The following is a 115,684-nucleotide window of genomic DNA, read 5'->3' on the forward strand; positions in this document are numbered from 1 at the left end:
CCACCACACTCGGTCCGCAGTTAATGCTAAATAAGTAAATACCATATTCTGATTGGCTAAGAACAATGACCTTAGATTGACCATTTTTTGTAGTGTAAGCTGGCTGCCTGTGTCAGAAACGTGTGTATACGCTATTGAGTTTGTTGTTAATTGATGTTGTTTTAAGTCTTCTCAGCATTAAATTTTGGATGTAAATAAACCTCACTGGTAAGTAATTGTAATATAGAAGGTGTGTTTCTGATAATTAGATACTAGTAAAAAACCCACAATTTAATTAATAAACAATTATTATTTATTAATAACAAATGGAACACTAATTAATAGATATGCTACTGAAAGTTTTTTGTTTTCTTCCTAGTTCATTTAATTATTATTATTTATTTTAATTATTATCTTCTTTTTTTTCTCAACAAAACTGGCCCCTTGTCTGAGAATAAGCCCACCCCATGCTAAGCTCACAATGAGTTGTCTTGGCCCCCTGGGCTTATTTCCGGTCAAATATGGTAAGTGTCTTTCACAGTGTCACGAGTAGATATGCTCATTTGAGGATTGGTTGGTTGTTTTGTGTGTGTGAATGAAGGTGTCCTTTGGGTGTTTGTGTTTTTAATATAAGGTAAAGGACAGGATGGAGCCTAGTGGTAAAGCACTCGTCTGATGTGTAGTCGGTCTAGGATCGATCCCCGTTGATGGACCCATTGGGCTATTTCTCATTCCAGGCAGTGCACTATGACTGGTATATCAAAGATGGTGGCATGCATGTACATGCTAACCTGTCTGTGGGATGGTGCATATAAAAGATCCCTTGCTACTAATGGGAAAATGTAGCAGGTTTCCTCTCTAAGACTTTACATCAAATTACTAAATGTTTGACATTCAGTAGCCAATGATTAACAAATCAGTGAGCTCTAGTGGTGTCGATAAAACCCCTGGTCACGCTATCAAGGATCATCTGGCCAGATCCATGACAGATGAAAACCTCACAGATGACCCCGGATAGTGGTCTATCCGTAGTCCCCAACGGATGCACCACCGTTTAACTACGGTTTTCGACGGATAAACCAAGGATTATTAAGGATAGGGGTTAGTTGACAACAGGGAGCGCTACGGGTCACTAAGGATCGGTACAGTTTAGTACGGACCACAACGGATTGTCACGAATGATGCCGGATCATATCCGTGGCTAACCCGGCATCCTGATCCTTGATAGTGTGACCGGGGCTTAAACAAAACACACTTTTAACTTTTTTGGAACATGTGTGATTACAGAATATGGAGAAAATTTATTGAGAACTCTCGCTGACAAATTAAGAACATAATTAATACAATAATAATGCTGATGATTGGTTCAGTCTTGGGGGGGGGGGGGGGGGGGGGGGGGGGGGGGGATTTTTGGTGGAGGGCTTTTTTTTGGACAAAATTGTTTTATATTGTATATTCAAATACATGTAGATCTGTCATGTTTTAATAAAAATTCTATAAATACATTGATGTTCTTGTTGGTTTGCTTTTTTATAGATGTGTTTAATTTGTACAACCGATGTCTTCATTATTTTCAAGGGCGGGATGTAGCCCAGTGGTAAAGGGCTCACTTGATGCATGGTCGGTTTAGGATCGATGCTTGTCGGTGGCCGCATTGGCCTATTTCTAGTTCCAGCAAGTGCACCACGGCTGGTGTAACAAAGGCTGTGGTATGTACTATTCTGTCTGTGGGATGGTGCATATAAAAGATCCCTTGCTGCTAAATCATAAAGTGTAAAACAGTGCCGTAGAGAGGGTGGGCCAGTGCTGCCCCCCTCCCCTCCCCCATCAAACTTTTTTTTGTTTTTACTGTATTAAATTTTACAAAATTATACATACATGTACATACAGTCTGGTCCCCCCCCCCCCCCCCCCCCCCACCAGTGGTGTAAAATGTATTAGTTGCCATGATGATGGCATTGTGACACCTTTTCCTCCCACTTTCATCTCCATTTTAAAACGTCCTAGAATTAAGAATATCTATAGTTAGGAAGTTTAGAAGTACACCACATGTATGCCCTCGGAATTCTTGTGACTTGTTACTATTGTTGGGAGGGGGTGGGACATAGCCCAGTGGTAAAGCACTTGCTTGATGCACGGTCGGTCTGGGATCGATCCCCGTCGGTGGCCCATTGAGCTATTTCTTGTTCCAGCCAGTGCACCACAACTGGTATATCAAAGGCTGTGGTATGTACTACCCTGTGTGGGATGGTGCATATAACAGATCCCTTGCTGCTAATCAAAAAGAATAGTCCATGAAGTGGCAACAGCGGGTTTCCTCTCAATATCTGTGTAATCCTTAACCATATTTCTGATGCCATATAATCATAGATAAAATGTACTGAGTGTCTTGGTAAATAAATAATTTCTTTCTTTCTCTGTTACCATTTTTAATCATTTATTTTTATATCTCGCCTCATCAGTTCATGCTCTCCTCGACATGCTAATAATGGGTTATATAGGCTGTAGATGAATAAGCACTGATATGTCAAGGGACTGACCCATTAGATTGATCATTCCAGCCAGTGCTCCACAACTGGTGTAACAAAAGCTGTGGTATGTACTATCCTGTCTGTGGGATGGTGCATATAAAAGATCCCTTGCTGCTAATCGAAAAGAGTAGCCCATGAAGTGGCGACAGCGGGTTTCCTCTATATCTGTGTGGTTCTTAACCATATGTCTGATGCCATATGACACCATAAATAAAATGTGTTGAGTGCATCATTAAATAAAACATTTTCTTCCTTCTTCCATTAGATTGAATGAGGTACCTATATATGATTCCATCTTGATGTACATCAGTTGTGCTATGAAACATAATATGAAAACGTTTTGAATATTCACATAAACAGAACTTTATTGATTCTTACATAAAGTGACAATAATATAGCACATGAGACTTGCATATGGACATACATATAGCAAAGCATTTTTCGAAATATTTACACTACTATAGGCAACCTTGGGATCAGAACAGTAGAACACCGAGCTTTTCAGTTGAATACTAAATGAGTGCATGTACATATCAAGAACACCATAACTGACGTTTAGCATTGTGCACATAATATATTGAAAATAATTGTTTTAATTCACATGGTTTCTTACATGGTTGCCATATATATGCTAACAAAAATGATGACTGAAAGAGTAAAATGCCCTATTACCATAAAAACTAACTTTTAGTCTAAAATAATATTTTAATATTTTCCTTTTTTGTACTACATACAAATGCATGTTAGTATTACATGTACTACCGGTATATAAGCATATATGTAATATTTGTCCTTTTGTAAAGTATAGCAATACTACATACAAATGCATGTTAGTATTACATGTACTACCGGTATATAAGCATATGTAATATTTGTCCTTTTGTAAAGTATAGCAATACTACATACAAATGCATGTTAGTATTACATGTACTTCCGGTATATAAGCATATGTAATATTTGTCCTTTTGTAAAGTATAGCAATATAAATGGAAACATCTCCCTATTGTGATCAAAACATCTCCATATTTATATTGTCATTCAGATTCTAACAACAAGAATCTGTCTTACTTCAAATATGTTTATTCTGGCATACTATTTCCGTTTTGGATATATTCATCATCAATTCAGATCGAAATTCTGTTTACCATGGTAGTTTAATCAGCCTTACCTTCCTGGTTATTTTCTAAAATGTAGTAAAGAATAAATTAATGCACAAATGATACTTGCCTATACAATGCTAAAATATACTCATTGCATGCATTAGCAGATAATATATTTATTAAAAAGAGGGGTTTTTCTCTCTCAAAATACCCTAGTGTTCAGACCATATAAAACATACTTAACATGAAACTACATTGTTCAACCTTAAAGTATAATACACAAAGGACCTGTATATTTGTTAAAATACTATTTCATATACCGGGTAATATTGGAACAAAACCAAATTCAACCATTAACTGTAATCGTAAGGGTTAAGAAAAGTGTAGATAAATGTTGACCTGTTTACTAGTAATTCAACACATTCAGTAAAATGTTGATTCAATTATTGTAACAATTACTATATTTATATTTATGCACCAAAAGCTTGTAAAACATATCTGTTTATCCCATGCTTGCCATAGGCTTATGGACACTAATTTTTGTTGGGCTGGATGGCTTTTGCCCAAATTAAATGAAAATACCTGAATTGGGATAACAACAATTATTCACATCGGCATTACAGCTATATAGGGTTGTAAAGAATCACTACGCATTTTTACATGGATTACAACTAATTTTGGGGGTAGAATGATGGAAGTACATGTTTAAAAGGTCTTGGGTTTGGACATTTTGCCCGAATAACTATAATTTTTGCCTAAATTTGAGATTTTTCTCCAGCACTAGCCCCCATATCATACACTTAATGAAGCTCACAATAGCCTAACACTGAGCTAATGATGTGATAAGGGTGTTAATATCTGCAGGAGGGGGTGGGGTGTGTGTATATATTCATACAATTTTTTTCCAAAGTCCATCACTTTCAAAACGTTTTGCAAGCAGTGCCATAGTTTCACATCTATATTCCACACTTATATTTTTTGTTAACCTCACACGGGGGCTCTAAATTGTCATGAATTGCTGACTGAATTGACTGTTAATTTAAAATCATGTTGACCCTGATCACCATGGGTTAGTGTATACTTCTCTGCAACTCCTCACCCTATCCTACCTTCCAGGCCTGTAATAACACATACTAGGGTTATTAAGATTTTAAGCTATTTGTAGAAAAGCCAAGGCTCTACATAAACCTTTCCATACTTTAAAAATTAATCATATAAGGATTGTTTGTCATGTCTTGTGAATACATCGATGTATAACGGTCACAAATTGTATAAAAATGTGTAACTTAGTGAAGTGATTTTATACTAAATTTGTGACGGTTATTCATTGATAAATTAATTTTAAAAAAAAGGGCAAACAATTCGTATAATTACATATAACACAACTTATTTGTTAAAATCACATAGATCAGTTTCTAATATCCTGTTCATGACCTGTTTTAGGCAATGACGTCCCATTTGACATAATGATGTAATTTGCGGAGGTTTTTTGAAGGATAACATTCAGCTGTTTTGGCAACCAACCTCATCCAATCAGAACAGAGTGAATCATATAACAGCGGAAAGTTTTTAATAATATAAATAAATAAAGACCTCTAGCTGATGTAATGTTAACCTATTCACGTATTCAACTTATTGTTGAATTGGTGCATATGTAATGATACTAAAAATTGATAGCACTGAGACCATGGGTAGCTGGAGTAGGTGCTCCGAGGCCTGGGCTCAAAGAAGGGGGCCCCTGCCCTTCGAAGGGGGTCTATGACTCCACCAGCTTGCATGTATGTTTGCTCCAACCTCTTTCCCTCAATGCCTATATAAGTAGCCCAACCTGGCTCTTGACAGTTCTATTTGGCTTTAATCCAACGGAACATTTGCAAATTCAATAGCATCAAAACCAACCCTCTCCCGCTACAGACCATCATCAGGCTGCTTGTGCTCCTTTGCACATGCCAACACGGGCGACCCCATCTCCCACCCACCCCAAACCTTTTCCTGTCCTGCAAAAGTTGACACCTGCACGCATGACAGGCGTGTGCTACAACAGCTTGTTCTGAATGTGCACGTTAAACCCTATGACCTGACCTGCTCTCGACCGCCTTTCCAAATATGCAGTATTGTAAGAAAAGTGCATGCAAACGTAAAAATACTGCAAATTCAGATAATGAAGATATAAGCCACAATTTAGGTGAACCTAGAACAAATTGTGTCATGACGTCATAGGTACATCATAGAATATTTTTAACAAGATATTTTGATTCTTTGATATATATATATATATATAAATATATATATATATAAATATATATATATATATATATATATATATATATATATATATATATATATATATATATATATATATAATAATTCAAATGAAGCTTGTTATTGGTGTGCCGCTAGAGTGCTCTATACTGTTACAGTAGAGCGGTTACACGTATAATTATACATGTATATATATATATATATATATATATATATATATATATATATATATCATATTTCTATCTAATAATACATTTATGGGTCTAAAATTAACTGTTTAGGAGATTTGGGATTTAGTAGATTACTTATGCTAATTAGCACCATTTCCCAGTATCTGATTTTGGCAGATTTTGAATATAATGTTAAGTGGGGTCATCTTAAAAATATAAAACCAAAAAACCCTTCTGTTTCAGTTTGTTCTAGGTTTAGTCATAGTTTTACTGGACTAATGTGTCAAGACAGATATAGAGTATAGACTGGCATGTAGGGTCTCCATGAGTACTTGAGTACTCGGACACGGGTTGAGTCTAGCAAGACTCCAGTCTGTTCACAGGACTCGAGTACCCGTACAAGGTGGAATACAATTAATCAACTATAATACAATGGACAGTGTAGGACAATAATTTCAGCAATAGATAATCAACAATATAAGTTACACAATAATTATTTGATGATCATGGTCTAGTTTCTCTTTTTAAACTGGCCGTCCATTCATCACAACACTGATCATTTTCTAAACGGTTTCTAAGTGCAATACAATGGCATGATTTGGCATCCATGTTAAAGGGTAGAATTAAGATGCATAGTGCTATTTTACTTTATTCCTTAGTCTCATTATCATCCAGTGTAAGTGTCGGGTACTCGGGTCCGGGTTGAGTTTGACCCTCGAGTACTCAAGTCCAATATTTTAGACTCGTGGAGGCCCTACTGGCAATTAGGATGATAGATGTGGAACAAAAAACCCATGGACAACATGTAAAGCAGTACAAATGATACCATATATACTAAAACAAGCTGACATACACACTGGATACATGTAAAGCAATACAAATTACAATGGATGATAAGACATAAAATATGTAGATGGTTATAGCAGTTTAAATGGTGAAACTGGAAAAATTAATCAGCAGTGTAAATAATATTAGTTGCAAGTTGAACTAAACACTCATTTTTCTATGAGACCGTAAATTTAGTGAGTTTAAAAAATTACCCAATTTATAAAAATGCAGGTTTTATTGCTTTAAAAGTGGCACAATTTACTTATAGTTATAATCCATCTTTACTAATAAATCAGTAATTGTATACACTTTTGGATAAAACAAGAATTACATTAATTTATGCCAGTGTTTGACTTGATTCACCAATACCAGGTGGTTCAGTGGGTTATTTCGTAATACATGCTTTACTTAAACTGGTGACAAGCTACTGATTAATTTTGCTTTACCATGTGCAAAAACATAATATGCTTGTTAGCACTGAATAATGCTCAAGCCAATCACATTGGACAATATACACTGAAAATTAAGACTTCTACATTAGTCTTTAAAACAAAAATAGTCTTTCTACAACTTTGTTGTCTCTCTCTCTCTCTTTCTTTCTCAACAAGCACCAACTTTTTCTTCACATTTCCTTTATTTGAACTGCAGTTATATATGAACCTTACACACACTGCAATAGTGTGACCTTTATGAATTGTAAATCCGTTGAATTAAACTTTAAAGTTGTGCAGAAACACTTTACCTGATTGGCTACAATTTTAGCCAATCAGCAATTGTTTATTATTAGCAATCCAAAGAATTGTTATCAGGGAAACCACCTTTAAAAAGCAAACATCCATTGAGAGTACTAACAGTTAAAATGTTCAGATGTTTTATATATCGGTGCACAACACTTAAAATTATTTCCTTGTGATAAATTCTCCTTTGAGGAAACGTAATACAAAGAAAAATGCACACTTAAGCAGGAATCTGATGTTGTTCCACCATAAAGAATCAGTCTGTAGAGTCGATTTGTGCGAGCCAGCCTGCTTTGAGCAGGGCACACACTAACATGTAAAGTAATTAATACATCCAACTACATCATACTTCATGTCGTGAGTATTCAGCTAAGTTCGCTCTTTGATTTAAAATACCCAATATTCACGTCGTGAAAAAACGCCGTACTTTTGGTGTAAGGAGTTTGAAGAACGATTCAGGAAACATTTTGTGAGACACATTGGCATACTTGAAATATGTGGGCGGCTCTGCAATTACTTCCAATAACACATCCAAAAGTTTTCTGTCCTGAAAAAACACAAAATTTTCCATCTTTAAGTCAAAGGAACAGCCGACTCATAATCAGGGAGGTTGGGATGTGGAATCTGCACAATTTACACTTTCGAGGTTGAGGTGGGGGTTTTTTCCCTTGTCAAATCAATCATTTGAATTTGATATCTCTGACATTTTAAAATTGTAAATTTGTTTCCAAATAAAAGGCATATACAACATCTGAACCACACCCTTGCCCCCCCCCCCCCCCCCAACCTCCTTCAGCTCTATATGCTCCTCAATGAAACCCTTTGAGTTTCAGATATGTATTAACTACAGTAAACCTCTCAAAACCGGACCCTATGTAAACTGGAATTCCCCCCCAGAACTGATATTTTTCATTGTCCCTTTTTAAATATCTGTGCAGAAGAGAACCTCTATAAACCGGATACCTCTTAAAACAGGAATTTTTACTTGGTCCCGAGGGTGTTCGGTTTAGGGGAGTTTCACTGTACTGTTAATAAAGTCTCATAATCAATCAGCTGGCTGCTAGTTGGATTAACCTTACTACTTACTTTAAATATCTGCTGTTGGTGGTATGAATTGTAGAGTCTTCCATCCCCAACAATATCATCAATCAGTGACTGGTATTCCTCTGAAACATTCAAAAACAATATATATTTATTATAATTACCTAAAGTAATATGTCCATCTTTAGTATGACACAAATTCAAATGAAGACTGGCATATTTAAAAAGTACATGTTATCTTTGCAGTAATACCATTAAAATGTTTAACTGTATGAAAACTAGATGAGATCTTGAACATCAAATTTTAAAATATACAGGAGACCATTCATGAACATACAAACTGTACACTGTTAGGGGGAGGGGTGTTTTAAAATTATAAAACAAATTTAGGAATGGGAAAGAATAGATAAAAAAAAAAGTACTCTTTGTATAACTTAAGAGATGTAAACAGTTTCTTGGTGTGTATATTCTTAAATGACTAATGATCACAACCTTCAGTATCCACCTTAGTTCTGAAACTGCAGTGTTGTGTACATGTGAAGTAGATTTCAGTAACAACATTAAGCTAATGAAGAAACATATCAACTGAACGTATTCTCACCATTATAAGTAACAAAGGGAATAGAAAAGCCAGCGGCTGTGTTATTGGCATCCGACTTGAACTGAATCCACAGTTTCTTCGATCTCGCAGTAAATGCAATTGGTCTGTCTCGACTCTTACAGGTTTCAAAAGTTGTCAAACTGTATGGTGACTCTGTAATATCATTCATCAAATATCAGACATTATACTCTATTATTAACAAATCCAGTAAAGTACACTTATAATGAACATGATTAGAACGAACTACTGCATAGAACAAACTGATCGTAAAGTTCCATTTTATCTCCCTATACATTAATAACCAACTTATCCATATGTGTACAATAATCTACTGCTATAACGAACTAACTATCATGGTCCCCAGCAGTTCATTATGAGAGTATTTTACTGTAATGTAACAATGATTCCAAGATCAAATTATTGGATTTAAACATATTTTTATTTCCATCAAGTCATTATGTATTTGTAACCACATGATAAAGATATTGCTATTTTAATCGTTAAAATTTTTAACAAAGGATAAAACTAGAATGAGGGAAAAAAGTTAATTTTTTAATTAATTTGATATTTTACTCCTACAATTTAATGCATTAATACAGAATTATATTTACCATGGCTGTATTTCAAAGAAAATATTGTTTGTTACAAGGATGTGCAACATTTTGGCAATAGCTACATGTATGCTGCCTTCATCAAGGAAGGACGGAAATGGTTTATTTAACAATGCACTCAACACATTTTATATACAGTTATATGGCATCGGATCCTTAATCAAGGGAGAATGATTCTATTATAATAATATTACAGCTTGGCTATACTTCTGAAACATTGGACATTAATTGTAACAGTTATGAAAATATTGAACATGTTTTTATTTTGTTAAATTTTTGTAAATAAAACCTCACTTGATTTTCTCATGACGAGCACATCTCCACATTTGTCATCCTCCCTCAGGTAAATCTCTGGGATGATGATTAGAATTCGTCTTCGCTTCTCTGGTTTGATTTTCCACGTGCACCGCATGTTCACTGGGTAATTACCAGGGTAGTTGGGGGTCTCGATCACCCCTTGATACCGCCCTTGGTACCACCGGCAGGATCGGTCTGAAACATATGAATTTTTTCTTTTCAATGTTCATTTGTATAAAATACTGTAATCTGAATAAAAGAATCATTCATATCTATTTATGTGGAATAAGGCTATTCCATCCAAGAGTACATATTGATTATTAGGGATATAAGGCTGATGTCATTATTGTATAGCTAGGGATGGAAGAATGAGTCACGTCTCCATCCCTCTCTCCCACCTCTCTCTCTCCTCTCTCTCTCTCTCTCTCTCTCTCTCTCTCTCTCTCTCTCTCTCTCTCTCTCTCTCTCTCTCTCTCTCTGCATCTTAGTCACTGTGTCTCTCTTTCTCTCTTTGCCTTTGTCTCCTCCTTCTCTCTCTGTCTTTAAGTATCTTTCTCTTTCTCTCTCTCTGTCTTTAAGTATCTTTCTCTGTCTTTCTCTCTGTATGTCTTTGTGTCTCTTTTTGTTTCTCTCTATCTCTGTCTCATTTCATTTAATGTCTGCTGATTAAACAATATACTGGTGGTAGAGACTGGAAAGAGTTAAACAAAGCACTCCTTTCCTTTAGACAATCTACCGTTCTGTAACCTACCCTTGCAGTCCTCGCTGCTGGTGGATGACTCCTGGTCAGTGGTGGTGTCCCCTGGACAAGCGTTACAGAAATTGTAGCCTGTCTTCGACTGGTAGGTTCCAATGGGACACTTCACACATCGTCTCTCTGTCGTGCTGTAGTAGCTACCCGGTATGCAGACCTCTGTAAGAGTTTATCATAATATACTCAATAAAATTAATTAAAGGCAAGTAAATGTTTTTGGTTAGTTTTTGCTAAGGTTATATTATGTTAGAAAGTTTTCATCACTGATGCTTTCTAAATGGTGTCTTGAGTAAATTATGACCAGTGATGTACACCAGAATCATATTTTTAACTATATATGAAGTAAAATGCTGAAAATATCTTCTGGCCCTATTTTATTGAGAATAATAAGATTTTCATTAAAAAAAACAAGAGCAGGAATACTTTTTTATTAGGCACAGAAATCTCAAATTCCATAATAATTCCAGGTTTTTTTATCTTTGTATTAGTTTTATGAATTTCCAGACACCTAGATTATGAGAAATATTTTTTTAAATATGCTTCCTTTATAAGACTGTACTCTAATTTATCGCACTACAATTAGTTAAGTTCAGCTAATGTAGTATTCAACAGCTCACTGAATGCTTGTAATGATGGGTGTATAACATTTCGTCGCTTTGGGTAGTCACAAACATTATTAATTATGTCAATATGTTTGGGGTTTTTGCCACTTTGTCATAGTCATGACAGTTTAAGATTCTCACCTGATATTGCACAACCCTGGAAGTTGGTTGTTGCTAGGGAGTGGGTTCTCATACCGGCACCACATGGCATACAAGATGTCCGCCCATATTCTGGCTGGTATGATCCAATGCCACATGGTTGACAAGGCTTTGACCCATTTTCAGAGTAAAATCCAGGATCACAGAGCTCTGAAAGTAAATTGTACTCATTCAACAGGGCCATACCAAGGGAATGAAACAAGGTTACAGCTGTTCCTCTTCCCACTGAAGTGCCCTTTTAGTTCGTAAGTGCACCTTTCGTACAGCTGGAGAAGACTCTCCATTATTGAGTCCGATTCTTCCTAACTACACCCCCCACCCCTTTCAGTTATTCTAGTTTAGGCAGGGCCCTGTTCAGCCATTGTGGTGAGCATGCCATATACATTGTATATATAATGATTAATCCTAACAACAAATGGTAATGAGCTATTTATACTCCTACATGCTTATTATATACTCCTATATATATTATATATCTTAGATCCACATTTGAATATGTTATAAAACATTTAAAGTCCAGATTAGTGTAATTTGACATCTTGAGACTTTAATGTTATGGTAACGCATACAAATTGCATGCATGTGAAGTGATTAATAATTTGAATTTAAACTCCAAAGTTGTATAACCATGGGCCCAGTTCTCTTATCATTTTAAAGTGGGAGATGGCGGTGCATGGCATGTTGACCGTGATCATATTCCAAGTTACTATATTTTGTTCCAAAATTTGCTTCTTATTTTTTTAAATTACAAAGGGAAATAATTTACATTATCTTCAAGGCTTGAAATTCATGTTGTTGATTGGGAAGCAGTCTTTGCTTCCCAGATTTTAATTGGGAGGCAAATGTTTGAAACTGATATGCAGTTCTAGAGCACAGGTATTGCTATCATTTTACACTGTGGCCATGATTGTAACTAGCATGGTCGATGATAGTGTAAATCATTTTTGTGGTTTTTAGTCATGCAACTTGGAACTTCTCGACTGATTCTGTCAATAAATAAGCGTAAGTTCAACCAGTAGTTTTTTGCTAACATGTGCTAGACTAGTTTTTACACTACATGTTAAACTGAATGACCACTCCGAGAACTAGTCTAAATTGTTCACGACGTTTGTATCACTCACTGTCGCTGAACTCTGATTTGAAAAACCGTAATCGGCCGATGTGATCCGAACGAGTTTTGAGAATGTTGTTGGTAGATAATTCTTCCATTATTGGTGTGTGTAGTAATGTAAAATTGCTGTGTCCACAATGTCGGTACAAATGTAGTAATGTTTTAAAATATTTCAAGTTTTTCAATTAAAATGTGAATCAAGAATTCTGGGATATACTGGAAACAATTTTTAGAAATAAGATGGAAAGTAAAAGCTGCTTGTAAAACGGATTACTGGAAAGTAAAATGTGCGGTTTGAGTGGCAATTTCCGCCTGCCAAATTGGAGCTTTGATATTTTGGAGTTACCTGAACATTCCGCTGTGTTTTTAGCACCGGTGACGCCCATTCCTGGCTGTCTGTGTGGACATTCCTTACATGACAGTTTGCCCTCCTGATCCTGGTACGTTCCAGCATGGCACAGTTCACATTTCTCTGACACCCCATTAAAATAGGTTCCAACACTGCATGAAACTGCAAAATATTACAAGACATTATGAAGTAAAAATATGTACATATACAATAATAACAAATTCATGGACAAATATTACATTTCTGAAATATGGATTTCTCTCTCATACAACAGAAATGAATCCATAATATTGTGAAAATGGGGGCTGAGACAGGTGCTGACTGGGATGTCTGCACTAAGAATGAGGACAACAGTCCAGGCCCCATTCCATGAATCGATCTTAGCCCTAAGATCAACTTAAGTGCATAAGGTAGCTAAGTGCCTAAGGTAATCTTAGGGCTAACATCGCTTCGTGGAACGGGGCCCAGGAATATTTTGGAATATGGTGAAGTTTAAATTGTCATTTAATGCAGGTATTCCCCACCCCTAAATTTGCCCCAGTAAAAGAATTATGGATAAAACTAAACATTTTCTGGTGTCAGTACTTTCCCTTTGTTTATTGGTTAATGGTAATCCTTCAGCTGCAGCTATATAGAAGTATTTACCACTGTATAGTATAATACTATCAGGGCCTATAATTAATTTCACTTGAATTTGTGTAGTAATTTAATGGCTAACTGATTTTTTAACCAGCATACGTGTAGTTTAGGTCAATAAATAATATTTAATATATCAATAACTATACACATCACAATGTACCATTACTCTTCTTACCACATATTTTGTTGATGAGGACGTTTCCTGGACGACAAGCCACTTCAATGGATTTTTCAGGTTTAAAAGATCTTTTTAAAACCTCATACTGGTTACCCTCAAACCTGTCAAAATTTTAAAATATTATCAATTTGCATTAAATCTAATGAACGAGGTTTTGCAATGGAACTGTAGTAACCAATAAGAAAATCAAAGTATTACAAACTTGGTACTGTAAACCAGAAAAGCGATGCATGCAAATACATGTAACTTTTGAGTTGTTCACACCCAACGTCAAGTCGCAAAATTTATATGCAAGCATTATTTTTATTTCAGATGTGCATCACAGATACTAAAATTTACACCTCATGAACATGCATGCACTAAAGTGCATACATATAAATAAAAAACATTTCACAATATTAAACTGGTTTACATCACTGCACACTTATGAATGCAAGTCCAAAATCCCATGATTTTTAACGTTAAGTGCAAGTAACAAAGTTAATTGTTCTAGATCACCTACTTGACAAAGAATTTTTCTCTCTTGATGGAGCGTTTCAGAGTTCTGAAAGCTTTCCTCAATTTCCTCTGTGTTCTTTTGGTCATACAGTCAGAATTACAACGACCTGAGAAAAACAAAGAACAGACAAATTAAAACATATATAGCCTATGTTTTACCATGATTTTCTGTGAATCCATACAGAAATGGAGTGATAAGTAGCTCAGTGGTGAAGCATTTTTCTGATGTGTGATGGGGATTGTTAAATGATTCATTCTTGATGGAGTCGGGGGGGGGGGGGGGGGGGGGGGGGGTTCCCCCTTCCCAACCAGTGTGTCAAACAACAAGTACATCAAATGCTCTAATATGTACTCTTGGTTGACATCCCATTAAATAATATATTATGATACGTATTGTGATACATGCAATCTATATAGCAAAATTATCATAATACCCATCACTAGTAAAGACATTACTATCTTTAGGGAGGGACTGACCAACAAAGAAAAAAGCAAGCTTGGGCCTCAAGATTGCAAAATTAGAGCAATATATAAGAAAACTTACTGCTTCAGGAGGCCCAGAACTCTAAATATCTCAATCTCTGCCGGGTCAACCCTATATTAATATCTTTTCTAGAATGATAAAATTTGTGAAACCATTTTGATGACTGACCTGATGGCTTCTTGGAGTTCATCTGTAGTTCGAACTCAGTGGTGATCAGAGTCTTGTGTGTTCCGCGGACGTGACGCTGGAATTTCTTTCTCCTGGAACCACACTTCATGTCCAAATAGTTCACATGACACTTCTTCGTGCATTTGTATTTCTTTTGTTCTGAAATGTTTTAAAGTTATAATATACAATGTAGATGAGTGGTTTTGCATTATAGTCATCATTCTCATCATCATCAACACCAATATCCAATTTAGATCCAAGCACATCACTGACTTCAGTGGTATAGCAGTTCAACCACTGGCATCCCTGTACTGGAATTGGTTATAAAAGCAAGGGAGTTTTAAGGCTATATACACTGATTTTTCTTTTGATAGCCATTAAAGGCCCTGTTCTAGCAGACATCTTAGAAAGCTGAGGTCCATCCATGACTAAGACATATGTTCTAATATCGGCATGAAAACAATTGTAAATTGAAATGAAAATCAAGCACATTGTCCCAGGCATACGATTTCATTTAAAAAGTTAATGTACAGAGAAATCTTATTGCTATCATGTTCAATACTTTCAGACAACAGGCCTGCACCCAGGCTAGTGTGCATGAGTTGCACATTCATCCCCAACCCATGGACCAACAAGGTGTACTTTTAAAAAAAGGATTTACAACTGTTGACAAAGTTAACACTCACGGAAGTCCTTTTTCAAATTACACCCACAAAGAAAGTCCTTCATACAAGCTGGAAGGGATGTATACAGGATTTGATAGTGATGGTGTACACATGAATACACTGCTCTGAAATCAGTCTATTTTTGTTAGCTTTTTTTTTTTTGAAGTGGAACGAAGAATAAGATTGGTTATTTAAAATTTTCATGGGCTCTGTATGCACCAACTGACCCACCCCAAAAACATACACCCACAACCACACACTCACATACACACACTTCAGCCCCAAGTTCAGCCAGAAAACGTTTCACTAATGTTCGCAAACTATTTGATTGGTTGCTGACGTGGCCATTTGGTTTAACGTAAAGTGCATAAACCAGTTTAGCGTACGTTTTTCTGTTTGGTCTGGCTGAACTCGGCCCAGGTAAGGGCCTGTACTCCAACCATTTAGCAGAAGATTATGATGATGTTCGTTGCTTCTCTATTCATGGATCTCTGGGGGTCTTAATTCACAAAACCTTCTTAACTAACATCGAATTGGCATTGCAAGGAATGCATCAGTCTCAAAGTCCAGTGTTAACAAAATGAACCATGAGTGACAAAGGAATGAGGGTTTATTTACTCGAAAGTTGTTTTTTATTTACCATTGAGTACTTGTGTTAGGTTTGACATCAGATACTGCACAGCACTCTTGTGGAAATGACACTTCTTGTCCATGACAAACACAAATGTAGCTTTCCTTCTAAAGCTGGGGGGAAACGATTTTTCTACAAAAGAAAACAACAATACGGTCAGTACGGTATATGCTTACCATAACAGAATGTAAATAACATTAATCCTCTCTTGTTTTTTAAATCATCACAGATGGTTTTTTGTGGAACTTTAACTTCATTAAAATAGGAATAGCATACCATCATACAAAGTGTTTTTGTAATGGATATGTCAATGGGGAATGAAGGAAAAACAGACGCTATGCAAAACTCATCAAATCTATCCAATATTGACCAAAATAAACTAGTTTCAACCCCTGAAAATTGACACTATGTTTAGTTAATCTACAAACCTATAACACATTTGGATAAAGTTACAAATGAGTGAAACATGAGTGTGACTTTGAAATGGTGAAATACCCTCTAAAAATAGACTAAAACTCAACTCCCTAACTGTTACTTCTCAGACACACATACATTTAAAAAAATATTAAAAATGGATTTTGTGATATTAAAAAGACCAGGATGACCAAAAACACTTCGAATGTATGAAAATTGATAATCTAAACAATAAAATCTAAGCAAAGTATGATTTAACTTAACAAAAACGGTTATAATAGTCAAAAATATGCGTTAGTGTTTAAAAAGAAGGGTATGTCTCTTTAATTGTGTCAAAATACAATAAATATTTACTAGAATTTGCAGGGTTTTGTTCTCTTAAATTAAAAAAAAAAAAGAAATTAATTAAAATCCAACAGTCAAAAGAGTATCTGTATACCATGTATATAACATCAAGTATCCACATTTCTACACTGGTGATGTAACATTATCACATCGAAGGCATCAGAAGATAACAGCAACAATGGGGGGGGGGGGGGGGGTGGAGAGGACAGCTATAGTATCAGCTCCGAGAACAATGCATTATCTTCAGAGTTGGAGGGCCAGTGCCCCCCGTCCCCCCACTTTCCATTCCTATGCAAGTCCTATAGGAACTTCCACTCCAGGACTAAAAAGTACATGCTTTTCCTACTCTGTATAAATAAAGGTTAAAATGTGGCTTGTGCCCCCTTCCCCTCCCCCGACTCCACATATTGTTCTTATGAGCCTGCTATGCATATTGAGCACAAAGAATCTCACCTGAACACATTGGCATGGTCATGTTCTCTCGTTCAAATGTCCACTTGAAGTGGTTACTGGGTCCACACGTTAGATCATACTGCTGTCCACTGATGGGCACGGAGAATTGTGCTGGTCTGTTACAAGCTAACACACACTGCCGCTCCCCACCACTAACAGTCTGACATTTCAACGAGGCCTTTGCAGGAACTTTCAGTGGGATGCACGTATTGACAGCTGAAATGTATTAAGTGGCAAAGAATATAGTTTCCATCAAACACATACAGTGAAACCTTTCAAAACCGGACCCTTTGTAAACCGGAATTCTCTCAAAACCAGATGCTTTACAGAGTCCCTTTCTAAAAGCTGAGACAGAACTTAACCTCTCCAAACCGGATCAATCTTAAAACCAGACATTTGCATGGTCCCAAGGGTGTTCGGTTTAGAGGGGTTTCACTGTATAATACAAATTACCAAAATGTATATATGTACATGTATATACAGGAAATGTTTTGTCAAATTTTGAACAACATTTCTAGTCAATTGATAATTGATTAGCAACTTCTGTTTAATGTTTTAAAATTGCATAGCAATCTTTGAAACCTGTTTAGCAAATTTTTGTACATGTATAGTGTATATGTGAGAAATAACTACCAAAAATATTAACATCTGTTCATGTTAGCTAGGCAGTGTCATATCTGTGTACAATATAAAGTCCATGAGATATATTTATACAAATTGTGGACAGGTCTACAAAACCGTTAGAGATTTTCAAGATAAAAAAAAGAAAAACAGTTAAAACATATGTTTTAGAACTTTTGACAGAAATTCATTGGATACCATTGTGGTCCATGCAGACAAAATATAAAATATAATTGGTGTTAAAGATTATATACACATACTGACAAATAAAAAAAGATACCCACAGATGCAGTCTTTCTGGTTTGGGTGGAGTTTGAATCCCGGTCTACAGGAACACTTGAACGAACCGAGTGTGTTGTGACACATTTGGTGACATCCTCCATTGTTCATGGAGCACTCGTTCACGTCTGAAACAAAAAATAAAAACATTATCAATAAGTAAAATTTATCAAAGTCTTTTACTCATAAAGCTTTCACAAATATAACACAGTTTTATAAAGTTTAAAGTTTGATTAATTGGCTAGTGGATGTCATACAATTGATAATTTTGACATAGTCTTAAAGAGGGAACCGGCTATATTTTTCCATTAGTAGCAAGGGATCTTATATATGCACCATCCCACAGACAGAATAGCACATACCACGGCCTTTGATATACCAGTCGTGGTGCATTGGCTGGAACAAGAAATAGCACAATGGGCCCACTGACAAGGATCAATCCCAAACCGACTGTGCATCAAGCGAGCACTTTACCACTAGGCTACGTCTCGCCCCCAGTTTTATAAAGAATACAAAAGAAAGGTGTGGCTGCTTAGGGGCAGATATAGGATTTTAAAATGTTCCAGCTCTTTTTAATGTTGCTGTTATTCTCAGAGGTCCACCTACATGTACATTCTAAATGTGGCAGCTTTTCTCAATGTTGAAGCTATTATAAATGTTGAAGATATTGGAAATAGTTAAAACTATATTAAATGTTGCTGCAATATGTCGTAGGATATTATCTTCAGACAATCTTGCAACTATGCTATTTGCTAAAACATGTTGGACATGTCTCCAAAGGGTATCACTAATGGTAACCGTACAGATAGATGTTTAAACTATTGAAGCCATCTTGATTAAGTATGACATTCGAACCTGCGCAGTGAGTGTTGCCATACTTCTCAAAGCCCTCCCTGCAGGTACACTGGAAGCTGCCCAGCGTGTTCACACAGGTGTGGTCACACGACCGGTTCACCAAACACTCGTCTATGTCTGAAACCAGATCAACTGTCATTTTACATAATTATATACAGTATAAAAGATTAACATTTCATTCCGTTTTGTGTTTACATATAAATCAAATTAAAGTCTGTCTGGTTTACTGATACCATTATAAAGCACTCTGACTAATTAATCACTGGCTACTGGATGTCAAAACATTTAATTTGATAACTGTGACATGTAGTCTTCAGAGAAAATCTGCTATATTTTTCCACTAGTAATAAAGGATCTTTTATATATGCACTTTCCAAGACAAGACAGAACATACCACAACATTTGATACACCAGTCATGTGGCACTAGTTGGGACAAGAAAACAACAACAATGAGTCTTGTTGAGGTGGTTTAATCCCCCGACTGAGCTAAACCCCATTTCTATAAATTAAATTAAGGTTCAAGCATACTGCTTTTGGCACACAACTCAGCTACCAGTGTTGGGGTGAGCAGTTTAGACAAGATTTTAATGCATAAGCAATGGAAAAAATCTCTGCAAATGGATGAGCCAATGATGTATTGTCTTCCAACATTGGAAGGCGAAGATGAACAACCATATAATGGTTATAGTCATCATTAAAAGAGAAAGAAGTTTGTTTTGTTTAATGACACAACTAGAGCACATTGATTTATTAATCTTCAGCTATTGGATGTCAAAAATTTGGTAATTTGGACATATAGTCTTAGAGAGGAAACCCACTACGGTACATATTTCCATTAGTAGCAAGGGATATTTTATATGCACCATCCCACAGACAGGATAGTACATACCATGGCCTTTGTTTGTTACACCAGTTGTGGAGCACTGGCTGGATCGAGAAATAGCCCAATGGGTCTACCAACGGGGATCGATCCTAAACCAATTGTGCATCAAGCGAGCATTTTACCACTGGGCTACGTCCCACCCCATATTGTTTTGAATAGTCACCAATCCTTGAACACACCTGTAGGCATTATATGGTCTTAGAGAGGAAACCCACTACATTTTTCCATTAGTAGCAAGGGATATTTTATATGCACCATCCCACAGACAGAATAGCAATATACCACAGCCTTTGATATACCAGTCATGGTGCACTGACTGGAGTGAGGAATAGCTCAATGGGCCCACTGATGGGGATTGATCCCAAACCGACCACATATCAAGTGAGCACTTTACCACTGGTCCCGCCCCCATTAAAAGAGAAGTCAATGTACAGGTTCAACATCACCCCAAGTATTTATATAAAATGGTTTCTGGTAAGATCAGGGAAGGGGAGGCATACTGGGATTCTGGTGGAACGTCTACTTCACACTTCTCACTGATTAAATAATGTCCTGGTTGTATTGTTCAAAACATTTCACATGTCGAAGAATTATATTTCTTACACACCCATTGGTGAAAATGCCATACATGTGTTATTTATGATTACACATACTTGTTAACACATGTACATGTGTTAACAATTTCAAGACTTACGACTGGCTGCTCCTAGGTGATGACCAGGTCACCAATGCCATACGTTCAATGAAAAAACAGTGCGATGGAAATCAATGCGTAAGTCAGCTACAAGTGCAATGGCTGTAAATAACTTTTAGATGAAAACAAAATGTTAAAATTTGCTTAAAACCTGGTTTTTGAGGATATGTAAGAAATAGAATAATACATTTGTGTCCGTTAGATACCATTTATCTCACAACTTGTTGTTTAAAAATGTATCAAACTCGCTTTCGTTCATTATATACCTTTTAAAACAGCTCGTTGTGAGATGAATGGTATCTAACAGCTACTCATGTATTAGCCTATTCTCTATAACATGTATCACACTGTTTCCTTTATGGATAGCCATTTTCTTGTATTAATGACAAATTAATCTTCCATATAATATAAAATAAATCACTTCACCTTCACAGGACCGCTGGTCAGCATTGACCTTGAAGCCATTGGGACAGACACACTCGTAGCTGCCGTGTGTGTTGACACACGTGTGGCTGCAGTGGCCGTTGTTGGAGTCACACTCATTGATATCTGAAATAAGCAAGCACCACCATGAAACAACAGCAAAATTTAAATGAGTAGATAAATAAAGAAATTTCAGCCAAACAATATGCAACAGAATTAATGACGTAATTAATTAATGTTTAACAACATCCCAGCACGAAAAATACATTAGCTATTGGGAGTCAAACTATGGTAAATCCGAACATGAAGTGTTTTGCAACAGATAATGTGTAATATTATTTGAGCATAGTTTCTGATAAAAATTATTTTAAAATTTTATTGCAAGGTAATCAAGTTGCCACTTCCTAAAACTCTTTAGCCATGCATGGAGGATACTGATCACTCATCGTTTTAGTGAACTCTGTTTTAACATACAGTGTTCGAAATAAGCACTTGTCTCTTTGTCCTGACAAGTGAAAATCATCTCGGACAAACAAAATGTACCTTGGTGATTGTCCAGTGGACAAGTAAAAATGTTCAATGAAGTGTTTTTGAGCAATGAAGTCCTTGTTTGAGCAAACTGGACAAAAAAATATCATCCTTGTACTGTGTTTGTGGTGGATAAAACAAACTTATTTATCACTTGGACAAATATATATTCCATAAAAAAATGTTGGACTATCACTGACAATATATGTATAATGTGTTTTTCTATCCGGTGACACTAGTGAAAAATTGTGCTTATTTCTATCACTGACATATATATATTCCATAAAAAATTGTGCTTATTTCTATCACTGACATATATATATTCCATAAAAAATTGTGCTTATTTCTATCACTGACATATATATATTCCATAAAAAATTGTGCTTATTTCTATCACTGACATATATATATTTCATAAAAAAATGTGTTTATTTCTATCACTGACATATATATATATTCCATAAAAAAATGTGTTTATTTCTATCACTGACATATATATATTCCATAAAAAAATGTGTTTAATTATGATTGACATGATATATATCTGTTTTAGTTGTAATTACAATAAGATGTCCGACCTTTTGTTGGGTGGGTTTTTTTTTCCAATTTATGGGACTGACATTTTGGGGTTTTTTAGCACAGGCATGTATGTATAATATATTATTGATATAGTTAAAATAAATTGACTGACATTTGGAAAGAGGATTCATGAAAAAAACCTTAAGTAGCTTAATTGTTTTGGGGGAGTATATTTTATCTTCAAAACCAACTACTGCTTTGGGCTTAAAAACAAAACTCCTGCATTTTAAAACCCACAAGTTAATTAAATATCTAAGAAAGTATTCATTAACTTTAAATTTAATTGAACTGAATATTATGCTTAAGTATTTAACATTATGATGACATAGAATTTGAAGTTTATTTTATAAAGTACATATTTATTTTTAAAATTTTAAGTTTATATTAAGATTGTATGTTTTTGTATAGGTATTAAAATTCTGGGTTGTGTTAAAATAAAACTGAACACACAAGAAAACCAAGGCTGGTGCTGGAATATGAGAAAACAAATATGGGAGCACAAAATAATTTGATTAAAAAAATCATTACCTAAAACATAAATGCCGGTGAAATTGACTGTAAAATAAATTTTTCTTTTTCACAAAGTATACTGCGAGACTCATAAAAGTTTTCATTCACGAAATCATCAAATATAAACTGTTTAATTGTTGAATATTAAAGTAGTCTGTTAATAATAAATTACTTAAAATGTTAATTAGTTAAAATGTTATTAGGGGTAACGAGTCTTTATGTAATTGCATTTTATTCATCTAAGAAAATTTGTGAAAATAAAATGTCTTCTAACAGAATTTACCTAAAAGCTAACAACATTTTTGGTCTAACTTACTGGTACAGTGAAACTCCTCTAAACTGGACACTCTCAGGACCAAGTAAAAAGTCTGGTTTTAAGAACTATCCGGTTTAGAGAGGTTCTCTTCCATACAGATATTTAAAAAGGGACCATGAAAAATGTCCGGTTTGAGGGAATTCCGGTTTACAGAGGGTCTGGTTTAGAGAGGTTCTCTTCCATACAGATATTTAAAAAGGGACCATGAAAAATGTCCGGTTTGAGGGAATTCCGGTTTACAGAGGGTCCGGTTTAGAGAGGTTCTCTTCCATACAGATATTTAAAAAGGGACCATGAAAAATGTCTGGTTTGAGGGAATTCTGGTTTACAGAGGGTCTGGTTTTGAGGGAATTCCGGTTTACATAGGGTCTGGTTTTGAGGGAATTCTGGTTTACAGAGGGTCCGGTTTTGAGGGAATTCCGGTTTACAGATGGTCCGGTTTTGAGAGGTTTGACTGTATAACCATATCTTGAATTTCTTAGTGGGAACACATCAATGACAATATACAAGATTTGTCATATAATATATGAAAATATCATAATTGTTGTTCATTAAAACAATATGGGTGTTTACAGCTATTACTAATATACTTTGAAAAGGTATATATATATATATATGATTAGAAAATGTTCAAACATATGCATATGCTTCACAACTTTACACAAATGTATATATGCTATTGTTAATATAAAAAAAATATAATAAAACGAAAAATGGCAAAGCATATATTAATTTATTAACATGTAAAGCTAGTATAGTAGATGTTTATGTATATGTACATATATGCAATATCCACCACATAATTTTATTCAGTGATATGGAATATGATGCCAATATACAAATTATTCTGAAATAGTTTAATTATTAAATAATATTATACATCATGCAACCACAAACATTTTAACAAGCTCAAGCCAGTGGGGCAACAGAATTAATAGATAGTTTTCTAAACACTGTTATCACAATATTAATGCTTCACAAACATGCAAGTCAAATTTCATATCATATTATTTATACATTTAGACTAAATAATTACCAAGGCTGGGAAAAGGTGGTGATTGCTACATGTAAAAGGATAAATTGTTGGAAATTTCTGGTAATATTATTTTGTTATATTAAAGGAAAATATTGCTAATATAAACCACAAAATAGCAATAAACCACAAAATCCCACAAAAATGTGAACATAAATAGTACTTTCTTTACATTTATTCATATAGGCTAAATCAGTGTTTAATTAGTTTATAATCAGTGAGATTTAAAAAAAAAAGGTTGTTTGCATAATTGTAAACTGAATTGGCTCTGGCTATATTACTGACTTATCAACAGATACAGTTTGAATTTGCTGGTAAACACACATGATACAACGGCCAATGGCTGACAGTTCTGTGGTCTCAGTCATAATAATATTACATATGTCAAACAGTTGCTGATTAATAATCAGTTTAAATACTGGATGTTTTGCAGACATTGTGTCATGATTATTATATAATAATTATTGAATACATGATTTTCCATAATCCATGATTATTAAACTTTAAAACCTGGACTCGGATGTAAAGTTTTAAGTTTAATTGAATATGCTCTAAGCCAGAGCCTGACCAAAGTCACATTCTGAAGTTTTTACAAACTAAATAGTATTTATACATACATGGATATTATATACAAATTACTGTAAGATTGAAGAGAGAGAAAAGGAAAGAAAAAGAATCACTGGTGTATTTAGTGTCTGACATATACCAATTTAGAGTGTACTACAAAACCTGCAACAACCAAATACAGGATACGTTTTTTTTCATTTAGCAGCAAATGTTTTATATTCAGTTTCTCAAAGGCATAACAGTGCATACCATTATCCTTAATACACAAGTTCTTGAGTAGTGGTTAACAAAGGAGGAATCCTAACATGTCCACTGATGGGGATGAAACCCAAGAATTCATTCACCTTTGATGAACATTCTACAATTGAAGTAAATGCTGTTCCATAAAGTGAGAGAGCTAGATCATGCTTTTGTGGGGTTCCTTGTAGTGAGGATGAAAATAATAAGAAATTGCCCTTAATAAGACATGTATATATAAAAACATGTTTTATGGTAGACCAGTGGGTTTTTTATGCTTGTTTAAAAAATCAAAAAGAGAGAAACAAAACCTTAGTGATCTCATCAATAAAATTATTATAATTTGATACAATTTTTTTTCTTAGATACATACATGTAGTCTGACTTTATTATCTCGACAAGATTTATCAAAATGGAAGTAAGAATTACATGTATATGGGCTATATTTTATATAGCATCAGAAGTTATTTGAATGCATACATGTTATATGCAATGCAAAATGTTAATTTTTTTTTATTCAAGCGGAATATTTCTTTTTAAAAGATTGTGTACGAACAGCAGAGAGTAGACTTGGCAATAGCATTAAGAGCTGGGAAAGTCACACAGACAACACAAAGCAGCGACAAAAGACATTAGCTCGAAGTTTGAAGAGATACGTCACCAAGGCAACTTCTGCCATCCTGATGAAGCTCATAGCCCCGGGGACAAGAGCACTGGGGGCCTGCCTTTGTGTCTACGCATTTCTTTTCACAACCTCCCCTGTTAACCCCACAAGATGCTGGATGTAAAGTCAAAGAGAGAAAGAAAGAGTGAAAGATGAAGATCACAATCACTATAAAAGATCTTTGAAAACACTAGTTAAGTACTCATACAATAGATTGAACAAATGAACCAGTTTTGTCAACATTTCAAAGCTATTCTTAACTTTTGAATCTATTCATAATGTTGAATTTAAAATGGAAAAGGATCTAACAATTTGTCAGTAAATTAAAAATACAATAATTTCATTTGAGAATCTACTTTTTAATTTTAGTAGCCTTAAATTTATTACATATTCATCCAAAAATATGGATTCCTAAAACAGACAAATCATATTTGGGGTTTTTTATAATTTATTTTCAGAAAAATTGTCAAGAAACAATCAATATCCTAGCTGGTACATATAAAGTATAATCATTCAGAATACTAAGTGTGTAATTCTTCAGGTCACAAGACATCAATAGTCTGGCTGGCTGCTATGAGCATAACATTATATACATCAGACATGTCTGACTCTTATGCAAATATGAACAACAAAAAGGATGTGTGGACAATATCATGACTGCACCCATTTGAGACACTGTCAGATGATGTCACTATAAGGAATACTGGAGGATTCAGAGGGGAGTCCCAGGGGTTCCATGGTCTCCCCACCCATTTTTTTCATATACATTTTTATTAATTCATCATCGACAAAATGCAACACTAAATGATCATCTTTATTTTAAAATTTTCTAAAGACCATGTTCCTGAATGACCCCCCCATCTCCCCCCCCCCCCACAGATCCCTTTGGGAGCTCCATTCAAATTCATACTTGTCCTTTTTAGAATTTTGTGACACCCCACCCACCGTTGTAAAATCCTGGATCCACCCCTGATTAGGACTGTCACTTCCCAGGATGATACAACCATTCTGTTCTGCCTATAGGAAGACTGCCACTGCCAATGCATGTTAGACAAATCTAAACCTACAGTTACTGTTATGAGATATGTATAATTACTTTGACCACATCGAGTATAGAAAGTCCACACTCAACTACTATTCTCTATATCAAAGATTATCATGGAGATAAAAGGAAAGGAAAGCAGGGCTTCTAGAATGTTTTTAAAATCCACTAGCCATGGGATCAGTAATTTAAGAAATTTACTAGCCACAAGTAAAAATCCACTAGCCCTACTTTACTTTAAGTAAATAAAATTTTACTAATTAATAGTAATAATTGGATATACATGTATTACCTAAAGAGGGAGATGGAGCTTAAACACACTAAGATTGGGGGGGGGGGGGGGGGGGGGAGGGATGGAAGTGGCTTACAGGATATTCATAATTAAAAAATAAGACTAAAATGCAGCATTTGAAAACTTTGGTTTTCACTAGCCATTGGGCATGGTAATATTAGTTATTTACTAGCCCAACACTGAATATCACTAGCCATGGGAGTGAGGCTACCATAATCTAGAAGCCCTGAGGAAAGGAATATTTGTTTAAACGACACCTCCACATATTTTAAGCTACAGCTATTTGGTGTCTAACATTTAGTTGACAGAAAGAGAGGAAACCTGCTTCCACCATATAAGCTGTTCCTAGTCCTACCAGTAAAACAGCACTGAAGGTTTACTTAACAACACCTCATTTGGAAATTATGTTTATAGGCTTGAAGGGGAACACATCATCATGCTATCGCTTGTTTTATGGATCATTATGCTACAATAAATCATTAATCAATAAACATATATAGTAAAACATTAATCATAGATATTTTTAAAAACTAAAATGGTAGTTATACCTGTACTACAGATGAAAGATACAAAACTGCAGAATATATACCCAACAGTGAAAGTGTTGGAAGAGAGTAAGTCAAGATGCATAGGAATCCATGCTAATTAATATACATGTATATAGATTATATATGGCACTATAGTTTCCTACATATATATATATATATATATATATATATATATATATTATTAAAAAAACCCACCTGAGCCCTTGCCTAACATTGAAAACAATAGTTATATTTATGTACTGATATTTTAATATGAGTATTAAAACTCTTCAAGTATTAATAAATACTACTTCCCAGAATACCATCCCCCATATACTGTTTTATAACTTTGACCAATATTAATGGACTTTTTATTTGTGTTTTGTATTTATTTTTCTTTGGTAATATAAATACTTGATCACAAAATAATCAATAATGGTACAGAATGACCATGACTGCTTGCATTTAATTGTTTTAAAACAAATAACTCTTAACAAACAACCACTACCCTCCCACATATTTTGTAATGCACAACATGACACACCCTCCTCCCCTAGAGTGTTATGTAATTGTTGACTGGTCCCTAACTGTGGTGTTCACAAGTAAAAACAGTAACATTAAAGGCATTTGTTGCCAAAAGCCTATTTAAATTTTACAACATAATAGTGTATTTGGAACATGTGTACAGGTAAATGAGTAACTTAAATAGCAGTTGAAAATTTACCAAAGTTACATCGATATATTTTATTCAATATTCAAAATATCATGAATATTTATGGTACAATTTTATCTTTATTTCAGTTTTAAAAACGTTTTTTGTCCAATGTTCTATATTCCAGAGAACATTTATAACTATATAATGTATATTCCATTTGTATGTGATAATTTTAAAGAACTAATCTGTAAATCCAGACAATTCAAAATAATATTTGTTAATCTAATAAAAACAAAGTCAAGTTAAATAAATTCAAACTGTCAGTATTCCATAAATAAAATAAAATCATAGTGATTTTTAAAAATATAAATCATATTTTATTATTAGTGTTCTTACCCAAGTCATGCAGATGCAACACACCAAGGTTACATGTGTATACTAAGACCTTCCCCAAGAAAAAACCCCGAAATACTATTGTCTGTATAACTAGTTACAGTTGATGATGCACTTACCAATACATGTCTTCTTATTGTCTTGAAGAATATACTTCGGTGCACAGCTGCACTCTGGCCCATCAGGTGTGTCCTGACATCTATGCTGGCAGCCACCATTGCCAACAGCACATGTTTCTGAGAAAATAGGTAGACTGTTAGTGTTAGAAATGTAATATGCAAAGTCGTGGATTATATTTGCACAATAAATAAAGAAAGAAAAAACAAGTGTAGGCCTACAGGTGAGATACATGATATGTCCGTGTTACAGGTCTGATTCAATTCTAATTATGTGAAATTTTTGTGATGGGATGGATGAACAGTTTGTTTTGGACTAACTACTCATGATACTGAATCCATTGGAGAAGGTGCTGTCTGATTAATGCAGTTATATTTCTTTATTAGAAAGGGAAATTTTGTTTAGCATGGGTACTCTGGTGACACATTTATATTGGCAGAGAAACAAAAAATTAGCATATCTATTGTCGGCGTTGAATTGTATCACAGTGACCTAGTTATTGTATGTGACACACCGCCATCCCAAATTGTTCCTACATGTGATGTTTGATGGTCCTGTTTGCATCTGTATGCAAGATTTGGTCTGGACAAGAAAAAGTTAACGGAAGGATGTTCAGATGGACAGACAACAACATACCGTAATACAACCCATTATAGATGGGCATACGAAAATGCAATATTTGGACAAAACTAGATATATAGAGTATTATGACATTGTGTATTTGTGTAAAAAATTACTTATCGGTAGCTTATATTGCAGAATATATAGAAGTGATTTACAGATTTATAACATTAGTATAGAAGTGATTTACTTATCTATTTATAATATTAATATGTAGGAGACCATTTTATAACACATTCATCTACTATTTTATTCCTATGTTTATTGTATCAATATGTATTAGTTCGATTTTGTATAATGTATATTTTTTGTGGTGAAAATAAATTACACATAGGGAATATGAATGTGTATAATACCAAAGAAGCCAGGAATTGCACATATGATAAAGGAAGAAGACGACAGCATACCAACACAAGTCTTTCCATCAGAGTGTATTCTGAATCCATCCCGACACGCACAGGTCAGTCCATGTGACGTTGACTTGCAGTGGTGGGAACAACCTAACATGTTCTGACACCATGTTCCTACTACACAAAACACAAACACACAGAACAGTTAGTAATAACAAAATACATGTCTGCTCTATTCTATATACATGTAATGTATAATATAATCGTAAAAAATTAAATATAATAACTAAAAAAATAATTTCATTGCCTAAACCTACATGTATGGTCATTACCTTAAGTCCTAACGGTATTTACATTTATATTTGCAATATGTTTCCCATTTGGTTAATAAATTGGAGATCAATGCACAGTAATATTATGATTAATATTATTTTTTTTTTTTTTTTGTCTTCCTTTTTTTTTTAAGATAAAAAAATATGTAGTTACCTTGACCCTGACCTCATTGCATATGCACAATGACGTTGCTAATGATTTGAGTTTAAAACAATAAGTCTTTTCAGCTTCCTTGAAAAAGTACCAAATAAAGACACTCACAAATACATGTTTTTCCATCCGAGTGGAGGCCATACCCAGCATTACACTTGCACTGGAATGAGCCTATTGTGTTAACACACTGGTGGGCACACCCACCCTTCTGATCAAAACATTCATTGACATCTAAAGACAAAAACAAGAAAGTTAAACTTATTAGATGCAATTATGACATAGTTTCTTAGCCTTACAAAGTCAGGGATTTATCACAGATTTTTTGCCAGGGTCCTATGTCTGATGGGATTGCTAAAATTAGCGCTAGAAAATCATACTTGGGTTATTTTTTCAGGCTACTGAATGATGCAGTACACCACTGTTAAATTAATTTATTACAACAGACATAATGAAATATATATATTGAGAATTTTTAGTACAGAAATTGGTAATTTTCAGTGACACTTTCTTTTGGGAAGAGGCCTATGTCGAGACCCACAGAATGCATGGATAAATCTTAAAGTGTTTTATTTGCAGAACCCTTCTAGGGTTATGTCTAGCCTTAAATAACCATGGACAGTAAAGTAAATCAGGGCACAGTTAAAGTTTAAATAGTCTTGTTTAATGATAAAATATTTTAGTTTTAATTGGCTTATTTCCCCCCTTTTAAGCTACCACCCCATGCCCTAAATTGATTTCTCCATGTCCCGTTGAAGCTTTCCACAAAATATGTTTCGAATTGGTCAACAAGTTTTGAACAAGATCTTGAAAATGTTACAAATTATCCGCGACATACAATTCTGGATGAAAAATGGATCACAATGGGTGGGGGAAGGAAAAAATTCACCTTACGAAATCACATATTTTACGAACATATGCAGTCTTTTACAGTCTAAAAATACTGTATGGCCCAAAACACACCGAAGCTGGGTCTGGTGGGGTTTTTTACGTGTTGATCTGTAACTGTAATGTGTTATCAATGTATATTAACCTTTAGATAGATATACATGTACTTTTATAAATACCAACAATAAGTATAAGAAATCAACATTTATTCATATATAACTTTCCTATTGTTTATTAAGAAAAATGAATGAGTAATGTTCGAATATTTTGCAGCTGCCAGTCTGGCAGTGGTAAAATATATATAGCGCATGTTCTATGTCGTCTGTTGCCAGATCTGTAGCTCGCGCCAGTACAGATGCGATGTATATTGTCACATTCGATTCAGTGTGTTTCATTTTCGACTGGTATCATACTCGTTATACCAAAGCCCATACCCAGATCTGATATGTTTTAAGCCTAAAGATGCTGTATGCATGTGTATATGATTATCATACATACCTATGCAGTTGTGGCTGTCGGGCGCCAGCCCAAAGCCTGGTTTACAGCTGCAGCTGTAGTTGCCGGGACTGTTTTCACAGGAATGTACACACCCACCACTGTCATACTCACACTCATCCTCATCTGTGAAAAACACAACACATGTTTAATACATAATTAATAATTATATATTCCTGTGAAATAAATATTTCAGTATGTCTAGATGCTAGTCAGTGAAATAGTCTTCATATGTACATGTATAGTCGTACAGAATGACACTTGTTTTTCTTCTTTTTTAAAATTTTATATTGCCCCCAAAATAATTTTGTAATGTTACGATTGGGGACTCCTAATTCATCACCTTACAAAATAAGTGCTCAAAAGCTATACTAATATATTTGACTAATAAAGAAATGTTGAAAACAATATTCTGTACAACAATTTGAGAACAATATTTGACACTTTGTTCTGATGATTTTTTTAAGACAGAATTCGATCTTTTCCCTAAGAATCCCAGATTCACTAATCTGTGGATGTATTTGTGAATGCCTTTTGGTTCATTTAATTACTTGCAAACCATTAAACTCTCATTCATTCATTCATATATTCATTCATTCGTCATTTATTGTGTGCTGGGGTGTCGTTAAACTCTCATTCATTCATTCATTTATTAATTCATTCGTCATTTATTGTGTGCTGGGGTGTCGTTAAACTCTCATTCATTCATTTATTAATTCATTCGTCATTTATTAATTCATTCGTCATTTATTGTGCGCTGGGGTGTCGTTAAACTCTCATTCATTCATTTATTAATTCATTCGTCATTTGCATGTCAAATGTAGTTAGGCCTAATATTTCGTCTGTGTCAAAATAATGCTAAAACTGAAATAAAATCATATTACTGAGAATGAAAAGTTTCAAATATGCATCCCCTACTCACCAACACATATTTTCCCGTTTCCATAAAAGCCTTCCTTACACCTGCACTTGTAGGACCGCCTGGAACTGAGACAGATAGCATCCTTGTGGCAAGAGTGGGTGCCTCGTTCACAGTCCTTACCTGCAATAACATAACATTTGTTTATAAATCTAATGTAGAGACTTTCTTGGGGCGGGGTACGTTATAGGATCCATATAAGTACGTCCATTATCTGATTTGATTTAATTTGATTCGAGCTGATCTGGTCTGATCTGATCTGTGATGTGATGTGATCTGATGTGATGTGATCTGATCTGATCTGATGTAATGTCATGTGATATGATGTGATGTGATGTGATCTGATCTGTGATGTGATCTGATGTGATGTGATCTAATCTGATCTGTGATGTGATCTGATGTGATATGATCTGATCTGATGTGATCTGATCAGATGTCATGTGATCTGATGCGATGTCATGTGATCTGATGTGATCTGTTTTAGAGAGAAATTAAAGACACCTAATGGTCCAAGCCAGTATACAGATCATGCTTTAATATACTATTTTAATAATTTTAAGAGAAAGCAATACAGTTTTTTATTTGCTAGCTGGGACCAGTAGGCCTTTTCGTAAATAATGAGAACAGCTTTAATTACCTCGGGAAAACCCCCACAAAAACATATTGAACCGCGCACTGACCTGAGACCAGATATTTATTTTGTTTGGTCTTAGGCCCACATCTAATTTCATTGTTCACTAAAATAAAGAAACAATTAAAATGCAAGATTTGACCTTTAAGAATGTTTCCTATCACATCTAATTTCATTGTTCACTAAAATAAAGAAACAATTAAAACGCAAGATTTGACCTTTAAGAATGTTTCCTATCACATCCTGGCACTTGGTGTAAAAGAATCCGACTAACTGTATCAATGTCGTTTTTTAATATGATGTCATTTTTTTTAGAAGCGGAAATGTGATTTTAGAGAAAACTGATAAAATATTCATTTGTATAACCACTTAATATCATAACCTACCTGTCTGAAATGCATAATATGTAATTTATAAAAAAATAAAAATAAAAACAAGAACGAAATGATTTTCAGGTTTTATTTCAATAACTGGAAATCTTGCAAAACGTTTTTTTCTTTCTAGGTTTTTTGCGAGAAATTGTCATAATATGGCACGCATGAATATCAGATCTGGTACCATATATTAAATATATATATAATCTCTCTCTGTCTGTCTGTCTGTCTGTCTGTCTGTCTGTCTCTCTCTCTCTCTCTCTCTCTCTCTCTCTCTCTCTCTCTCTCTCTCTCTCTCTCTCTCTCTCTCTCTCTCTCTCTCTCTCTCTCTCTCTCTCCTTTAACATGCACACACAAGTCGTATACGTGCATACACCAAATGTTTATTTTATATTCGCAGACATAGTAAAATAGCTATAGCGTATACCCTTCAACAACTTGATTAAACTAGGGGTATCTTTAAAAAAAGAAAAAAAAGAAAGAAAGAAAGAAAGAAAAAAAAGAGAGGATTCCGTGGATTATTTTGACTACGGTAGCATGGAGTTATGATCCATGAAAATGACATGAAAATAAGTGCTGTTAACCCTCAACACATCAATTACCGTAGCTCAATAGTTCAGAAATAAAATAAAAATTGATAATCATCGCTATTTTTATTTCACACAAAGAAATAAGATTGCACGTGGGTGTATGTTAGGTGAAATAGAAAAACATAAAACGGCTGTGTTTGATACCTTATAACAACCTTGGGTCGAATCATTAACTGTTAATGTCAAAGACTTTAATGCGAAACGAGAATACCATTTTTATTTAATTAAAAATAAAACAAAGATCACATTTTCCAGCACGGACGCAATAAAATCACACCTTTATATTTGTAATTATTAATTTTATTTCGCTATTACTCCTGGAGTAATTGCCGTGTTTATGTCAGTCACGGCAATTGAATTACATAACTGTTATGGATGACAGCCTATTTTTGAACGTGCAGATTAAGTAAAGCCGATTTGCGGAAATCCCTGCTTAGTCTGGCCTTTTTTTAATGGATGCGTTATTATTAATGCCTCTTGTGAGATATTTTTAGATATTTTTATTTCCGTTGGCGATGCTTTTAAGCTTGTCTGTAGATACGTTTTAATGAATGAATGAATGAATGAATGAATGAATGGATGAATGAATGAATTATTCAATGAATCAATCAATCAATGTTTAACGACACTCCAGCACGAAAAAAACATCGCCTATTGAAAACAAAAATGTTTTGTTTAACGACACCAGTAGGGCACATTGATTAATTAATCATCGTCTATTGGATGTCAAACATTTGTTCATTCTGACTCGTAGTCATTAGAGGAAACCCGCTACGTTTTTCCTATGCAGCAAGGGATCTTTTATATGCACTTTCCCACTCGAAAAAAAACAGTCACTTGAATGGATCCATCGAGGTGGTTCGATCCTGCGACGCAAGCACCTCAAGCAAGCAGTCAACCGACTGAGCTAAATATCGCCCCACATCGGCTATTGGGTGTCAAACTATGGTAAATGTAAACATTAAGTGATCAACAACACTAGATACTTTTTAAATGTAGCCGTCTCTTGGGAAATCCCGTAGTCGGGGAGGCGAGGCGCCCTGAAAAAACCCACTGACCTTTAGAATCTGCTGTTGCTAATGTGTGCTTTAATTAATTATCCCCCGCCTTAAAATTGAATGTCACACCCCCCCCCCACCCCCCCCCCCCCCACACACACACACACACGTGACAATAACTGGCTAAGGGCCTGAGTTTGGGGTAGAAATCCTAATTTTGTCTTGCCATTTTCTTTCTTTAAATTTGTTTTACCAAAAATACTGAATATAAAAATAAAATATCAACTTTTATATCCAGATCCTTAAATTGTAATAATTTTTTTTTTTAAATGCCATTGTTAAATTTAACATATTAAAAGAAAAAGAAAATATCTTGTTATATTGTGTCATTTACAATTTTATAGGTTTATTCAACCTGTCAACAACGTAAACCTATATATTCCTCAGTTTTCTTTTCGGTTTCTTTTTTTTTAAATACCACGAATTTAAGTGAAGTTTATGATTTACATTTAATTTAGTAAGAGTTATTAACCAATGGATAAGCGAAATTGGGACTTCAACTGAAAATAATGTTGGAAATAATAACAGTAATATACGTTATAAATGTGTAGAGTAGTACTAAATATTTCTGTAACTGACGTTGTTGAATGCATTAAAATAACGTTTGTCTTATAATATTTTAGACATTAAAACATAACAATTAAAAAAGTTCTTTTAACCATTTCCATTAAATTTGAATTGAATATCCATTGATATTTTGTTCTCTCATATGGAAATAGCGCTCCAGTAATTTCTTTACATGTTGTTTTTTATTCCCTCAACTCTTAATGGATTCTGTTTTTTCACATTCCGTTTTACTTTTACTTAACATCAGTTCAAGAAAATCGTATTTCTTTACTTTCTCAAGAATTGTTAAAACACGAGAAACACATGGTGCGTTAATGTATACAGCATCGCTCAATCGCAATGATAAACATCTGACGTCTGTTCAAAGCTTTTCATGTTTTACCTGCTATATCTTAAAGGAACATTCCTGAGTTTGCTGCATTGTAAGATGTTTCCGACTAATAACATATTTCTACGATTAAACTTACATATTAAATATATGTTTTTGTTTAGTATATCAGTGTCTGTATATTCAATGTGTTTCTGGTCGTCTTAATATTTGTAAGAAACCCAAACTGGATTTTGTCTTCAAATAATTTCGTACGTATGAAAAAAATATATATTTTAGGAAATACAATGAAATTTAACCTGGTACAAATATCAGAACGATCAGAAACACGTTTAATATACAGCCACTAATATTGTATGCAGAAAAATATATTTAATATGTAATTACGGTCGTTAAAAAGTCTCTGATAGTAGATAATATCTTAACAATTGCAGAAAACTCGGGAATGTCCTTTTAAAGCCTGGTTTCCATAAACTATGTAATAGGTCGGCCATCAGATCAACGACGTATCGGGGATGGATCGGAGTTTCATTAATTTACATAAGCGTACAAGTCTTGTATCAATACGGGGGTAAGGAGGTTAACACACTACACATGCGCGCACGCACACGCACACACTAGTGCTGGAGCAAATATTCGCATTCTGGCAAATATGAAGGAGACGTTCGAGCAAAATTAGTTGGCTTAAAAACCTTTCACCATGTATTTCAATCTTTCTAATTCTTTTGTAACCTTATATAGCTGTTTAATAGTAATATAAGTATATGAATAAACGTCGTTACCAAGATTCTGGCATTTTCGTTTAATTCGGGCACAGATCAGCCTGTCCACCTCTTCACCCTCCCCCTCCCCTCCCCACCTTCGCCCTCACCAACAAAAATTGAAACCTACGTTTATTTTATTTTATATGCATTTAACTTTCAAGGTACCGGCCTCGGTGGCGTCGTGGTAGGCCATCGGTCTACAGGCTGGTAGATACTGGGTTCGGATCCCAGTCGAGGCATGGGATTTTTAATCCAGATACCGACTCCAAACCCTGAGTGAGTGCTCCGCAAGGCTCAATGGGTAGGTGTAAACCACTTGCACCGACCAGTAATCCATAACTGGTTCAACAAAGACCATGGTTTGTGCTATCCTGTCTGTGGGAAGCGCAAATAAAAGATCCCTTGCTGCTAATCGGAAAGTGTAGCCCATGAAGTGGCAACAGCGGTTTTCCTCTCAAAATCTGTGTGGTCCTTAACCATATGTCTGACGCCATATAACCGTAAATAAAATGTGTTGAGTGCGTCGTTAAATAAAACATTTCTTTCTTTCTTTAACTTTCAAGGATGTTGTCCTGGTCCCACACGTCAAATATCTGGAGACCGTTAACGGTTCTCTTGGACCAAATGACTTCCCATTGCCGATAATGTTAACATTTGCTAATAAACTGATAAAAGCAATATCAACACACTTAGGCACCTCACATTTAATATGCCTGCATGAAATTCGGTGGAGAGGGGGTGTCACATGGTATTTAAAAGATTTAATAAATGTTTTATTAGTCCTCATTTTTGTAATTTCTAATAGTCTCTCATAATGTTCGCAAGGAATGACTTATGCTTTTTAAATCATATTGGCTCATTAATTGTGTACATAAGGTGAGACTTAAATGAATTATGGGTCCAGCTGCATCATGTTTGCTGACAATTGCAGGGTTTTGTTTTGGGGTGGGTTTTTTACCAGGGATACTGCATAACAACTGTATATTAACTAAAAGTTTATAAATTCATTGGCAGTAGTTCTATATATTTATATTTTCTGAAATCCAATAGTCGATGTATATTTTTGTGTTAGGGTGTCGTTTAACATTTTCCCATTCATTAGTAGGCCTACAGGCGCGTGCGCGGAGGGGAGGGGGGTTGGGGTTGGGGTCGAACTATTTGATTGGTTCCCGACATGGCCATTTGGTTTAACGTGAGGTGCCTAAACCAGCTTAGCGGACGTTTTTCCGCTCGGTCTGTTTGAACGCAGCCCAGGTGTATTCCGGCAAGATTTGGTGGGTGTGTTTGTTTAAACCAATATACTGGGAGAAAGAGCTGGACAACATGGGTTGTCCCTTTCAAGGTATGTTGGCTCCAGGCAGGCAAAGGTGCATTTTTTTAAAAATCAACGGTCCCATTGATATTAATAAAAGTGCTATATAGCCACTAACGCTATACAGAAATATACAGCGTAAATAAATTGTGGTCTGTGCCAGTCTAGAAAGAACCGGAAATGAGACTGTGCACGTGATACACCACAGACAGACTCTTTAATCAGTGAGGTAAATCTCGCTCATGTGTTACAATAAATTATGATCTCTTGGGTAATCTGCCTTGCAATCGTCTTACCATGACTAGCAAGTACAGGAGAAGACTCTTAACATCTATATTAATCACATGGAGCTTCACGTTTCCCAATAAACCACTAGAAATAATTCTACGCCTAATAACCCTTGACGAAGCTTCTCATTCCGTGATTTATGTGACGAGTTATGGCTTGCCAAAGATTGCCTGGCCAGACGTGGAGTGGGCGTAGAGGAATTAAAGACAGATTATCTCGAAGAATATCAACAAAAGGAACAATTCTTTAAAAGTGTTTGGATATGTCCAATGTCATAATCAGTATGCGACTTCGAGCAATGAGTTCAGATGGGATCAACGATGGACGTTTGAAAATAATTAAATATGGATCATACAACTGATATGTCTGCTGGTTTTATTTTTTTTATAGGCTTTTTGTTTCGTTAAATTTTGTTGATCGATTGACTGATTGATTGATTGATTGATTTAATTGATGAATGAATGGTTGATTGGTTGAATGAATGGTTGGTTGTTTGGTTGGTTATTTGTCTGTTGTTAATATCCGCGTTTCTTTTTTCTGTTGCTCAGTATAGCATATTATTATTATATTATTATACAATATCTTATTATCTCTTGTAAAGCCCGTCTTGTCACTGTAAAATATTGCTATTGTATGTTTCTCATATGCCGTTGTGTAACGGCCTGAGCGTAATAAAATTCTGTTCCGTTCTGTTCTGCTGGCTTGCTTGCTTGATTGACTGGCAGATCAATCCGATCGGTCGGTTGATTGGTTGGGATGGTTAGTTGACTGATTTATAAACATGTGTCTTAACTTTTATTAGCTAAAGAACATTATGTTCAATAAACTAAAGATTTAAAAACTACTTTCTAAAAGATTCCTGACTTTGGATGGTTCAGTTAACGAAGTCTCAAATTCCGATTTATTGTATTACCCGTGAAGTAACGTTTAACATGTACTTCTGATTTGTTCTCTCACCAGAACACATTGTCAAACGACAAATAATAGTTCAATACCACAATTATCTAAATAGAAAACTAAAAACGTTCAAACATATGCGATGCACTTCACTTTCTCTATTGCAGAACATTGGAACTGTGTATTTTTATATTATAGTTCTGTATCTACTTGATTTTTATTCATGACATATCCATACAATATGTATTACGACTGTAAGGCAATTATTCAAGGCTCTCCAACCTTGACATTTGATCTGTGGTAATGAAAAAAAAAAAAAAGATCGATAGTCATATTTTTAACAAAATTGTTGGAATAGGTTAACAAAATATTATTTTGCCCAAATTAACTACCCTGTACGATTTAAACGACACCAAAATCATTACTTGCACAATTGACGTTATTGGAAATTTGGAAATGCCACGTAAAAACCAGAATAAACACGGTGATTATATTACATTTAAAAAAATCTTAATTTGATCCACATCAATCGTTTTTTCTCGATTATTGTTCTTGTTTTCTTCAAACAAAACTTTATTTGTTTCAGTCCCTCATTTACAAACACAACCTATATTGATTATTGTTGCAGTAATAATAAGTCGGGCAAGTTTACATTAGCACACATAATTTATTTTTCATATACATGTAATTATATTCTAGTAAGTAAATGTAATTGAAAGGCTCAGATATGCAAATTATATATATATATATATATATATATATATATATATATATATATATATATATATATATATATATATATATATATATATATATGTATGTATGTATGTATGTATGTATTGATGTATGTATGTACATACATACATACATACATACATACATATATACATACATCAATACATACATAAATACATACATACATATATATAATTTGCATATCTGAACTGATATATATATATATATATATATATATATATATATATATATATATATATATATAGTAACGGTATTTTAAACATTTCGTTATGAGAAGATCAGTCGTGGAGCAAGATCTCCCTACCGCAGTCACTGGTACATATTCTACCCAAAGGTAGTTTTCCTTCCAACATTTCTAAGTTACATAACAACACTCCCAGCTATAAGACGTCTTAACAGTATAGATTATCATACACATACTTAATTTCAGCATACAATATTTAGTACGAGTTTTAAATAAATAAACATTTGTTTGAGTATGAAAGTTAAACGACGGGTACCGCAATGAAGTACAAAGAAACCCGAGGCAATGCGATTGTACGGAATTGGTCCACCCATCATAATTTTACTAAATCCCACACTAGTGTTTATCTAAGTTATTACTGGAGCCACTGAAGCCATGTACACCGTCATATTAATGCAAAATATTTAGTGGATAGGTGTCACAAGCGGTGTGTGGTTGTTACCTTGGAACGTTTGAAGTTTCAAAGCCAGATCTTTAAAGGCACACTGTCCTGAGTTTGCAGCCATTGTAGAATGTTTCAAACTAACAGATCAAGGCTTTTTTGGCTACTAAAATTACACATAAAATGCATTTCCTTGTTTAGAATACCAGTGTCTGTATATACATCAACGTGTTTCCGGTTGTGTGCTAATGTTTGCAGCAGTCATTGTTAATTATCTTCGTGTTATATATTTTCATACGTACGAAACTACTGAAAGTTAAACTCTGATTTGGGTTACTATAAAAATTAAGACGATAACAAACACTTCTTTTATACAGATACCGATATTCTAAACAGGAATATATCTTCAATATATACTGTTAGTCATCAAAAAGGATCTGTTTAACAGTGTTAGTCGTAATCAATGTTACAATGGCAGCGAACTCCCTTTAAAATATGTAGGCATACAGAATACCTCCACTACAAAATTCAAACCCTAATTTTCTCCCTAAACAAACTTCAAAACTGTACATCCAAATAGGGCTCAAAGAAAATTAATAGTTTGTTAACGTCGCCTCAGCCCATTTAAACTACGGCTAAGTGGTGTCTTAACAGTGGGTGTTTTTAATCTTGGGAGAGAGTCAGAGACTGAAAGACAGACAGACAAATTGGGTGGGGGAGAGTCTTGGTATATTTATCTCGCACACAAACAAACCCAAATATATAGAAGATGTTTAGAGATAAGACTTATAGAACCTCGTGTTACAGCTATACTATTGCGTATTATTTATCATTCTTGCATACAACATTCTTCGATTTCCGTTGCCTTCCATATGAACTCTACATCTCGGGTAAATATTTTCGTCAGTCCTAATGGCAGGACACGTTCGATTGACCTGTTCATTTACAACTGGCAGGCTTTTATGATGAATCAAGGCATTCCATTAGACTTCTGAACTAGTTCAAAGGGAAATAATTTCAGACAAAGAGAATATGGAAGGAAGGAAGGAAATGTTTTATTTAACGACGCACTCAACACATTTTATTTATGGTTATGTGGCGTCGGGCATATGGATAAGGACCACACAGATATTGATGGAGGAAACCCGCTGTCGCCACTTCATAGGCTACTCTTTTTCGATTAGTAGCAAGGGATCTTTTATATGCGCCATCCCATAGACAGGATAGCACATACTACGGCCTTTGATGTACCAGTCGTGGTGCACTGGCTGGAGCGAGAAATAGCCCAATAACAGAATATGGAGACGAACAGTTTATGTTACGAATACTTGCAATTGCTAAGTGTCAATGCAAACAGTGTGAGTATGAACAGTTCTAAAGTAAAGCTAGATCGGGATGTAACTCATTAAGGCATGGACAGCACCCGCCTAAGATCAGCGTCAGTTGTTTCCAGTTCTAACCACTATTCTATGACTGATATGTCAAATGCTATGTTATGTGCTGCCCTGACTCCTGTGTGTGAACTTTGGTACAAAGTCCTGACTGTGTGAACAACTGATCTAAATTATACATCGCTATTAATCAGAAGTACTGGTCTATTTTGTAAGAACTGGTTTCTTCTCTATATTCTAGACCAAATGTCACAATTAGCATATCTTTTGACTTCTGAGAACCGAAGATTAAAGAGTGTTCTAAAATGTTAATGCATTTCTTTCCTTTGACCCAGTAGCAGATGTATTTTTCGTGCTGGCGTGCCGTTAACCATCTAATCTATTCTATTCTATTCCTTTCCTTTGTGAAAAGAGATGATAAAAAATATGCATCAGTGGGATTCCGTCTCGAGATTTAAGTGCAGAACATTTAACACTTTGGTCCATACCTACCCAGTCACTTTGACTGTACATGATCGCCATCAGATATACAGGAATGTAACTTTCATGAATGACTTGATTGTCATACGATAGCCTTAAGACACTGGGGTTGATAATGTATGCCAAGATAAGCGTGTGTGTTCTGTAATCACCGGAGACGAACCGTCACCATCACAGCGAGGTAGCTAATGAGAACAAATAAAAACTTATTTGAATACACCAACGAGATAAAGACACCCTGCAACGATTGTGTTGTGCGTCTGCGAATTTCTTATAAATAGCGTTCGCAGGTCCGTAACCAGAATTCCTGAAGAGGGGTGCTTGTGTTAGACATGGCCCATGCTTTGTTTGGTGTTGGTTTGTGAGGGGGGTATTGGTTGGGGGGGGGGGGGGGGGGTGCTGGTGGTGATATTGGTTGGGGGGGTTGGGGGGGGTTGCTGGTGGTGATTTTTTTTCAAAATTTTATTAGAGAAGTTGCTAATCAATTTAAAAATTGATTAGTAACTACTCTTTGGTGTTTTAAACTTGAGTAACAACCTCTGAAACTTGTTTACCGAATACTGAACAACAAATGTTCCTTGTGTTTGTTTCTGTTATGATATAAAATAAAGTTCGTCTAAAACCACAAAATATTGTATATTATTTTTCGTCAATAATATACTACTGATGTCATCAAGAGAATACTGAACATAAAAACAAGATAAAGTTACAAGAACATTCACATTTTTAATTTATGAAATGATTTTCACAAAACTCTCAACTTTGTGATGCAAAAAGATTTGCAAAAATTATGCGATGTTGCTTAAGAGAGCTTAAGAGAGCTTTGTGAATTAGGCCCCTGGTCACCAAATGAATGAATGATATGTAATTATTTAATTAAAGAAAAACAAATTAAATTTAAAAAATAATGTCACAATAAATTTTGTTTTAAAGAAAACAAACTCCACCATTAGTTTAATTAGAATAAAGATTTAACAATTCAAAAAAGAGAAACACCCTCTCCTCAGATGTAAAATGGACAGTCCCTTCTTGATGTCGAACATCGATTGAAAACACATAAAAAGAAACTCGTTTGTCTTTTTCACATTCTAGAAAAGATAAATGTGAATTTGATACGAGGTGTAAGTTGTTCAACACCAAGCTAACTGCTGGTAGCCCGATAACATCAAAGAATGTGCCGCCCAGGCTTCATCAGGTGAGAAAAAAAGGGTCAGGTAAGTACATCCACCACAGGTAGGATCGTGGTAGGTAAATTTGTTTTATCAAACAATACTTTAAAAATAAAATTCTTCACACAGAATATCTTCCGTGACAGAAAGATATTACACATAGTGATAGAAAGACTCGAAATTTTACTTATTTATGATAATATAGTCGCGCCCTGACTCAAGCCATTACTGTGTGATGGAATGTCACAACACGTTTAAATATTTCATTCAAATCGCCCACTTTAAAGGGACTATCCTGAGGTTATAGCCATTTTAAAGTTTTCGGCAAACAATTAAAACACAATTTTGTGATTAAAATTACAATTTGCTTGCATTTTCATGCTTACAAATTGCAATACTATGAGCATCTCTGTAATCAGGGAAGGAAATGTTTTATTCAACGACGCACTCAACACATTTTATTTACGGTTATATGCCGTCAAACATATGGTTAAGGACCACACAGATATATAGAGAGGAAACCCGCTGTCGCCACCTCATGGGCTATTCTTTTCGATTAGCAGCAAGGGATCTTTTACATGCACCATCCCACAGACAGGATAGTACATACCACGGCCTTTGTTACACCAGTTGTGGAGCAATGGTTGGAACGAGAAATAGCCCAATGGGGCCACCGACAGGGATCGATCCTAAACCGACCGCGCATCAAGCGAGCGCTTCACCACTGGACTACGTCCCGCCCCTCTTTGTAATCAATGCATGTAATGTCTGGACATCGTTATGTTTTGTAGTATTTCAATCTGAACGATAAAACCGTAATACGTGATCAGGACCGATACCGGCCTCGGTGGCGTCGTGGTAGGCCATCGGTCTACAGGCTGGTAGGTACTGGGTTCGGATCCCAGTTGAGGCATGGGATTTTTAATCCAGATACCGACTCCAAATCCTGAATGAGTGCTCCGCAAGGCTCAATGGGTAGCTGTAAACCACTTGCACCAACCAGTGATCCATAACTGGTTCAACAAAGGCCATGGTTTGTGTTATCCTGCCTGTGGGAAGCGCAAATAAAAGATCCCTTGCTGCTAGTCGGAAGAGTAGCCCATGTAGTGGCGACAGCGGGTTTCCTCTCAAACTCTGTGTGGTCCTTAACCATATGTCTGACGCCATATAACCGTAAATAAAATGTGTTGAGTGCGTCGTTAAATAAAACATTCCTTTCTTTCTTTCTTTCTTGATCAGGACCGTACATCTGCACAATGCACAGTCGAATGGGCATTTTGTCTAAAATATATTTCTTCCATCGGTCAAACAACATTCGAAATAATTCGTCCAAAGCTTATTCCAAATGTCTTTATCCGTGTAATGCTTTATATTTAAAACATATTTAGGTAAGATGGTGTTTTTTAAAAAGAGAGAAAAAGGCAGGATGTGTGTCTATTTTATTGTGGGGAACAAACAGAAGTCTTGCTAGGGCTAAACACGTAGGATGGTCCCTTTAAATATTTAATTCAAGATGTTCGTTTTAACATCTGGAGTTTTTCTGTTTTAACATAGTCTCGTAATGTTTTTCGCAGTCTCGTCAAATCGGAACGACAAAACCGTTATCCATGGTGAAAACCGCAGCTATGCAAAATGCAGTTCAGTCGAATGGGCATTTAGAAAAATTATGGTTGATTCCATGAATCTTTATCTAGTGCCTCGTCTATATGACCGCCACACCCGGGGAGATAATTACAGGACAATAAACCCTTCCTGTACTGTTCAAAGAGGAATGCCACTCCTAGACTAGTTTACTAAATCAAAATTAGCACATGACAGACCTCATTGGAATACATAGAGCCATGAAGACAGGCACTCATGAATCACTGTGAAAACAGTGATGATCGCAGGTGTTCGCGAAATATTAGCATATCCTACCCAACCTGTTATTCCGTTTCAAAAATACATGTGTATAAATCGAATGCTAAATGGTTGCTTTGTTTAACACCACTACTAGAGTATAGTGATTAATTAATCAACGGCCATCGGATGTCAAACATTTGGTAATTCTTACACGTAGTCTTCAGAGGAAACCCGCAACATTTTTCTATTAGCAGCAGGGAATCTTTTATATGCTCTTTCCCATAGACATGACAGCACAAACCACGGTCTTTGATATACTAGTCATGGGGCACTGGTTGGGACTGGGGAAACCCAAATGGCTTCGCCGCAGATGTTTTAGTCTACGACCCACGCACATTGGTCAACCGAATATCAAACATTGTCAGCTGCTATTAAATTGACTACAAATATTATTGCCCTCTTTACAGATATACAAACACACTTCCAAATTAATGAGCATTTTTTTCTCAACCTATTGTAAACATGTAACAGGCAATGCCATAAAAGTATAACCAAACAGTTGCAATATAATAATATTGCTAAATTGGTTAGTCACGAACAGGTTGTAAGCACAGCATGATCATGGTGTTATCGACGATTATTACAGATAAATTATTAATGAGCTTTTTTCCTTAACCTATTGTAAACATGCAACAGAAGATGACCTAAAAGTATAACCGAACAATTGTAGTATTGCTAAATTGATTAGTGATAAACGGGTTGTAAGCACTGTATGAACAAGGTTTTATCGGTGATTATTACTGACGAAAAAAAAACCCGTAATTATTTTCAAATTATTGTTTTGTACTTCTTTGCTCAAGATTCTTATTAATTTGTATCACAGGAACGATGAGAGCATTTTAAAGTTTGTCCAGAACATGATATTAACCGGCATTCGTTTTACAGCAGCCATTTTGAATTCTGATGAAACGTGTTGGATTGATTCTCCAAGTCTGTGGTATGATTTCTTTTTCAATTAATTTGCTTCGTGAATATATATATTTTTATAGAAATACGGTGGACAAGAAATTTTATATTATATTAATATCATTGTCTCTTTTATTATTGTTAATTTCATTGTGTATGTTGGCAATGTATATGTTTTGTTAACGATTATAAAACAAATTTATGATCACGCACATAGCTAATAGAAAGACAGCAAAAGAATTATTGTTTAACAACTTAGCATACTGTTTAATCAATGGCTATGAGCTTTTTATAGAAAGGTTAACCATCTACAGCCACTCTTTTTTTATAACTACAGGGTACTTTTCTGTATATATTGAGGTCAGCGCATATATAGGTTGTATTATATCAAATAAAATCCCATAGGCGAGAATATTAACGTTTGTGATTAAAAACACTGCATGCAATATATCAACTGAACTATGATCCATAAATATCAGTACCTCAAACCCTCTGTGAAATCTTTCATGGCTCATGGATGTTTTTACAACACCCATAGTTTCCGCATAAAATTGTACTTAGTTTTACAGGTATCTCATATAATTATGTTTCAAACACAAGGCTACTAATTTTTGTGACGACAAACATAGGCGTACGGGCTTCCATTTTTGTTGGGGGCAGGCTGGCTTTTATCCCAGTTTAACGAAAAGTCCCGAATCTGGATAACAACCTTTATTCATATTAGTATTACTGCTAAACAGTTATATAGGGTTGCAAACGAATCACTACGCATTTTTACACGGATTACAATTAATTTTGAGGGTAGAATGATGGTAATGCATGGTAAAAAGGTCTTAAGTTAGCACCTTTTTTACCTGAATTTGAGCTTTTGCTAGGGTGTCTCATACGCTTATGACAACAAACACTGTCGCATTTATCACCAACGACAGGACTGGTGGTATTAACTGCTCTATCAAAAGTTAACTTTGTCCCGGCTGGATGTTATTTGGTTCAGTACTACCTATACCACCGTCTTGGAGCATTGAAATAACACAGTTGGTCTATTGATGTGGACCGATCTCATACCTTATCGCACCTTATGTGAGCGCAAATCTCCAAGTGTTAAAAAGTTAGAAGTTAAAGTTTGTTTTGTTTAAGACACGACAAGAGCACACTGATTTATTAATCGTCGGTTTCTGGATGTCAAAACATATGGTTATTCTAATATGTAGCAAGGAATATTTTGCATTCACTTTCCCACAGATAGGACAGCACATACCACGACTTTTGATATACCAGTTGTTGGACACTGGCTGGATGTAGCCCAGTGGTAAAGAGCTCGCTTGATACGCGGACGGCCTGGGATCGATCCCCGTCGGTGGGCCCATTGGGCTATTTCTCGTACCAGCCAGTGCTCCACAACTGGTATATCAAAGGCCGTAATATATACTATCCTGTCTGTGAGATGGTACATTTAAAAGATACCTTGCTACTAATGAAAAAATGTAGCAGGTTTCCTCTCTAAGACTATATGCTAGAATTACCAAATGTTTGACATCCAATAGCCGATGATTAAGCAATCAATGTGCTCTAGTGGTGTCGTTAAACAAAACAGACTTGAACTGGCTGAGAAAAGAGAAAGCACCTCAGACGAGCGCTCTACCGATTTAGCCAGATCCGGCCCCTAAATCTCTAAGTGATTCCCACTCGGGAACTAAACTAGCGCGGGGGGTTGGGGTGAGTGCGGGTGTTTTAATTCTGCAACTTACTGGTAAATAGGAGGCAAGCTTAAGTAGCCGACACCTCAATGCGATGCTCGTATTTACAGAAATAACACACTGGATTAATAACCCAAGGGCGTTCGATCCTACATCCTAAAGACCGTCAGACTAGACCATGTTTCTAAGCGATGCTCGCTAGTTTTTTTCCCACGTCTTTGTTAGTAGCCTAAACATTCGGCTTGTTGGAATTTACACAAGATTTACGCCTTGCTCTTTAGAGTTGGCTTTCCAATTACCACGAATAATTAGCCACACTGTCTACCTATTTTATTCCACCGACCACATATTTGTTCTTTAGATAGTAGTATCTTTAGCATTGGAAAAAACATGGGAACAATATTACTCGGTGTTCTCACACGGAAAATATGGCCTCACGAGTAGAAAATAAATGTTTGTACTTTGGTGTTACCTGTAAACTCCCATTAATTCAGCTCTCCCCCCCCCCCCCCTCCTTTTTTCTCTTCCTCCCCCTTTGTTCCTCCTTCTTTACTTCTGGTTTTTATACACGATTTGGTTATAAAGTAACCTGAAGTACAGATATTTCTGCAAAGGGAATTTCAGTAGGCTAAATCTTCATTAGAAGCGGGCTATGTCAGTGTATTGTGGATAAGTCAGTTGTTTTAAATCAGCTTTGTGTTTTCAAAACAAGATAATTCTGTTACTAATAAGCTATATATAATTGTATATTATAGCATCTCACTCACTGACAGAACCAGTACAGTTCAACAGAAAAAAGAAAAGATAATTGGCAAAATAAGTATATTGATGCCACAAAAATGTTCGCGAAAAGTGGTTGCAAACTGCACTAAAGTACACGACATCCTAATCGGAATGAGAGAGAGATTGAGAGAGAGATTGAGAGAGAGAGAGAGAGAGAGAGAGAGAGAGAGAGAGAGAGAGAGATTGAGAGAGATTTGTCAAAAATTGTCGCTCGCGCTTGTTGCAACTGGGGTCATATTGCACTGTCACAATGGTAAACACCTGTACAAAATATTATAGGATTTAAGAATTAAAGACAGAGAAACTTTAACCAAAATGTACAGTAGCATTTACATGACCTTGACCTTCACTTGGGGTCAAATTCGTGAGTTGGGTTTGTGCACTGTTACATGGTGAATAGACATACCAAATATGAAGGAGCAGTTTGTTTGTTTTGTTTAACGACACCACTAGAGCACATTGATTTATCATCGGCTATTGGATGTCAAATTTATGGTAATTTTGACACAGTCATAGATATTCCGGAAATCCGTTACATTTTTCCATTAATAGTAAGGGATCTTTTATATGCACCATCCCACATACCACGGCCATTGATATACCAGTCGTGGTACACTGGCTGGAACGAGAAATTGCCCAATGGGCCCACCGACGGGGATCGATCCTAGACCCACCGCGCATCAGGCGTGCGCGTTACCACTGGGCTATCTCCCGCCCCCACCAAATATAAAAGCCATGTCTGTTAAGTAGTCCAGAGTTAAATACAATCAGATAAACTTTAACTGAACTTTTAACTTTTTAATGAATTTGACCTTGACCCGTGTCAACATTCATGGGGTTGGAGATATGAAGTTAAATGACTATCATTTGGTAAACAGCCATGCAAAATATGAAAGTCATCTTTTAAATAATTCAAGAGTTGTAGTCAATAATAAAAACCCCCACGTTTTAACCCAACATTAACTCAGCCTAAACTAAATTCAATTCTGCAAATGCATCACATATACTGGAATGATATCAGTGAACACAGGGGCCAAAGGATAAGTGGAAATGTGGTCATACATGAACATGTTTTTTACAATATATGAATGTCACGGTAACAAACATGGTAGCCGAAAAGTGCAAAATATCCCCCAAACACTTGAAAATGGGGCTACAAACATTTTATTTGACCTTTTGTTGCATTTGCATCTCTCACGTTTTGGTCCCATACGTAAAGTATGTGCGGTTTGTCGTGTTGTTATGTATATACAATCTTGATACTACACCTGTTCAAATATCTTCTTTTTTTTTTTCTTTTTTTTTTTATTCTCACTTTTATTCTGAGTAAGAAGCCAAACTTTCTTGACTGTATTTCGTGGATAATTTGCTCGAAGCTTAATTTTTAATCCAAAGACTATAAACATTTAAATTCTCATTACCAACTGGTAATATTATTTCAACAGATATTATCTCTGTTTTTGACACAACTGTTTCACCATACTCTTAGACCGATAATGCCCTTTCAACAGAGGATTATAGATATGTCTCCAGTTTTTCTCATCTCATAACCATTTAGATGGGAGCAACGAACTTTCCTTTGGTTTCATAACCTCTGCAGTTAGCGGAGAAAACGTAACCTACTACTAAAACAGGTTAAGGACACTCAAATAGCGATCACTTTTATATTGGGTTTTGGATGTTATATAGTGGAGAAAATATATAAAAGTTCAGGAAATACTAATCAGCTTTATATTATTTTATGTATCGAGATGTCGACCGGCTCTGGAATGAGATCAGTACCTGTATTGAGATACGAACCCAATACCTACCGGCCTTAAACCTGATTGCTAAACCTACTAGAGACATCGAGGCAGTAAACGTTTGTTAAGTTTAATAACACCTCTAATCACATTTATTTATTAATCATAGCCTATTGGATGTCAAACATTTGGTAATTTTGACATATAGTTTTAGAAAGGAAACCCACTACATTTTTTCCATTAGTAGCAAGGGATCTTTTATATGCGCCATTCCACAGACAGGATAGCTCATACCACGGTATTTTATATACCAGTCGTGGTGCACTGGCTGGAACGAGAAATAGCCCAATGGGCCCACCGACGGCGATCGATCCTAGACCGACCGCGCATCAAGCGAGCGCTTTACAACTGGGCTACGTCCCGCCCCCGTTTTGTTTAATGACACCACTAGATCACAATGATTAATTAATCATCGGCTATTGGATGTCCATAATTTGTTAATTTTCAAATATAGTATTCACAGAAAATAAGCTACATTTTTCAATTAGCAGCAATGGATCTCTTCAGTACATTTTCCCTCAGACAGGACAGCACTTACCACGGCCTTGAACACACCAGTCGTTTGACATTGGTTGGGACGTGAAAACAAAACACCAGAGAATTGGCACCACGAAGGGGGTTCTATCCTCTACGAACCGAGCACCTGAGGCGAGCGATTTGTCGATCTCGCCCTGGTTACGTTGCATATCCTACATATAACCTGGGACTGTCAAACAACGTGTATGATATCCTAGCTCATCCATTCATTTCCATCTCCGGGCCATTAGCGTCGCATGCAGACAGACATTACTAAGCAAACCCATTAAAAGACAAACCAATAATGATTCAATTTGCGATATTTCTGGATCATTCGGCAACTCTGAATCTGTTCGCGGCTAGTCACTGGATTAGTACAATAGGATACGCTGACACTGCGGAGTGCATGCACACAGACCGTGGAACCGGACCAGACCTGCGCCAAATGGATGGGACGGGACGGGCCGCCATCCATAACTTGTAATGGCGAATTTATGAGTTGTTTGACCAATACTGTTAGCAAATTCTTCTAAGCCTAGACTAATAAAGAAGGAAAAGATAGCAGGGGAATGCAAACAGTTTCGACTTTCAGGTCTAAATTTGTTTAAGAGGAATAAACGTCTCCCTGGCGTGCTACATAAGAAAGCAGTAAAAATGAATAACTTAGGCAGTTTATCACATTTTTGTCGAACTTCCGCCACTAGTTCATGTGTATCTTTAGAAATCAGGGATGATGGAGCGGGGGTGGGTGGGTGTGTTGACAGACACTGGTGGAGTGCAATGTTTAAGCAGAGGTTGTTGGGTGCTAACACATGGTAAATCAGAGACGAAATCGGATTCGATGAATTTGTGTTTACGTCACTTTTCATACATGTAAGTTTACGTTATCTGTTAGGATAGGTAATGCGACACCAGAGATGCAATTTAACCTACTATTTCACCATTTTTAACTATCAAGACCTGAGCGATTCTTCGCTCCTTGCTAATACGCTATATCTTAAAAACAAATTGGCCACACACAAAAAAACCCACCCAAGTTTAATAAAAGTATAGTTTTGTCTGTCTTTTATAGCATCGTACTATTATCTAGCTGGAAACGATCACTTGCTAATATAAGTGACATGAAGAAAATGCAGCAAATAGCTAATCTTGCTAGTTTTTGTGTGTATTTTATAAGTGTGGTCCTGCACTTCTGCAATTGTGGTACATTTCGCTCTGAAGGATTCCAGCTGTAAAGTCTTAAACATATTAGCTTAGTATGTTTAAGTATGCTTGCTGACATCCAGCTTGTTATAACATCATGTAATATGTTTCCAAAAAATACATTTTGAAAATGATAAAATTGGGTCCACATTTTTACAATAAATGTTCAGTTAATAGTGGTGTGCGACTTTAGAGGACAGCGAGGTGAGATTGTCGCTCCTGTGGGGTTTTTTGTTATCAATGAATCGGGTGAAATCCTTACATACAACATACAAGCTGAGTTTGTTGCCATTGTTAAGATGTCGTTGACTAACAGAGACGTTTTAATGACTACATTTACGTAGCCCCTATTAAATTTATATTGTTAAGTGTAAAATATTAGAAGCTTAGTATTAGTATTAAATGTGTTTCTGATAATCCTAGTGTCATTTTATTTCTTAATATTTTGTGTTTCTTACTTACGAAATTATTGCTACACGAAATCTAGTTTGGGCTACTTACAAATATTATGATAATTTATCACGACCAGAAACACACTGAATATATAGACACTAATATTCTAAATATGAAAGTATATCGTGCAAAAGAAACTTCACAAGGCTTGAAATTATATTATAGAAAACAACAAACGGAACGGTGGGATATGAAAGTATGATGAAGTTCCAACATCTAAATATCACGATGCACTTCATGATACATGCAAAAAGAGTTTGTAAGGTGGTCTCTAAATTGGTTCTTTTCGATTAGCAACGATATTTATCAAATCATTCAAATTTTATGAATGTAAAATTTCTTTATGACGTCAGTATATTTCATTTGTCGAGGACATCTTACAATGGCTGCACACTCAGGATAGTCCCTTTAAACGTATTATAGTAGCACTAAATAGTGGAGATGTTTCCAGATTTTAGGTGGTAGTAAACCAAATAGTATTGCAACCTGGTCAAAGTTAAAAGTACACCCAACTTTTCATTCCACAGTTAATGCTACCAGTCCTGCCATTGACATTGGTTATAAATGTGACATTGTCTGTTGTCATAAAAATGTTTTAATTTAATTTGACTAGTGCCACTGTACCACCTACTTGTGTGCCTGAAACATGTGCGGGGTCTTATTAAAACAGGATCCCAGTCGACTAAAAACATTGTACCTTGGGTAACTACCTATGATCCCAGGCAACCAAACCTCCGTCAATTTTCCAAAGACAAACATTCTTCATACTACTGAAAGGATGGCTAAAACTTTAGTGGCCACACCCATCACCATTGCTGAACGTAAAAATGCCACCTTAGCTAACATTTTAAAATGTAACCAACTGCGTCGGAGCCCTTGTGGGCGTTCTAAGTGTAAAACTTGTGCTGCTATGCTCACCACAGACTCGATCACCAGTAAAACTAATAAAACTTTTAAAATAAAAAACACCCTCAACTGTGCTTCTTCGTATGTCATATACTGCCTTACTAGCAAACTTTTCCAAATACAATATGTTGGACAGACTATTCAAACATTTAGTAAACGACTTTCTAGTCACAGACATAACATCAAATATAATTTAAAAAATAAAGCTCCCCATGTGGCCCCTCACTTCAATTTACAACACCATGATTACAGTTGTGTTCTTTTACAGCAAGTTAACAGAGACCAAGCTAAGTTAGATCTTGCAGAATCCATTTGGATACATAAACTGAATACTGTTCACCCCATTGGCCTCAATGAGTACAACTAAGACTTTTTATACTCCTTTGTTCTTTAATTTTATTGTTATGCTATTGGTCAGCTCCTGCCTTGTTACCTAGCCTTGTGTTTTTAACTTCCAAGCTGACATTCTCTATTTTATACCTTACTGGTTATATGCCCAGCACTTTGTTTGATTATTCTCCTGAGGATGTAGGTTTTCAGACTAACGCAACGTCGAATATTTTAAATATTTTTTATGTAATTTAAAATTTTAAGGTGGTTTCAGTGGAAACATATATTTTTATATGTACTTTTTTTAATAAAAACAGGATGGCAATTTTTGTGCGAAACGACTGTAGTCAAAGACGCCTCCCGACATTCCTGAAAAGAGAAACCTAACTCCTAGATTTTGTCTGTTTTACTTTAATAGTGAGGGGGTGGTAGTATTTATATCTTACTGATTTATATTGTAGTGATTAGATTTGGTGGTATACAACCTTTAGGACGTTTGAATTGCCAATGATAAAAACACAATACACTCGAGACTGCAGCTTTAATTCATCTGCAGTCGTATATTTGTACAAAACAGAGTCCAGCGAATAATCAGACAAATTAAAATCGGTGATCCGCTCTGTATGTATATAAAACTTATCTGAATGTGACTTACTCAGTGGTATTTAATTGCGTTGATAAAGACGTCCTTCTAAATGACGAATTACCTGGCTGCAAGACACAAAGCTGTCTGCAATAATGCGCAATAAAGATCTTCTACCAGACCGCGTTTGCGTGCTCTTGGTGTGTTAATCTAAGCGATAGTCGCTAGCCGTTTGCGCCGTCCATATTCCTCAGTGGGAACGGAAAAGAATACACGACATCTCGGTACATTTTTTTAAATACGGCTATTTTGGTATCTGACATATGGTCATTCTGACACTTGGTCGAGCGAGGGACACAGCGAGAGAGAGACACACACACGGAGAGAAACACACACACACACACCACACACAGAGAGAGAGAGAGAGAGAGAGAGAGAGAGAGAGAGAGAGAGAGAGAGAGAGAGAGGAGAGAGAGAGAGAGAGAGAGAGAGAGAGAGAGAGAGAGAGAGAGAGAGAGAGAGAGAGAGAGAGAGAGAGAGAGAACACCCCAATCGTGGAACACCCATAGGTTATTTCTCATTTCAACTAGTGTTCCTCGACTGGCATATCCGTATATCCATTAGATTATTTGTCATTTCAACCAGTGCTCCACGACTGGCATATCCGTATACCCATAGATTATTTCTCATTTCAGCCAGTGCTCCACGACTGGCATATTCGTATACCCATAGGTTATTTCTCATTTCAACCAGTGCTCCACGAGTGGCATATCTGTATACCCATAGGTTATTTCTCATTTCAACCAGTGCTTTTCGACTGGCATATCCGTTTCTCTTTTTAACCAATGATCCTCGACTGACATATCTGTATTCCTGTTAGATTATTATTCATTCAACCTGTGTTTCACGACTGGCATATCCGTATGCCCATAGGTTATTTCGCATTCAACTAGTGCTCCTCGACTGGCATATCAAAAGGTTTTGTGTTTGTAATCCTATCTATGGGAAAGTGCACATAACCAGGGCTGCGTTCAGTAGACTGGCTACGGCGCTTCAAGTTGAAAAGAATGACAACATCGGAAACCAGTCCAATAGTTCGCGAACGTTAGCTTCGTTCGCTGACGCTAAACGCAGGACTGAAGTAGCTATGGCGGTAACTGATTTCTCTGCTCATTCTTTAGGCCAAGCGACTAATAGTCTCTGATTACACAACAAGTCTGGGTGTTATTTAAAATATTTTTTTTAGATTTCCTTTCAAAAGTTACAAGTGCCCATGAGTATGTATGAGTATTTTTCTTCATTGATGTCAAACGTTCATCAGGCCCTTAGGAAACAAGGGACGAAGGGGGAGAGGGCTAAGCCCCCTGCCACCCACCCACTCGAGAACAAAAATGTATGGGTTGGGGTTTTTTGTGGGTTTTTTGTTTTTGTTTTTGTTTTTTTGTTGTTGTTGGTTTTTTAGCAGGTGTCATACTCTATATAAATGGGGTGGGGGTGGGGGGGGCTTCCCAGAAAACTAAGACAAAAAAGATGTGGCGTGTGCCTCCATCGCGTGCCTGCAGGAATTTTAGCAGGTGTGTCACTAGTCTGTATGCGACCGAGGTTTATGGGGGGTTGGGGGTGGAACAGTGATAATCATAGTGGGCCACATGGGGGGGGGGGGCTCCAGAATTTTGCTTCCCAGAAAAAATGATATTTGACAAAAATAGATTAATTTGCTACACAGGGTGAGCAGGGAGGGGTGATGACCCCCGAAACTCTCTCCCTGGACACGCTCCTGCCTCTGAAGACTAAATGAAAGAATTACCAAATGTCTGACACCCAATAACCGATGATTAATCAGTATACTCTGGGCTGCGTTTATCCAGTCCGAGTGGAAAAACGTCCGCTAGACTGGTTTAAGCGCCCCACGTTAAACCAAAATGGCCACGTCGGGAACCAATCAAATAGTTCGCAAACGTTAGCGAAACGTTTGCTGGCAGAACTTAGGGCTGGTGGTGTCATTAAACCAAACCTTGTTTTCACTTTTGTAGGAAGGAAGGAAATGTTTTTATTTAACGACGCACTCAACACATTTTATTTACGGTTATATGGCGTCAGACCTATGGTTAAGGACCACACAGATATTGAGAGAGGAAACTCGCTGTTGCCAATTCATGGGCTACTCTTTCCGATTAACAGCAAGGGATCTTTTATATGCACCATCCCACAAACAGGATAGCACATACCACGGCCTTTGGTGTACCAGTTGTGGAGCACTGGCTGGAACGAGAAATAGCCCAATGGGACCACCGACAGGGATCGATCCTAGACCGACCGCGCATCAAAAGAACGCGTTACCATTGGGCTACGTCCCGCTCCTCCTTAATTTTTATAACTTGATTGTCATGTTTACATCCAATAATGTTTCAAGTACGCTGTCTTGGGCACCGTCATTCAGGGCGGTGTCCAGGTCAATACTGGTAGGAAGGGGCGAGACGTAGTGCGGTGTTAAAGCGCTCTTCCGATGCGCGGTCAGTCTAGGATCGATCCCCATCGGTGGGCCAATTGGGCTATCTCTCGTTCCAGTCAGTGCACCACGATTGCTATATCCAAGGTCGTGGTATGTGCTATTCTGTCTGTGGGATGGTGCATATAAAAGATCATTTACTACGAATAGAAAAATGTAGAGGGTTTCCTCTCCAAGACTACAAAATTACCAAATAACAGACATCCAATAAATCAATGTTCTTTAGTGGTGTCGTTAAACAAAACAAACTTTAACTTTTAACTTTGTGTCTAGGTCAGTGGGTTAATGATTGGTTGTTTGTGGTTATAAAACTTCAGTTCAAAGAGAAAGTGTGTTTGAACATGGTTATGGCCGATGGAAAGTGTGGTTACATTTATACCAGGCCTAGACGTCTTAACACAAGAACCGGTGTTTCAACGCGGTTTCACGTTCCGACTGAATGATATACCTTACTCTGCAAACAGTTAAAACATCCGAGGATACTGTTTGACTAAATGATATGTAAATACTGCTTTCCAAAAGAAGTGTTATGGTTTGTGTACGGGACACAGGAGGAAGGAATTGCTGTTACAGATAAGATAACGATAATAGTTTGCATAGTGGCTGCTTGGCGTGTAATCTTTTTGTAAATCGGCGCATAGTTCACTCGTATAGGTAAATACTCGTGGAAACGTCAAAACACCTATTCCTTTATATGTTGTTTGTCCTGTGAAGGAAACAGTGGGCGAAAACGCATGTTTAACTTTCCTTATGGTGTTGCGAAAGTCAGTATTTGATATTACGTGGATTTAGAATAAAAATATATTTATATAATATAATACAGAACAAAACGTTGTCCCAAAAGTGTGTACACAATGATATTACGCAATAAAATAAGATATTAAAGGAAGGAAGGAAATGTTTTATTTAACGACGCACTTAACACATTTTATTTACGGTTATATGGCTTCAGACATATGGTTATGGACCACACATACATTTAAAGAGGAAACCCGCTGTCGCCACTTCATGGGCTACTCTTTTCGATTAGCTGCAAGGGATTTTTTATATGTACCATCCCACAGACAGGACAGTACATACCACCAGTTGTGAAGCACTGGCTGGAACGAGAAATAACCCAATGGGTAAAGTATTAAAGATAACAGAATGGGAATAAGCATGGGCAATCGCTTTGTGTCTAGAGTATGACGAGTGTATATAGAACTGCATACTACCCCCCCCCCCCCCACCACCACCACCACCACACCACCCACCGCCCCACCCACACCCAGGACTGTTGGTTAAATTTTCCGTCCATCCTTGATGGAGCAGTGTGAATATAATAATAGTGGTAATATTACGATTAAGGTGTTATAGTAGTACTTATTATATGTAACGAAAACGTTTTTATCAGTTGAATTACTGTTAATACATATTGCATCATTAGCCAGACAACCAGCAAGGATAGTAACAGCAGTAGTAGTAGAAGTAGTAGTAGCAGTTTTCAGAAGAAGGAGTGGTTGCAGTGGTAGTAGTAGTAGTAGAAGGCAGAAGGTAGATGTAGTAAAAGTAGAAGTAGTAGTTGTAGAAGACAGGTAGCAGCAGCAGTAGTAGTAGCAGCATAATAGTAGTAACAGTAGTAGTAATAGTAGTAGTAGTAATAGTAGGAGTAGTGGTAGTAGTAGTAGTGATAGTAGTGGTTGTAATAGTTGCAGTAGTAGTGGTGATTTGATGGTGGTGGTGATCATAATGGTGACAATTAACCTTATCTGTAACATTTCTTTACCCTTATATTTTAATAAGATGACAAGATGACAGCATTGTAGAAAACAAATGCAGATATTCTAAGCAATTGGAGTCTCTCTCTCTCTCTCTCTCTCTCTCTCTCTCTCTCTCTCTCTCTCTCTCTCTCTCTCTCTCAATCTCTCAAAAACAAATATTATATATAAAAAAAAAAATTAAAGTGTCATATTAGAAGTGAGTGACCAACCTGATTTGTCCTTTCGCCGTTTCCTAGCCGAAGCCAGACACATGAAAGCCGATAGCACGAGCAGACACAGACACACGTGGGTAAGGCGACAGTCGCGAGTCCTCATTGCCCTCTCCCACCCTGCGAGTCACCACTTCTCTCGCCCGCTCTCAGCTAGGCATGCCGGTCACCACAGGCGCGCAGCAAGACGATTGCACGTGTATGCTTGCACAACAGCATAATGCTACAATTCTTCTTCTCTTCTTATGATTACAACGATCGTGTCATGTTCCACAATTTTTTTAGGCCGCCCGAAAGCTTTGATTGGTTTATAAAACTCGCGCACCTGTCTCTCTGCTACGTCAGAAATGGAAGAATTAAAAAATATTTTTTTAAAAAGTCAAACTTTCGTATTTGTTCCTAAGTGTCTTTCGGACATTTTCTTTTTTTTCTCTTTCCTTTCAATCAAACTATCATTTATTGATAATGAATTGTGTTTTCCTGTTCAGTGCGACGTCATCTTTCAACGTAAGACATAATTTTGTTTTTCTTTTATTCTTGGTGAGTTTTTAAACCATCCAGCTTCAAGTTTGCTTCCATATCGCAAAGGAAATCGCATGTATTCAGAAAAAGATACATGCTCACAGTATTTTATCCAATGAAAAGCGGCATGCGAGTAGGTCCGATTAGCGAGGATTTCGAAACTGAAAGAACTGATCAGCCGAACCATCAGTCGACAATTTTAATAAAAGCCAATAAAAACTGAAGGACGATTTGCTCCGTTCTGAAAGTTTCTCACCACCGGTGTGTATACATGTGTGTTGCTGTCGTACAATAGGCGGCGCTCTTGGGGTCTGGTCAAGGCAGACGACTCAATTTACCATCGTAAAGAAAATGATAGTCCCGCAGAAAAAAAACGAAAGGAAAAAAACAACAACACATAATAAAAAATAATGTTAAAACAAAAAGTCCCTGTGCGATTTGCACGGATACCTTTCTCAAGTAGTGCCGGAAAACATGACGATCATTGTCTACGATACAGGCAGTAATTTCTCAAACGTGAAGGCGCGACGTAACGGCTTACTGTGAAGAGAAAGCGATCGTTCGCCAGTCTGTCAGCTTTGCTTTATCCATCCAGCGAAAAGTCTACACATTGATGGAGTTAACACGTTACCCGTCTCCATTCATATTTTTTAAAAGAAAAAAAAAAACTGAAAGCGACTTTCCACCTTTATTATAGCAGAAGGAGTTTAGAATATTCTCTGTGTGGAAATGTCATTGATAAAAAAAAAGAGTAAGATAAGAAGAAAAAAAGAATGAAAGAAAAGACAAGTTAAAAGAAAAGAACTTGCAGCATATATATATATATATATATATATATATATACATACATACATACATACACACACAAATATAATTCAGCATTTTATTTTCTAATATGTTTTGTTTTGTTTTTGTAATACTTATGAATTTACTTGGAGGTAAAATACAATTTAGATTGCTACAAACAGTAGGTTGACTACAAACACCTTGTGTACACATACATTGATATTCTAAACCTGAAAATGTATTTAATATGTTATTTTAGTCATTAAAAACATTCGGTTAGGTTGCGATTAACTGCGTTTGCACAAAAAAAGCGCACGTTTTACGGAAGTAATATAGATCACTGAATTTAGCATATATATATATATATATATATATATATATATATATGTATATGTGTGTGTGTGTGTGTGTGTGTGTGTGTGTGTGTGTGTGTGTGTGTGTGTGTGTGTGTGTGTTATCTGTTTAGGAGAGGGCCTTCTAAGTTGAATAACTTGTGCCCAATCCTTTTTTATATATACATTATATACATCTGTTTCCACTAATCACGTACTTCAAATTTTCAAGGTCCGCAGCGGACGGCCCGTTTGGTATGTCTTCACATGTTCTAATTCCATACGTCCGTACAACGTGTGTGTCTGTATGTGGGTGTGCGGACCCAGTGGAAAGGTGGCACAAGTCGTAAATATGGTACAATAGAAGCAAACTCGGGACAGTCTTTAACACGTGGGTCCGGGAAATAAAATGTATCTAGCTTAGGATTCAAACATGTTTACAGTGAGGTGACATTAATGGTTTCCGCTGCAGATAAACCAACTCTGTAAGAAATCCAGACCGTCGTCTTTTGTAGGGAAAAAAAGAAGGAAATCCTGTTCTAGATAATACATTAATTGTCAGAATAAAATGTTGAAAACAAAAAATGTCTGAAGTAGTTTTAAAACGATGGTAGCGCTACATCTCGTTTGGTTCTTTTGTATGACTTCTTAGTTCTTTGATCAGAAATTAATATACGAATATCTTCACATGTGTTGACATTCCATTGATGGAATTAATGCCTTTTTTTTTAATTTAACTATAATCAACCTCTAATTATAATAATTAATCTGAGAATTGAATCTCGTTTGGTTACAAAGAAAAAACTCGTTATATCATATAATCTATATAGATGTAGCACAAACATGCAAATCATTTAATTATTTTCAAGCTGTATCATTCTATAACCATATTGTTATTAGCATTACCATCATTATTAACATCGTCGTAATTATAATTATTTCCCAAAAAAATAATCCCAGCGAGACTAATAATGAGAATGGGTTGCAACTCGGCGGCTAATAATTTTAAAAATTCAAAATGGTAAGCCAAAAAGGCGTTTACTTGTAAACTTAATGACATTTCTTTATCGTCTTCTTCGGTTTTTTGTTTTTTCCTCCTTTCTTTTTTCTGTGTCTTACAAACAACACCATTCGTTCAGACGACGCTAAATAATTCTACGTTCGGCGAGGCCAGGTTTAACACAGTACCCCCATTGCTTCTCACTGTTTTATTGTTTACAAATTACTTCCACATATTTTACGATCATGGTACGGTACTTAAGACCGAGTTTAAACAGACAAACAGCTGTTTTATAGCTCCTGGTAACGGGCCGGGGACGATAACAAGCCAGGCATATTTGGCGCAGAAAATAAACGCCACTTGGTGTCGTTATGCTGTTGAACTGCGGATGGAGGGGATGGGGGTGGGGGTGAGCTTTATGTACTCACTGCTCGTGTTAGACGACAATGTAACCGAAATATTTAGAGGAAACTTGTCATTGCCAGTGCATGCGTACGGCAATGCGACATACGTAATCAATTTTTGCGCACTACGTACAGGTCACAAGTCGATCCATGCGTGTAAAATATGTTACAAGTTGTATATAAACGTACGCTTTAATTGGCGTTTCATGTTAAGTATATACAGACTTTGTATGGTTATATCATGCCAATCCTACGATCGTTTAAAAAATTTCATGAATTCAAACTAGACAAGAAATCAACTTGTTTCAGTAAACTAATTACACTTTTTTAAACACGTGCAAGGCGTGAAGTATAATGAACAACACTAACCACACGTTTCAACCTGTTTCACAACCAAGTTAATTAGAATTCGTGTACGTGTAGCTATGCATATTACTACGCGTATGTGTACAACTTGCGAATCACAACCACAATTCTCGTACGTGTACGTGTCGCTGTGCATACCAAAACACGTATGTGTACAACTTGTGAATCACAACCACAATTCTCGTACGTGTACGTGTCGCTGTGCATACCAATACACGTATGTGTACAACTTGTGAATCACAACCACAATTCTCGTACGTGTACATGTCGCTGTGCATACCAGTACACGTATGTGTACAACTTGTGAATCACAACTACAATTCTCGTACGTGTACATGTCGCTGTACATACCAATACACGTATGTGTACAACTTGTGAATCATAACTACAATTCTCGTACGTGTACATGTCGCTGTGCATACCAATACACGTATGTGTACAACTTGTGAATCACAATTCTCGTACGTGTACGTGTCGCTGTGTATACCAATACACGTATGTGTATAACTTGCGAATCACAACTACAATTCTCGTACGTGTACGTGTCGCTTTGCATACCAATACACGTATGTGTACAACTTGCGAATCACAACTACAATTCTCGTACGTATACGTGTCGCTGTGCATACCAATACACGTATGTGTACAACTTGTGAATCACAACTACCATTCTCGTACGTGTACGTGTCGCTGTGCATACCAATACACGTATGTGTACAACTTGCGAATCACAACTACAATTCTCGTACGTGTACGTGTCGCTGTGCATACCAATACACGTATGTGTACAACTTGTGAATCATAACTACTATTCTCGTACGTGTACGTGTCGCTGTGCATACCAATACATGTATGTGTACAAATTGCGAATCATAACTACAATAATCGTACGTGTACATGTCGCTTTGCATACCAATACACGTATGTGTACAACTTGCGAATCACAACTACAATTCTCGTACGTGTACTGTACGTATCGCTGTGCATACCAATACACGTATGTGTACAACTGGCGAATCACAACTACAATTCTCGTACGTGTACGTGTCGCTGTGCATACCAATACACGTATGTGTACAACTTGCGAATCACAACTACAATTCTCGTACGTGTCGCTATGCATACCAATACACGTATGTGTACAACTTGTGAATCATAACTACTATTCTCGTACGTGTACCTGTCGCTGTGCATACCAATACATGTATGTGTACAAATTGCGAATCATAACTACAATTCTCGTACGTGTACGTGTTGCTTTGCATACCAATACACGTATGTGTATAACTTGCGAATCACAACTATCGTATATGTTTAGGTGCCATTATGCAGTTGGGGCGAGACGTAGCCCAGTGGTAAAGCGCTCGCTTGATGCGCGGTCGGTTTTTGGATCGAGCCCCGTCAGTGGGCCCATTGGGTTATTTCTCGCTCCAGCCAGTGCACCACGACTGATACATCAAAGGCTGTGGTATGTGCTATCATGTCTATGGGATGGTGCATATAAAAGATCTCTTGCTGCTGATCGAAAAGAGTAGCCCATGAAGTGGCGACAACGGGTTTCCTCCCTCAATATCTGTGTGGTCCTTAACCATATGTCCGACGCTATATAACCGTAATTAAGATGTGTTGAGTGCGTCGTTAAATAAACCATTTCCTTCTTTATACAGTGAGCACACCAGTATAGGTACAGGTACATCATCGGAATCGTAACCTCGCTAACGTCACTTGTCCTGTAACATAATATTTGTTACCAAGTATGCATCTTGTTCAATGATAACTTATTTTTTCCTTCTTTAAAAATAGATGTCTCCGCAGTTAATACTGTATTCCGTTAGACAACTTCATGCATCAATTTGTAGCGCTCTCGTCGCTGTGGTCAATAGTTATGTTTTCCTATATTATGGTGATTCGTATAACGTTCACAAACAGAATCACGGATGACACGAAGAACATTTTGTTCAAGATGTTTACGTTGTTGGCGAGGTGCAATCAGGGGCGGATCCAGCATTTTTTGGGGGGGGGTTTTGGGGGTGTTTTTTTTTTTTTTTTTTTTTGGGGGGGGGTTGGGGGGGGAAAGGGCCACCCAATTTTTCTTGTTTTTTAAAGTCAGAAAAAAAGAGGCACTTGAATATATTTAGGGGAAGCGTCTCCCTAGTCCCACTCACCTTTGGATCCGCCTCTGGGGATGCAGTTTAGTTACAGACCTCGACATTTAATGGTAGCTGTTGCTCTCGCTCCCCATCATAATCAATCCCCTGAGTCTAGTTCAAGGAGAGTAATTTTTAGCACCCTATACGGCATCAACATGATAATATGTTAAATGGCTTCCAATAACCCAAGTTAGGAGATCAATTCAACACTCCCCTCAATGTTTTTCATAGTGAGGTTTGAGTTATTCTAAATAACATCAGCTTGTAGGAAGAATAAAGTAGTTATACATTTGGGTTTTTGGTGATTTGCTCGACATTTTGTATTCTTCTTCTTCTTCTTCTGCGATCCCAAAGTCATGATCAGACTTCCAGTTTTGTTCTCATTAGGACGTCTGCTGTCTGTTGAAGAGACGTCGCCGGTCCCCAAAGTTTTTCTTTGAGGTTCACTGGATACCTCCAGGTTTCTTGTCTCAGATCGTTGTATGATGGGTAGGGCTGAAGGATGTGTTCTGGTGTTTGGGCACCTGTGCCACGTGGACATTCATCAGAGTGGGCCAGTTTGAATCTATAGAGGTGGGAGAGTAAGCGCCAATGTGTCGTGTCCTGTCCAGGGTTTCAAGGTAATCCTTGTATTTTCCTACTTCCAGTCTTGCTTTCCAGATAGTGTTAAAGTTGTTCTTTATGATGGTTTTCACCTCTGGGTATGATGAGGGATTCCAATATCTGCTTGAGTTTGCTTCCCGCTTTTGGGAGCATGTCTGCTTCTACGCCACAATGGGATGGTATTCATTGAGGGATATTCTGTATTCAAATGACTGGAGTCAATTTATTATTGTACTGGCGTCCAGTAGTTTCATGAACCTGTTCTTACCACTCACGTGTGTTATAAAACATTAGTTAAACTGATTATTACATTTAATTTCCAGTATGGTAATGGATTTGCTATTGGGATACTTTTTGTGTGACAGTAATTGATTTGGTTGTATTCGGAATAAAATGCAACCGACCACTTATTAAAGGGACATTCCTGAGTTCGCTGCAATGTAAGATGTTTCCGACTAATAAAATATTTCTACGATTAAACTTACATATTAAATATATGTTCTTACAATATCAGTGTCTGTATATTCAACATGTTTCTGGTCGTCTTAATATTTATAAACCCAAACTGGATTTTGTCTTCAAATAATTTCGTACGTACGAAAAAAACAATATTTTAGAAAATAAAATTCAATTTAATCTAGTACAAATATTAGAACGATCAGAAACACGTTTAATATACAGCCACTAATATTTTATACAGAAAAATATATCTGATATGTAATTAAAATCGTTAAACAGTTTCTATTAGTCGATCACATTTCGATTCACATGGTAAAAATTGCAGTAAACTCAGGAATATCCCTTTAACCTACTAAAAATCGTGTACTGCAATATAGTGATTATCATGCAGATATGGGGCGATAATTGTTTACTTATTTTGTACAGTATACTTAAAAAGAAATTTAGGTAAATTATTCCTCCGTACAGACGTGTACACGTATCGCTAACCTTTCCCTGCCCCGAGTCAGACCACCGATCATATCGGAACCCGGACTCGGGATAGGCGTGTTCGAAACCACAGAGGTATATTAGCACGTTAAAACCCTATCTAAGTCTAAGTCTATGTCTAAGCTAACCTTTCTTTTCCATTGCAATTGCGAAAAAAAGACGATGGAAGGAACTTAACGGTCTTTCCCGCCATCAAACTTCTTTAATACCTTTACTTATTTCGTTGAGTATACTTAGAGAAGAAGCTGGGAGGAATCAGTGCTGTGTGCGTACAGACGGTTGGTGATCAGTCATAGGCTGTGACCCCGGGTTTCGGGCCACTTTATGTGGTCTCGACTAGATCGATTGGTTATAACGAGCGCAGACAGAGCACTTATAAAGTCTGGGTCATCGAGGTCTGCAACAAAAGAAGAATCATTTCTAATTTCCACAATCTTACGTGACAATGCCCTACCGTGATGAGAACGATTACTTGTCTACGGGGCGGCTTCATTGCACCGCTTCGTTTTCATTGTCTTTATGTAAAACATAATGATGATCGACACTGCACTGGTCTAGAGCTGTGCTTTCGTCGGCGGTGGGTTCGCGTCTAATTTGCCTCTCAAATGTAGGATATATACAGAAAGACAGACAGACTTGTATATTATATATGCATCGTGCTCCCTTGGTAGTTTTGCGTCATCTGTTTTAAATATGAATCATTACTTGTATCACAACCACCGCCCAGTCAAAGATTCTTTCCGGCGGGCCTAAAATAAATTAATTAAAGCGGTAACCTCAAAATTGCATATTCCCGCCAATTATACGTATACAACTGTTCAAAGGTCGTGGTATGTGTTTCCTATCTGTAGGGAAGTGCATATAAAAGATCCCCTGCTAATAATGGGGAAATGTAACGGGTTTCCTCTCTAAGACTATGTCAGAGTTAACAAATGTTTGACATTTAATAGCCGATGATTAATTAATCAATGTGCTCTAGTAGTGTCGTAAAACAAAACAAACTTTAATTATTTAATGGTATTAAGTTATGTTTTGAAATTTATAAAGATGTACCTTTAACTACATAACCATAAAGTACATATAAAAGATCCATTTGCTACTAATGGAAACATGTAGCGGTTTTTATCTCCAAGACTATGTCAAAGTTACCAAGTGTTTGACATCCAATAGCCGAAGGGGCGGGACGTAGCCCAGTGGTACAGCGTTCGCTCGATGCGCGGTCGGTGTGGGATCAATCCTCGTCGGTGGGCCAATTGGACAGTATTAAGGTAGCTGTGTCTTACATTAAATACTGCGTAAAGACATTATTGGATCTGGAGTATGACTATTTCTCGTTCCAGTCAGTGCACCATGACTGGTACAGCAAAGGCCGCGGTATGTATTACCCTGTCTGTGTAATGGTGCATATAAAAGATCTCTTGCTGCTAATCGGAAAGAGTAACCCATGAAGTGGCGACAGCGGGTTTCCTCTCTCAATATCTGTGTGGTCCTTAACCATATGTCTGACGCCATATAACCGTAAATAAATAACAAGTGTTGAGTGCGTCGTTAAATAAAACATGTCTTTCTTTTTTTTCCAATAGCCGATGATTAATTAATCAATGTGCTCTAGTGGTGTCGTTAAACAAAATAAACTCTAACTTCAATTATTTACTTAGTAAGTTTTGTTTTTAAATTTATAAAGATGTACCTTCAACTACATAACCATAAAAAGTTACAACTAAATTATCTTTAGACAGTAAAGTCACATTGACGGCGAGAACTGAACAAAAATGCCCGAATCTGAATAACAACATTTATTCATATTAAAGGAAACATGTCACGTAAACCATATTTGGCACCAACCATGTACAATTAATTATAAATTGAATCACCTAAAAAAAAAAAAATTATAAAAAATTAATTACTTAAAATATCTCTATAAAAGAACCCCAGATACGAGCTCTTAGCGGAAATTGCCGATCTTTAATGAGCAGGGCAATCACGAGGTCCGTGACGTCAGAGACGCGTCGCTTGATCTGAAGCCTTACACTTAAAAGCATTAGTCCGTACCACTCATAAAGAATCTAAGACTTGCACAGCTTACCAAAACAATGAGTGTTCGTTCGCAAAACGTTTTGCCGTATCAATATGAGCTGTTAGTAAATGAAGAAAGACACATTTACTTACAACAGTCGGAGGGTGGAGAAACTGATGGTGCCAGACCAGACCGGTCGACCAATTTACAGCCCGGAGCCCAAAAGTAACCCGAAGACAAAACCAAAACTCGGATGCTAATGCTGAGGTGTATACTGTTCATATTTAGCATAAAGATACACCTCGATATGATGTATTTAAATATGTAAAAAATATAAATGTAGGACAAACATTTTGGGGTGTTTTTTTATAGAAAATATCGCATTTTTTATGTTCGGACTGTACATAATGAAATCTGTATGCTCTAATTTACGACAAGGCGCTTCACTTTCATTAACCTGGCTTGTAAAACAACATAAATGACTTGAGAGTATAATCAACTTTTAAACTAAATATATTTCTATTTGCATCAATAGAACGAAATGGGGTTATAGTATTTTTCTCATAAAAAAAGTAGCATATTATTAGGCCTATTGGTAGGGTGCGTTAGAGTAAAAACGACCACTCACGATACCCAAGTGATAATTTTCTTTTCTTTGGTACTACGTAATTGGTCAGTTTTGTAATTTTAGATGAGAAAGTCTACTTAATCAAGGGTTTTACAGCATTATTTACAGTAATGAAGCAGGGCGGCTGATAATGTCCATTAACATTGTACTATAGTCGCGACAGGTTACGCCACAATACCCTGTGATCTTAAAAAAACTGGCACGTATTTTGTACGTATGTCTAGACCGTGGTAATCACTTACCTGGTCGATACCCTGCAATATACACCTGCCAATCAGGAATCACATGTGCAGGCCACGGAAAGAAAGGACCAATTAACTAAAACAACACTCCGATTCTCAAGTCAGCCCGTGGATGAAACATAATAGTTATTTCGACACCGACAGTAGTGGGGTTTTTTGTATTGAACTTCGTGTTGCTTTGGGGCTTCGGGCGATGAGGAACGTTTTTGTGACGTATTCCGCCCGAAGATTAAAAACATTATTTAAAATTATTATTCTTTTCTACACGTTTTTAAAAAAAACATATTTAAATACATCGTACTGAGATGTATCCTCATGCCAAATCCCATGTTTGTATATGCCATATTTAATTACTTATTGACGTTTCCTTCTTCGGACGGTGAATACAGATTTTGTTATGTAGGCCTACAGCCCTAACATGAAAAATCTTTTTTTTTCCAAAAAAATAAATAAATAAAAAATTCTACATTTTTGTTTTAACATATATAAATACATCATGCTGAGGTGTATCTTTGTGCCAAATATGTACAATGTACACCTCGGCATTCGCAACCGAGTACTGTTTTTGTCTCCGGGTAACGTTCGGGCTCCGGGCTGTAATTAGGCTGACACCAAAGTACTATGCGGTGTTGGTGTCCAATCTTTTCTTTTGCGATAAAATACACGCGTCGTTCTTCGGATACAATCCTTTGGAAAACCATAAAAAGACAATTCCGATCGTTTAAACTGTTTATTTTTACACCCAAAGGCCGCGCAGTACGGCACTGTTGGACTGAAAAGATCGTAAGCCCCTTACTCCATATATAAACAGTTAACAACAATGGAAGAGTACAGCGGCTCTGACGTCACTTCCCTTTTTTTCCGAACGCTCACGAAGAAATATGCATAAATCGTACTTTGATACTGATTAGCGTAATTTCTTCATTTTAAGTTAACTACACGTATTTTATTGTTATAAAGTTATTTGTATATTATTTTTATATCATTTTTCTTTTAAAATGAGCTATAATATGGTCTCGTGTTATGTTTCCTTTAATATTATTGACAAATAGCTAAACAAATGAATCATTGCGCATTTCTACATGGATTACAACTAATATTGTGGGTGGAATGATGAAAATATGTGGTGAAAAGGTTTTTTGCCACATCATTTTACCCGAATATCTCTACTGGGTTTGTTTTCCCCAACTTTGAGGATTTGCTCCATTACCCACCCCCGTCTCGTACGCTTATAGACAGACAAAAACTCGAAACTCGTAAAACGAGTATAGTTTAACACATTTCTCTCAAAAAGACCGTAGTTAGTTATACAACAAAAAGTCAAGACATGACTTTGCAGATTGTAACGAAATGGCTGGGCGTGGAAGTTTGTTTTGAGTAAATGTTGGGTGTGACCATTCGTTAGACGCGAATACTGGCCAAGTCTGTCATAGGTATGTGAAATAACATGCATATAAACGTTTCATCAAGTTTATTTAACTGCCATATAATGCCTACAGGTGTGTTCAAGGATTGGTTCAACTATTCGAAACGATGCATTTATTTCAGTCTTCAATACACGAGGAAGTAAACCTCCGGTTAAAATAATATCAGCAGCAGCTGAAATCAATATTATCATATAAATAAGTGAGGAAATAAGTAAGCAGGCAAGCAAAAACTAAATAAGTGATGACATTTTATGTTTTTGTTTGTAGCTTTTTCTTCGTTTGTGTTTTGGTGGTTTGTTTTTGTTTGTAGTTTGTTGCTGTTGTTGTTTGTTTTGGGGGGTGGGGTTTGGGGGGTGGGTGGGGAGTTGTTTAAATTATTATTGTATGTATGTAATTGTATTGCTGTTGGGCGTTTTGCTCATATTACTTACAAATATGATTAATAAACAAACAAATCAGTGAGCAGCGGGAAACATACTAAGTGTTGAGGTTTATGTGGATACCAGTTTTAGTTTTTTGAAAGGAGGTGAGAGCAAGATAATATACTGCCTTGAATGAATGTGCTAAATATTAGCGATGGACAACAGGGACAATGTTGGTAGGGAGCCGTTTGACGTCTGTGAGGGTGGGGGATTCCGAGTCGCTCTCAGTAAATCACATTTAAAAATTACCATGTTATTCAGTCTTTATTTATTATATGGGGAAGGGTGTAGCCCAATAGTAAAGCGCTCGACTGATGTGCGGTTGGTCTAGGATCGATCCCCGTCGATAGGTCCATTGGGCTACTTCTCATTTCAGCCTGTGCACCACAACTGGTATATTAAAGGTCGTGGTATCTGCTATCATCTCTGGCGTGGTGCATATAAAATATCCCTTGCTAATAATGGAAAAAATATAGCCGGTATTTTCTAAGACTAGACGTCAGAATTACCAAATGTTTGACATCCAATGTGCTCTAGTGGTGTCGTTAAACAAAACTAACTTTAACATCAACTTTGTCTAGTACAAGTTGGGTTGTTTTTTTGTTTTGTTGTTGTTTTTTTGTTTTTGGGGGGGGGGGTGTTTTGGGGTTTTTTTGGGGTGGGAGTAATATTTTATTGTCCCCAGAATATAGAATGGCAGTGTCAGGGTTGGGGTGCCTAGTACAAGTATTCGTTAACGAACACATCAATGTTTAATCGATATCAGTACCTGTAATACACACACGTCTATTAAACCATTATTCTCGTTTTATTATAGTGGAAATACAACCAGTCAACCACATGTCATGTCCGAACAAAATTTCAAACACGGATTCCAGTTCTTCAAAGAAATCCTCCCAATATATATATAATGTATACCAGACGCGAGAATGCATTACACATCGCACTATTGTTACACGATCCCCCACCTGTGTGGCATTTTAAAACAAACCTACTGTACATGTTGTAAATATAACTTTTAAAAGCCTCAACGCGATGTGTTTATTTTCGTCTTCAAGTAACAATGATCTCTGGTGGTACGTGTCTGATTAAATGCCCCAATGTCGAGGTGCAAACCACTGTGGTGGAGTTTGTACGATTTGCGTCAGACAGATCACTCGTTTTTCATGACCACTACCATCAGAAACCCATTTTAATATTAATTTTGAAACTGCTAACGTGCACTAATCCAGGTAAACGTCTTTGAAGCTCCAGTTGCACAGACACTCTAACTTCTCATTCTGAGGATACTTGGGCGTGTTATAACCACTTAGTGTTCATATTGCGCACTTAAGTCGTTTAAAGCAAGCATCTTTGGAGAGAGTGTTTTGACGGCGGCGTGAAATCTAAATGTGCCGTCTGACATCATTCGCAAACGAGTCGGACTCGACACTTCTTTGGCTCCTGCTCATGTCTCAAGTAGAGTAGACAGAGAAAAAAATGTTTTCAACAGGATTGGGTCAATACGTTCTTTTCTTTGTCAACAGAAAGAGGTCAACAACTTACTTCTCTTTGCCAAACGACAGGATGGAGTCAACTGATTCTATTTATGACAGTCAACAAGTGATTTTTCCTTCATAATAGGATGGGGTCAACACGTTATTTTGAGGTCAATAGGTTCTTTTCTATGACAACAAAATGTTCTGACATCAGAAAGTTACTTTCTTGAAAAGAGAATGGTGTTAACAACTTCTGTTGCACAGTCAAAACGATGAGGTCAAATGCAATTTTTCTTGTCCATAGGATGGTCTCAATAATTTACTATGCCTCCTTCCCCCACACCCCCACACATTAACATGGTCAGCCTTTTTCGTATTTTACAATCAATAGGATGAGATCACAAAGTAAATAATGAAATGTATTGCCACTGGCTGGTGCAGAGGTATTATATCCAACTAGGTCACTCACTGATTTTGGGATGAAGTTTCTTCCTTTGATGTGGTCCCAACTCAAAGTTTTTAGTCTCTTCTTGGGACATGCTAACTCTTTAAAGATGTGTTTCCTACGGGGTTACTGACAGCATCGGACAGTATGTATAATAGTTAGGATCAAACACTGATGGTCATTGGTGGATCAATTGCAATCATGAATTAAAACATAACTAACCTCAATACAGGGTGTATTTTTCCAGACTTCCTCCATCCCATTTCCTTCTTTCTGGGTTTTTTTGTTTGTTTGTTTTTTTCTTTTTTTGTGGGTTTGTTGGGTGGGGGTGTTTGTTTGTTTGTGTTTTTGGAGGGGGAATTTCTCGGGGTTTTCCCCTTCTCTTTCTTTTTTTTTTTTTCCAACAGACAAGACTACAACCTACTGCGGTTTCTTACGGCTGCTTACCACACAAGTCAAGTTGTACTACATTATATGATTTTAAAGTGCGTTGTAAGACAAATGGTTGCCTTAAGTTAAAGTTTGTTTTTGTTTAACATTGACTTATTAATCATAAGCTATTGGATTTTAAAAATTGTGTCATTGTGACATAGTCTTAAAGAGGAAACCCCCCTACATTTTTTCCATTTTTACAATTAGTAGCAAGTGATCTTTTATATACATCATTCCACAAACAGAATGGCACATACAACGGCCTTTGATATATCAGTCGTGGTGCAATTACTGGAGGTTGCCTTACAGATGCACATGGCAAATTGATCAGGTTTGTCTGTACGGTACTAGCTATATAACTAATATTAACAGCATTGTGCAAATATTTTAAATTTTTCACAAATCCCCGACCGTGAGTAACGGAAACCATAGCAGGGTTTCTCAGTATGAGGTAACACAAGATAATATAATGACCGTCAGTTTGGCAAGACTTGGACGTTCATCACGTGGAGAATTATGCACCAATATTGAACGGAAGAATGGCGTATTACCATGTGAATCCCACCAGACACATGACTCACCACGCCACAGCATTCGTTGTCTGTGGTTTGCCGGTGTTCATAAATCGTTCACGGCTGCGACCTTGGTTGCTGGCGAAATTTCTCCTTCCGTACTCTTATCTCTCGTCGTTGGTTCGATTCCCAACAGGGGCAACTTTGTTTTAATTTTGATACAGCTGTCGAAATACTAGTGGTTTGTAGTTAATTCTTAATCCGAATACTTTCAGATGTATTTTGAGTGTCATTTTCTAGTTGTTTCATGTCAGTTTTGTGTTTTGGCATTAAAACCTTTTTGTATTGCCATGTCTATTAATAGTGATTGTTGTATACAAATAAGGTTCAAGCACGCTGTCCTCTCCAGGACAGAAAGGGGGGTGAACAAAAGGTGATCTATAATTAGTAAATTAGTGGGTGTACTATTTAATGAAAATACACTTTATGGTTTTCGTTCTAAAGTTTTAAATAATTTGAACGACAATTTTGACGATCCCCTAAAATTAAAAAGGAAGCAGGCGTGTAGACCAATTTTGATGCTTTAGTGGTTTAGTACTACCTTTAGGTCGTGACCTAAAGGTAGTACTAAACCAAATCACTTCCAGCTGGGTCAAAGTTCGAGGTGCGCCGAATTTTTGATAGAAAAGTGAACACCACCAGTCCTGCGCTTGGTGATAAATGTGAGTGGTTGTAAAAAAAATAGTTTCATCTGGGCAAAAACTATATGCAATTTTATCTCATCTAGTACCATTGTGTCAAGTAGCCTTGTGCTTGAAATATATAGGGGGCACCTGTAAAAGAAAGTACTCGAATTTTGAGCGGAACTAGGGTAGTCATAAACGCTACCCGTTATCTCTGAAATGAGCAGCTTCATCCCTAATTTATTCTGATTCACTTTAAGGGTGAGGGGTGGTAGTATTTATATCCGTGGCGTTTATGTCGATTGATACGCTGCAGGTAGGAGTTTTAGCCACATATGTTACTATTGTCGTCTATGGGATTTGACTTAGTAGTATACACCCTGAAGAGAAATACTGACATGCCCACTCATGGACCTACGGGTTGTGGTTTTGTATGGAGCGAGAGCGTAATTACACAGGCGTACGGGCTCCCAATTTTGTAGGGGCCACGCTGGCTTTTGCCCGAATTAAACGAAAATGCCCGAATCTGGATAACAACATTTATTCATATTAGCATTCCTGCCAAACAGGTGTATAGGGTTGCAAACGAAACACTACGCATTTTTACATGGATTATAACTAATTCTCAGGGTAGAATGATGGAAATACATGGTAAAAAGGTCTCAGGTTAGCACATTTTGTCAGAATATCTATAATTTTTGCCCGAATTTGAGGTTTTGCTCCAGTAATGGGGGGGGGGGGGGATTCCCCCCCCCCCACACACACACACACACCTGCCCGCGTCTCGTACGCTTGTTTTGAATAAATAAATGAATTAGTGAATGAACAGAAGAAAAAAATAAGAAAAACAAAGAATATGAATACGACGATACCGCCCCCCCCCCCCCCCCCACTCCCCCTCGTTTTAACAGTTAACATGACAATATTCACATGTCAGTCATCAATGGTTTCAGATGGCATGGGATATTATTAGCATTGTATATCTCAGACAACCTGCACCAAGCTTAAAAGTATTAATGTTATTAGCAACAACAGCCATCTCCTAAAAGTAGAAATAGACGGTTGGCGGGTTTTTTTTTTTACAACTAATTATGGTAATATACTCTGTCAAAAAAGAAACGCATAGGCGAAATATTCATGGAATTATCTCTTTAATACAAAGTGGCATAATTTCGTTATTTATGATCGTATCACAGTCAAATTTGACATGAGTATGTGACAATGTTCTTGCTATGGACTGACGGCGCTGAAAGCATTACCGTGTGTGTCCACCAGCAGCAGCAATCACTGCGCGACATCTCCTTGGCATAGACTGAACGAGTCTTTGAATCCGGGCACGTGGAATCCTAGCCCATTCTTCCTGCAGTGCATGTGACAGTTGCGGAAGCGTCTGAGGCTCCGGGTCACGCTGGCGTACACGTCTGTCCAGTTCGTCCCGTAGATGTTCAGTGGGGTTGAGATCTGGCGACCTTGATGGCCATGGCAGCACATTAATGTTCTCATTCTGTAGGAAATCCATTGTCATTGGCATTGTCCTACTGAAGGGGTTCTCTCTGTCGATCCAAAATGGGAAGCATGTGACGGCAAAGAATTTCATCCAGGTAGCGTACAGGTGTCAGGTTGCCTTGTACGAACACAAGTTCTGCCGGTGTATGAGATGGCTCTCCACATCATGACACTCCCTCCACCGAATCTGTCAACTTGGGCGACGCAGTTGTTGGCAAAACGTTCATTGCGGCGTCTGTAAACACGTTGTCGTCCATCACGTCGCTGTAGAAGGAAACGTGACTCGTCGCTGAACCATACTCGCCGCCAGTTTCCCAAGTTCCAGCCCTGCACATTCGTGTACCAGCGAACACGTAAATGTCGATGTTGACGTCGCAGGACGGGGCCAACATACGGGCTCCTAGCCCGTAAATCAGCTTCTCGAAGTCGGTTTCGAATGGTTTGTACAGACACCCTTCTCAAACCAGGTATGCGTCCAGCAGTGTTCGTTGCTGTGGCAGTTCGGTGACGCAAGTGTAGAACCCGGATATAGCGATCTAGTGCTGCAGTTGTTATGCGAGGTCTTCCACTTCTGGGCCGGTCTTCAGCTGATTGAAACTGGTGGTACCTGTCCCAGAGACGTGAAATGGTGCTCTGATGGACGTTCGTGTGGCGTGCGACTGCTGACTGCGATTCACCTAACTGGAGGCGCCTATTGCAATGTTTCGATTCGGCAGGCTTAGTCTTGGCATCTTGTAACCTATCTACGTCGAAATGGAAATGAGGCATCATTGCGAGCATTGCAGGTTTAAATACCCATCACTACCCCAATCATTTACCCGAGTTTCACGTGCATTCGCCAAAAGCTGACCATGTCACGCCAATTTCCTGCAATTGCCGCACAACGTGCCACAACGTGCGTTAAGTTTGTTGTAGGGTGCATTTGGGCATGCTGTCTCATTCCAGGAACATTAACAAACATGGTCATGCAGCAACAAGGTCATGCAAAAAAACACACGATATTTTGTAAAATCAAACACTTTTCTTCTTTCCCTATCACCTACGCTTTTCTGTTTTGACAGAGTATATACATTTTTATTTTTTTAAAAGCAAATATATTGATACAATGAATTTGGATGTCAAACGTTTGGTAAGTCTGACTCATAGTCATCAGAGGAAACCCGATACATTTTTCCATTAGCAGCAAGGGATCTTTTATATGCACTTTCCCCCGACAGGAAAGCACATACCACAGCTTTGATCAGTTGTTGTGCACTGTTTGGAACGAGAACAAAACAAATCAGTTGAATGATCCGTCGAGGTGTTTCGATCCTGCAACGCAAGAATCTCAAGCGAGCACTCAACCGCAATATGTAATATACCAGTGTAATTTTTAGTATGTATATTAAGTTTATATATATTTCCTCGGTATTATAAATGTTACAAGAAACTGTGCATGTTTTTTTAAATTATAATACGTATCTTTTTCTCATTTATTTTTCGTTCAGTGCAATAGACCTATTATTTCGCCGCGTTACTGTAAATGTTACAAGTACTAAACACCTACAAAGAATGAGCCACTTTGACACGCTCATCAGTGCTCGCTAGAGAATGGTTGCGTTAAGTTGTACTGTGTAATGAGTTAACATAATAATAATAGTAAAACATTTGCAGTTACGGTTTGTATATAATGCAATAAAACTGAGTTGTTGTTGTTTTTTAAATGAAAGAAAGTTATTTGGTTGATGTTTTGAAAAATAACTATACTAAAGTTAAGCCATCGGACTACAGGCTGGTAGGTACAGGGTTCGCAGCCCGGGAACCGGCTCCAACCCAGAGCGAGTTCTTAAGGGCTCAGTGGGTAGGTGTAAGGCCACTACAGCCTCTTCTCTCTCACTAACCACTAACCATCTGTCCTGGACAGACAGACCAGATAGCTGAGATGTGTGCCCAGGACAGCGTGCTTGAATTTTAATTGGATACTAATATAAGCACGAAAATAACTTGAAATAAATGAAATGCTATATGCAGTCGGCTACTGACATACGAGACATTCGTTTCGCCGTCCCTCATATAATAAGAGTAACAGTATTAACGCAGCAGTGTCTTGTATTAAAGGGACATTCCCGAGTTTGCTGCATTGTAACATGTTTCCGACTAATAAAATATTTCTACGATTAAATTTACATATTAAATATATTTTCTGGTTTAGAATATCGGTGTCTATATATTCAATGTGTTTATGGTCGTCTTAATATTTGTAAGAAGCCCAAACTGGATGTTCGTCTTCAAATAATTTCGTACGTACGAAAAAATAATATTTTAGGAAATAAAATGAAATTTAACCTAGTACAAATATTAGAACGATCAGAAACATGTTTAATATACAGCCACTGATATTTTATGCAGGAAAATATATTTGATATTTAATTACAATCGTTAAAAAGTTTCTGTTAGTCGATAACATCTTAAACATTGCAGCAAACTCAGGAATGTCCCTTTAAGTACTGCATAAAGACATTATTGAGTATTAGGTGTATATTAGTGGTCGTGAGCTCGCTCGAGGTACGGTGGGTCCTGGGATCGATCACCCTTGGTGAAATGAGATTTTCCACCTTCTCAACCAGTGCCCCGGGACTGGTACATCAAAGGCCGTAGTATTAGTAGTTCTGAAAAAGTGCAAAATAAAAACACCTCTTGAATTTATATAACGCTTACTGTTTTCTTTCATTTTCATCATTAGTCTGGTTTCAAATAAACCACCAGTCAGAATTTACAGGAAGTAGAACCTCTGATTGACTGTCTGATGTCTGCAAAGTTAAAGGGTTTGTTTAAAGACACCACTAGAGCACATTGATTTATTAATCATCAGCTATTGTATAACAAACATTTGGTAATTTTGACATACAGTCTCACAAAGGAAAGCCTCTACATTTTTGCATCAGTAGCAAAAGATCTTTTATATGCATCATCTTACAGACAGGATAGCACATACCACGGCATTTAACACGTAGTGCACAGGCTGGAACAAGAAATAGCCTATTTGGTACACTACTATATTGTTATCATGTGTCTTGTGCGTCCGCGCGCGTCTGAGTGTGTGTGTCTGTGTGCACGTGTATAAATGTAAATATGTGTGTTTGTGCGTGCGTGCGTGCGTGCGTGCGTGCGTGCGCATGTGTATGTATATTTATGTATGTGTGGCATATTGCTGCAGACATGTGTATTAAATCTCTGTTGTTTCCTGTTGTTATTACTATATACATGAAGTTCATATGTTTGCTTTCTCTTTCTTTTATGAAATGGGAATCTGTCCCCTTAACCAGTGTACTCATACAATAGATTGGATTGTATTGTGTTGTATTGTATTGTATTGTGTTGTGTATTGTGTTGTGTGTGTTGTGTTTGTGTTGTGTTGTATTGTATTGTATTGTATTGTATTTACTGTAAGTAGAACCAATGTCTGACTAATGTCTTCAATTCTGACTGTTGTTTCAACTATGTGAGGTGACTGAACGAATACCATATTATGAAGGAAGGAAGGAAGGAAATGTTTTATTTAACGACGCACTCAACACATTTTATTTACGGTTATATAGCGTCAGACATTAAGGATTAAGGATCACACAGATATTGAGAGAGGAAACCCGATGTCGCCACTTCAAGGGCTATTCTTTTCGATTAGCAGCAAGGGATCTTTTATATGCACCATCCCACAGACAGGATAGTACATACCACGGTCTTTGTTATACCTGTCGTGGAGCACTGGCCGGAACGAGAAATAGCCCAATGGGTACACCAACGGGGATCGACCCTAGACCGACCGCGCATCAAGCGGACGCTTTACCACTGGGCTACGTCCCGCCCCTACCGTATTATGACGTCACGATTAGTGATGTTCCAATGATTGATTATAGTCGAAAATTGGTCGGTTTGCGTCTTCTGATTTGATGCTCGATTATTTTATAATACTGTGTGACAATCGATTATATGTGACAATCGATTATGGAGTTTTACTCCATAATCGATTGTCACATATATGTGTGGGACAAAAAAAAGAAGAAGAAAGAAATGTTTTATTTAACGACGCACTCAATACATTATATTTACGGTTATATTTTGAGAGGAAACCCGCACTCGCCACTACATGGGCTACTCTTTTCGATTAGCAGCAAGGGATTTATTTGTGCTTCTCACAGGCAGGATAGCACAAACCATGGCCTTTGTTGAACCAGTTATGGATCACTGGTCGGTGAAAGTGGTTTATCTGGATTAAAAATCCCATGCCCCGACTGGGATCCGAACCCAGTACCTACCAGCCTGTAGACCGATGGCCTAACCACGACGCCACCGAGGCCGGTGTGTGTGGGACTAAGTTACCTGTAATTGTTCCTCCAATTTAGATGCTAGAACTGATGTCTGAACTGAACTGAACGGAATTTTATTTACACTCAGGACGTAGTCTTCGGCATATGAGGATATATATATAACTCAATATGTTGGGGTTGGGGTTTGTTTTCACGTATACATGAAGAAAAAAAAATATATTGAATAGTTATTAACGGTAAAATTAGCCATTTATAGGGTGAACACGTCAACAGGTGCATGATCCGTATAATTTAAATCCTAAATTATGTTCATATAATTCTAACCGATTGTGTCATCGAAAATTGATCGGTTCGTGCAAACCGATTATAACCGATGATCGATGGTAAAATTGTTATCGATTCCCAACACTAGTCACAGTGCTATCGGGCCATAACCGTTGGGGCACCATCGTCATAATTATTAAATGATCTTGTTCTTATTCCTATTCTCAGCGGCGTAGCGTGGGCGGGTTCACCGGGGCGGTTGCCCCGGGTACAAAATTCTGGACTGGTGGAAGGGACTCGGGGAGTGCTAAAGGTCCACTGGTTAGTGGGGTACAATACTTGCCTTGCCCCGGGCGCCTTGCCCCGAGCTCTGGCAACCCACGCTACGCCACTGCTTATTTTTATTGTTATTCTTGCGTACGTTTACACATCACATTATTTCAAACAAAACCTAAAGCTGTAGGCATCAGACGGTTATGTCCTGGGACGTAGAATAATCCCACTGACTACGTACCGAACACAATTCAAGCTAAACTGCAAATAGCAATTAATTCTAATCTGTTTGAAAATTTGGAAATAGGTTAATTCATTTTACCTTATTTCCATGCTTAAATCAACTTTAGGTTCAAGAACGCTGTCCTGGGTAAACATCTTAGATTCCCAGAATGTCTGGCCAGGGTAATATCTTAATGGTTAGTTGTTACTGGTTTGTGAGTTCGACGTCGGTGTAGTGGTCTTATATCTACCCACTGAGTCGTTAAAACTCGATCTTTGAGTGAACCGGTACCGGGGTGTGAACCCATCACCTATCAGCCTTAAGTCCGATGGCTTTACCACTTACACTACCGAGGCTGGTACGCAGAAAGGCATGAGTGTTCGCAGGAACTTCCTCGTGGTGCTAAGAGATGAGTGGATGACAGTAAGATAGGCAAGCTCCCAGAATTGGAGTTTGTGGGCGTGTGTATTAAAGGCCGTAGTATGTGTTGTATTATTTGTGGATAAAATGCTCATACTACACCGTTATAAACGTTTATGAAAGGGATTTCGGCGGCCCAATAGGCAATTATAATTCATTTATTTTATTAATATTATTTTTTAATTAATTAAGGATTTTTATTTACTTATTTATTTATTTCAGAGCAAAGTGCGTGTTTCTTTATTTATTTATTTGGAGAAAATTTTGTATTTCCAGAAATCTCTAACGTCTATAAATAGAATGATGTAGCGGATCTACAGCGATGTTCTAATGGCAAAAACATCTTTTCTATTTTCTTTCATTAGTCCAGGAGCATTAGGTCCAAGTTAGACATATTCCCGAAATAAATAGTACATAGTTTCAATTTTTTCGGGATAGTTGCAGAATATTTCTAATAAAAAAAAAAATCCATATAGTTAAAGTTTGAGAATTTTAAAGTTTGTTTTGTTTAATGACACCACTAGAGCACATTGATTTATTAATCGTCGCCTATTGGATGTCAATATATAATTACATATAAATAATAAATATTTAAGCCATATTGTAAAATGTATCATAACCCATGCCAGTGTCTAGTTTTAGGTTGATAGAAGCAACCGTTTTTTATTGTGTGATTAAAATAGGTTGTTTGGGGGAGTTGGGGGAGTACATTTTATCAGAAAATGCTCTGTAGTCGTTATACATTTATATTATCTCTGTTCTGAGGAAAAAAAACTATCGGGTTTCCTCTTTAAAACTACACTGAATTACCTAATGTTTGATATCCAATAGCCGATGATTAAGAAGTCAATGTGCTCTAGTGGCGTCGTTAAACAAAACAAACTTTAACTTTTAATTGTTCTGAGAAAAGCACGACAGGGAACCGAGAGTAATTTTGGTATGTTGTTTCTAATGACATTTTGGAAGTATTCTGAAAATTTCATCGATGTATTATTTATTTCCAGGTTGAAGTGTAGTATTCCTGGACTACTTCTCTGGGTCTAGGATGAAAGCTTAATTGCATTCATTTATTTCCTCTCAACTCGAATTTCTACATTTAAGACGCAATGACCGGTTAGTGTGAATAAATGCTTTTAGGTGTTGGATTAGTTCCAAACCAGAGCCACAAACCTTTTAATATTTTTTTCCCACTTCTGTGTATGTTGGACAATTTTGTGGATTTCATTTACAAAAGGCCATTACTCAAGGCGCATTTTGTGACTTAGATAAACTTAATTCCAATAAGAGCACCAGATTAAAGACTTAGTTATTTCTAATGGAAAGATTTTCTCAGATCACACAGGCTTTATCTCTGTGAAAGTGGAGATCGTGCTAAATATATCTGACAAAGAATTACATCCGAGAAACCCAAGTTACAAGTGACGTCTTGGCTATGTTCGTATACAGTATGCTTTTCGAAGATATTCATTTTCTAACTGATCATATAATTGAAATAAATGAATCATACTCAGTGAACTGATATTAATCAAATAAGGGTCATTCTTTAAATAATCATGTGGGGAAGGTGTCTGTTAAAAATATTTTAATGTACATAAATACTATCTTACTAAAGATACTTTTTTTTCTTTTTCGTTTTTGTTTAATTGTTGTGGGGGTCTTATTGTTGTTGTGGAGGGGCTGTGGGGTGTCATGTTTTTTTTGTTTTTTTTTTGGGGGGGGGTTTTGTTTGTTTTTTTGTTTGTTTTTTTGTTTTTAAGACGTGTTTTATTGGGGGGTTGGGGGTGTAGGAGTTGGGGAGTTGTTTTTTTGTGTTTGTTGTTTGTTTTGTAGGAGTTGGGTGTTGTTTTTTCTTGGGAGGGGGGGGGGGGAGGGGTCTGTGAGAGTGGATGGGTTCAACATTGCATGGTATTTCTCGTTAAAACTGAAGCTTTCTGATTAAATATCAAGTCTTCACATCTGACATACATACCGATTCCATAGATCAATAATTGTCCTCAAATTAAACAAGCCCCAACCTAACATGTACAAAATCGTATCTAGACACCACTAAATGCTTACTTATTTTCGTGATTATAAACATTCTTTACACAAAGCATGTATCATGCAGATTGTGGCGTGTACCAAATTGTATCATGAAAACACCACGTGACAACCAAGAACATCGGATATACAGCAGTGAATACATATTTCAAGCAGAAATGATCACTTTCAAGCGTAATATGGACCTTAAGTTTATTTTATTGGTATAAGAGCATGTGTATTCAAAAACATTTGTTTTTAAGTATGGCGATACAGAATCCGAAACTAATACGCACGGTACTGGATTCAGCGTAAAGGGTTGAGGACCATGGCTAGCCGTGCTAGGGGGCAGTTGTATCTCTAGAAGTGCCCTTTTTTCTTACACACCCACATATGAGATGATCACTCGTTGTAGATCATTTACGTCTCTAACATACCTTTGAGATCACTTTTGAGATCTGTCATTGGTTGCTCCATGGTGATGACCCAGCCATACCATCCAATGAAATAAGCACGACCGAAATTGTGATGTATAAGTTCACCTGAAACCGACTGCTCTTTTACGCATAAGTTAACTGCAAGCGGAAAGGCCTTAAATAAGTTTTAGTTGGAAAAGACGTTTAAATATATTTTAAACCTGGCTTTTGGGGATATGTAAGAAGAACAATACGCATTCGCTTTCGCTCGTTAGATACGTTTTCCTTTAAACAATTTGTTGTAAGATAAATGGCATCCCGTGTATGTAGTATTCTCTCTGTCTACCAGGAGATGACCTTGTTATTGATCTAATTTTAACTTTGTAGGTTATACACCATGTAGTTAAAACACATTTTAATACTTAGAGGGCACACTAGAGTGTGTTTTAGGTTCTATTTTATATTTAGGCCCGTAGAAGAGAAATGTGAAATAGCGGGGTAATTTCATATAATGCCTACGTTGGACTGGGGCGATCTACTTAATATTGGTCCACGCTCTTCGGTAAAATCTTTGATTCACAGATGTTACTAGGTGCATTTGGGGGTAATTATATATATATATATATATATATATATATATATATATATATATATATATATTAGATTTACATCATTTAAAAGACCCGTAGTGTATAGGTTCAGGGCAGTACCCTGATCAAAATCCGGGGGGGGGGGGGGGGGGGGGGGGCACAACGTTTTATAAAATAAATGAAACGCTATACAAATGAAACCCTGAGATGTGTATGCTACTTTCTGGAGTTAAAAAAAAGTGAGATTCTCGGGGGGGGGGGGGGGGGGGGGGGTGCAGCTCCGGAGGGTACAGCTCTGAGGTTGGTTCGAGCACAAATAGATCATGTCAAGGCTACGACAGCTGTGGTAAAAGGAATATATGAACTACAAAACTACTACGAACTAACCTGGTTCATACAGAGAGATCGTCACTCGGCAAAGTCCGCTGCCGTGACGATGCGGGGCTCTCACCACTCGGTTAAATCCAACATAGACGTCTCGCTCCACCGGCCCGAACTCCGTGGGCTGCCCACTGAGGGTGAACAGAAACTCCGACTCCATGTAATCCCTCTTTCGCCCCTGAATCCACTCCACCCTCTCGTCGCTGATGTCCAGGGACACCTTACTCCCCTTCTTCACGAAGTTGTCCTCAACCTTCATCAGGTTCCCGCCATTGGTGGACGCTTCCATGTATCCTGGTAGGGAGTTTCCGTAAATCCGAAGCTGCCGATTATGGATTTGGGTCTCGGCGTTGTTGCTCGTGGTCCCGTTGTCCCCTCCAAACCCGTCACCAGTGGGCGAGTCTGAAATGTCTAGGGTCCACAGACGCGGGGACTCTCCGTAGTCCAGCAGCAACTTGGCTCCCTTGTAAGGTCCTGAGAAATCCATTCTGATGACGGCCTGCCCGTTGCACAACCGGTCTGGTGTTGTAGTTGGGGTGGACACAAACGATATAAAAGGACTGTATCCCTTCACGATGCCGTACCGTAGGTCTATCTCCACGAAGTTGTTGCTAAATCCATATCCGTATATTTGAATAATACCTGCAATGAATAATGCACATTTTAGATCATACCAATTAGCACACTAAGAATTAATGGTCTCTACTACATTTTTGCAAAAAATATTTAAACTCACCTTTTGACCAAATTAATTACTCTTATCATTAGAGTATGATTTTCTTAACCCTAACCCTAAACCTAACCCATTTTCTTTCTGGGGGAGGCCCCCATACCCCCTGTCGCACATTGTAAATATTCAACTGCATGGCGCCATACTTAAAACTTTCTTTCTGGCAGAAACACTGATATTATAGGTATATTCACCTTTGTTTTACACTCAATAGCCGACGTATATTTTGTGCTGGCGTGTCATTAAACATTCATTCATTCATTCATTTGGTTTTATTTTCTTGATATTAATATGACATTGAATTAAATGCGCACTGAACACCTTTTTGTACGGATACGACTTTAGATATGCTTATGATGATTTTGTCAATTGGATTATGTAACGTAGTAATTAATAAATATAGTACATTCTGATACCTTTGTTACTTTTGCTATTTTGGTGAAAACAAATATTGACAAATAGCTTGGCTCCATTAGTCGTATTTGTCAGATAGACTGTTATGCATTTTTCTGGGTGTTTGGTCGTCTATAGTTGTCCTATAGATCAACGTCACCAATAACTTAATTTGAACACGGAAACCCAAATATCAAGTCATGTACAGATTTAGATGTAAACTGTGGCATTTTAATGGTCTAAAATTAATTTGGGTTGCATACCACCATTAACTTTTGCATACATTCCAATAGAACTGCTATCAGAATTTTTTTTTTTTTTTTTTAAAAGTCTATTACATTTTGCTTCGTAACTTCCATGCAAAACAAATCATTTATTTCATTTCATCTTATTTTCGTGCTTTTATCCAATTAAAGTTCAAGCACGATGTCCTGGGTATACACCTCAGCTATCTGGGCTGTCTGTCCAGGACAGTGGGTTAGTTGTTAGTGGTTAGTGAGAAAGAAGAGGGTGTAGTGGTCTTACACCTACGTTAAAACTTACTCTGGGTGGGAGCCGGTACCGGGCTGCGAAACCAGTACCTACCAACCTTATGTCCAATGGCTTAACCACCAACCACCGAGGCCGGTAAAAAAAAAAAATCAACGTAGTGACACGAACCTTTTAAATTGCCCACCTTCATGCTAGAGCTTCGTCTCCTGTTGCTGTTATACAAGTGACAGCATAGCAATTTGCAGTTTTTGTCATTTAGTACTAAAACTGGCAAATAACTTCAAACCAATGGGTTGTGTACAACCCACAGCGACCATTCTACTTGTAATAATCAAAGAATTATTTCAAAGGGTATTTTTAATTTTTTAAATTATTTTTTAATGACGAACTATTTCCTAAACCGGGCTATATTAAGTGTCGTAACAAGTAATCGACACAACAAGTGGAGTGGTGCCTTGAATTTATTAAAAGTGGAATATTAAGCCAAAATAAGTTCAGATGAATGAATGAATGAATGAATGAATGAATGTATGTTTAACGACACCCCAGCACGAAAAATACATCGGCTATTGGGTGTCAAACTATGGTAATGCAAACAAATAAGGTGATGATCAACATCAATATAAAAATTCAAGATTTAAATAAAAACAGTGTAAAGTAATGTACAAGAATACAAATATCACAGATAGATACTGACTTTTACTCAAAATTTCAATTTGTGCTGTATTGGCCATTCTCAAAGAGAATGTTAGAAGATAATACGATAATATGCACAATGGCGTAGCCAGCATGAGGCAGACGTGGTGCTTACCTCGTCGTCTGGAATCCCCCCCCAGATTTATTTTATTTTTCCCATGACACTGATATTTATTTTACAAGTCTGGGTTTGCCTCGGCGGTTTTTTTCCCCTCTAGCTACGCCTCAGATGCATGTCAAGGTAACTTCAAGTTAAGAGGGTAATGTCACGGATTAAAAATAACACTACGATATATCGGTGTGTGTTGACTAACACTGTTTAAATTTGAAACACACTATATCGTCTTGACCTGAACAGAAATTCAACAAACAATTATAAAAAATCAATGACCCAAAAGGCATTCGTATGTATTGTGTTACTTTGAGTTTGAAGCAAGATGCCTACATAATGTACTGCAACATGCAACCGTAAAGCTGCTTTTTTTTTTATAGGAATTTTGACGCTATAATGGTTGTTATACTGCGTAAAGACATAAGTGAACACTGAAGCAGTAACAGCAAATATTGACTGCCGCCAAAACTCATCCATACTGTCAGGATGTTAACCATGTTCCTGACATTTAACCCCATATTAGTGTCATTCAAAGACACATTATTATAGTTTTGTATTTTACAGAGACATCAGGTGTGGGGGCGGGGGGTCTTTTCTCTTTTTTTAAATATATTTTCCAGGGAATATAATTTGACTCCACCACCCCCAACCCCCATAAGTTTCGGTAGCTACAGACTAGACCCCCTCCTCACAAAATTCACCTGGTCACGATTATGCTAATATTGAATTAAATTCGATAGAAAATGTCTTGTATTCCTTTCTTCTTTTTTCCACTATCAATATATATATATATATATATATATATATATATATATATATATATATGTGTGTGTGTGTGTGTGTGTGTGTGTGTGTGTACATATAACATATATATATATATATATATATATATATATATATATATATATAATTTTTGTTAACAAGATCGCCAGCAGCTGTCTATAGAGCAATTTTTACGGCTTGGTTTTGTGTGAAAACTGGGATCGCCATTGTAAACATCGCATTGTAAACAACACCCACGCATTGTGAGATTAAGAAAGACTACTAGTTTTTATCTATGTTGAGTTTATGATTTCTATGTTTACTGGGTTTCTAAATTGTTAAAATATCTTTAAAAAACCGCAACATTGCTATATATACCAAATGACCTTGTGTCTAATTTAGCTAACAAATTATGATTTTGATTCACAAAGCGTTCGGACATACTGGTGTATGTATGGTGTTATTGTTAGTGGCGGGTTAACGTTGTAAAGAGGTTCACTTTGAGCGCTTAAATATTCAACATCTTCTACATATAAATAAGCGATGGCTTGACTAGCAAATTATGATTTTGATTCACATTTAGCGTTCGGTCACACTGGTGTATATATGGTGGTGTTGTTAGTGGCAGGTTAACGTTGTAAAGAGGTACACTTTGAGCTCTTAAATATTTAGCATCTACTAATAAATAAGCGATGGGGTGACTAACAAATTATGATTTTGATTCACAAAGCGTTCGGTCACACTGGTGTATGTATGGTGTTATCGTTAATGGCGGTTTGACGCTGTAAAGAGGTAGGCCTACACTTTGAGCGCTTAAATATTCAACATCTTCTACATATAAATAAGCGATGGTGTGACTAACGTTTCTTGGAATGCCCGTGTTTATAAGCAAAAGAACATTAATACTATTTAACTGCAAGGCGTCGCAACAAACTTCGGAAACTATTCTTGCTTAAAATCAACATCTGAAGAGAAACATTTACTGGTTCTCTTACAGAACACTCGAAATAGTCTCCGCCGGCCGTTAACTGGAAACAAGCGTAATAAAGCCGACTGGATATGGCGTCGTAACAAGGTAATAACGTCGGAATGGTTTGGTCAGGGGAAATGTTTTAGCATACCCTGGACGTGCAGCGTGATTCATGGGCCTCTGTGTGTCAAGGATTGGTGCTCGGAATATTTCCTCACTGTAAACATAAACACGTGCGCGCATGCATACAATATATTATATCGGGTGAGGGCGGGACGCAGCGCTGTGATAAAGCGCTCGACTGATGCGCGGTCGGTCTGAGATCGATCCCCGTCAGTGGGCCCATTTTGGGGCTATTTCTCGTTTCAATCAGTGCATCACGACTGGTCAAAAGAGTTGTTGGTGGTGGGGGATGCTGTGAGGGGAATGTGGCTTTCTTTTGTTTTATTTGTTTGTTTATGTTGTTTTTCCATTAGAGTTTTGTTTGTTTTCTTCTTTGCTTTTGTTCTTTTTTTTTGTTCTTTTTTTTGGGGGGTGGGGGGGGGTAGGTTTTTAGTTGTGTTTTTGTTTTCAGTTTGCCTATGGGGTTTTTTTGTTTTTGTTTTTTAGGGGAAGGTGGCTTTCTTTTCTTTTATTTGTTTGTTTATGTTGGGGGGTTTTTCTTTGAGATGTTTGTTTGGTTGATTTTTTTTTTTTTCAAGGGTGGCGTTTTTTTGTTGGGTTTTTGTTTTCTGTTTGCCTGGGGTGGGTGGGGTGGGAGCAGTGCTTTGTTGTTTTTATTTTTTTTTTTTTTTTTTTTTTTTTTTTTTTTTTTTTTTTTTTTTGGGGGTGTGTGTGATTTTTTGTTGTTTTGTTTGTTTGGGTTTTTTCTCTTTTAATCTCCTCATTACCACTTACTGTACGTCTCATTATCCTTTAATGTGAATTACTTTCAGTCTTGTCTACCATCACTGTTCTTTATAAGAAGGTTTACTGACATACTAAGATTGAAATAAGCCATTGTGTCATCTTTATAATGTAAGTAGTAAACTGTTTTGAAAGGATCCAGGATGATGGCTCCAACACAATGAGTTTTCAGGAATGCTGTTGAATTTATTAACGTTATCAATAGAATTTTATTTTGTTAGCCTGTAATTTTATTATTCTGTAAGTTTACTTCTTGCGTAACTGTTGTCCAAAGTAATCTACAGTACTATATACTTTTTGTGATATGTGTTACTTTTTTTTATCTCTGCATAAACGACGCACTCAACACATTTTATTTACGGTTATATGGCGTCAGACATATGGTTAAGGACCACACAGATATTGAGAGAGGAAACCCGCTGTCGCCACTTCATGGGCTACTCTTTCCGATTAGCAGTGCTCAAGGGATGTTTCAGATGCACCATCCCACATACAGGGTAATACATACCACGGCCTTTGATATGCCAGTCGTGGTGCACTGGCTGGAACGAGAAATAGCCGACGGGGATCGATCCCAGACCGACCGCGCATCGAGCGATCGCTTTACTACTGGGCTACGCCCCGCCCTCTGCACATAACATACCAACTGGAAATACGTTTTTCAAAAGTGTTTGGTTTAACGACACCACTAGAGAACATTGATTTATTAATCATATCGGCTATTGGATGTCAACTATTTGGTATTTCGGTTAGCAGCAAGGGGTCTTTTATATGCACTTTTCCACAGGGCAGCACATATCACGACCTTTGATATATCAGTCGTGGGGCTGAAGAGATGTAAGTTCGCTATAACGAAATATCCTTTCTTCCTACGAAGTTTTTTATACGCCCGTCTTTGACGGATCGTATTATGGTATGGCATTGTCCGTCCGTACGTACGTACGTACGTACGTATGTACGTCAGTCAGTTTGTACGGCCGGCCGTACGTACACCTTTTATTTTTGGAGCAACTCTTTCTTATCAGTTCATATAAGATCATCAAACATTGCATGCTGTACAACTTGGGTCACCGCGACCTACTTTTGACTGGCGAATCATGTACTTCATTTGTACTATTATTATTTTTCTTCTTCTAATTTTGGCGCACGTCTGAAGGTCACATCATTCTATAGACATAAGAACAACCAATATCACACTAACAGTAAAGGTACCACACCACCATCCCCTATATCATTACTTTGTATAGCACCTTAATATAATCCGAGTTAAGAAATGAGCGTTTTAAACAAATAAGTGTTCATTGCAAATTAATATAAAATACTAAAATGCCCTTTTAAATCCTATGATACAAGTAGGTCGGCCTATGCAGTAGGCCTATTTAAATACCTCATTGGTTTTGAGGTTATTTGTTATTTTCATTACTAACTGATAACTGCATGTGGCATTCTGCCCATTATATAACAGCTAAATGCTCTGGTATAGGGATGGATAACTCAAATGTTTTTGTTGTTAACCTATATTGATTTTTTTTAACCTATATTGATTTCTTTTTAAATTATATATATATATATATATATATATATATATATATATATATATATATATATATAATTTAAAAATATTTTTTTTTTTTTTTTTTTTTTTTTTTAGCTTGATATTTGCTAAGAGACTGTACTTCCTGAAACAATCACAAAGCCTTGTCGACGGTGTCCTATTTTTCACAGAATATATTCCGACATAGATGTTGTATTAAAATACGTGTATATACACATACATTAACTGTGATGTGCAACCTACAGATCGATGAATATTTTAAGCAAAGAACTAACTGTCAACCACCAGTACCATGTAATGTGTTATAACACTAAGTACCTTGGGTAATAGACCTGATATTTGCAGTGTATGCCCAGGACATCGTACTTGAATTTTAACAGAACTTTTAACAATGGAAATATATATATATACTATTATTGTATATATATAACCTATATATAACAATATAGGTTTTATATATATATATATATATATATATATATATATGATCGAATCTATACGCGGGTGAAACAGATATGTCTGGGGTAAGAACAAAAGAAGAAAAAAGAAGAAATATTTGTCTGATGCACTTTTAAACAAACAAAATATATATATATATATATATATATATATATATATATATATATATATATATATATATATATATATATATATATATATATATATATTGATTGAATACATGCGCGGGTGAAACAGGTGTGTGTTTGGGGTAAGAACAGAAAGAAAAGACAAAAAAGGATGAAATATTTGACTGACTGAACTTTTAAGTACAATATATATATATGATCGAATACAGGTGTGTCCGAGGTAAGAACGTAAAAAAAACAAGAAAGAGAAAAAGAAAGAGAAAAAAAAAAGAAAATGAACGAAATATTTGTTTGACACAATGATTAGACAAATATTTTGGTACGTGTGCTCCTTTTGTGTCTTACGGCACATGTCATGTTCGGAGAAAACAGCCCACACTGGCATGGCGTGGTACGTAAAGCTATGCTGACGAGCTAAAATCCTTCCAGGGTAGACTAGAGCATGCAAACCAACCGACAGTCGTCTTGCGGCCAATGACAGACTGGAGTGTACAGTTGCAGGCAGCACTCGCCGCGGCTCAAAAGAAAAGTGGTTTTTAAGTTCAAGACTGACAATGAATTTGTTCCCTATCACAACACAAATCTGACAATGGATTTGCTGGTGGGTCAAGCTTTGCCAGTGCAAAACCGCAGTGTATTTTATATACGAGAGGGTCTTGTATCCGTTATTAATCAAATGGCTAAAGGTGATGCGTGAACACGCATTTCAAAAATTCCTGCCACCTAAATAAACATTTACATATTTGCATTTTTATACATAGTCGAATCTTCAAATTAAGGGTGTCTTGTATTGTATAACAGTTACACGCACTTGTGACGGGGCATTCCGGCATTCCAGTGCAGCTATCACTTTTACATACAAATGCAAAATGTAAATAATATGTTCTGGAAAAAAACCCATTACTGTCATTGAAAAGGAACCCACAAAACATGTTTATCGTCATTTAATATGAACGAAAAGACCTCGACATTTACCCGGGTCAATTTCGCAATATGCACTATTAAGTCTAAGGATTTATTCGATAAAGATACGATGACATGTACTCTTGTAGTCGTTACGTACGTTGTTTTTTTCCAAATGATGTAAATGTATGTACAAGATTTTAAAAAAAAACACAAACAAACAAACAAACATACACTTGGTTAAAATATGGTTTTGCTTCAAACATCATTTAGTTGACGCGTCATATCGGGACTAAATAGACGTTATGGCATTAATCCTTAGTCCACAACTAGAATGCCCTTACGTAAAGTATCTCAGGAATTGTGAAATGCAGTCTGTATCTGTCTCTATGCCTCTCTCTCTCTCTCTCTCTCTCTCTCTCTCTCTCTCTCTCTCTCTCTCTCTCTCTGTGTGTCTCTCCTCTTTGATTAATAAACAATGTACTCTAGTGGTGTCGTTAAACAAAACAAATTTTAAACTCTCTCTCTCTCTCTCTCTCTCTCTCTCTCTCTCTCTCTCTCTCTCTCTCTCTCTCTCTCTCTCTCTCTCTCTCTCTCTCTCTCACACACAACCAAGTGTCGAAATAGCCATAATATCATGCTACACACCAAATAACCGGGTGGCTTTTTATAAAATACATGACGGTGCCGTTAATCAAAACAATATTCCTTTCTTTCCCTGTTCATCATACAGATTTGTTCGAAGGTTACACTTACTCCTAATTGCCAGAATTTTACAACACGGCGGTAACAAATCTTTTACGTACCTTGCTCCGGAATAGTAAATTTAAACACACGTTTTCCTTACACCTGTGTACATACGTGCCATTAATAGCAACACAAATGTCAATTCTTAGAATACTTCCAAACAGCTAGTGTACCCCTAATGTGTTCTTTTGATCCTCCCTGTCTGTGTATTTTGACATTGATAGTTTTTAACATCTAATTAACATTTTCCTCTATTTTTAACGAAGACTACTTAAATATATATTAAAAACCGAACGCAACACTAAAAATAGAATTTAAATTAAAATGTGTTATAAAGTTTGAAATTTGTTTTGTTCAACAACATCGGCTATTGGATGTCAAACATTTGATACTTTTAACTCGTAGTAGACTTCGCAGAAAACCCGCTACATTTCTCCATTAGCATCAACAGGGCTTTTATATACACTTTCACAAAGACAGGACAGCACATATTTCAGTCTTTGATATACCATGCAAGGGGCACACTGGTTGCGACGGGGGGAAAAAACCGAGTTAGAGAATTGGTCCACTAAGGTGGTTCGATCCTCAGGTGAGCGTTCTATCGACTGAGCTAGATCCCACACCTGAATGGGTAATAGTGTGTATATAAAGCATCAGCTAAATATGCACCTGATCGGAACTGAAGGAAATGTTTTATTTAACGACGCACTCAACACATTGTATTTACGGTTATATGGCGTCAGACATATTGGTTAAGGACAACACAGATACTGAGAGAGGAAACCCGCTGTCGCCACTTCATGGGCTACTCTTTTTGATCAGCAGAAAGGGATATTTTATATGCACTATCCCACAGACAGGATAGTACATACCACGGTCTTTGTTACACCAGTTGTGGAGCACTGGCTGGAGCGAGAAATAGCCCAATGGGTCCACCGACGGGGATCGATCCTAGACCGACCGTGCATCAAGCGAACGCTTTACCATTGGACTACGTCCCGCCACAATCGGAACTGAATGTTTGTTTTGGGGGGTTTTGCTGTTGTCGGTGGGGGTGGGGGGGGGGGGGGGGGGGGGGTTTTCTTCAGTTTAACGATTTTTGCGCTAAAATTTAGGTTCAAATACACTGTCTTGGGCACACCTCAGCTACCTGGGCCTGTGCTTATAAAACTTAAAGTCTAGACTTTAATAAAGTCCAGACTTTAACGTAATGCTATTTGAATGGCGTTGCCATGACGTTAAAGTCTGGACTTTATTAAAGTGTAGACTTTAAGGTTTATAAGCACGGGGCCAGGGCTGTATTCATGTCTAGGAGAGTGGGTTAATCGTTACGGATAGAGTCAGGGTAGGCCTAGACGTTTTGCACCTCCCCGTCGTGTCGGGATGCGAACCCAGTACCTACGAGCCCAAGTCCGATGGATTGACCGCCACACTGTTTTTATTGTGTTGGACAAATCTACATTAAGTGCTTACAGTACGCATTAGATGTGAAAAAGTAAATATTTCAAGCAGAAAACTAAATTTTAGTCAAGACATACCTTAGAATGTTGTAAGGGGATCATGTAGTTTTTAAAATGTGTGTAAATTAAATAAATCTATAATAAATATAAATGTATATACTGTGTAATAAACAGAACTGGCGTAACATCCTCTAACACCAATGAAAGACCGAATTCGACGATATAATTATGCTATTATCGCTTTTAAATTATCAAGACGTGTTTGCATCTGCATAAACACACTTTTTATCGCCGATCTTCCTGTACTAAATCAAAGACTTCCTTTATTTTCTCAATTTAGTTTGTTTTCTAAACAAACACGCCAGTGGGATGTTAGTGCGATAAAATCTGAGAAATGCTGTGTTTGCTGTAAGGTGAACCTCGTTGGAATTAAGTCGGCAGTCAAACACCGTAAACAACGGAATTGTTCCAAACACCTGTGTTCTTTTGAAGAAATTTCGACGGAATGAAAAATGATCAGACGAGAACTACATGTAAAAGGAATCCATGTCTGTAGTCCTGTAGGATCTTAAGTAATCTTAATCCTACCAGTGGTAGTAGCCCAGTCGGTAGAGCGCTGTCATGGAGTGCTTGGGTCTGATTTCAATTCATTTCAACTTATTTTCGTGCTTATATCCAATTAAGGTTCAAGCACGCTGTTCTGGGCACACACCTCGGCTATCTGGGATGTCTGTCCAAGACAGTGGGTTAGTTGGTTAGTGGTTAGTGAGAGAGAAGAGGGTGTAGTGGTCTTACACCTACCCATTGAGCCTTTAACAACTCGCTCTGGGTTGGAGCAGGTAGCGGGCTGCAAACCCTGTACCAACCAGCCTGTCAAAGGATGACTTAACCACTGCGCCACCGAGGCTGGTCCTTGTGTCTTAAGACTCGTATAGACTGGATGCGGCGTCTGTGTGTGTGTGTGTGTGTGTGTGTGTGTGTGTGTGTGTGTGTGTGTGTGTGTGTGTGTGTGTGTATGTATCTGTGTGTGCATGTCTGTCTGTGTATGTGTGTGTGTGTGTGTATGTGTGTGTATGTATGTGTGTGTGTATGTGTGTGTGTGCGTGTGCGTGTATGTGTGTGTGTGTGTGTGTGTGTGTGTGTTTGTGTGTTTGTGTGTTTGTGTGTGTGTGCGCGCGTTCCGACTGTTGCGTCTGACGCGTCCGTTTCCTGCGTTTTGGGCATATAATATAAACCATAAACGATTATTTTATTACGGCTAGCCGCATGCGCGTTGACGACGACCGCATCGCACGCATTAAGTTTAGACGCTCTCGTTGAAACTAATCGATTTCTTCTTTGTTTTTTAAGCCGGACCGTATCCATGCGCCTTTGGGTTCAAACACCCTCAGCTGTCGTTTTCTCTGATTTTTTTCCAGTTCTAACCAATGTCCTACGACTTGTATATCATAGACCGTGGTATGTGCTGTCCTATTTATGGAAAATTAAAATGATATAAAAACATCCCTTGCTGCTAACTGGAAAACAGTAGTGAGTTTCCTCTGAAGACTACGTATCAGAATTAATAATTAAATGTTTGATATCCAACAGCCGACCGTTAAATAAACAATGTGGTCTAGTGGTGTCGTTAAACAAAACAAGTGACTGGACGTAGCTAAGTGGTAAATGCTCGCCTGATGCACGGTCGCTCTTGGATCTATCCCCGTCATTGGGCTATTTCTCGTCCCAGCCAGTGCACAACGACTGGTATAACAAAGGCCGTGGCATGTGCTATCCTGCCTGTGGGAATGTGCATATAAAACACCCCTTGCTGATAAAGGAAAATTGTAGCACGTTTCGTATTAACACTATATGTTACAAATGACCACATGGTTGACATCTAATAGCCGATGATTAATAAATAAATGTGTTCTAGTGGTGTCGTTAAACAAAAAAGTTAACTGTTTTAATTTACGTTAGTGTAACTTCCGACTTGGACGTAATCCGCGCACCTTTATGAGCAGAAGGCTGTGGTGTACGGAGTAAACCATACAATTATGTTTCTGTAAAGTTCAACTCCTAATTGGCACTTCTAGTCTGGGCTTCTACCAAATGTCAACATTTTTTGCATAGTAGCAACTGTTTTTACACTTTCTTTTCACGTTGTTTTGTTGACACCATTGTGCACGTCTGCTCTTAAAACACTATAGGTTACTCACGGCTACAGGTTACACACCGCCATTCACCTTTTCTTGAATTTCACTTTACTGTCAGAATAAATTCTGAATAAAACGTCATGTCAGAAAATTGTGACATTACTTTTTCATTGTATTGTCAGAATAAATGCTGTACAAAATGTCATCCGAAAACTGCGACATTGTCATTTCATTTTACTGTCAGAACAAATTATCTACAAAACGTCATTAGAAAACTGTGATATTGCCATTTCATTTTACTGTCAGAACAAATTCTCTACAAAACGTCATCAGAAAACTGTGATATTGCCATTTTATTTCAGTCAGAATTTTTTTTCTCTACAAAACGTCATTTAAAAAAACCCTTGTGATATTGCCATTTGTTTAAAGCACAGTTGCTATGTACCTGGAAAATCAATACAGAATGACCCAATACATTATGAGTTACACACCCTTAAGCCATCTGTCTTGGACAGAACTCTGGTGAAGTCAGAGGTTGTGTTCACGACAGGCGTGCTTGAACAGTTATCTACCATAAATTACCCAGATATAATTATGCCACTGCATTATACCACAACAGTTTTAGTGATTACCAAGAAAGTAGTCTAGAGTTACGTGCCCCTATATACTAAAAGTTCAGACACGCCTCTCTCAGGACCTGCCCAGGATTTAGACAACGGTTGATGTTTGAACTTCAGTGGATATGGGCATGTTAAGCAGTTCTCTGGCCTGAACATTGATCCTCTCCCGAGTACGGACCCAACGACTCGACTGGAACTGTATCTGGGAGCGGGACGTAGCCCTGTGGTAAAGCGCACGCCTGATGCGCAGTCCATCTAGGATCGATCCGCGTCGGTTCCAGCCAGTGCACCACAACTGGTATATCAAAAGCCGTGGTATGTGCTATCCTGTCTATGGGATGGTGCATATAAAAGATCCCTTGCTACTAATGAAAAAAATGTAGCGGGTTTCCTTTCTATGACTGTCAAAAATGACAATATGTTTGACATCCAATAGCTGATTATTAATAAATCAATGTGCTCTAGTGGTGTCGTTAAACAAAACAATTTTTAAATTACTGAACAGTATCTGGAACAGGAGGAGCTAAAGATAAGGTGAAAGATACCAAAACTTTAAAGTATCACAAAAAAATGTATATTTATAAGTTGATCTAAAACACTCTTGCTGCTATTTTGAAGGAGTATATGTGCAACATTAATATGTGTGTCTGTCTGTCTCTGTGTGTGTGTGTGTGTGTGTGTGTGTGTGTGTGTGTGTGTGTGTATGTGTGTGTGCGCGCGCGCGTGCGTGTGTGCTTCACATCTAACAGCCATCCTTTCTCTCATCCTAATTCTTTAAATAATAAACATTACAGCGAATTTTAGGTGAATACTAATTAAGGATTTAATAGGACTGGAATATTGGTACTAATTTAGTCTAAATATCTGGAGCTACAGACAACGCTAATAATTATAGTTCTCTGCCTAAAGGGTCCCACCCCTAAATCCGCCACAGATACCCATTTCAAAATAAAAATTCCAATTAAACGGAATCGAACACTACTACAATAAATGTCGGTCTTTAATTCAAAATGTCAGTTAACATTATGTATGGGTTGGTGTTGATTTATTGCATGGTTACTTGGTTGGTTGGTTGTTGGTTGGTTGGCTGTTGTTTTTGGTGTTGGTGGTAGTTGGCTGTTGTTGTTATTGGTAGTGATAGTGGTGGTGGTTGGTTGTCTGTTGCTGTTGCTGCTTCTGTTGTTGTTACAGAAAAAATTTAAAGCATTTCGCTTTCTTACAAATAATACATAAATCATTAAGGTTAGAGGAGGAGGAAGAGGAAATGTTTTATTTAACGACGCACTCAACACATTTTATTTACGGTTATATGGCGTCGGACATATGGTTAAGGACCACACAGATATGGAGAGGGGAAATCCGCTGTCGCCACTTCATGGGCATATTAAGGTTAGAAGACTGGCAACTTATTCGAACATTTGGTTGCATGTGCTTAATTAACAGTTTCTAAACTAGCATTGTCACAAATCGTAAATTTCCAACAAATACGGCAGCAGATGGGAAACCCGAGGCTATGACAACGAGGCCGATAATTACAGGCCCGTGTTTGTCTTTCCAACACTACAGCATCCCATTAGTAACTCAGGGCGGGTCAAGAAATTATCACATGGGGTGCGAAGCTTCTTCTTCTTTCTTCTTTTTTGCGTAACCTCTATCAATCACAGATACATCATTCATAACATAATAATTTGAGCAGTGGTGTATTTAGGGTCCATTGCTTCTCTCCCTCTCTGGCGAAGAATGCACCCTGCCGAATTCGTTTCTCGTTCATAGTTGGCACCAGGATCGCACTAAGGTTAAGTACAAAGTTCCGCCACTTCGTTTCAAGAAATCGTGTTTGGTGTTTACCTTCCTCCAACCCCCTCCCTCCGCCCCGTGTGATCATCTGTGGAATAGCCCTAAGCAACCCATTATTAACTCGGCGTCTTGATTTACGCCGCCACGCTCATGGGGTCTTTGATTTGACAGAAACATAACATTTTACAGCAATGCGATAATTGACTCGAATGCTTCACGAGCTGGCGTATGGCGAAAGGAAAACTTTTTACGATGGCCACTCGAGTCGTAAATAATGCACGCGGGATCTTCTTACGGCAGTTGCTTGCCCGATATCATGGGGTCTTCGCTCCAATTACACCTCGGATGGGTTTTTACAAGATTTCCCTTCTGTCAGTGTCTTATCTCGTGCCCGACACGGGTTTTACGGGCGCATTAAAACAGATTCTGCCGTAATAACGCGAACTGGAAGCCTTGAAGGGAGTCATTTTACTCCTGAGAGGTAAAGTGCTGATGGTAATCCCAAGGAAAACAGCCATGAGATACTTGATCAGTTTACCTTGTTTTCTGACTGACATTTTCTTTGTTGCGGCAAATCTTCATGCGCTATCGGACAACACGCCACAACAATTGTTTCCCGAGCGCGCGAATCCAAAGGCTATCGTCTGCTGCTTTGATTTGATATACGAGTAGTGTTGCAGTTTTACTCTCTCAGCGGAGATCATGATGGGATGAACATTTACTGAATTACATTGCCAGAAAGTGCTGAAGTATAAACCGAACTACAAAGCCCCGTACAAAAGCAGTGCATGATACTTGGTCTTTAAACGAAGTGTCGGCGTTCTTCCATTTTAATAGTGTAGTAGGCTGGCGTATTTAGTTTTAGGTCCCAAGTTTATGATCATACATTAGAAGGGATGAGGAAGTAGTGATACAAAACAATGTGATATTTTTTATTCCACTACCTTTACAGATCTATACATGCACCTCACAAATTCCAATTACAAATTTAATACACAGCCAACGATGATGATGATGTTGACGATGATGATATTCCGTTTAGAGTTTAAATATTTTCAATAAAAACATTTATTAACAGTACCTCAATTTGTGGCATAAAATTTATTTTTTAAATATACATTATAATTTTTCTTTCTTTCTTTTTTTTTTCTTTTTTTCTTTTGTATGTGTGAATGTTATTGTTTGGGGGGTATTTTTCCTGCTTTTTTCTTCTTTTTTTTAGTTTGGGTGGGTATTTTTTACAGGGGTGTATTTGTTTGTTTGCTTGTTGTTTTTTAAATTCTTTGCTTTGTTTTGTTATTTAAGACAAAATTGCCTATGGATATATATATATATATATGCGTGTATTTATAAAATATTAAATATAACAGGAAACAACTTACCGAAAGATGTCAAACATATTCCCCAGATTGTAAACTTATCCATTATCTTCAAGTTCACTTCCATGAGCACGTAAAACCACTTTCCTAGTTATATCCAAGTGTTCATTGAAGCACTTGCCACGCGAATCATCGTGCCTTTCCATTCATCTCTTGTCGTTAGGTATTCTCCGATGAAAAACATCCGACCATTCAATCGCAGGAACAATCACAATGAAACCCGAATTCCCCGTGTTCATGAAAAACTCCATGTTTCTTGCGTATATTTATTTTATTATTATTAATTTCTTAATCACACCAAAACAATGTTTGATATATATACACATTCAACTTCATTGTTGAATGACGTATTATTTTACCTTTCTGATATCTTTTTTCTCTCTTTCTTTCGTTTTTTCTTTCTTTTTCTTTTTCTTTCTTTTTTGTTTTCTTTTTCTTTTTTTCTTCTTTTTTTTTCTTTTTTTTATCCTTCGGTATTGGTCATTGTAACGAGTCAGTGAAGCACACGTGGCTAGCGCCAGAAGGTGTGGGAAGACGAAATAGCCCTATGAGGAATTACAAACACGTGGTGGGGCAGATAGGTGGTTTTGTTAAAAAAAAAAAAAAAAAAATCACACTCGTCTCTCGTCGGGGGTCAGCCTTAACAGACGCGATCAACTTCAAAAGATGATTTAACACTTTAAAATGTGCTAATCGATTATTGAATCGGGTCTCGGCCCAATGGGCACCACACCACCGTAGATTTGTTCTCGAGAGAAGACATTAAGTCCGTGGGTTTGTAATTTCAACTCGGGGTTCTCCACAGTTTCGCCAAGACAGCACCGTAAGAATTCACGGCCTTCGGAAGAGTCCGAGCCTGTGTCACCAGAGCTTCTCTACCAGGGACAATGGTATATGTGAGAAGCAGCTTCAAAGGAAAGGACACAAACAAGTGTACCTTCAGAACTGCGCAGAATTCTGTGAGTCGCATAGGGATGGAATGTTTAACGTACAGGTAGCTTTCCAGAACGCGGTACACTCGTCCGTGTGTGTGTGAACATCCTTTGATTAATACAACAAAGATTATCGGTAGTAGTTTTCCACGTAGAAATTTTAACACAGGCTGTTTCGTGATCAGTCGAATTTTTGCTTTCTTCGTTATTGTGTTTTCGAGGTGTTTTTTTGTTTTGTTCTTATTTGTTGGGGTGTTTTTTTAATATTATTTATTTTATTATTATTTTTTAATATTTTTATTTTTTTATTTTATTTTTTTATTTTATTTTATTTTATTTATTTTATTTATTTTATTTTATTTTGTATTTTTTTTTATTTATTTTATTTATTTTATTTATCTATTTATATCTTTCCTTAAAAAGTTTGTATATAAAAAAAAAAAAAAATCTTGGTGAAAAAAAATATAATAAAATTATAAACTATAAAAGTCAAAACAATTTTGTTTTTATTTTCTGTATTTTCATATTACTTAATGTAATATCTACAATTTACAACATCGTTCCTTTTGTTGTTTATAATTACCTATTTCGATTAACATCCTGAATATTGCTTAATATTTTGAAACTTGGAATTGTCTATTACACCATTTTAATGTTTTGTTCCTATTTAAAAAAAGAAAATACTACAATTTCCATTATTCCGGTACATAGATCTCTATAGCTATTCACAATTCAGCCACCACGTTCGCATTAGTATATCATGGATGTTATGATCCATCCTTGAAACATTCGAATTTAAAATCCTGGGTTCACATATTTATAATGTGTAGTGCACTCAATTCACATATCCGTTGTATTCTTGTAGATTTTATATAAACAGACTTGAACATATGACATCTCCTTGCAGCAATAATCGCTGAATGATTCGAGTTGTAACACGCGAGTACACACGACTTAATGAACGAAACGAAGAATATGAAATGTGATCACACACAAACACTCGCGACCCCTCGATGAGTGAGAAACTTCACTTTAAAATCCCAGCTGGACGATCCGTTGTTTAGGGCCGCTGTTGTCGACCTGTAAATGAATGCCCTGTCCTTGGGATTCCCCGTTAACGCCGACGAATTCACAGATCAATATCGGTTAACACCCTCGTCCCTCCCCCTCCCCCCTCCTCTCACCCCGCCCTCCTCCGTTCGCTGGTACAACTTGCTCCATACTGGGCACCTGCTGTGAAGTTTCCCGCGTTCTGTGATATTTTTATTTTATTTCATTTCATTAGGTTGGGGATAACAGTATTTTTGTTGGGTTTTTTTTTTTTTTTTTTTTGTTGGGTTTTTTTTTTTTTTCTCTCTCTGTGACCGGGCCAGTGGAGTCGAATGGTTAAGACTGGGTTCATTGCAGGCATACATTTCCAACTTTGTTTTTATTGCCAGTGTAACAATGTTTCTTTCAGTTAGAATACCGTAAACACTTTATTACAAGCCGGGGGCCTTTTTTTCTTCTTCTCCAGATGCATGATTGATTCGGGTAGAATACAGAACCAGGCTACTTTTTGTTTTGTTTTGTTTTGTTGGGGTTTTTTTTTATTGTTTGGTTGGTCTTGGGTTTTTTTTTTTTGGTTTTTTATTGTTTTATGTTGTTGTTTTTTGTTGTTGTTTTGTTTGTTTGTTTGTTGGATTTTTTGGGGAATGGGAGGGTATTTTTGGTGTGTGTGTAGGGGGGGGGGGTTGTTTGGGGGGGTTGTTGTTGTTGTTTTTTCGGGGGTTTTTTGGGGGGGTTGTTGCTTTTGTTAGGTGTTTTTGTGTGGGTTTTTTTTTTGGGGGGGGGGGGGGGGGATCTATAAAGATAGTACACAAGGGTTGAACTAAATAATTCTCATTACGGGTATAACACGTCACCGTAAAAGAGGGGATATTTCATATAGGTAGTTCAAATTTAAGACTTCTGTTCGAGATACTTTTCTTCTTCTTGTTCTTTCCCACGATGCATGGTTTACCCGGGTACTATTCAAGACCGGCCTGTGGTCGAGTATATACGGTAGAAAGACGTGTCAGTCGGTCACGTTTTTTTATCGTCCGCGTTTTTGGGCGTGGTGGGTAGATGCAGAAACGGGTGTGTTGGGGTTAAAGTCTTAATTGCATTTTACTCAAATACATTTTGTGACATAACTCATGTATATAAGCCCCATGTAGGGCGTCCTTGTAAAGTCTTATTTGAGGGGAGGGAGTAAGACGCATGCAGGATTTTGTAAGACGGACAGAGACATTGGGAGGAGGCGTGTTTGTATTGATATATGATTAAAGGAAAAAGATAATAGGATGTACGTTGTATCCGAACAGAATAGCACATACCACGGTCTTTTAAATACCAGACCAGGTGCACTGGCTGAGACGGGGGTAAAGTGATGAGACATTAATACATTCATAAGTATCAGCATTCACAAATAACTTGAGGAATGGGCTATCCATTGACGCATGGGCGTCGATCGGTGGGGGACAAGGGGACACGTCCCCCTCACTTTTCAACGCCGGGGAACAATTATATAAATGTCTCCCCCCCCCCCCCCCCCCCCCCCCCCACCCCCCCCCCCCCCCCCCCCCCCCCCCCCCCCCCCCCCCCCACACACACACTTTTTCGTTTAGCAAAAGCAACAACACTACCAACACCAATAACAACAAAAAACACACAAAAATCCTACACAAAAAAAGAAGCGACACGACGTACTGTTGATGGTCGGTTTTAAAACAGACAACTATTTTGTTAAAATGTCAGACATCAACGTGTTGATTTGCAGTTTGAATTTGTTTTCTTGAATCTAACGTTTAACCACTAATGTGTAGCTGTATGAATTTCATTCACATTCTTTTCACACAAACAAACACACACACACACACACACACACACACGATGTACACAGGCGCGTACGCAGAAATTTATATGGGGGTGCGTAATCGATGGTCGAAGTTGCTAGGGGGGTCCGGGGAATGCCCCCCCCCCCCCCCCCCGAAATGTTTTTAAATCTAGAATGCAGGAGATGCATGTTCCTGCATTCTGGGAAGTAAATTGGACTATTTTTATTTTTTTTACACATCCACAGACGGACCTCGGCAGACTATGGGTCTGGTACACACACACACACACACACACATGATGTACACACAGACACACACAAACACTAACAAGTCTCCCCCCCCCCCCCCCCCCCCCCCCCCCAACGTTTAAAGCTGGATTGACGCCCATGCATTGAGGAATAAATGACAGATAATTTGTTGACTGAAGATCTTTAAATCGCCTTGGCCATCGGATGCTTGGACTTGTCCTTGATTGTTGGAATTGCTGAAGTCCTATAGAAGACATGGACCAGACAACATTCAGCTTTACAATTGTACATATGTTTGAGAGGGGTGGGGGTGGGGTGGGGGTGGGGTGTGTATTATTATTAAACCCATTGCACCACGAAAGAACTTATCATTTTATTTTGTCGTGTGCCTAGTTCACATCTGAACGGCAAAACCATCATCCGTGATCAAGGCCGTAGCTGTGCACAATTCAGAATCGAATTGACATTTGACAAAATACTGGTCGATTCTATAAATCTCTGTCCATGCCTCAACTATAGGAGGACAGGTATTCCAAGTGAGATCCTTGGAAAATACACCCCTCTTGCACCGCCACAGAGGACTGCTGACCCCGGACCAATTTCCTAAAGGCATCTTGTAGAGCCGCCATACACCTGATGAGTACAAGAAGCCAACATGCATCATTAATAGGATCTTTCGTGATCTCAGCCTAATGGCAAGCATCTCTATACAGTGAAACAATTAATAGGATCTTGGGTGATCTCAACCTAATGACAAGCGTCTCTATACAGTGAAACAATTAATAGGATCTTGGGTGAGCTCAGCCTAATGGCAACCATCTCTATACAGTGAAACGATTAATAGGATCTTGGGTGATCTCAGCCTAATGGCAAGCATCTCTATACAGTGAAACGATTAATAGGATCTTGGGTGATCTCAGCCTAATGACAAGCATCTCTATACAGTGAAACAATTAATAGGATCTTGTGTGATCTCAGCTTATTGGCAAGCATCTCTATACAGTGAAACAATTAATAGGATCTTGGGTGATCTCAGCCTAATGGCAAGCATCTCTATACAGTGAAACAATTAATAGGATCTTGAGTGATCTCAGCCTAATGGCAAGCATCTATATACAGTGAAACAATTAATTGGATTGTCACGGGGATCCTATAATACCCGTAACTGAATAAAACACGATTATCCAAATCTCTCTCCTAACTGTATATCTATTAGATCTCTCTGTAACAGGCGGTTATACCCGCTGGCTCGTCTAGGTATGATCAGAGATAAGATCTTATATAAAGTATATATTATTATAGCACGTTTAGTTCACTAGAAAACACAACAAAAACACAATACACTTTGGAATCTGTATTAACCTACGCTGACAAATGTACTACCGCAGTGGTTAATTAACAACAACAAATAATAACAACCCAGAACTGATCACTTAATAAGTTAATCTCTAGGTGTCTAGTTTACACAATATGCTAATCACTTCACCGTGACACAACACTCACACGTGTGATAATTGAGAAACGCTTCCAGGAGAACTTAATTAATAAAGGAATTACAACTCTATTCCTAACTGGTTAATTTTTAATTAACCCTAACTACTCATTCAATAACCTTGTAATACAGAATTAATACTGGTACCTATTACAATAAAGACAATAACCTACAGTTTACCTAGGTCCTCTAGGATGACTGGATAAGCTTTATATATTTATTTAGACAGCGAGCCTACAGTTTACTGCGTCAGATGACCGGCAGCACCGTCTAAATAATATTGGTATAATACAGTATTAAAATATTTAAAGTCACATCAATCACATCAAGGTTATACACAGAGCAGAAATAAAATTATTTACCAGTCCGGACGGACAGCGATCCCTGGAAGCCTTCCTATGTTTCTCCCCGATATCTCTAAAACCCTAGCTATTTATTCAAAACTCTCAGAGACAGCGAATATCGCCTGGGGGTACAAGGCGGTACCTAACGTATCATGTGGATTTTCCACAGCCACCACGCCGGCATATTTTTCTCTGATCGTCAGACTGGCTGTCGCCATTCCGCGAGCAATCCCCTGGTCATAAACAGCACTAGCGGAGTTATTACGTAACTACTGGCCACATGGCCTCCACCCCTGCGGTAGCTGTGTATTAGAAAAGCTCGACGACCGTCGCGCAAAGGTATCACGTAACAAGTTGCCCATCTGGGCTAAGTGCATTTGGAACTGCACACGGTCCTCTAAAACAATTAATATCGCCACAGGCGAAAAGAAATTAAGAGCATATACCGTCACACACCCCCACCTCAAAAAGGATATTTCCTCTACTCTAGGAATAGGGAAATATACTACATTAAAACAAAAAGGTGCGTTAACCGACGCATACGGGCATTTATAACACATGTAATAAAAAGGTGACTACCAGTAATCACACTGAGTCTCTGAGTCCCTGGTATACAAATAAAATATATAAAAACAAAACAGAATTCAAGAATGTCAACACATTATCATAACGTTCAACTTCGGGACAGGGCATCAGCGATTACATTGGATGTGCCCTTGATATGTTCAATGGTAATTGGGTATTCTTGCAGAAGAAGACTCCACCTCAAAACTCTCTGGTTGGTGGCTTTCATTCTGTGAATGAAGGTGAGCGGATTATGATCAGTAAAGACCACCACTTGATGCACTGCCGATTTCACGTAGATCTGAAAATGCTTCAGAGCTTGTACCATGGCCAAAGCTTCCTTCTCTATAGTGGAATAGTTCACCTGGTGTTTGTCAAACTTTTTGGAGAAGAAACTTACAGGATGGTCCAGTCCATTTTCGTCTTCCTGGAACAGCACAGTTCCAGCTCCCACGTCACTGGCATCCACAGCTAGCTTGAACGGCATTCGGTAGTCTGGTGCTGCCATCACGGGAGACGAGTAGCGCATCTGCTTGAGACGGTTGAATGACTTCTCGCATTCACCTGACCACTGGAACTTCGTTTCTTTCTTTTTCAGTGTCGCACGTTTTCCAGGTTTTCTCCGATAGGCATGCTGTCGAATCGGTGTAGCGTTGGGTTCCAGGCGCACATCCTGGCTTAAGGTGTTGGTAACCGTTGGAAGGTCCTGACAAATGGAAACATTGTGTTGTATCAGCGTAGTCAACGTTTCTTGCCGGGGCCTCAAGTCTGCTAGAATCTGGCTGTTGGTTAATTTGATCTCTGCAGTCTTGACGTCATCACAGGAAATTGAGTGACTCTCAATTTAGACCGGTAGTACTGGAACTATCGGCAGTCTGTCAAAATAACCTTTTAGCAAATTGATGTGACAATACCTACTTTTCCTAACCCTATCAGGAGTGTTTATCACATACCCTGTCTCATTAACCCGTTTGAGCACAACATAGGGCCCGAAATACCTGTTCTGCAATGAACCCCGTTTAATGGGAAAGTAAAGCAGCCCTGGTTTAAATTCCCGACTCCTAGTCTTCCTATCAAACACTGATTTTATTTTGCTCTGAGCATGGCTCAGTTGCTTCCTAGCCTTCCTATCAAACACTGATTTTATTTTGCTCTGAGCATGGCTCAGTTGCTTCCTAGCCTTCCTATCTCTAACTCTCTTATTCATTATTACTCCCTTGTCCTCAGTTAACAATGTAGTGCGAGCTGCCAACAAACTTGGATCAGCCCCTTGCTCTAGGATTAACTCTTGTCTATTACAAGGTAAGTCCCCCCCCCCCCCCCCCCCCCCCCCCCCCCCCCCCCCCCCCCCCCCCCATCAAACACAACTGGTTCATTTCCCCTCTGCGGGAGATCAACAGGTTCCACCACATTTAATTCCTCAGTTGACTTATCTACCATTTTACTGATAACCTCATCCACTCCAATTTCATGGCTCACACACGTATCAGACAAATCACAAATATCCTCTGGGTATCGTGTTACCCTACTGGCCATAGCCCTAGTCTTTACACACGCAGGATATCTAATCTCATCAACCTCACTCTCTCCTACTAGTAAAGGGCTGTCTTTAATTAACAATTGGTCACATTTCGGCTGACAAGACTGACTAGTCAAATCATTACCCAACAAAACTCCTATGTTTTCAACAGGCAGGTCCTTCACAACACCCGTAATGACTGGTCCCGTCACAAACTTCGAACACAAGAAAACGTTATGTAACCGGACAACCATTTTTTCTCCAGTAACCGAGGTTAAAGCAAAACTACGTCCTGTATCTGAATTTTCAATACCAGCTAAACACTTTGACGTTATAAGCGACTGACTACAGCCTGTGTCTCGATAGATTGATATTGCCTTAGGACTCAATTCTTGTTTCACATCACAAACCATACCAGTGGACACATAGGGGTTTACTTTCTCTGCCATAGGACTAACCATTAACTCTCTCGCTAACGGAGCTGACCTCACTAAACCGACCACTTGCGCATTATCGCGTTTCCTTTTAAAACAGTCCCCGACAAGGTGGTTATCCTTTTTACAGTAACTGCAATGTGGACGAAAAGTTCGTGCATTGGCTGATAATGCAGGCCTATCCTTACTTTGCCCACCAGGTGCAAACCTTGCCTGACTAGCTGACCAACTAGATGACTCTCCTTGATAGTTACTTTCCCGGGAAAAACCTGGCTGAAATTTCTTCTTATCACCCTGTTGTAAAGAGCTACCCTGTACTGCCTGAGCTTTGTGTATTAACACGTAATCATCTGCCACTATGCCTGCCTCCTCTATCTTTTTGACATCACGATCCTCTAAATGAATACGTAAGCTAACTGGTAATCCATTTTTAATGTCCTGTAAGATCAACAACTCCCGTAACTCGGTATATGACTCTACCTGATGAGACACCACCCATTTATCAAACATCCCTGCCTTCTTAGCCACAAACTCACTATAAGACTGACCCTGCGTTTTTCTCAACTCTCTATACCGTAAACGATAATCCTCAGGTCGTAATTCATACGCCCTCAACACTGCCGCCTTAACTAGGTCGTACTGACTTGCTCGCTCATCACTCATTGAATTATAAGCTACACTAGCCTTCCCCTTAAACTTAGACACGGCTAACAATGTCCACTTAGACTGCGGCCAATTTAGCTGCTTAGCGGCCCGTTCAAAAAGTTGGAAGAACATATCTACCTCCTGGTCATCAAATACAGGCACTGATCTATAAGCCTTCGACATGTTAAACCCATTTCCGGCTTCTCGTCTGACTTCTTCAGTATTCAGCTTTAACTCATGTTCCACCTTTAATTTTGCTAACTGGAATTCTCTCTCTCTCTCTCTCTCTCTCTCTCTCTCTCTCTCTCTCTCTCTCTCTCTCTCTCTCTCTCTCTCTCTCTCTCTCTCTCTCTCTCTCTCTATCTCTCTCTCTCTCTTCTCTATCTCTATCTCTATCTCTCTCTCTCTCTCTCTCTCTCTCTCTCTCTTCTCTCTCTCTCTCTCTCTCTCTCTCTCTCTCTCTCTCTCTATCTTCTCTATCTCTCTCTATCTAATGCACGTTCTTCTCTTTCGTACTCAAGCTTTTCAAAAGCTAATTGTTGTTCCACACTTAACTCATTTATCTCTATCTCTGGAACAATCTCACTGTCTTCCATAACAGGACTATCACCAAAAACTTCCTGGATAATAATTGTCCTTATATCTCCTAAGGTTTTAGCTGATGTTAAATCAATTTCTCGCTCACCCGCGATTTCAACTAACTCGGCCTTACGTGCTCGCTTAATCTCCACTACACTGAGCATAGGCCTATTCAGCAAATTCTTATCCATGTTTAGATATGACGCACTTATTATTAATTAATTTTCTAGTGAACAACGTTGCTACTTCTACTAAATTTGTAAAAATAATTTATAAAGCCCCCATTTACAAACAATACTTTTTTAAATATGCATGTCCCGTTTCAGATCCCGGACGAGCCCCCAATTTTCACTCCTGTCACGGGGATCCTATAATACCCATAACTGAATAAAACACGATTATCCAAATCTCTCTCCTAACTGTATATCTATTAGATCTCTCTGTAATAGGCAGTTATACCCGCTGGCTCGTCTAGGTATGATCAGAGATAAGATCTTATATAAAGTATATATTATTATAGCACGTTTAGTTCACTAGAAAACACAACAAAAACACAATACACTTTGGAATCTGTATTAACCTACGCTGACAAATGTACTGCCGCAGTAGTTAATTAACAACAACAAATAATAACAACCCAGAACTGATCACTTAATTAGTTAATCTCTAGGTGTCTAGTTTACACAATATGCTAATCACTTCACCGTGACACAACACCCACACTTGTGATAATTGAGAAACGCTTCCAGGAGAACTTAATTAATAAAGGAATTACAACTCTATTCCTAACTGGTTAATTTTTAATTAACCCTTACTACTCGTTCAATAACGTGTGATAATTGAGAAACGCTTCCAGGAGAACTTAATTAATAAAGGAATTACAACTCTATTCCTAACTGGTTAATTTTTAATTAACCCTAACTACTCATTCAATAACCTTGTAATACAGAATTAATACTGGTACCTATCACAATAAAGACAATAACCTACAGTTTACCTAGGTCCTCTAGGATGACTGGATAAGCTTTATATATTTATTTAGACAGCGAGCCTACAGTTTACTGCGTCAGATGACCGGCAGCACCGTCTAAATAATATTGATATAATACAGTATTAAAATATTTAAAGTCACATCAATCACATCAAGGTTATACACAGAGCAGAAATAAAATTATTTACCAGTCCGGACGGACAGCGATCCCTGGAAGCCTTCCTATGTTTTTCCCCGATATCTCTAAAACCCTAGCTATTTATTCAAAACTTTCAGAGACAGCGAATATCGCCTGGGGGTACAAGGCGGTACCTCACGTATCATGTGGATTTTCCACAGCCACCACGCCGGCATATTTTTCTCTGATCGTCAGACTAGCTGTCGCCATTCCGCGAGCAATCCCCTGGTCATAAACAGCACTAGCGGAGTTATTACGTAACTACTGGCCACATGGCCTCCACACATCCGCTAGGTGTGTACTAGAAAAGCTCGACGACCGTCGCGCAAAGGTATCACGTAACAAGTTGCCCATCTGGGCTAAGTGCATTTGGAACTGCACACGGTCCTCTAAAACAATTAATATCACCACAGGCGAAAAGAAATTAAGAGCATGTACCGTCACAAGGATCTTTGGTGATCTCAGCCTAATGGCAAGCATCTCTATACAGTGAAACAATTAATAGGATCTTGGGTGATCTCAGCCTAATGGCAAGCATCTCAATACAGTGAAACAATTAATAGGATCTTGGGTGATCTCAGCCTAATGGCAAGCATCTCTATACAGTGAAACAATTAATAGGATCTTGGGTGATCTCAGCCTAATGGCAAGCATCTCAATACAGTGAAACAATTAATAGGATCTTTGGTGATCTCAGCCTAATGGCAAGCATCTCAATACAGTGAAACAATTAATAGGATCTTGGGTGATCTCAGCCTAATGGCAAGCATCTCAATACAGTGAAACAATTAATAGGATCTTGGGTGATCTCAGCCTAATGGCAAGCATCTCTATACAGTGAAACAATTAATAGGATCTTGGGTGATCTCAGCCTAATGGCAAGCATCTCAATACAGTGAAACAATTAATAGGATCTTTGGTGATCTCAGCCTAATGGCAAGCATCTCAATACAGTGAAACAATTAATAGGATCTTGGGTGATCTCAGCCTAATGGCAAGCATCTCTATACAGTGAAACGATTAATAGGATCTTGGGTGATCTCAACCTAATGACAAGTATCTCTACACAGTGAAACAATTAATAGGATCTTGGGTGAACTCAAAATAATGGCAAGCATCCCTATACAATGAAACAATTAATACGATCTTGGGTGATCTCAACCTAATGACAAGCATCTCTACACAGTTAAACAATTAATACGATCTTGGGTGATCTCGACCTAATGGCAACCATCTCTATACTATACAGTGAAACAATTAATAGGATATTGGGTGATCTCAACATAATGACAAGCATCTCTACACAGTGAAACAATTAATAGGATCTTGGGTGATCTCAACCTAATGACAAGCATCTCTATACAGTAAAACAATAGGATATTGGGTGATCTCAACCTAATGGCAAGCATCTCTATACAGTGAAACAATTAATATGATCTTGGGTGATCTCAACCTAACGGCAAGCATCTCTATACAGTGAAACAATTAATACGATCTTGGGTAATTTCAGCCTAATGGCAAGCATCTCTATACAGTGAAACAATTAATAGGATCTAGGGTGATCTCAGCCTAATGGCAAGCATCTCTATACAGTAAAACAATTAATAGGATATTGGGTGATCTCAGCCTAATGGCAAGCATCTCTATACAGTGAAACAATTAATAGGATCTTGGGTGATCTCAGCCTAATGGCAAGCATCTCTATACAGTGAAACAATTAATAGGATCTTGGGTGATCTCAGCCTAATGGCAAGCATCTATATACAGTGAAACCTCTTTAAACCGGAAGTTTTAAGGGATATACAGTTTAGAGAGGTTCGGTTCTGTACTGATATGTGAAAAGGGACTGTGAAAAAGGTCCGATTTTTTAGGGAATTCCGGTTTAAAGAGGGTCCGGTTATGACGGGTATACTACATGTATAAAAATTAGGATTTCTGAGTGAAGAATAAGGTCCTAGTACTTGAATATGGGGATCTATTGAACATATATTCTGTCCATCCCTTGACGATTAGCAGATTGCAAACACATGCATGTATTTAATTCCAGGTTATGTATTCCGGAGAAAGGACGAAAGGCCATAACAGCGGGTATTTGGTGTGTGGTTAACTTTGGATTACAAAAGGGTCCCGTGGCTTGCTCTGATAACTGTAATGGAAAAAAAAAATTGGTCAATTCGTGAAACTCTGCTTACAATACTGGTCCACCGAGAAGGGACCAGACATGGAATTGCATGTACTTTCAAACAGAAAGCTAAGTAAAATATGGTCATTTTGTACCTTGAGCCCCAGTTTATGGCAATGGATAATGCTGAAACATTGTTAGTGACACTCAGACAATTGAAATAAATCAAAACGAATAATCTATGGGTGTCTAATAATGATTTAAGGCATGAAATTCAAATATCGTTATTTTAGCCTTTTGGCGGCCAACTGAAATCACAGATGGGCTCTCCAGAGAAAACGTACATAACATGGAAGAGTTACCCAGTTTCTGTTTGAAGGTTTTGGCATATAGATCAAGAACATTTGAGTCAACACTGTAAAAGAGCATAAGCGTACGAGATATGGGGGGCAAGGGGCAACTGCTGGGGGAAAACCTCATATTCTGGCAAAAATTATGCAGATATTCTGGCATAATGTGCTAACCTGAGGCCTTTTTACCATGTATTTCCATTATCATTCCCCACAAAATTAATTGTAATCCATGTAAAAATGTGTAGTGATTCATTTGCAACCCTATATATAGCTGTTTGGCAGTAATGCTAATATGAATAAATGTTGTTATTCAGATTCGGGCATTTTCAATTAATTCGGGCAAAAGCCAGCCTGCCCCCCCCCCCCCCCTCTCTCCCCCCCTCTCTCTCTCTCTCTCTCTCTCTCTCTCTCTCTCTCTCTCTCTCTCTCTCTCGCACACACACACACACACCACTTACAAAAATGGGAGCCCGTATGCCTATACAAAAGTAATGTAAACTAGCTACGCCCAGTCAGTCTACAGTAAAAGTACTTTTTCAGTATTTTGTTTGTACTTTTAATAAAGTTTGTTTTATTTTACGACGCCACAAGAGCACATTGATTTTTTATCTTATCATCGGCTATCGGACATCAAACATATGGTCATTCTGACACTGTTTTTTAGAGGAAACCCGCTGTCGCCACATAGGCTACTCTTTTACGACAGGCAGCAAGGGATCTTTTATTTGTGCTTCCCACAGGCAGGATAGCACAAACCATGGCCTTTGTTGAACCAGTTATGGATCACTGATCGGTGCAAGTGGTTTACACCTACCCATTGAGCCTTGCGGAGCACTCACTTAGGGTTTGGAGTCGGTATCTGGATTAAAAATCCCATGCCTCGACTGGGATCCGAACCCAGTACCTACCAGCCTGTAGACCGATGGCCTAACCACGACGCCACCGAGGCCGGTGTACTTTTAATAGTCATGTTCCTAATGTCTTTATTAAAAGAAACAGGGTTCACAGCCTCAAAG

At 37.5% G+C, this 115,684-nt stretch overlaps 1 protein-coding gene across 1 annotated transcript; it reads right to left on the reverse strand.

The window, feature by feature from the left end:
• Positions 1 to 6,141: 6,141 nt before the first annotated feature.
• Positions 6,142 to 102,674, reverse strand: LOC121381571 (signal peptide, CUB and EGF-like domain-containing protein 1). The gene is made up of 23 exons (XM_041510902.1): positions 101,413 to 102,674; positions 85,172 to 85,807; positions 32,583 to 32,702; positions 31,664 to 31,786; positions 30,389 to 30,511; positions 29,852 to 29,971; positions 28,826 to 28,942; positions 25,795 to 25,911; positions 21,367 to 21,489; positions 19,363 to 19,479; positions 18,513 to 18,635; positions 17,608 to 17,823; positions 16,405 to 16,527; positions 15,100 to 15,258; positions 14,452 to 14,554; positions 13,947 to 14,050; positions 13,130 to 13,294; positions 11,655 to 11,822; positions 10,909 to 11,070; positions 10,155 to 10,352; positions 9,250 to 9,402; positions 8,694 to 8,773; positions 6,142 to 8,154 (listed from the first exon to the last, which is right to left on the reverse strand). The coding sequence occupies exons 1-23, from the start codon at positions 101,474 to 101,476 to the stop codon at positions 8,011 to 8,013; spliced, it is 3,558 nt and encodes a 1,185-aa protein (XP_041366836.1). The 5' UTR covers positions 101,477 to 102,674; the 3' UTR covers positions 6,142 to 8,010.
• Between the last annotated feature and the right edge of the window lie 13,010 nt (positions 102,675 to 115,684).

Source organism: Gigantopelta aegis, chromosome 9, assembly GCF_016097555.1.
Source record: "Gigantopelta aegis isolate Gae_Host chromosome 9, Gae_host_genome, whole genome shotgun sequence".
In the NCBI taxonomy this organism is placed as follows: Eukaryota; Metazoa; Mollusca; class Gastropoda; order Neomphalida; family Peltospiridae; genus Gigantopelta; species Gigantopelta aegis.

Bases quoted from the DNA above. Each gene is read 5' to 3' on its own strand.
- LOC121381571 (XM_041510902.1), bottom strand. From the start codon at position 101,476: ATGGAAGTGAACTTGAAGATAATGGATAAGTTTACAATCTGGGGAATA. The intron at 32,703-85,171 runs GTTAGTTCGTAG...ATGTTATTGCAG, and splicing joins GATCTCTCTGTATGAACCAG to GTAAGGACTGTGAACGAGGC. The intron at 19,480-21,366 runs GTGAAGTGATTT...ATCTGGTTTCAG, and splicing joins TGACCAGCGGTCCTGTGAAG to ACATAGACGAGTGTTTGGTG.